General features: G+C 35.1%; 12 protein-coding genes across 21 annotated transcripts; 4 read left to right on the top strand and 8 right to left on the bottom strand.

The window, feature by feature from the left end:
* Positions 1-285: 285 nt before the first annotated feature.
* On the bottom strand, positions 286-33,317 carry LOC106136342 (uncharacterized). The gene is made up of 7 exons (XM_013336866.2): positions 33,056-33,317; positions 5,162-5,356; positions 4,559-4,736; positions 3,406-3,510; positions 2,954-3,126; positions 2,153-2,680; positions 286-1,831 (listed from the first exon to the last, which is right to left on the bottom strand). Exons 2-7 carry the CDS (start codon positions 5,343-5,345, stop codon positions 1,479-1,481), a joined length of 1,521 nt encoding a protein of 506 aa, XP_013192320.2. The 5' UTR covers positions 5,346-5,356; positions 33,056-33,317; the 3' UTR covers positions 286-1,478.
* A 47-nt stretch (positions 33,318-33,364) lies between these two features.
* On the bottom strand, positions 33,365-36,434 carry LOC106136341 (heme transporter hrg1-B-like). Its single transcript, XM_013336865.2, has 3 exons — positions 36,173-36,434; positions 35,765-35,938; positions 33,365-34,680 (listed from the first exon to the last, which is right to left on the bottom strand). Exons 1-3 carry the CDS (start codon positions 36,294-36,296, stop codon positions 34,523-34,525), a joined length of 456 nt encoding a protein of 151 aa, XP_013192319.2. The 5' UTR covers positions 36,297-36,434; the 3' UTR covers positions 33,365-34,522.
* A 437-nt stretch (positions 36,435-36,871) lies between these two features.
* LOC106136302 (zinc finger protein 880) lies at positions 36,872-41,060 on the bottom strand. Its single transcript, XM_060948296.1, has 4 exons — positions 40,770-41,060; positions 40,092-40,495; positions 39,523-39,989; positions 36,872-38,796 (listed from the first exon to the last, which is right to left on the bottom strand). Exons 1-4 carry the CDS (start codon positions 40,899-40,901, stop codon positions 38,555-38,557), a joined length of 1,245 nt encoding a protein of 414 aa, XP_060804279.1. The 5' UTR covers positions 40,902-41,060; the 3' UTR covers positions 36,872-38,554.
* A 254-nt stretch (positions 41,061-41,314) lies between these two features.
* Positions 41,315-47,180, top strand: LOC106136330 (V-type proton ATPase subunit D). Of its 2 annotated transcripts, none has more exons than XM_013336849.2 (6): positions 41,315-41,473; positions 41,582-41,699; positions 42,166-42,313; positions 43,825-44,040; positions 44,722-44,852; positions 46,980-47,180. In XM_013336849.2, the coding sequence occupies exons 1-6, from the start codon at positions 41,433-41,435 to the stop codon at positions 47,067-47,069; spliced, it is 744 nt and encodes a 247-aa protein (XP_013192303.1). In that variant the 5' UTR covers positions 41,315-41,432; the 3' UTR covers positions 47,070-47,180. The 2 variants fall into 2 exon arrangements, with proteins under 2 accessions (XP_013192303.1, XP_013192304.1); XM_013336850.2 differs by lacking the exon at positions 46,980-47,180 and adding an exon at positions 46,122-46,237.
* A 2,029-nt stretch (positions 47,181-49,209) lies between these two features.
* Positions 49,210-64,551, bottom strand: LOC106136339 (uncharacterized). The gene is made up of 5 exons (XM_060948280.1): positions 64,410-64,551; positions 51,930-52,029; positions 51,410-51,574; positions 50,641-50,770; positions 49,210-50,457 (listed from the first exon to the last, which is right to left on the bottom strand). The coding sequence occupies exons 1-5, from the start codon at positions 64,436-64,438 to the stop codon at positions 50,360-50,362; spliced, it is 522 nt and encodes a 173-aa protein (XP_060804263.1). The 5' UTR covers positions 64,439-64,551; the 3' UTR covers positions 49,210-50,359.
* Positions 64,552-65,744: 1,193 nt separating this feature from the next.
* LOC106136290 (uncharacterized) lies at positions 65,745-68,105 on the bottom strand. Its single transcript, XM_013336785.2, has 4 exons — positions 67,715-68,105; positions 67,193-67,369; positions 66,354-66,483; positions 65,745-66,095 (listed from the first exon to the last, which is right to left on the bottom strand). The coding sequence occupies exons 1-4, from the start codon at positions 67,820-67,822 to the stop codon at positions 65,989-65,991; spliced, it is 522 nt and encodes a 173-aa protein (XP_013192239.2). The 5' UTR covers positions 67,823-68,105; the 3' UTR covers positions 65,745-65,988.
* A 198-nt stretch (positions 68,106-68,303) lies between these two features.
* On the bottom strand, positions 68,304-75,657 carry LOC106136311 (uncharacterized). Its single transcript, XM_060948349.1, has 7 exons — positions 75,460-75,657; positions 74,668-74,820; positions 73,938-74,112; positions 73,170-73,345; positions 70,864-71,004; positions 70,361-70,541; positions 68,304-69,731 (listed from the first exon to the last, which is right to left on the bottom strand). Exons 1-7 carry the CDS (start codon positions 75,544-75,546, stop codon positions 69,601-69,603), a joined length of 1,044 nt encoding a protein of 347 aa, XP_060804332.1. The 5' UTR covers positions 75,547-75,657; the 3' UTR covers positions 68,304-69,600.
* Positions 75,658-77,105: 1,448 nt separating this feature from the next.
* Positions 77,106-79,473, top strand: LOC106136303 (uncharacterized). The gene is made up of 4 exons (XM_013336804.2): positions 77,106-77,352; positions 78,053-78,259; positions 78,932-79,061; positions 79,240-79,473. Exons 1-4 carry the CDS (start codon positions 77,266-77,268, stop codon positions 79,368-79,370), a joined length of 555 nt encoding a protein of 184 aa, XP_013192258.1. The 5' UTR covers positions 77,106-77,265; the 3' UTR covers positions 79,371-79,473.
* A 1,308-nt stretch (positions 79,474-80,781) lies between these two features.
* LOC106136289 (symplekin) lies at positions 80,782-90,194 on the top strand. The gene is made up of 13 exons (XM_013336784.2): positions 80,782-80,937; positions 81,070-81,263; positions 81,919-82,120; positions 82,545-82,726; positions 83,019-84,595; positions 84,907-85,149; positions 85,517-85,732; positions 86,212-86,318; positions 86,523-86,628; positions 87,213-87,331; positions 87,810-87,953; positions 88,599-88,808; positions 89,518-90,194. The coding sequence occupies exons 1-13, from the start codon at positions 80,893-80,895 to the stop codon at positions 89,575-89,577; spliced, it is 3,405 nt and encodes a 1,134-aa protein (XP_013192238.2). The 5' UTR covers positions 80,782-80,892; the 3' UTR covers positions 89,578-90,194.
* Positions 90,193-106,810, bottom strand: LOC106136327 (uncharacterized). 6 transcript variants are annotated; one of them, XM_060948255.1, is made up of 21 exons: positions 106,764-106,810; positions 102,235-102,404; positions 100,762-100,922; positions 99,462-99,612; positions 98,895-99,059; positions 98,383-98,440; positions 97,692-97,915; positions 97,347-97,449; positions 96,587-96,714; positions 95,966-96,253; positions 95,505-95,660; positions 94,974-95,096; positions 94,256-94,528; positions 93,731-93,951; positions 93,202-93,385; positions 92,680-92,875; positions 91,846-92,430; positions 91,388-91,569; positions 90,881-91,070; positions 90,598-90,711; positions 90,193-90,310 (listed from the first exon to the last, which is right to left on the bottom strand). In XM_060948255.1, exons 2-21 carry the CDS (start codon positions 102,325-102,327, stop codon positions 90,240-90,242), a joined length of 3,666 nt encoding a protein of 1,221 aa, XP_060804238.1. In that variant the 5' UTR covers positions 102,328-102,404; positions 106,764-106,810; the 3' UTR covers positions 90,193-90,239. The 6 variants fall into 6 exon arrangements, with proteins under 6 accessions (XP_060804238.1, XP_060804237.1, XP_013192299.1 ...); XM_060948254.1 differs by lacking the exon at positions 106,764-106,810 and adding an exon at positions 106,472-106,493; XM_013336845.2 differs by lacking the exon at positions 106,764-106,810 and adding an exon at positions 103,338-103,706.
* On the top strand, positions 105,990-113,048 carry LOC106136340 (uncharacterized). Of its 2 annotated transcripts, XR_001228654.2 has the most exons (5): positions 105,990-106,283; positions 107,713-107,904; positions 110,130-110,259; positions 111,373-111,578; positions 111,609-113,048. XR_001228654.2 is itself a non-coding variant. In XM_013336864.2 (4 exons), exons 1-4 carry the CDS (start codon positions 106,209-106,211, stop codon positions 111,507-111,509), a joined length of 534 nt encoding a protein of 177 aa, XP_013192318.1. In that variant the 5' UTR covers positions 105,991-106,208; the 3' UTR covers positions 111,510-113,048. The 2 variants fall into 2 exon arrangements, 1 of the variants encoding a protein (XP_013192318.1); XM_013336864.2 differs by having other exon boundaries at positions 105,991-106,283; positions 111,373-113,048.
* Positions 112,522-116,474, bottom strand: LOC106136312 (uncharacterized). Of its 3 annotated transcripts, none has more exons than XM_013336814.2 (4): positions 116,092-116,474; positions 115,031-115,216; positions 114,049-114,178; positions 112,522-113,727 (listed from the first exon to the last, which is right to left on the bottom strand). In XM_013336814.2, exons 1-4 carry the CDS (start codon positions 116,170-116,172, stop codon positions 113,657-113,659), a joined length of 468 nt encoding a protein of 155 aa, XP_013192268.1. In that variant the 5' UTR covers positions 116,173-116,474; the 3' UTR covers positions 112,522-113,656. The 3 variants fall into 3 exon arrangements, with proteins under 3 accessions (XP_013192268.1, XP_060804242.1, XP_060804241.1); XM_060948259.1 differs by lacking the exon at positions 112,522-113,727 and having other exon boundaries at positions 113,947-114,178; positions 116,092-116,175; positions 116,273-116,474; XM_060948258.1 differs by lacking the exon at positions 112,522-113,727 and having other exon boundaries at positions 113,947-114,178.
* Between the last annotated feature and the right edge of the window lie 2,210 nt (positions 116,475-118,684).

The following is a 118,684-nucleotide window of genomic DNA, read 5'->3' as shown; positions in this document are numbered from 1 at the left end:
TGTGTTATTTGTGTGAATGTGTGAGTGATAGCAGCGGTGCAAGCTATAAAGTTTTGCGAACTATGACTGCAATTATGAACGCGACCGTACTTCGTCAAAAACTTTACCATAGGTATTCGTTGGTTTTATCATGGTTATATAGAGGGACTACACTACACTAGTGCTCTCATTGGACACAAGCACTTGAGAAAAAAAAATACAAAAGATTTTTCTTAAATAATTTATTATGATAAAAATGTATTTATAGTACCTACTTAAGTACATATGTATAAAAACATACTTCTTACAACATATCACAATCTCATCATTATTCAAGATAAATAGTTTTTAAAAACTACACTAGTACTCGAGGTGGCGCTAATGTTAACTTTAGTAATACCTAGAACCCAGTCCCGCACCCTTTTATTAATCGGTAAAGATACTTGGTGAATCTCACAAATAAGAAGCATGTCACAGAAACGTAGGTAGATACCATTTTTGATAAGGTATATTATACTTTTCTGTATGCTCCACCGTCTACATAAAAAAATTTATCAAAAATTATGGTGTTGCCCTTTAGGACTAACTTACCTCATATCATGGGGTCTTTTCAAGAACGTTGAAATTGCATATTTCTTACCAACTCTCTCTTAATTTTTTTTCCTAATTAACCTCAGAGAGGGAAAAAATAACATAAACATTTGCTTAGTCGACGTTCGTTAATAATCCGCATGTAGTTTCAACAACCACACTCTTATCTATGCTATTCTCGGCTGCGTCGTTATCTGGGGGTTGATTCACGAACGTTCATACGACAATATATCTTAGCTTCTCTCTTCCTTTTACTCTGCGGTGAATCTCAAAAATAATGAAATTGAGGAAAGAAGACACATAGCTTAGGTAGCTATGTGTGTTGTCTTGTGTGTCGTGTCAACGAACATCCTAACATAGATTTTGAATAAATACCTTTCTTTCTTCATATTTATAAATGAATGGAGAAAATAATTTTTATTCCGGTTTGTCTGTAAATTGTTAATTATTAAGTGATATGAAGTAAATTGTCTAAGCACTGACATCTTCTATTTTGTATAATCCTACACTGAGTATCTATCCGATAATATCAAAAGCGCCACCTCAACTTGTCATCATAAACAATACCTACATGTAAACTCATATTATTATTTTGCAAATAAATAGCTTACCAAAACCAAAAAACCTTTGGAAGTTTATTCCTACAATGGGCATCGTCAGCTTTAATTAATCCGACCAAGTTTGGCGGAAACTTGGTCGGACACCTACACACATCTATCTACCTACTAAAAAAAGATATTGGTGGTTTTTTCTTTATTCATTAAAACATGATTTGTGCCAGGTTACTCAACGTGCCTATGAGCGTCTTTTTGCCACCTGCTCACGATTTTTCTTTGTAAAGGATTTGCGTGAATCGTAATATCATCTAAGTTAGTGATCTACTTATTAATCAGTCAATCGAGGTTTACTTAGAAGGCTCGTGAATACGGCCAGTTATTGCTTGAAGAAGAGTGATGGTCCAAATATGGACTGTCAGTTAAAAGTAGCTTGCTACCGCTTAACCCTGAGCTAGAACTCTCACTAGAAGAAAACATGCTTTTGCTGCCAGTGTAGAACGAGAGAGATGTATGCAGTGGTTCACGGCCTAGTCGCCGTCTCGCTCGCACCAGCGATATGAATGCTACAGCTATAGCACAGAGAAAAATTACCCCTAACACGCAGAAGGCCAGTGCCATTTTTCCGGGAGAGAGGCAGATGGTTTTGTCTCCAGGCGAGAATTTTCTTATCAATTCATCTTCTTCCGCTTCAATTCTTCGTGAACCTGAAAAAGACATCACGGTTTCACTGTAGGTCTAATGTTTACAGATATGTACTAGTGGTGCATAAAAATAATTTTGAGGATTTTATTTCTATACGCAGCAAATGAAATATGTGATGGGGTTCTTCTTATGTCTACTACACGGAGGCTGAACCAAAGACATATTATCTTTATAATTGGACTATGGTTGATGATGAAGATGGTTCAAGAATGAACGACATAAATATTTCTAGCGGGTATCGAATCCACGGCCTCCCGACCGTGGACTTAAATCCTACCTTCTTATAGTATTATTAACTTATTAGGTACGATGAATAAATTTACCTCTAATCGACGCCTCATCTTCCAGCTCAATATTTGGCGCCAAAACTTCAATACTATTGTATACTTCAAGTCTATCAATAACCACTCCTTTAGCGTCCTTATCCAACCGAGCTTTTCTCACCAGTCCATCTCGGGTTTGCTGGGGTTTCTGTAGTGCCTTGCAGTCAACAGGCGGGCATTGTCCTTTACACAACTCGATTCCACATGATAAATGTAGTTTAGCCCGATCAGGGAATTTGAATGCCGCAAAAGTAGTGACAGCATGTTGATACGTCATTATATTTTTAAACATGAATTCAGGATCTGATCTTGATAGTTTTATGTTCGCGTTTTCGTCAATGTTTCGCTGAGGATCAACTGGTTCTAAATCAGACAAGTCGACTTCTGTTCTGTGTTGGTGGCGGTGGATGGTAGGCTTGTTGAAGATGGCCTCGTCTATGGGGCAGCCTGCTTCGTCTAGCAACTTCTGAGAAGCCTCGCCGAGGCCGTCGTGGGCGATGCAGTTGGTAACTCGAAGGCCAATACCAACTGGAATTAAAAAAATGAACATAATTAGTTTCCTCTGAGGGGCTACTTTAAAAAGTCCATCTGATGCTAGTTCACTATTACTAGTACCTAAATTACTATTACAGTGAAGCCATGATGTGGGTTCCACTCCATCTTATCATATGGTACCTATACCATCTGCATAATGAAGCTCTTAGCGTCAAATTCGAGAACAGCACAGATCACTGCCTAGTAGCGCAGTGTTGGCTGTCTCTATCAGATTACGTTACCAACATTCAGAGGTACTGCACTGACCTGGCAGCGTGCACTGTATGAGCAGCCTAGTGGGCTGCCCGACCTCCACGGTGTCGGGCTCTGTGCTGGCTGATACTGGTGCTAGCTGCATCCAGGCCCTGGCAGCCTCCATCAGCCATTGTCGCTGTTCTAACTCCGCGGGGGTCACGAATCCGTGCCGATTACGTCCCGTCCTGGAAGTGAGCAATATTTTTTATTAAAACGAATATTAGCTAAGTAGTTGGTTTATCATTAATCATAAAGACTTGACCCTAAGTGGTAATTGGTAATTCCTTAAATATCGTTCGATCATTATATCATACTGGCGTTGGTCCCGGTTGTGGTTGACAATGTATGTAACCATGATTTCGGATTTGGTAAGGCAGGTTTAACTCGAAGCGTCTCCCGTCCTCCGCAAGCATTGCAGGAGTTTCCTTTAATTATAATGCTAAAATGTTGCGAGATATATTTACCTTATTTTCTTCATATCATGCCCCATCATTTCACGTAATTTGGTACTTATGACACCTTCCAACGCTGAACTATTAATGCGCACTGCACGACGTTGCAATTTACATCTAAAACATAAATATTATTGCTGTGTTAAATTAAGAAAATATGAAGGCCTTCTTCTTTGCTTATATTAAATATTAATAAAATTTGTTAGCGAGTTCCTATCGCCCTTTCTGATGGAATTTTCAGAAAATCTACGATGTTGGATGTGCATGCGTTGTAGTCCGTTGGTTTTGAACCGAAAAGCGAAAAGCTTAGGTACTATGGAAATGATCCTTTAGAACGGACGATTGCTTTCAAATTATAAGAGTAAAAATAAACTTTTCCACTTTTCTACTGAATGTATTTGACATGTGCGCTGTCTGCAAACTCGCTCAAAAAAGTTTCAGTAAAATATTAAATTTACTTGGTAAAGCTTAGTTATAGCTACTGATTTGCTTTATATCGTGCTCTTGATAAAGTACTTTATAGCTTTGCAGGACTTTATAGCTAATGCTATTTAAGTTCTGAATTGTGTTAAATCCTCTAATACTTAGCGCTATTGGGCACTCATGTGAAACGAGTCCGCGGTACACCGGACCCTCTTAACGTGAAATAAAAGCTATAACACCATCGAAGACAGTAACCTGGATAATGTTTTATTCATAGAGCTTTATAAAATAATGGATTTTCTAATAAATCCATTTTATCGGAACTTAGAACCGGTTTGATGCCGTAAAGATAAAGTGGCTTCATTCCTATCGCATAAAACCTAGACGCGGCAAAACATAATTTTTTTCTCACACTTCGTGTTTTATATTGGTTTAATACTATGATTATAAATAACCTGCTAGGTTACCTACCTCGATATCGATCGGTGTATCCTTAATGGGGAGGAGAGTGTTTAATGGGGAAAAAAGAGTGGTACCAAATTTATTGCCCACTAAAAAAATATCTCTAGTTCTGGTCACCTAAGTTCTGTGAAGAAAAGCAGCAACCCCTTCACTCTCAAAAAACATGTTTCTGAATATATGGCTCTAAAAGTGCAATTCTCTTACCTCAAAATAACATTGGAGAAAAATGTAAGTACAGATAATAAAATGTTAATTCCACCATAAAGTAAAGATAACTCACCGCACCACTATGTCTTGGTCGGCAGACTGCTGCAGATGCTTGTCCATCTGCACCACGAGTTCCACGTTGTAATACAAGTCTTCATTGTCCGGCTCTGAGATGGAGCTGTTTAAGGTAGACGTACGCACGCCACACGCATTCGACGGCAAGTGGAGGGTCACCCGGTTTTGGAAACTACCTGAAACGGAAGAAAATATAAACCTTTTTAAGGAGAAAAATCTAAGCCTAATTTAGTGTGTCTCTATCGTCACCACCGTGGCGCTTGCCCGTAGTCTGCGACTTTGATCTGGAGTCAGAACCCGGTAATTACACGAAAGAACTAACCTAAATTGGGTTCGATAAAAAAATTACTCAACAAATTCTAGTACTATATGTGTCAGGGGGCGGACCTTGGGTCCGGAAGTGTTGCAGTGGAGGGTGCAACCGGGAGCAAGAAAAGATTAGAGAGAGAGAGTACTTCAAGTATTCTTATTAAGTACATTAGTCGTCTTTTATGAAATTCTTAGGAAAGAAACGGTGGCGGCTGACAATAATGCCAAATGTGCTTCTCACTTATCATGGCAAATAAATTTTTTAACGGAAAGTAAGCAAAATACAAAGTACCTTGAACTCGACACTCCCTAGAGAAGTCCTTGCTAAAGACGAGTCCCTTGAAGGGCTGTTCCATGCCTAGGTGTACAGTGAGGGAGCCCTTGTCGCACGTGCTGGTGAGGTCAACGACCCGGTTTGGGCTAGTCTGCTGGCCGTGACACACTAATGCGCACGATAGCAGTACTGCACGCCACATCTCTGCGCGCCCTGAGAAATAAGAAAAACTTTGTCTTACAAACAAACATTTGTGAAAAATTGCTGAAGTCGAGAAAAATTCTGCATTCATATTTGTTAACCATTTTCTGAAGGATACTGGTAGAAAAAACCTTTAGGATTAAGTTCACTTAATAACTATAAGTGTGTTTTTAAGATTTTTTCATAAATTAATAGATATTTTAGGTCCATCCAGATCTAAAATTAGTAAAGAGATATTATCGAACTAAAATCAATTTAAGATATGAGAGCATAAGTATAATATTGTGGGTTGCGTATAATAACAATTGGCAACAACAATTTTATAGAGTAATTAGAAGTTTCATTATCACTAAAAAGATATAATAACTATAACAATAGCCATTTCACAATTGCATGCCAAAAACGGGCAAAAGCACTTTAAGTAACTCCACACAATGCCCTATATTGTTACGATACCGCTAGGTTTCCGCTCCCTCGTTATTTCTGATACTCCACTTCGATTAGAACTGTTTAGAGTACAATCAAATTGTCGACGTGGTACGTATATTTCTAAGCAACTACATAATGATAGTCTGTCAATTTATATTTCTCATACCTAGTAACCACTTTTTGAATCTGTCGGTTTAAAGCTTTATAATGTTTAACTAATTATTTACTATACACTTATAAATAAAAAATATCGAAAATCTTAAAAATACTAATAATAAAATAATCATTGCCTACAAATATAATGGCAAACCTTTGAGTGAGTTTAATCTTTAAAAGTTTAATTTATTTGAATAAAATCAGTTACTCGCTTATGGTGAACCCACCTTTATTAATTATTTGAGATTTTGTAAGAAATCTTGGCCCTACCATGAATAGACTAAGAACAAATTGGACTGTAACTTTGTTTGCCTGAGATCATCTCTTTATAAATTAACAATTAAATGACGTAACAACTCTTTATAAAGCGGAACAGCCTCCGAGCTTTATTATTTAACATCATGAAGATTACACGGCCAGCTTTGTCACATTGCGTAATTTCTAATTAGATACAATTAAAACTGTATTCTGTGAAACTAGGAGTTATACTCAGCGCGTGTGAATGGATCGTTAATATTTACCGTAATTTTTAAGGATGGACTTCAATTACATCGTAAAGTTAATAAGCAAATCTGCAAACAATGGTAAGAGAAAGATAAACTGATTTTTTTATCTGCGTCTATTTAAATCATGCAAGTTTACATTTATGATACATAGGCAGTTGATTTTAATTATTAAGAATATATTAAAGCCCAATGTTTCCTACCGTGGGTAGAGCAGTAAAGAGCGCATATAATAAATTTTGTCATTCAACAAAGACATTCATCGTAGATACACTTCCATACGACGGGTGTGATTTATATGCATTCATGTGTCTACGAGGAGATCATAATAATGGAATACAGGACATGATTTATAGTATCGTCAATCAATTTGCGAAAGTCCAAACTGTATACATAATTGGAAAATAAATTGACTCGTGTGCAATTCTCATTAAATTGATCATAAAACCTGTGCTTAAATAAGCAAATGATGCTTTTTTAATATTTGCTCATGAAAATAATTGTTATAACTCAAAAGTAATTGCTATTGAAGAAACAGTCGATGCAAAGGAATGTTAAAGTAGTTCTCAGTTTATTGACGATAGATAATGGTCTAGAACGGAGCTAAATGGCTGGTGGAACTCAATCTGCGGTTGCGTTCTTCGAGGAATGCAAGCCAAAGCTCAGCAGGTCTTAGAATCACCATTTAATAATAACATCACGAAACACCTATCGTTCTCTCGATTTTAACAATAGCAAACGAACTTACCCAAGTCAATGTACTTGCTTGATGTCTCAATGAAAGCAATGTGAGCTGACCTGTAATGGCACACGTCGTAGATAAAAGGGGTAAATGATTACATAACAGCTGATTCACGATTGCGTGTTGTTTTGTTTTAACAAATTGACCGCAGTGTTTTGAAATTGTACATCAAATGGCCATTTTTATAAATATAGTCGAAGTTCTTAATCTTAATGAAATTTTATCAAATGGCTGATATGACAACTTTTACGGACTTGGGTCACAAATAAGGATCTATTCGATTAGATTTGCTGCTACATCCTTTAAACTAGTTAATTGCTTATGATTTACAAAAAAATAATGCTTTCTCCATCACCGATTGGTAAGACCGTGAACTTTATCATAACTTGATGATGTTTTAATAATATAGAGGTGAATCTATAATAAATAACCGTCTTTCAAAAACTAGAGCGATTATCTTCGCATGCATGTAAGATTCACACCAATAGGTATATTGTTTTGTTTGTAGGTCAAGGCCAACATAGTGCTTGATCACGCAACGACCTATTCACCTAGAAGCGATCAAATTATTGGAAACGATCTCGGTGAAAGCAATTTTTTCCGCGCGTGTGATCTGATTCTGCCCGCGAGTTTATGGGTCCGATCCTATTAAAACAATGAAACAGAATGTCGTAAAACTGGTACAAATTTTATAAGTCTACCATATCTATTGTTTATTCAAAACTAACACATGTATATAAATGTACAAAGCATTGAAAAGTTTATCTCAAATGTTGATCAAAATACTCGTATCGCATGCAAACAATTTTTTTATAATTAGATTATACTATTAAAAGTTTAGACGATCTTTAAAGTACTCTTAAAAAATAAAAACAAATTCATAACGTATCATTACACAGTCATGTTTTCGCCTATCAAAATAGTAATAAAAGAAGTGCCAACGGGCTGTTCCAACTTTAATTAGAATCGGTTTTCTGAGTATGAATATCTGCCTTATAATTTCTAATTTCACGTCGGATCAAATCATGGTGCATTGGATTTGGATGGATAACCGCGGAATAAGAAGATTACATGCTTGCGTTTCACTTAGGTATAAATAAATTATAAGTAGTAAGGGTTGGACCATGATAAGATTAATTTACAACTTCAGTATTTATAGGTTTTGCTGTTTTAATTTAATCATGCTTAAATGTAAAAAGATCTTTATATTTTCCGTTACAATTTTTTAAGTGATAAACATAGACATGGATTTTATTTTATCAATATGTTTGTACATTTAAACATCAATTTAATACCTAGAATTCATCTCGAAGATGGCACTCTTATATCTAAACTAGAGTAACTTTGCCCAACCGACAAACAAACCTAAAACCAACTTAAGAATCTAGTTCCATAAAGCATAAACAACCAGTCGTAATAACAGGCAGTAGATAATAGCATTTATAATTTTCTTCTTGGCTTCTCTACTATTAGCCGCCGTGAAGTTCATTGGCACCTAATTTCGTACGGTCCGAATAATGTCCAATTTTGTGAGGTATAATCGATTTGTATCTGTAAGTGTGATAACTTCGTAATTGCAATCTGAGATTGTTGTTTCCTTGTTTTCAATCTTCGCTTTGACATTTGAGTTTCGTATGATTTATCAACCCATTAGATCAGTTCATAAATTTTGTTTTTATTTTAACAATCATCGTAAATATTTCATTAGTCTATTGATTGTGTGTTTCTCTTTTTTTCATCTTCTTCTACTTCACGATCCCGTTTACCATAATTACTTCAAATTTTAATACCTCAAAGTAGTACTTAAATCAACTAGGTAACCATTATATCTATGTATTTATACAGCGTTTCCGTGACCGTTCTAGGTCTTATCCTCAGTATATCTGGCGGCTTCGCGTGGGATTACAGGTTGCGATGGGGAACGAATACAAGTTGTAGTACTTACTTAGTTTTATCTCACTTGTATTTTAAAATAGTTTCCACTTATTACCTACTACAAAGTTATTTATCTCGGTTCCTTGATCCGAAAAGTTAAAAACTTTGCTTTGATTATTGACAAAAATGTGTATTATCTTTTAACTTTATATATTCACTTACGGTAAGGGAAAACCAACGTGCGGAAACTTGAGGTAACCATGATCCGATTTGAGTGCGATCCACTGCATAGGTGAGATAGGAGTCCCTTCGTGTAAAAACCTGACTCACCCAATTCAGGAACCATCGTCAAATTTATACCCCGGGCTCCTCTCCAGAATGAATTAATTTAAAGATATACGAGTATTATAGCAAGGTATTTTATAGACGTCATTAAACCTAGGTTTTTTAGTTAGGTACGTCACAAGTATTTTATGATGTTGATGACATTAACGGCACCTGCTTATAGTTTTTTTGTGTGATTTATTGTGTCAAGCAACGAGTTCCACAGTTAAAGCAATTTGGCGAGATTTCTTTCTGTCGAAGAAGGTATTATGCGCCTGCGCCGCGCGCCGTTAGTAAACATGGTGGAACAAGAACATAGAAGTTTAGAACAGACTATTAAGAACTTAGTTTTACTTCCTTAAAAAAAAGAAGAATAAAATTAAATATAATCAGCTTATCAGTAACATAGTGAACGAAGAAAACATGTTTACCTAAAAGTTAAAGATTCGTAAAATCTATATCTATACATATAATAAATCTGTAGAAAGGTCAATTCTGTACATTGAAAATATTGAAAAAATAAATAGCAGGGGTTGTTACTGGATCGATACCAAATACAAAAATGTGATTAAAAAAATTTTTGTCTGTCTGTCTGTATGTTCAGGCATCACGTGAAAACTAACGGTTCGATTTTGATGAAACTTGGTATAATTATACCTTATTATCCTGGGCGTAAAATAGGATACTTTTTATCCCGAAAAAATACGAAGAAAAAAAAATCTTAATTTTTCAGTTTATCCATAGACGTTGTTCTGTAGAACCGCGAACACACGTTGCGTTACCCGCAGTGGATTTAGCGCCGTAACCTGTAGCGCCTAAAGTCGGCTTTGGCTTGAACCGTTTGCTGCACAAGCGGGCCGCTACTAATTACTATGAAAAAAATACTACATAGCTACATTAATTCCCATTAAGCTGAAAATGAGTATAATTATTTAAAACACAATCAAAAGCATTATTTAAAAATTCCCCATGATACATATAATAAATCTGTAGAAAGGTCAATTCTGTACATTGAAAATATTGAAAAAATAAATAGCAGGGGTTGTTACTGGATCGATACCAAATACAAAAATGTGATTAAAAAAATTTTTGTCTGTCTGTCTGTATGTTCAGGCATCACGTGAAAACTAACGGTTCGATTTTGATGAAACTTGGTATAATTATACCTTATTATCCTGGGCGTAAAATAGGATACTTTTTATCCCGAAAAAATACGAAGAAAAAAAAATCTTAATTTTTCAGTTTATCCATAGACGTTGTTCTGTAGAACCGCGAACACACGTTGCGTTACCCGCAGTGGATTTAGCGCCGTAACCTGTAGCGCCTAAAGTCGGCTTTGGCTTGAACCGTTTGCTGCACAAGCGGGCCGCTACTAATTACTATGAAAAAAATACTACATAGCTACATTAATTCCCATTAAGCTGAAAATGAGTATAATTATTTAAAACACAATCAAAAGCATTATTTAAAAATTCCCCATGATTCCGGTTTAAGGAAAAAAATTTACTCACGGTCAAAGGTAAAAAATGGGTGTATCGCAATTTTCTTTAAAACGGTAAGTTTTTCAAATCGGAAAATTACCTCAAACATAAATTGTAGATTATAAAGTTATCTATAAAAAAGGTATCAATATTTTTTTTCAACAAAGCTACCGTTTCTGTGATATAACGATGCAAAAAGTTGCAAGCGTCATAATATGCATCCGTTTCCTTGCCACCTCTGAGGTAGTGTACTATTAGCGCGTTTTTTTTTAACCTTTTTATTATTAAACTTGAAAAAGTCTGAAATAGGTTAGAATAAACACGTGTTTTCACTACGCAGTGGCACTCAAGACTAACTTTCGCATTTATTATTTAAAAAAAAATAGAATAACCCTAAGTGAAGAAAATCATCTTAGGACAATAATAGAGATTACAATTATCAAATTCAATGCAATAATCAAATTAAAACTAAAACTACTTATAAAAAGAAAGAAAAAAGATGACTACAAACTAAAATTTAATTTATAAATTGTACAGTCCTTGCATAGCATCAACATGCGGGAATGTGCCCAGAAGGCTGGCAGCATTGCCAATTCGAATGGCAATGCTGATTCTCTGAGCCAGATAATTTCCAGCCCTCCGGTCAAGAGATACCTCAATTAGCTTTTTCGACAATTGTCGGAAAAGCTGATGGGCAGATAGGCCCCCCGGTCCCAGAGTTTCTACCCCAAAAGGTTCAAAAGTATAGATATTACTGATAACTACATACATACATAAAATCACGCCTCTTTCCCGGAGGGGTAGGCAGAGACTACCTCTTTCCACTTGCCACGATCCCTGCATACTTCCTTTGCTTCATCTACATTCATAACTCTCTTCATGCAAGCTCGGCGGTTTCGGGTACTTTTGACCTGACCCTTTACCAGGACGGCCTTAATTTGATCAAGATATGTTCGTCTAGGTCTTCCCACCCCGACCTTTCCCTCCACACTCTCCATGTATATCTGCTTAGTCAACCTGTTTTCATTCATCCTCTCCACATGACCGAACCATCTCAACATACCCTTTTCTATTCCTGTAACTACATCTTCTTTCACATCACAACATTCCCTTATCACATCCTTATCCGGTCACTCAATTTCACACCCAACATACTCCTTAACGCTCTCATTTCCACTGCATTTATTCTGCTTTCGTGCTTCTTTTGCCATACCCAACTTTCACTCCCATACATTAATGTCGGGACCAACACGCCCCTGTGCACAGCCAGTCGAGCCTTTTTGGATAGTTTCTGACTGCTCATAAAGGCATGCAAAGCTCCATTCACCATGTTCCCCGCGTTATCTCTTTCAATATCACTATCACACTTGCCATCTGATGTAAACTTTGATCCCGATAACTACATATGTATTTGCGCCTTTTGAGGTTTTTTGCCTCATTTGAAGCAGAACCGGCCTTAGATTTAGTAACCTGAAGATGAGACGGACTTAAAGACTAACGGTATTTCATGTGTTGAGCATTCTGAGATAAAGCAGCTATACGACCCTAGCCACGTACACAATTAAACAGAGAGACAGATGTTGTCTCAAGGTTTCACTACAGTATAAATGAAGGGACTGGGTTTCATTATACTTATGTATATTTTATATTTTGAATTCAAGTTAAAATTACCGACAGAACAATATTTTTACTTATATTACTGCTACATAGAGTATATACGAGACGTGCTTATGCATATATGACGCTTGCAACTTTTTGCATCGTAATATCTCAGAAACGGTAGCTTTATTGAAAAAAAATATTGATTCCTTTTTATAGATATCTTTATGATCTACAATCTATGTCTGAGGTAATTTTCCTATAAAACTTACCGTTTTGAAGAAAATCGTGAAAATCCCATTTTCTTACCTTTGACCTTGGGTAATTTTTTTCCTTAAACCGGAATCATGGGGAATTTTGAAATAATGCTTTTGATTGTGTTTTAAACAATTATACTCATTTTCAGCTTGATGGGAATTAATGTAGCTTCATTCCTATTTTTTGGTCTAAATTGACCGGACTGAAAATAAAATGGAGAAATAAACCATCTACGCGAAGACCGACATCCGCGCGGACGGAGTCGCGGGGGAAAGCTAGTTTTTAATATAAAATCAATTTCATGTTAATAAGTAGATAAAGAATCTGCGTTGTAAATATATAATAGTTAATTATGGACTATGGTATAGATGTCCCTAATATGATCACGACTATATAATAGATTTAAACATATACATATAACTAAGGAGTGGTGAAAGTGGGAGTGGTCATAGGACGGCTATCGGCGTGGCGTGCACTAGGGTAACCTTTGCAAATAATTGCAATGACAAAATGCTATAGTTGAACAAAGTATCTACCTACTCTAGAAACCCGGTATAAAATTGAATGTATTCAAGGTTTTATTAATTTACACATAAGTATTGGAATATATTTTTGCCTTTTTGACAATATGTATATATTAGTGTAAATGTGCATTTACCATAATGTAAATGGTTAATCATTTTTTATTCTGCTGAAAACTTAGGTAGGTAGGTACCTATCTTTGCTTAGTTAATGGTGCAAAAGTCAGGTTATTTTAGAGATTTTTAACATGTTGTAAAAATATTGAGTTCGTTAGTTTCATACATTTCATTGAGTCGAAAATGTTTGACAGTCTTCTAAACAAATTGAAACACGACACATACCATATACCTACTAAAATGTTATAGGTAGTTTTAGTTCATATCTGCAATACCTATAGGAAGACATTGAGTAGTCTTTCTGGCACAAACTCGCTTCATAATATAAGTACTAACTAAGTTAACACTTATACTTTACTTGTGAAGTGCAATGACTATTTCCTGATACAAGTTATTTAACTTGACAGTTGACTCGTCATAACTTTACATAATCGTGATTCGTGTTTGCGGATTCCCATCACTCGACGTTTACCCGTGAGAAGATTACGTTTTTAGATAATCTTAACAGGACAAACAAGATATTCCTTCCAACTAATTATAAATTCGCGTATGAAGTCGCTAATACTGATAGTTAAGTTTTGTACTTGGTTAGAGCAAGCCTTTTATTTCCCTTACAGTAAAGGAATTTTCTAAAAGTTTGAAAAATATCCTATAGGTATGTATATCGTTTTGATTTTATGTGCTTTATATATAAGAACTATTCGAGAAGTGGTGGAGAAGAAGAAGAAGTGGAGAAACAAAACATAATGGTGAAAGATTGATAAATTTAAAAAAAAATTAACTAGTACGAGTACTGTTAAAAAAATATTTGGTCTGCAAATCACATCATGCATGGTTATAAGTAGAATCGCCATCCTAACCTGTTTAGAACCAGTACGCATTCCCAGGGTTAGTAATCACATATTTACTAGAAAACCACTTAGTTTTTATACCCAAGTTCCTTGCAGCTTATAGCTGGACAAGTATAAATATAACTTGAAATGACGTGCATTCAGAGAAAGATTACAGGAATGTACATATCTAATTGTATTACTTCATAACTAGTTTTCCTGCGACTTTGTTCGCGGTGGATAGTTTATCTACTAATTTTCATTCTTCGAGAATGAAAATTGTATATGCATAGCATATCGGTTATTTTTTTGTAAGATTAGTTAGTATCCAAACCAAACAATTCAAAATTATGGACAAAATAATTTAATAAGTTTCTATAGTTTTAAACTCAGAATTACGCACATATTCCTGTTCTACCAAATAAAAATAAGTGAGATTTTACCATATACACACACTAGTATCTAATAAATTGATACCGAAACTCCCGCTTGTTTTGAGCTGGCTCCAGTAAGCTAACCCGACTATATTCGACAGTTATTTTCTTTGCTTGTGTTAAAAATGTTCATAATACATGCATGTATAATGAAGGGTATTACACAGAAACTGATAGCTGATCTAATTCCACTTTTCCCAGCTTTATCACCACTGCTGGGCGACATCAGCGCACATTCCCACTATTGTTGGTTGGTTTCCTTTATATTACTTCGAATAATCGATGAGTTTCACTTCATTGTTGCAATTTTAACGATTTTATACGTGTTGGTGATTTTGTGGTATCGTTTTGTCTGATTCTTTATATAATAGCACAGGTACCTACTAATTAAACTAGTAAGATCCCCTAGATTTCAGAAGACATTCACTCCACTGAAATTACTCGCACTTCTCACTGTGATCAGAAGTCATGGGCCAGTCCTGCAATGAAGAAGAGAAGACTTCTCTAAAGAAGTCCTTTTGTACTCTCTCATTACTTGTATCTTTTCTTGGAAATATTATAGGCCAACAGTAAAAGACAAAAACCAATAATTCGTGCATCAAAACACCAAGGTTGTTTGACTGCCAACCTTAATCTGCAGTCATTTAAGAGAATGTAATGAAAATTTTCTTGCTGGTTTTAACAGATTTGAAGTCATCGGGACTGAAAGTATCAAGGGACATAAAACAAGATATATCGATAACCTTAAGAAATCAGCAATAAATTACTTACTGAAAAGAAAATGTAAAACCGAGGTTAAATTTAGATTAAGAACACACTGACACTAATGTGTTGGGAAAAATTCAGTAACAACCTATTAGCCACAGTAGTGGCCCAATAAACAAAGTCACGAAAAACCAGAGCTCATTAAACGTGCAAGTGGTACGCGAAGGCAGTCGGCAAACAGTTACGGTAGCCGTTACACCGCAAATTGTATGAAACTACACTAGATACTGCTGACAAAGAGAACAATATAGCTAACGAGCCATGGGAATCTTGGGATTGATACACAAACGTCTAAAGAGATTGATTATTTGAATAAAACAAGGAACCAGATAATTCAAGAAAGAACAGGTTAATTTAAAGATAATACTTATATTAAAATAATACTTATAGTTAATTGAAAAAAGATTTATCTGATGATAACTAGTGCAATTAGATTTACATGTAACATCAGTAGATGTCATTCCAAATATTAAAAAACTATTCTAAACCTATCCAAAATCATGGAAAGTAGACCAAAAGATTATATAAAACTACTAGAAGGTAAGATGTCTCAAGAATCTTATAACTAATGAATGTAAATAGAATAAGCTGCTTCCTTGTCATTTATTCGACAACTTTATTACGTTTACATCGTTTAAAGTTACAAATGACAGACAGTTCCGTTCTTATGTCATCATTATCGCAAGCATAATGATGTATTGATATTTAATAAGCGATAGGAGTATGATGGATCTATTAGTAGTTCAGCCACTTGCAATACTTTTTTATACATATTTTATTCTTGTTTTTATTTATATCAGTTTGATCATAGCTATACATTTCAGCATAATCAGGCCATGATGTTGCCTTATCTCTCTCTCTCTCTCACTCTCCCAAATCGAAGTAATATTATATTTCTTTTTTAAAGATTTCTTTATTTCCATTGAAGACTTTTAGGTATATATTTTGCTATCTATACCTATCAATTTATTTGATAAATTCTAGTAATTAATTGTTTTTTTTGACTAAATCTTCTCTTCAAATACTTGAACTTTAGTTGACAGACATTGAAACTAAAACGAACGCACATGAAATTTAACACACATATTGTTGTTTGAATCAATATCAAAGCTTATTAAAGATAGGAGTTAAGAATTTAGTATTACATACAAGTTATATCTTCAAGTTACGAGTATAACTTGATCATTTTCATTGACACAAATAGTGTTAAATTATCTTATTTTACGACTAGAAAATTAAATTTGTTTAAATTAATGTCCTGGTCGTAAAATGATAAAGCTTATGGTGCTATAAAATAACTTAAAAAAGAACAGATATTTACGGTGGCAAAAATTTAAAAATAAACAGACGAATTGATCTATTATGTATAGTTCCGATCCCCTAGGTCTTGGATTGGATAACATTACTAACATGATGGTCGTCATTCACATAAGTCGCAAACCACAGTCTGTCATCAAAATTAGTCGCAATCGCAACATTTAGAAGATCTAGAAACCACAAAATAGGCAATTAAGCTTAAATATGTCAGATACAGAAAGGTTTTAGCGAAAGTCATTCCACATAACTAAATGCCACAAATGATACTTTCCATAATGCAGTACTCGCAAAAAAGGACCATTAATCATAGATTTAATAGGTCATATGCGACTAATTTATTTTGCATAGTTTCAGAGTAATAATGTCTACTGTGTGTGAATTTAGCATTCGCAAATTTGTTTTACCGAAGCATTAATAAGCATTAAGGTATGTATAAGAAAGATTATGGAGGCTGTTGATTTATTGATAACTATAATTTGGTCCTGAAAAACAACGCTTTTCTAGCTTAAGTCTAAGTCCGAATTATCTCCTACATTTACTACACAAAATATTTTTTTTATTGCGAAAATCTACTTTGATACCTTTGTACAACAAAAATTATGCAATACCTAGTCGTTACACAGTCACCACGATTATCATTCTGCTTAAGGGTCAAACATGGCTCGAGTTCATACAAATGGACTAAAACCTGATGTTTCCGCTAAACAGATATTGCGCTAATTGACAAAAAAAATTGTTCAATACATGTAAACAAAATAAAAACAGATCTATTACAGTAAGATTTGCACTGTTACCCGCTACAGAGACAGTTATTCCACGTAAGATCACATGTGAACCTGGTGGAACGCTTTCACTCTCAACACAGACTTCTTTCGATTGTTATCTAACTACGGTTATGTTGGCCGAGATATTAATTTGATCTACATTATAATACTCGTAAGCTTTTATAGGAAAAATAATACATTTTAATTCAAATAATGTTTACCGGCCAGGGGCAAAGAAAATGATCTCTACTCACTTATCTCATTAAACCGCTTTTCATGATGTATCTTAAAGTGTTTGCTTAATATGATATCTAAATGAATTCTCATGAATGTGGATGAAGCGAAGGAAATATGAAGAGATCGTGGCAAATGGAAAGAGGTAGTCTCTGCCTACCTACATAACATCTCGTCTAAAAGCAGCTAAATCTTTCTTCCCATGTAAGAATAAGCAAAAGAATTAATAAGTGCACGAAGGGCAGATTTTTAGAAGTTTTACTACTCGTGTGTTGCGTGAGCAATTTGTTGATAAATAAAAATTTATTAGTCAAAGAACAATTTATTAATTAACTTTATCATGTAACGATGTCGGAAAGCAAATGGAAATTATCATGTTAACGCAAACATGAAAACACGCAACATATTAAATGTAAATCCGGTAATGTATAATTAATTATTCAAGCTAGGTATTCAAATACCTACGTAAAAAAAGTCAGATCCAATTCAAGAGATGCGCTTTTGGTAATTACAATTTGATTCCGTTATTATACCCATCACCGGGGCGCTCTTAACTTCTTGATAACTGAATTTGCCTACTAGTCACCTTATCACTCTTCCCTACCAACCTAATTTGGATCATGGTGGTTACACATCTAGGTACTTTAATGTGCAGGTTGCCTTACGATGGTTCCTCTCATCGAAAGAACATTGATTAAGGGTATCGTTTAAGCTATCACCAATTTAATTAGTTTTGTGTTTCTTAAATAATAGGGTTTGTCCTCAACATAGTAGATCTGTCACCAAAATGTAGTCACCAAACAATGCAAAATCAGTTCCACAATAAATCACCTAAAATCCTGAGATATAAGGTCTAGTACCAAATAAATGTTTTTGTATGTATTATAATAGGTGTGTCCTAATAAGTATTTAAGCAAACTAATTTAAAGAGATCACCAATAAATCATATTATGTTACTAGAAAATTGCATTAAGTTCAAATAAAAAATTAGGGTTGTCATCATCGTTTCAACCAAAAGATTCTGCTACTTAACTAGACTCCCAAGGTTCTAAATTTCCACTGGTAGTATAAATTATATTTAAATAAAATTTTTAGCAGAGTAGTAAATAAAACAATTAAAGTTAAAATAATCAATATTTATTGTTGAAAATAATTACCACTGAACAATCAGCGCTGGTTTAAAATAGCTGGCTTATGGCTAGCAGAATAGTAGATAAAACACTTAATTAAAGTTAAAATAATCAATATTTATTCTTAAAAATAATAACCACTGAACAATCAGCGCTGGTTTAAAATAGCTGGCTTATGGCTAGCAGAATAGTAGATAAAACACTTAAGTAAAGTTAAAATAATCAATAGTTAACTACTACCCATCGTTGAGGCCGGATTGGTCAATTTTTAAAGCGCGCCAATTTGTCTCCGCCCCTTTGATCATTTTTTCATTAAAATTATAAATTGATGTATTAAATTGGTAACGAATACTATTAATTTAATATCTGAACGAAATAAAATGTTACTACTGTATTGGTGACAAAATATCAAATAAAAAGGAGTCGCAGTCAGGGATCGATAATCGATTTATTTGGTGACAGATCTACCATTCTGAGCACAGAGCTATTATTTAAGTAACAAAACTATTATTATAAGAACGAAGTTTATATTCATGTAATTCAATATAATTTTATTGGTTATCGATCTCTTATTTTACACATATATTAACATTAATTTGATAATTCATACCTGGGAACAATTTTTGTTTATCTGAGAACGAAAATATTTCGTGGCGATAGATCTATTTATTAGGTGATACAACTTGATGACAAATATAAATTTTGGTGATAGAAAATATAGTTCCCATTGATTAACAGCCAATTTTATGTTAAAAGCTCGGAAAATAAATTTTGGTAACTATGGCCTCGGTAGGATTTAACCCTAAATTAGCTGAACTAGATCAATAAGAGTTCAACGTTACACCTCACTTCTAGAAAGTTGGAGGTTGTTTTTATGTTTTTATTAAGTCATAAATCGTTAAATCGAAGACTCCCGCGCCGACGTACCGCTATCTTGCACACTTCCCAGACTTGACAGTCTTATCACGTAGTAGTTCATAATATACCATCATCGTGAATCTTATTGCCACTGAATACAGTAGCGAGTTCTACAGCAGCGGTCCGAATTGATGAAATCGTGGTCCAGATAGATTGATATGGGGCTCGTACACCTTGTACCTGTGACCTAAACCTTGTTTGAGGTTCGAGAAAGTCGGGAAAGACAGGAATTTGGGGCACGGTTTGTTAGACCGTGGCTGTTTATCAAGACGGTTCGAACAGTATCGATGTTCCAACTGGGATGGTATCAGGTTAGCATTATTATCGATTTCATATCATTTTAAGATAGATGATAAGAGTTTTAGGAAATATGATAACTAAATGAACCCAGATTTCACTCTCCTAAGGAAAGTCGTCGAAGTCTGACATTTTTATACCAAAGATTCGTCTGCAAAACGTCATAACATAAAATTTAAAACTATATTTAATGTAAATACATGTAATGTATGTAAATACATTAAATATAGTTTTAAATAGGTACACCTATGCTATTCGAGGTTTCTTTGGGCAATTTAAACCCGTTGCTTCAATCAATATAAAACTTAAACCATCTATAGAGACGTAATACACAAGTGCGAGTTTTAAATCTATAATTTCGTAGTACTCTGACATAATCATCAGTACGACGGCTATATTTTGTTGTAATTGAAGTGTCGAACCATGACTAACGCCTAAAGATCACCGAGCCCTTTTCTAGGACGGCGGTCCCGTTACCTGACCGTGACCGCTCGATGACTCGATGTTTTGACTTGACTTGACCATTACTGTGCAATATCCCATGAGTATTACTCCAATTTCGACCGTATAAGAAAGGGAGAAGGTCGATGATTTAAGGGCTTCGTGGTAATGTTATGTCAATAATGAGAATCTAGTGATGTAATAGCGCCCTTATGTAGGTCGGATGCCCCGTTAGGCGAGATGGAAGCTGCAGTCCTTTTACCGGATGGTATAACTAGGAATGGGCTACTTTCAAACATTAAACCAAAGAAAGTCATTTTGTTAGTCATATTAAAGAAACAATCAAACTTAAATATTATATTTTATCTGATGCAAATGTGACTGTAACTGAAGAATGAAATTTCGGTTAATATTTAAAATTATATAAATATTTTACCTTTAAAAATATATAAAACACTTCTAAGCTTTTGTTTTACGTTCCGTTCCGTAAAAGTTTATTTCAGTTTAGTGGCTTAAGGTTAATCGTGGTTACGCAATTTATTTGCCGCTTCGAAGCCGTGTTTTCTCAGTACACCGTGGTGGTTCCTAGCTGGACAAGTATAAGATTTATCTACTAATTCACGGGTAAACAATGGAAGATAAGACGACGAAGCTAATAAATTACGGTTGCTTATAGCTTTTTATTAAGCGTTTTTGTAGTTTTGTTTTAAATATTTATCGTATATCGCCCACTGTTCACTTAGATAGTAAGAAGAAAGAGCTAATAAATAATCAATCCGCTCATAAAAATTTTACCTTTCACTCATCTTTTGTTAAACCCGGTTGCAGTCTCCGCTGCTACACTAACGCTACACTTCCCTTAGACATATACTGATTCTGCATATTTACTTCTAACATACGTAGGTAGATTCTTCATACTATATACTAATCTATTCATACTAAACCCTTATATGTAGGTAGAGCAGTTGCTCTGATTTCTGGACCACTCGGCCACAACTCGCCAAGAGAGGGTTAATACCGTTAAGAACACAAATACAACACAATTGTAGTACAATCCAGTTTTCTGAACATATAATTTACCTGACTGTATGCGTTATTATCATGTCATACTCTAGATAACTGAGCATTTATGCCAATTTTTGAAAAACATTGTGCGGCGGAACAATTGTCACATCATTAAAAACTGTCATTGTGTTGTTAAAAATAATAATAGCCGATCGTGTAGGGAGTTTTTAAAGGGAATAATCAATTAGAAATAGGTAGATGTTTTATTTGTATTGATTGTGATAACTATGTACCTAATTGCAATAAACCGGAAAATTTAAATAAAATAGGAGATATGGGACTGTTGGCTCTCGTCTGCTCCGTAAAGGATAAAGAGTGATATTTCATGTGTACCTACGAGTATGAAAATGGAGAATTTATAATAAAAATCGATTTCGTACTTGTATTTTTCTAGACCATTAACGAAATCTTCCAGATCATACTCCCTGATTTCAATCTCTACTATTAGAATATCTCAGATACTGTCCATCGCAAATGGCCGCTCGAATGGCACAGAAATAATTTCAATTTACTATCGGCATATCTTAAATCAGGCATAGAATACGCCCAGCTTCGTGACAGGGCCGCACGGCCTGCATCGGGATTATTTATATCGATGAAGGTTTAGTTTTAATATTGTGTTGTTATAATTAACTTTGAAGCAACTTTAAAATTATAATGATCTAAAAAAGTTTCATTGTATGCATAAATTCTTGTATTTCCTGGTTACTGTGGGAATTTAGTTAAAATCTTTTAAGTTCTATCTCTTTACGCTTCATAACATACCTTTGGTATCCATCACGACTTTGAGCAGGAAAGTTTTCAGTTTTAGGTAGTGTTTAGCAAGTCGTCGGCTACAAAAATAGTACCAATTATTTTAATATCCATTATAAGCTTTTCCAAAAAAAAAATACACAGGTATTGACCCTGTGAATTGAAAAGGCTTGTAAGCATACTGACATAATTTGCATCGTGTACCCAGTCATTATGGGAAGAAACGGTAAATGTTCCCGTGTATCTAGCCTGGTAAAATTACCCCAGGGCCGCCTGGCAACCGTTAGTTAGACATCACGGAAGACCACGCTGCGAGCCACGGCCGGCTATCGGTACATAATCATCTGCAAATATTCTATCACGGAGATAAAGCAAAAGAGTAAACAAAATGATGATCGTGATTTTGAAAATGGCGGTAAGCGCGTCAAAGTAAAAGAGTTCAACGCGCGTACCTAATTATGCACGACACGATGTTTACTTTATAGATTCAGTTCAACCAATGCCCTTTTTAGTGTGGTTAATTATTTTGTCGCGTATTAGGTAAATTTTAAATTTCTTAAGAAAAATAAGTTCATAAAAAAAAATTATATAAACAAAATCACTTGACATACCCATATTTCATACATGTAGGTCATCCAAGAAATGTTACCATTTCAATGCAGAGCTAATCCCTCTATACAAATGATAAAATCTCAAAATAGTTTTAAGAAACAATAGCCTCTAAGCTGTATCTATTCAATGTTCAATAAAGGCCATTAAACTGCTCTCTTATGCGATTCTATGCATGATACAAGTCGCGGAAGTACAGTGTAGCGAACTTGCACACCCTATTCATAGTCAAGTGCAATCAACCTGAACCCATTGTTCTTGGCGAGCCACCACCGTATCGCGATCTATCCCACCGGCCGCGTCTCCTTTAAATTAGCTACAAGAGGAAGCCAGCCCCCATTCCCTGGGGTCCAACAGAAATTGTCGGCACTCGTGGGATTCACGACGCAGATAGTAAATAATTCGGATCGAAAGCCTTATATTGCCTTACGTTTATTGAATCCGACGCTACGTTTGTTTACGACCTCGTTTAGCTTTAATTCGAGTGTAGCATCATCACGTTTGGATATTTCAGCTGAACGTCCAATAAATTGCGGACAAGAAATTGCCAACATTGAGTATTGTTTGTTGTACTATGTTTCACCTCAGTAATGAATGCGTTACATTGCAAAGCAAACGAGGTGAGTTTACGAGCGTTCCAAAGGAGGCTGACATTGAAAGGCTGTGGAAGAGCAGAATTGAAGACATAATGTTGGCTGCAAAAACGTCAGATGGCGGGGATCGCCGCATACCATGCCATGCTGTGCCGCATACCACCGCCGGGTAACTTATAGGTTCACCGTTACGCGCCAAGCGGGAGTACTTCTCGGAAAATCTAACTGTGCAATTATTTCTTTATTATGGTATAAGACGAGAAAAGCATGTGAACTTGAGACATATTTCATGATACGTTTCAATAGTTACGTCTGATTTCCTCGTGAAAGTAGGAAATAGGAAGATTCTACATGTTCGCACTTACGTGGGCATTAATATAATCCTATTAATGATAAATGCAATACTTATGTTTTCACTTTCACGGTTAAACAAACAAACGGATAGAGTTACCTGGGCTAAAACCACGACAACCCCAGTTGTAGATAAATATTATTTTTAAAATATGTACTTCACTTTTCATATGTTTTCTTTATCGTATGGATTTTACTTTTTCTAATTATGTTTGTATATACCTATACGAATTTTGTCTTCAGTACAATACATGACCGTTTATTGTTTGTACCTGCAAAAAGGTTTAGCCACAATTCAATTGTAACAAACAATTCACATCTCAATTAATGACATTAATTACATAAAACAAAAACTGGGAATTAACTTGTCTTCTTTTCTATGGACCTTGTGTCCATACAACGCCTTCTGCCAAACGAAAACCTTATTACTTTGGTAGGAAAGATTAAATTGATGTGTTTTTTAATAATGGAGTAGGTTTTGCGCAGTACGAAAGCATGCAAGGTGCATCCAAGTGCATCTGAATGTGCGGATAAAGTTCTGAGATTGTTTATACCATATTATATTATACGAAAAACAAAATTTATAACGGATATTGGAGACCAAAACAGTTGAATGGTGATAACATAAATAAAATATCAAACTCTAAGTGCTTTATTTATATCTAACCCTATTTGAGATATTTTTATGTAAATTTTACGGAAGACATTGATCTTTTAGGCGACGGGCTTAAAAGCTACAATATTTTGGAAAAGATTTCTATGATAAATTGGGATGCAAAAAGAACCAGAAGATCTTAATTTTTACAGTTTTATTTTTAATCTGTTGAAATTATGATTAAATGGTAAATAGGAACGTTGAAAGATAAAGTGTTCGGAAATAGTTATGTCAAGAGTACCATACAAGAGACAGGCAAAGAGACGTGACTTTGAATATATGTATATTTATTCGACAATAATCGAACACATTTTATAATACTCACGTAATATTAAGATTTGAATTCAAGATGCAACGGAGAAAGCAGAATCTGTTTGCTTTTTTAACTAAAATTCACGTAAGACTACACGTAATGTACTTAGACACACAACAGTGCACAATTGTGCACATAATGATGAAGTTGCAAACTTTATCTAAGAACTAGGATTTTATTATGGACGAACCGTCACAGTCAAACGTTTAAATGTTACTTAATAAACACTCATGTTTCCTGATAGACTAGAATAGTACTCTACTTCTTCCTGTAAATGCCGTAGGAGGTGACTAAAGTAAATGTTGCTCAAGACAAGTAATTAAATATACTAGGACTAGTTGGCAGGCTGCAAACAATAAGAACTTTGTCAAATCTTTTCGAAGCTTCCAAAGTATCAAAAGCTAAGAATGTAACAGCTAAAACTGCAATCAGGAATACGCGTAGATAAAAGAGATAAAAAAAAAAAAATTATGTATAAGTTTAATTTCTATGTTATCCTTAGTCAGCGAAGTACAAAGAAGTGCCCCTGAACTAAATACTTTCTTAGCAAGAAATCTTTGTAAAAAATTCGTCTTGCGCCGTAAAAGTGAACGCAAATCCATCGAATTTACATAAATATTGCGCGTTGACTAAAACTTTACTTTCCGTACTTACTTAACGGAAAAATTTACATTTGACCTAACTTTGTTATGGTTACGTTTACTTAATACTTCACAATACTCAAGCGATTTCGTAATACCTGTGAGATGGTGCGATGAGTTATGAATATTAATAACCGCTATGATGTACCTACTATCTAGCATAACCTAGGTTTACCTACACAGAATTATTAATAGAACTAATTCTGAACCTCTTCATAGATCTATAGGTTTTTCGCAATTAGGCCTGGAATAGGGTTAATACAGATACCCGAATAAGTGTCTGTTTTCCAGAAGCTGTTAAAGTCAGTTATGAGAAGTACTTATATGTATGTAAAATATGTAACGTTAGGTTCAATTTATAAACTTTTATTTGCACCATTTAAGCTCCCTAACCCTAAGTTTGAAAGATAGCCCTTTAGGCCTATTCTGCCTGTTGTTTTGTATTGCAATGCATGTGCGTACAACAAAATGCAAATAAATAAATACAATGGTCGAAGGTGGTCCGCCAGCCGCCGGATCTGTTGCAAGTATTGGCTCGCTCATCGGCCGGATTACCACACATTGTAATTTAAACGATTATTTGCTAATTAAGCTGTAGCTAAGCGTCCTGTACTCTTTAATTAATGGCTATTGTGTATAAAACTGAACGTTGAAATGATTGAAAAATTAATGACTTCAATTAAAGTACGTATCCTATATTGAGAACAAAATTAATTGAAACCAGATTTCATAATGAGTAAGAAATTGATATTCGGCTTATGTACTGGACATTTTAAAGGAGTAACCACTGGGTCATGGTTAAACCCTGCTCTCCTCCCCAGGGAGTAAACAACCGAGACAAGTACTTGAGAGGATGATGAAAAACTTGTCAATTAGAAACATATAATTTTTAAGAAGCGTATGTTCGATTGGGTAAGAGGCAGGTTCTTTTATTCTTACATATTAAACTGTCTTCTTCTTAACGCAACATAATCTATATATATAAAACTCTTCCGTTACTGAGTGACTGACTGACAGACAACGTACAGTCGAAACTACTGGTCGTAGACAGCTGAAATTTGGAATGTAGGTTCCTTGGAATATGTAGGGGAGCACTAAGAAAGGATTTTTGGAAATTCAACCCCCAAGGGGGGGAAAAGGGGTAAAAACGTTTCTACGAAAAATCTTATTCCTTGGGTTTATAAACTTGAAACTTGGCATGAACACGTACATAGGCAAGTAAATATGTTTGACATTATAAGTTTTTCAAACTACCCTCCAATCGTGATTTAGGGGGTGCGATTGGGTGACTGATTTATTAACGCACAGCCGAAACCGCTCGGTATAGGAGTCTGAGATTTTGAACAGAGGTTCCTTTAGTAACATAAGTGAGCACTAAGAAGGGATTTTTGAAATGTCAACCCCCAAGGGGGGGAAACGGGATAAACTGAGTCGGGGCTGCGGGAAAGTTCTAACGAGATACCGTGGCCCCGGAACGCAAAGGGCAACTGAAGGAACGAGGTGGGTTTTAGTCAGTAAAAGTCTGACACTCCCTTCCGTTCCACCCAGAGCGGGAGAGGTCATTTGATGATTTCCCATCCTTAAAAAAAAAGACTTTGTATGACAACTTTCAGTCGTCTCTTTAACATACATAATAACATACATAATTATGTACATACATGCATAACATTAATAACATCACGCCTTTAAATCCCTATTTTGTGTTAACACTACCCATACAAACAGCTACGAAATTTGTCCGCATCCATTTTCACCTAAATTCTTAACGTTAATGAGATTTACTTTTTATTATCAGGTCAACCTAATAGCCTCACATGTACGTATAACTTCGTAAGAATTTTCTTTCAACTCCTAACCGTTGAGGAGTTGTACCTTCCATCATCAGCTCATTCACATGGGATGATGACTATCAGACGCAAATACTTAAACAGATCTATGAAATTGTCAAAAACGTAATTGCCTGTAAATTTGAGGTTTGCCCTTGATTTCCCTGGAATACCATCATCAGATCCTGACTAGGTAACAACGGGACCAACTTGAAAGTATACTCTACCGAACAAAAAAAGAATCACGTAAATCGGTCCATAAATCTCGGCGTAATCGGTATGCATAAATAAAACACCCGAATTTTATTTTCTATTAACTATCACGAGTTGTCTCGATGCACGATAGATGGCGTTGGCATCGAGATAGATTGCGCTATGGTTTCGTTACCGTCATTTAGCTAGGTAGCGTAAAATATTTTAATTTATCGTGTAAATTTAGCAGCGCCCCTAGCGGACATACGCGAAACTACATATTACACACTACAAATATTTTGATTTGATGAAATTATTATTCGTTTGATTTATTAACTTTTAACTTGACTTAACTTTTATTTAACTTATTTTACTCTCTATTTCAGTTAATTTTTGATTTGTTGATTAGATTTATAAACGACGATTTACGATAAACTCCGAAACTACTGAATCGATATCAAACATTCACCATTAGAAAGCTACATCATCCCTGAGTAACACAGGCTATATTTAATTCCAGTTGTAACAAGATTTCAGCCTGTGGAAGAAAAAGCCCTGTCGAGATCATTAAAAAACGCTATATATAACCGAATTACACGTGGGCGAAGCCGCGGGCGGAAAGCTAGTTTGATCATAATTTCTTCCGGATGGCTTAGCCGTACCCGTGCGAATTCCATTGGGTCGTTTGTAAATATAATCTCTTCATCGTTGACTTCAGAATCCGATTGTGCGAAAAGGAAATACTTTCACGAGAAGCAAGCCTTCCCAGCATTACAATGTCATCGTTCATCTTCTACTTGCTTTTTGTCGATCATAATGCTATGTATTCGTGTTCGTCATCAATTACTAACCACATCCTATTTTTAATGTCGTCTAAGGCTTTATTTGATAGTGTTCCCACGACATACTATATTACTTATCTACCTATTGGTGTTATAAAATTACTTTGTTTTTAGAGATTACCTATTGGCTCTGTCTAAGAGAGGACGGACATCGTCAGGGATAAAAAGTTATTGTTTATAATTAAATTATAACAACTTATATTATTATAATAAACCACTTCGAATGCATCCAATTCACATAACGATTATCTCGTTATAAATTAAAGTTGTAAACTATTATAATTTTACTCCAACCAATTAAAATCAGTCTGTAACTTACGCCAATTATTTCGCATTGTACGTCCCCTACGTACCGCAGCCCAGATAATGGTTACACATTAAGTACTTTTAATTCAGTTCGTGTTAAAACTTGACTTTCCCACTCAAGTATATCATATCCCTGACTACCTCCAGAGATATGAGAAAACAACTGCGCCTAGCGCCAGGATTTTAAGATGTATACAATTTTTACCTTAACTTCATCCCGCAAGAACACTCAAAACAATAAATTTACAAAGATCCACAAGTTGCTAATAAAAAGTTACTGAACCTAAAAAGAGTGCTTCAATGCTAACTTAAATCACCATGTTAAACTTAAATAAAAAAGTGCTGATACAATAACTATAAAATGAAATAAGATGTCTGAATCTTGATCTCTAATACTAAATGTTAAACAAATTGTCAATGCAACAGGTGGCGCTCCCTGTGCGCAGTGGCAGCTCAGCTATGCAACAAATGGCTGTTTCCCTGTTCCTACCTGCAGCATAAATGATGAACCGGTAATGGTTCCCAGCCGGAACGAATAACTTGCAGCTCTATTCCGTGTCGTGATAGGCACCGCACAATGATAGCGATAGTTGCCTTGTAATTCACAGTAATGTGATCTATGATGATGTTATCTTTTGTTTTATAAGAAGAATTGTCAAAATCTTTAACATTTACTATCTAAATTGGGAGAACTAATGTTTGTTTCCCTTTCACAAAAAGCATCTGAAATTTTACAGTTACGAAAAAAAACTTAACAATTTCTTTTATAACTAATCAAATTATAATAAAATGTTATGTTTTTTAAAATAATTATAATCAGGAGGTAAAATCTTTATTTGAGAAGATGTTTAATAAAAAAAATTAAGTATAAATAAATAACAAAATAAGGTAACAGAAGTCAAAATATCTAACTGAGAAAATGCCTAATAAAGGCATCGTGATTCTCATCGCTCTTGGTACACGTAATTGGCCAGCATATCGAATAAATACTCGAGTCGATTTCCGCGGAATCGGCAAAAAAGCGAATAGATCTGAATAGTGTTGACCGCAACTATCGTCGACCGAGCACGACCAAGCAATGACTCCTAATTTACACAAAATAATTAGTTGAACGTGGCCTTCGCTCGAGTGCCTAGACTACCTATGACTATCTGTATAAAAAAATAAAGGAGGATATGGAGGGAAAGGTCGGAGTGGGAAGACCTAGACGAACGTATCTTGATCAAATTAAGGACGTCCTGGTAAACGGTCAGGTCAAAAGTACCCGAAACCGCCGAGCTTGTATGAAGAGAGTTATGAATGTGGATGAAGCGAAGGAAATATGCAGAGATCGTGGCAAGTGGAAAGAGGTAGTCTCTGCCAACCCCTCCGGGAAAGAGGCGTGATTTTATGTATGTATGTATATAAAGATATCGCATATGTAATTAGTGAAAAACTGAAGAACTTGAATGAAGCAAAAGTATGAAGGGATCGTGGCAAATAGAAAGATGTAATCTCTGTCTGTCACTCCGGGAAATAGGCGTGAATTTTGGGTAGTAAGTAATAGTCATTGAGGTTATTATTCTTACTAGTTTTATGTAGGGTTATGTATCGAATATACACGTACAATATTAAGATGCCATCGCTTTACCCCTAAAAAATGGTAATAGTCACACACAAGACTTGGGGCACGCACGTTTATCAAATAAATGTTTTTAAGTTTCATATGTTAAATGAAATTAATACCTATATACTCGTATATAGTGTCCCGACACTTCGAGACATGTGTTGTAGCACGTCGTTTTAAGGGTAAGTTTGAGGGGTGCATACATTATTAGCACATTAAGAATAGTCAAATTATATTTAAAAAATATATATCACGAAAGCTCCGTGAAAAAACTTGTTACTTAATAGCTTATCGAGATCGTACCAAAACAAAATTAAACACATAACAGTTATTTACATACCTACTTTTGAAGTTACGACATTACTAACTATAACTATGCAAACGACACCTAGAAAATATTTTAACGGTTCACCATTCCTCATTCATTAAATGTTTTATCTATCCCTTGGCAATTTTTCCGGTTCCTAATGGGAATGTGGATTCTTTCGATTAGTTACGAGAAACAGGTTTATGGCTCGATGGCAACCATATCATAAATTCTTGTGTTTACGAAGTTTATGTTCGTAGCCAATTCTCTACTAAGTACTTTACCGTAAGTTTTCCGGTCAGTCCATACATAGGTACATAAAATCGGAGGGGTAGGCAGATCTACATCTTCCATTTTCCACGATCAGTGTTTACTTCTTTCGCTTTATTCACATTCATTAGTCTGCAAGATCGTCGGTTTCGGGTATTCTTGACCTAACCTTTCACCAGTGCGTCCCAAATAATCATATTAATACTTATTATAAATGCAAAGGTATATCTGTCTATTAATCGTTAACGAGTAAACTACTGGACCGATTTTATAAGTTTGTAGATATAAATAATAACTTTATTTATATCTAAAAAATTAGAATTATAGTTTGACGCTAAGGGATTCTTCTTTTAGGCGATGGGCTAACAGCCAGTCACAATTTGAATCTCAATTCTATCATTAAGCCAAACAGCTGAACGTTGCCAATCATAATTTTCAAGACTGTTGGCTCTGTCTACCCCGCAAGGGATATAGACGTGAATATATGTATATGTATAAAGTCTTACGCGGGTCGGCTCCATAATTAATGCGAATTAATTAAATAGATATGTAGTTATTAAATAATTTTCTACACTTTGTATATGTAGATTTAAATATAGCGATAACAGTATTTGGGTACCTTGAAATATTGGGTTATTGCATTTATATCACTTTAATTTAGTTAAACATTTTATGATGTCGAGGAGAAATGGCTCCAAGAAAATACTTCCAAACTTTCGATTGTGACGGAAAAAAATAATCGCAAACAGCGATACACTATTCAAAAAACCGGCAAAGACCGTGTCGGACTCACGTAACGAGGGTTTCGTCTACATTTTTGGTTGATATATCCTACAAATATAGTTTTTTAAACGTTCTACTCGTAGTAAAGTACTAATAGGTACTGTTCAAAAATACACAGCAAGATTGTTTACTTTTATTTGAATGTACCTACAGAAATGGACTGTACTAAACAAACGGAGCCAAAGGTTTGTCCGAAGATCATATCAAAGCTGATAAGATTTCAACTAGATAACTTACACGAGACAAAGTTTTTTGACATTTTGGTTCGAATTTATATTACAAAGAGAACCCTAAAAATAAAATTATTCTTCATTCAAAATTGAGCACTGTAGCGTAACCAAGAATAGGCTTAAAAGTAAGTTTGCATTGTGTTTTGCCCGCAACTTCTCAATGTTGGTATTGGTAAATAAAAAAAAATTTGAACATCATACAACTTTCGCCACATAAAATATGTATTATTAAATTGTATTGTACATGACTTTGTCAAATAATTCTAAATAAAAAGACAATTTAACTTATTTTTTGACTAATTTATATTTAATGTAAGACATTATAAACTCCCTTATATAATAACTAGCTGTGCCCGCGATTTCGTCTGCGTGGAATAGTTATTTTGGGCATCATTGAAGCCCTCAAGGATGAATAATTTTCCCCGTTTTTTACATATTCCATTATTTCTTTGCTCCTTATAGTTGAGGCGTGATGTTTTATAGCCTAAAGCCTTCCTTGATAAATGGTCTATTTAATACAAAAAGAATTTTTCAATTCGAACCAGTCGTTCCTGAGATTAGCGCGTTCAAACAAACAAACAAACTCTTCAGCTTTATAATTAAATTAGTATAGATAAATCCTTTGTTGTTATTTTACAAATATTGCTTGTAATAAATAGTACAGGATTGAGATTATACTTTGGATATGATTGTCTTATTTCTACATAATATTTAAATGATAATTGCCCAGTTTTGTACAAAACCTAGACCTCCCACCGTGTGGTTTAGTTCATAAGCTTTGAGTTGTTATAAAAATGTGCTCAAATAGCCAATTACTCTGGTAGCTTTAATTGTACATAACTAATTTTAAAATGGTCAATTCAGGCGGAAATTTATTTTTAATTGTTATTTGATTACTAACTTATTTACGTAAATAATTCCGAAATATATTATTATATTTTTATAAACCTCTTCTTATATTATTAATAAAACTTTTTGGGCTCAAAAAACACAGCTTCGCATTAAATAATCTGAAGAATGCGTCTTATTTTAAATCAAGAGCTTTTTGCATGTATTTTATCTAAAAAAAATAATTAAGCGAAATCACTAAGAACAAAAATAAAATAAATAAGTATTAAGGTTCACGCAGAAAAATAAATTACGGTCTAATTTTATTTATTGACAAATTTAGACCGTAATATTTTTCTGCGTTAGAGGCGTTTAACTTGCATTCTAGTAATCCTGTTTCACTTACCACTACTTTAGTTATTATAGAAGAATTCCCAGTGTCAACATCTGCATTAAATTTCCTTAGTTATTTCAAAGCCAAATTGAACATCATCTGTGCACTTTTTATATTTTTTAAGTCATAGACACGAATAAACTACGCACTCGTTCGAATTTGGAACGTTCGTTCGTCTTGCGTGCGTTGGTCCGCGCGTTCATCTACAAACTGAATGTTTTTCTTTGAAACCTCTGCGGCTGTAACACCTGCCGTGTTAACGGGATGCGCAGGCGCAAATATACAAACACTCCACAGGGATTTAATTAATTTAAACACTAATTAGATGTTTTCAAGATTTATTTTGTATTCTCTATAAATAAATATATTATTATATATTACTTTACAAGCCCCTACTTAGAATGTAGTTTTTTTTTAATAAAAAACTGAAAATAAAGCTATTTACATTCATTTTTAACCACATTAATCTAGTAAATTAGTCCTAAGTATATTGGTATAAAAACCTTCACATATTTCTTCACTGGTGTTTTATTATTATATTGACCCTGTCTGACATATTGTTCTTTTAACGTACTAAAATGTGTGTCGTTTATAAGGTAAACTGGATATCTTTATTTTGGCTTTGACTAAAGCAGGATTTGAGTTATTACATATTTCGATAGAAAGCAATTTATTTGGAGAAAATAACCACAAACCATATTTTATTATGGAATTATGTGAATCTACATAATTAACGCAGATTTAAGAGTAAAATGTACTGTAGTAAAATATATCATGTCCACCGATCAGATGCAACGGCATTGACGTATATGCAAACCATTTTTAATAAATAAAAGTAAATAGTTTCATTTATATTATATCAAGTGAAACATTTGAACTTTTTGTAATAGTTTAACGAAAAATGATTACAATTACATTCTTAAGTATAATTTGACTAAAAATAAATCTATTCCAATGTATTTATAATTTTGAATTTTCTACATGGAATAACTTAAAAAAGAAAATAGTAAAATCAGTTTTTACACCTTGTAAGTCATCTTAATTATGACACATATAAATATAGAAAGTAAGATTATTGCTTTGCATTTACCTTTTGGCACCACATACAATTTAAGGAAAATGAGAATATGATGCAGCTAAACACACTACCTATAACAAACTGTAATTTAATAATAGAGAATAATAACTAAACTTATAAACCAAGAGATCTGGGATATATAAATTTTTTGATGCATTGTATGTAAGTTAAATCTTTATATAGTAACAGTACATATGTTACCGAATATCCAATATTTGAAAAAAATAATAAATAATATATAAACCACATCTTGTGATATAGGTTTAAATAAGTTACAGTATAGTAAAATATAATGTTAGTTAATGAAAAAAAAAATGAAATAGTGCAAAAGTAATCACAGTAGAACACAGAACATATTGTTGTCAACTTAGAAGTGGCAAAAGAAACATACCCTAAATAAATTATGTGTCTTCAATGTTCGGGTTTTCTGAGAACAGCTGTTGGTCATTGTATGTTTTGAGGTACTTCCTGGTGGTCCAGTAGAGGAGGAATCCCCATTTCATCATCATGAATGACCACACCAGTTTGATCACGATGCTAGATTGTATTGGCATTACATCTGAAACAAAAATTGTTGCATTTTAAAACACTGTATACAAAGTTAACTTACTGGTTTTTAAGACATACATAATATGGTTACGTCTAAATCCCTTGCGGGGTAGACAGAGCCAACAGTCTTGAAAAGACTGAATGGCCACGTTCAGCTATTTGGCTTATTGATAAAATTGAGATTCAAATAGTGACAAGTTGCTAGCCCATCGCCTAAAGAAGAATCCCAAGTTTGTAAGCCTATCCGTTTAGTCGCCTTTTACGACATCCATGGGAAAGAGATGGAGTGGTGCTATTTCTTTTTTCATTGGTGCTGGGAACCACACGGCACTGCCGGGAACCACACGGCACAAGACAGACAAGACAAAGACAGTTTAGTTTAAAAAAAAAATTGTTAACTAGTTTATCAGTTTGGCAGCAACTTCTACATAGTAGTAAATTAAATGCATGGAAAATAATATATTTCTTTGTTTAATACCAGATATGCCATGCCAATACAAACAAAATCTTGTATGAAATAATTAAGTTATTGGAATATCCAGAAAATAAGAAGCCTCTTTATTTACTTAATAAAACAATCCAGTAGTATTTATTTGTGGTTATAAAACAAAAAACAATGAAATTTTTTTTTACATTCTCTTTTTAATATTAGTATTGTTTTCATTGAGAAGAGTTATAAAAGTTATGAAGAGAGTTATTATGTGTTAATAGTTATTTATTTACATTTAACTGTATGTTGATAATGTCAGAAAAACAACTTATCAATGACTCACATTAACCTGAACTACATGACTTCATGAAAAGTTATCAACTAAAGTGATAGGTACTTTAGAGCAAAGATTTTCAAGTGTGTTTTGTTTTAGTTATACTGGTTTGATATAATATTCGAACTTACTGTAATATACAATGAATTCATCATCTTTGTTCAACCTTAATCTAAATGTTTATTAGAAAGAGTATCCTTGAGACTTATTATGCTGAGTTTGAGTGGATTTCTCATTAAAATGTTATCACATGAGGTCTTTTGCTGGACCTAGACTGTCTTAGAGATTTCCAAACTTTACATATATAATGGAAAATAATTAACAACATACCTGTTTTATAATAGATTTCCAGGAATATATAGAAAATAGTCAGTGCCAAGCCAGAGACAAATCCTACAACTCCAACTGAGCCAATGTAGTGAAGAGCTCTCCGGGAGAAGTTGGCATGCAGGGATTCTTTGAGGTAATGGCAATGCAGCATCAAGGAAAGACCAGCATTTATACCTAAAAGTAGCAAAGCTTTAAAGACTATATCCTATCTAGAAAAAAAATTAGTGGTTGCACACAAAGGCTTCTACAATACTGGGCCTTTTGTCCAGTATGTGCTATACAATATAAATTCAATGTTTACTTATCTAGGTACGAAGTTTATAAAAAGAAAATAAATCATTTTTTTTTGCCTACTACAGTTCGTCGGTTCTAGCATCAATTAAATATTTAAATTTAAAATGCACTTACCAGACATAAGCGCCCACATTCCAGCTTCAATATTGGCATAAACAATGCAAAAACATATAAATGCAGATATACCCAATACTATGCCTATTGAGCTTAAAACAATATGAATTTTCGTACTGAGCATCTTGTCGTTATGTTAATTATTTCTTAACAATTCAAAAATCTTTAGTAACATAGGTTTATACTATTAATGAACAATTATTAAACAACTACAATCCAACCAAATTGAACAACAAAACAAATTCACAAAATGAAAACAGGAATAAATTGATGAGATTGACATTGACAATGACAGTGATTTGTGTGAATTCATTTCTTTATTAGCGTTCGTTGATGTGTGTATTTATACGGTTTTGATTCAAAGCTATATGTATAACCATCTGAAAAAGGACTATATTACATGACTATTCCGTTATACATATTTCGGCAATGTCTTAAAAGAATTTTTCCTCTTCTTCTTATTAAATAATTTGGTACAATGGCGACCTCTCATTATCTCTGAATTTCACTTCCATAATTTTTCCAACCAGCTTAACGTGGCCTTTCAAATATTGTGACTATCGGCTCTGTCTACCATACGCAAGTGAAGCCGTGGGCAACGGCGGCTTCACTTGCGAAAATAAACGTTTATAGTATCACGGCTTCACAAGCTTCTTGTAGAAAATAAAAGACAATTTGTTTCGAAAGTTTCATTTTAATTTGAAACACAAAGGTAATTGAAGGGGCTGTTTGAGTGTAATAAAAATATACAATTCTTTTATGTCATCAGTCATAATATTACTTTTTTGGAGCGATTTGTAATAACGTGAGATGAAAATATTGCATTATTTTAACAAAATCCGTCTCTGAAAAATGCAGTTGTCACGTGACTAAAAAGGACCGTGATTGGCTATTTCTATTATGACGTAGATTACGCATAAACTGACTGTGGATCGTACCGTCCTTGGTGTTCGGTATTATTTTTCAAAATTTTATAAGTGTTTTATCGCTCAGGATTGCTCAGATAACATAGTGGAAAATAACATTACATAATGGAAACCAATTTCGAGAAAGCTGACAGTCGTAACCTAACAAAAGTGGACGCAATAATGGTTGGCGTTTTTATTGTTGTATTAGTGCATTTAGGCACTGCACAACATTTATAGGAACTCATTTTAATAATTTTCACACATTTCGACGTGGCACAAGTTAAATAAAACAAGAGAAAATCAAAACTATTCGAAACACCAACAAGCTCTGTATGATATTCATGCGAAATCTACGTCACTGCATGCCATGGCCGCCATATTGATAAAAGTCGCGTTTTGGCGGCATATTTGAATATTGCATTTTATTTTTCGATTTTTTAATAAAATAGCTGAAATAAAGACAGAAAAGTATTTTTTTAGGGATCCTTATAAACAAATAAATACCCTCAGATAGTTTTTAGAACTTTGTCAAATAGCCTATTGACTTTAAAATTAATAATATTTCAAACATTTCTTCATCATCTTTAGATATCATTAGCACAAAATATTCTCAGTACAAATCAATACTTATACCTCAGTGTAAAAAAACAGAATATGCATAATATTCTGACTTACAAACAAATAATATATCTTCTAATGTCTTCTTCAAAAACACAAAAATAAAAAAGTTTGTACTTTCCAAGAGAGGACAACAACAAAACATAACTATTCGTAACCAACGAATATAATTAGGTACCTATACAACTTTAACAATATTATCATAAAATATCAGATCAGACAACACATTTTATGCTTAATAGCTATAAATCTACAACATAACATCCATATTTTTATATGCATCACATAAATTGCACTAAGATCCTTTAAAACGAAAAATAAAATATTGCTCTATTTAGCAAATTAAAAATAAAATGCCGTTAAATAGCTTACATGTATCCTGTTTGTAACAGTTACAAGTAAAGGGTAAAATTTGAACTAAAATATTAATGATGATCCTAGTGCCACTTGATGTTTTAAATTTCTTTAGTCTGTACTGAAATAAAGGTGAACTGTAAACAATCTTCATACATCTTTTTCTTGAAAACTACATTTCTATAGCGCCATCGTCATTTAAAGCCCATGTCCACCCGGTAAGGAAGAATTATGCGATATTTATATATTTTTGGTGGTACCGAACGCCTGCGCGACTTCAACTCGCCCAAGGCTGCTTCTTTTATTGATGATAATGATTCAGCTGAAACTGATTGAAAGCCGGAAATTCAAGATATAATGCAATAAAAAAATACTGCTGTGATTTACAAAGCCAAATTTCAGAATTATTACAAAGATTTTTTCACCTGACTTAATTGCCTTTCAAATCAATAGGCTTAATACAAACAAAAAAAGTAATGAACAAATATATATGTATACATACTTATCGATAATCTTTTAAATATTTTAAATAACTTGGCCTTAATTTACTTAGAATCTCTGGTTCTATGTCAGTGACCTTATGGTTTCTGAGATGGCTTTTCATGTTCCCCCTTTGAGCATATCCTCTTCCACAAATAGGGCATTTGAACGGAGTCTCCCCCGTGTGAAGCCTCATGTGTTCCTTTAAATAGTCTTCATGGAAAAAAGTCGAATTACATACAGCACATACTGCTGGCCTTTCTCCTGAAATTAATTTATTTTATAAAATATCATTCATGTGTTAATGCCATCTGTAGTTAATAACTATGTATAGGTGCTGTAGTATTAGTCTCTTAGGCAAAACATCTGAATTTATGTAAAAACTTCATGTCTTCAGTACTTTAATAGAATAGGATCACTCTATCTCTTACCCATGGATGTTGTATAAGGCTACTAAGGAAATGGCTAATAAATTTGGGATTCTTCTTGTAGGCGATAGGCTAACAACTTATTACTATTTGAATTTCAATTCCATCACTAAGCTATACAGCTAAATATGGCCTTTCAGTCTTTTCAAGACAGTGTGTTGGCCTGCAAGAGATATAGATTTGATTATACGTATGTATGTTTGTACTTCATATCAGAGATACAACAATTTAACATCTGGTAAAATTTTCTTACAACTGACATATGGATGATGTGTGCTATGTCTAGTCTAACAGTACAGTTTGGGATGTATATATTTTGTAAATAAAAAAATAAAACTGACTTCATAAACACCAAAGACAGACTTTTAAAATAATAAATTGATGTTTAGGTGAGGTACTACCCTACTAATCGCCTCAGTACGATAAATAGTTTAATTTTAAATAATAACAATCAGACACTCTTCTTAATTGAATGCAAAAGCCAGAGATATGTGGTACAAAACATACAACAAAGTTTGAATCAAAAACCTCCTACTTTTTTAAAGTTGGTTCAAAATAATACCTGTATGTACTGATCTTTCATGGATTGTAACTGATTTCTGACATTTATAAACTTTATCACAGAATTCACATTTGTATGTCTTTTTAGGGGCATTATTTTTCTCATGAACATTTTTATGATGGTTAGTAAGTTCTCCTCTATATGCAAATAGCGCACCACACATTGAGCATATAAAATCTTTCTTCCCATCATGCGTTCTCATCATGTGGCGATGTAGGTAATATGGTGATGCTAATACTTTTGGGCATTTCGGGCACTGGGTGAATATTTTGGCTTTTTTGTTATGTTTATATAATTTATGACTGGCCAATTTTTTTGGATTATCAAAAATTTGTCCACAAACATCACAGAGTTTTGTTGGATCTGATTTTGGTTTTGGCACATTTTTCACTCTTGTCCTTGGTTTCCTTCCAGATTTGCAAGATTGTCTTGTAGCTGTTTTTGAAGGTAGCTTGTTTGAAGTCGAACTGAAAATATAACTTCTGAGTCAAAATAAATAATTTACTTTAAAATATTATTTAAAGGATTTTGAGTTATTCAATGTCTTTAGATTTTAGAAAAATATTTACCTCCAAGTTTCACCATCCCACTTATATTCCCCTTCAAGCATAGATGATCCAATTCTATTGGTTTTAAATTTAGGTCTATATTTTCCTTTTTTCTTAGGTGTAAGTTGCTTTGATTTATCATTTTCTTTCTTTATTTTTAACACTAATGGTTCTAGTAAGTTGGATACCAGCTCATTGTTATTGAAACTAATTTGTAAATTAGGTTTGCTTTCAACATCTTCATCAGAATAATCAAAATCACTTAACACATATTCTATGTTGGTCTCCTCTTTGATGTTTTTAAATAATCCAGTTTCTAATATTTTTGATGACTCTGTTAATGTATCAACGAAGTTGCACACAGTTTCTATATTAGTATAACACTTTCCACAAATGAGTCGAGGATACCCTTCAACTTCTTCAACCTGAGGAATTTACAGACAGAAAAATATCAATATGTAATTCAATATAATCTTCCACATAGGTCCTAATTAAATAATGGGAAGTCTTGGCAAAAGGTGAAGAGTCTTATAATCCAACAAGCTTGTATTAAGAATTATGAATGTGGATGGTGAAAAAGAAGTATACAGGAATCTTGTAAAGATTTAGTCTTTGCCTAGTTACCTCTCTGGAAACGAGAACAGTAAGATAAGGGAAGAGTTTGGTGGTCTGTTACAAAAGTAATGGTTGCAAAATTACCTTAACTTTCAAACATTTAGTTATTTTAAGGTATATACTATTTTCATCCTTTTCTGAATCAAATAATTCAAGTGTTGCGCCGTCTGCCAAACATATTCTGCAAAGAGAATTATTGAAACACAGAAGTCTCATTATAATTTGTAATTTTCTGTCCGTTTTTCAGCCTAAATGTGATGTTGTTTATTAAAGTTTTAGATCTATCGTATCATCGTTAGAATTTTCTTATTTTAGATTCCTTTTCCAATGTTCGCATAGGTATAATTCCCTTGTTTTGTAATTTGTTGATGTTCATTGACATGACAGAGTCAGACAGTTGATACCAATGACTCAAAATGACGTTGACATACCTAACTAGTTTTGCAATTTCTAAAATCAAAAATCTTTATGGTTTTCAAAATCTGAAGAGATATATATTCATACATACAATTTTGTATTAATAAATTAGTTGTCTTATGTACTTTGGTGTACTTTTGCGTCTGCAGAATGCGAATTAATCTTGCGAATGCGAATAATGATAGCTGTTAAATATGGTTCCGTATTGAGCGAGATCACAAGACTAACCATAGACAAACGTATTTATCATTTACTTCTGTCATCAGGTGATTGGGATAGTGAGCCTGAAATCCTGAAGAGGGAAAAAACGCAAAATATAACGGGTTTATAATGTCTGGAAAAGACAAATTACCTATTTTCCCTTCTCGGGGGTAAGTGTCAACTAATTATATACTTTATGATGCAGTTTCAGTGTTACTGGAATAATCTACTTTTGGGCTGGGTTTAACTAAATTTTTTACAATATTTTATATTTTTAGGGCTCAAATGTTAATAAAAGGGCGTTTGGCTGGTGCAGTCAAAGGCCATGGTTTGCTGAAAAAGAAGGCTGATGCTTTACAAGTCAGATTCCGTATGATCTTGGGCAAAATTATTGAGGTAAGGTTTATCTGTTCTATTTTTTATTAGTTATTAGTTATGATAGCTTCCCTGCAAACCTGCATTTAATAAGTTGTAATAATACATACTTACATCGATTCACTTACATACTTACAAAGACACACACACTGAAGAAGATTTCATCCCTTACAGGGCACACAGAGCCAACAGACTTGAAAAGACTGTTTCAGCAGAGCATAGGGCTTGATGAAATTTTCAATTACTGCATTATTTTTTTTTTGTTTGATTTTAACTTTTTCAGGAATTCTAAATTATAATATTACGTTAAAATCATACACATCCTGGTATTATTGTCTCGTCTGCCTTTCTAGGGGGACTGGATAAACCCTTTGGTCTTTTTCATATTGGAAATAACTCAATGAATATCAGCTAGGGATGCATTTAGTACCACTATCAAATGACAATCATAATATTTGCAAATATCATGATAAAATTTTCTTTACAGACTAAAACCCTTATGGGTGAAGTGATGAAAGAGGCAGCATTTTCCCTGGCAGAAGCAAAGTTCACGACAGGTGACTTCAATCAAGTGGTGTTGCAGAATGTGACTAAAGCTCAGATAAAGATACGTTCTAAGAAGGACAATGTTGCTGGTATGTATTCTTTCGTTTTTCGTTAGCTCTGTCTGCACGGAAAGGGACATAGTACATATATACATATATACATATGGTCACGTCTATATTCCTTGTTGGATAGACAGAGCCAACAGTCTTGAAAAGACTGAATGGCCAGGTTCAGCTATTTGGGTAATGATAGAATTGAGATTCAAATAGTGACAGGTGATGGGTTAGAATCACCTAAAAAAGAATAAAGGGATATAGACGTGATTATCTATGTATGTAAATTAAACAGTCAAGTATAATATATTTATAATCATTGTGTGTTGTATTTAGGTAACTGTTTATAAGATACTCATTTCTTCAACACTCACATTTTGTGAAGGAGGATATTATGCGTTTTATTATTCTTTGGAACATCTTTTATGATAAAATTAAAGTTATAAATGTTTTCAGAACTTTATTGTGTCAAAAATTGTAAGCATATTTTTTAAGCACCTCTGTGGCGCAGTGCTAGTGTGCTTGTCTGTGTCACATTGGAGGCTCACAGTTCAAATCCCAGCCAGGGCATGATAAGAAACCAACTTTTTTTCTAATTGGCCTGGGTCTTGGATGTTTATCTATTTATTATAAAATGATGCTGTGTGGTTGCTGGCACCAATACAAAAAAGAATTAGATCACTCCATCTCTTTCCCATGGATGTCGAAAAGGCGACTAAGGTATAGGCTTAGAAACTTGGGATTCTTTTTTTAGTTGATGGGCTAGTAACCTGCCACTATTTGAATCTCAATTCTTTCATTAGTTGCTATCAGTATTTTCAAGGCTGTTGGCTCTATCTAGTCCACAAGGGATATAGACGTGATCATATGTAAGTATTCAGTATCCTTGAGCATTTCGTAAAAAAAAAGTTTCGAACTTACTTCAAGTATTATAATTATTATATATCAAACTAGAGGCCGCCCGCGACTTCGTCCGCATGGAAACCCTATCAATCCCGCGGGAACTCTGGGATAAAAAGTAGCCTATGTGTTATTCTGGGTCTTCAGCTACCTACATACCAAACTTCATGGTAATCGGTTCAGTAGTTTTTGCGTGAAAGAGTAACAAACATCCATACAAACTTTCGCCTTTATAATAGTAGTAGGATAATAAAGCAACTTTGGTGTATGTGTGCCACTGGGCTAATTCAAGTTTTCCAAATATTTAAGATTTTTGAAAAGAGAATTGGCAATTGGTGTGGGTGGTTCCATACCAATATTACCATAATAAAGTAACTAAAGGCCGCCTGCGACTTCCTACGCGTGGAATCAAAAATGCGGGAACTCCGGGATAAAAAGTAGCCTATATGTTATTCTGGGTCTTCAGTTATCTACATACCAATTTCATCTTAATCGGTTCACTAGTTTTTGCATGAAAGAGTAACAAACATCCATACTGACATCCTGACATGCTCACAAACTTTCGCATCAATAATATTAGTAAGTAATATAAATAAGAAGGCTATAACTTAAAACATTGCTAAGATTTTCAAATAATTATTTTTCAGGTGTAACTCTCCCAATCTTTGAGTCTTACCAAGACGGCTCGGACACGTACGAGCTGGCGGGTCTGGCCCGAGGTGGACAGCAGCTGGCTAAGCTCAAGAAGAACTTCCAGAGTGCTGTCAAGCTGCTGGTTGAGCTTGCATCGCTGCAGACGTCATTCGTCACCCTGGACGAAGTTATCAAGATCACCAATAGGCGTGTCAATGCTATTGAGCACGGTAAGATAAATTGGTACCAAGATATATGGTTCTCGGCGCTTTAGAATAGGACAACCCAATATACGATATCCATTGGAAAGAGCCAATGGATATTGTAAAAAACGACTAAGGGAAAAGGCACTATCTTGTGTAGCTTTTACCATGATCTAATATAGGTTAGATTTTCCTGCAAAGGTTCAAAAGGAGTTGCCTCGTGTAGAAATCCATGGATCATGGTCAAATGGCGCATCTCCAGCTCCTCTCCAGAGAGGTGGGAATGTAACCGGGATAAATACCAATAAAAAGATAAATAGGTATAAATAAATAGGTAATAGGACAATCAGGTATACCTATTAATTACATACATAAAATCCGCCTCTTTTCTGGGGGACACTTTTGGAAGCGACAGTAAATTTAGTTTTAAGTCATCACCCATCACCTAACAATAGAATTAAGTTTATTATCTTTTAGCTTTCCCTTTTACTTTAAGTTTTTTCTAGATTATATTATGTCGTACTCGTACTAGCTTTGGCCCGCGCCTTCGCCGGCCTATAATTGTCCTTTATTGTACTCCACACTACACACATATGTATGCAAAAAATAAACAAAGTGTGAGAGTGAGTTTCACATTTATAATATTAGTATGGATTATTCCTATTGGTCGAGATGGTTTACATGATGGCATTATTCTGTTCTTTTTAGTGATTATACCCAGACTTGAGCGCACACTGGCTTACATCATCTCCGAGTTGGATGAGCTGGAGCGAGAGGAGTTCTACCGGCTGAAGAAGATCCAGGACAAGAAGAAAATCATCAAAGAAAAGGCAGAAGCGGTGAGTTTTTTTTTTAATTTAGCGGCTATATTTGGCACTGATGATGTGTCTATGTGCTAGCTAATTTTGTATTTAACTGACTAATTAACTAACTTAATGCCTAACATGTATGATGTATTAGGTATTTTAATTATGTGTATACAGGTGAAAATATGTAGCTTTTGTAGGTATGTAGGGTTGTTGAAAGTATGTAGGTAAATGTTAACACAATGTTATTGTAAGCATGCAGAGCAAAATGTAAAAATGTCATAAATATGTTTTTATTTATAATTTTTATAAATAATAGGCACCAATGTAAAAAGATGCACAGCAATTTAAATTATTAAGATTATGTGCACTGTTAAATTTTATGCACTTAGTATATCTGACGTGTATAAACAGCATTACTGTAAATATGTGATAAAAGTATGGCACCCGTTTGCTTTAAATTTGGAAATAGTCTAAAATAACTAATCTGGCTGTTTGAATTTATAAAAAAATATCTTTTTTGGTTAAAACCTACAGAGCAAAGAAGACTTTAAAATTTGGAAACGGTTTAGAAATAAAAATTACCTGTTGATCCACCTGGTAATGTTTAGTTCGGAAGAGTATCTACTAAAAATAGCACTTATTAGATACCGTCGGTTCCCATATGACTTTTATATGATAGATTGTAATGCGTTATTTCGATAAGTTTTGAACTATTACTGTAGCGACTGTAATACTATACTGCTTAAAACTTACCTTCATTGTAATAACTATATGAAAACTAATTGTTTTATAATCAATTGAATGATAGTTCAAAAGAGTGAAATAACTTGAATGTAAAGTAAAGAAGCACATCAAATTCGATTGCAACATTTTTTCTCACAATTTCTGCTACTAAAACAGAGAAATTTTATTTTTCTACATTCTACGCTATAAATGCGTAAAACCATGCCTGTATATCTAGATTCTTCTACACCTTGTTCTAAGTTTCTGATGAACCTATTAAGTACAAAATAACATGTTTCGCCACGTTTGAACTAAGTAGGTGTATGAAGTATTACACACCTGCTTTCAAAATTTAGTTTTATTGAAACGCTATAGGACAGCGTAGACCAAGGTGAACACTTCGAAGGACGTGGCGGGATGACATTGACTTGTTTCTAAACGGATGACAAAATTGTGCTCATGGCAGAAATTTATTAAGGAAGAAAAGGGAGGCTTTGCCCAGCTGTGAGTGACATCAGGCTAAAAAAAAGTTACAGGGTAAAGAAACACGGCTCACAGGCCTTGTTATCATTGCAGAAAAGGGCGGAACTTCTTGCCGCCGGTTTAGAGGTTCGCGGCATCACGAGCCTTCTCGATGAGGGAGACGAAGACCTCCTCTTCTAACTAATTGCATGCCACCCCGTAGTAACGATGTACGGAAAGGTATTAGGTCGTGGTTTGTGTTGGTGGTGGGGATTTGTCGGCTTCTGTGGGAAATCATTCGAGGATATCATGCGGCATTGTTTAGCGGAAAGTGACGTCATTAGGTGACGGCCGTGATCTTTTGCGCACTGTGTTTTTCAGTTTAGATAAATATTTGTTTTTGGTTCAAAGGTCACACAATTTTTTTTAAATGTGGTTTGAAAAACGCAGTGTGCTTATATTATTCTTGTCTAAATCGGGGCTTTGGTTTTGTCGTTCTTCCTTTGTGTACATTAAATGCGTATTTGTTTTCAGTTAATAAATCATCGGATTGTGTTTGTTGAGCGATTTATCACAATGGCTTAGAGATGTTCGCATGTGCGCAAATATAAAAAAAAACGATTCGAACCTCTGATCTATTTCATCCATTTGTCATTTACACTCATTGTGAACTGTTCATTAACACCCTATATAACGCACTCACATTTCTTATTTATAAAGTGCCACAATAAATTAAGTTTTCAATTATGTGTTTCTGAGTCGATCATAAGGTTTAAGTATTTTTGTTCTCGATAGATGATTCTTCTATGGTGATAATTTAACAACTGCTGCAAAGCATTGGACGTCATTTTTTGATGGGTCATACTTACCCGGCATGAACATCTGTCTGAAAAATGATTTCCATTCTGTTTCACGGGTCGTATGGTGTTTATATTCAAATGTATATTTAATAACCATTTCTATCATCCACAGAAGAGACAAGAGATGTTGAAATTGGGAATGGACGTGCGCGACGAAGCCTCGAACCTGCTCGACGAACAAGAGGACGACGTTCTCTTCTAAATTATTCGTTTGTCCGTTTGTACAACGTACACTCATAAACCGTTAGACAGTCAAGTATATGGCAACGCACATTTATGTAGCTCTGTTTTCAATTCCGACAAAAAATTACAGTATAAATGATTTTAGTATATGGATTTTTATGTCGGATTTTGAGCTGACTTATGGAATAAGCGTAAATGGAAATGCATTAGTTTAAATAAAAAGGTTTCAAAGTATAGCTATGGTAAGGAAATAAAGTGGTCGTACGATTCAATCAAAAAATGTTCTTATATATCTATGGTCAGCTACATGATTTGGTGTGTTGTTCGATCCAGAAATCTGTGTTCGTAAACATCGTCGTGTAACGCATTACTAATTTCAACGTAAAAAAACGACGAAATCATATGAAATTTCTTCCCATTATTTTAGTACTAAAAATTATAAAACTTGACTGTACCAGTTCCATTCAGTGAAATACTGTAGTTTCTTCCTAATACACGCTTGTAATTAATCCTGTTACCTAAAAAATGTTTTGAGTGTAAAAAATATTATATAGGGAATTGTTTCTCTTTAGGTGTCGCATGCATTCCAACATCTGTTGAATTGACACAAATAAATAAGCTTTTACGAAATGTAATGAGCCAGGCGTCATTATAAGTACACCCAATAAGTATTTGTTTTTGAATTGTTGTTTGATAATATAACAATATATTTAAGTAAGCAATCATGTAAATACAAGTTTGTGAAGCGTATAGTAAAAATATTATTATTGAACAAAATTGTGTTTAATTTTATATTGTAAGATAAAACGGAAACCGATATTTGTATTTTGATTACTATTATAAATATAAATAATTAATACGATATATCGAGGGTGTCGCCCATAATAAAGTAATAGTAATTATATAAATAACGTGGCCTATCAGTCTCTTCAAAACTGTTGGCTCTGACTTGATTATACGAATGAATGATATATATTAATATACCTACCTTCAGGAACGTGGTTTTACATAAGTGTATTTAATCTTTTGAACATTGCTAAACGTTTTTTTATTAAAACAGAAGATGAGGACAGTGTGCAATTACCACATTTATTGTGCCGACTAACGATTGCTTCCGACTAGGAAAAATCTGTTCCCACGTTTCTGGAGCAGTCCAAACTCTACAGCGCACCGCAGCATGTTTCCTATAGAAATTCCCGTTCTTCTCGGGTCATCCACCACTTTGTAATGTTTCTTTAGGAAGTTGATGACTGTACGGGACGTGAGCCCATTACGCGAAGGCAATTTGTGAAACGCCCAGAGAACTATAGCGGCCGGAATAGATTTCCGTAAACCGGACTTTATTTTTCTGTATTTCCTTGTTTTTTTCAATTGCATCGATTGGCAGGCGCTGCAACTGTAGCTGGATTGCATGGACGGGACATAGGATGCGATGCTGGAGGCCTTCGATGAACTAGAGTCTTTCATTTTAGTGAATGCATGCGGAGGTGCCGAGTGATACACTCCGCACTCGACGGTTACACAGATATAAATAATTTTGCAGGAATGTCGCCAATATGTTTTGACAAATAAATGATTACACTGCCCGAGTCATGTAGACGTTTTGATGACACCATAGCCTAAAAGGGTGACATTTAACTAGTCTGATTTTTCTTCTTGACGTGATAATTTCTTTTGAACACAGGACTTTCTCTTACTCTGCAGTTAACCCCAAAGTAAGAGTGGGAAGATTCGTGAATAAGGTGAATAAGATAAGTCAATAAGGGAGCTGAAAACATAAATGTAAATGTTTTCTTTTCAGGCTAAAGGTCTAAGATAAATAATAAAATAACATAATCATAGAAGTCTGAATAATACAAATCGCTATATCAAATATGTTGTCAAATTGATACACAAGCTGCTTTTAGTTTTACCTTATTATCTTTTACGTCACGCGATACTCTTTAACTGAGGTGAAAACAAGTAGGGTAATAAGTATATAGCTCGCCGCGTGCTCAGATTTGCCAATCCGATACAGATGCGATGATCGAAATGGATCATTCTGGTCCAGAGAAGCCACGCGCGGACCTGTTCAAGTAGGTAACTGAGCTATGTCAACATTACATCATAATGATACTTATTTGATATTTTTCAGACAGGCAAGAAATAAAATTCCTACATCGGCAAAAATGCAAATTTATTTTAATATTTACAGGTTTGAACGGATTTTACGAATTTCAAATATTATAGTCCAGTTTCATGGAAAACGAATTTTCCTAATTAGAATAGAAAATTGATCCGTATTACCCAATTCTTTTAAGCATACACAATTTTTAATAATTATGAACGCGTAGTTCATTCACAAACTTACTTAACATTATTATAACTCAACGTATCTATAACATTTTCTTAACTTACTTTGGTAAAATTCTATAAAAATATATTTTTATGTCAAAAGCAAGCATCACAATATTTCTCAGGGCCTTCGAACTCTCTCAAGATTTCTCAGCTTCAAACAATACGCGTAACACGTTGCTGAGACTTATTGCAAAGGCACTTTAGTTAAACAAATAACATATCATTACTAAACAATGCAGACAAATTTTTCTAGTTCTAGCCTCTAAAGTCAAATGGGGAAATCCAATCTTAATCCGCTACCACAGCCTATGATATGGTGTTAGGTAACTTATCGAGTACAAAGAAGTAATACATACTTAAGTCATAATTAATTATAGAAAATATTATCATGCCAGTATCATATTAAAATTAAAGGGATGATTTTCATTAGACCGGGCGGCGTACCTGTCGTGGACGGAGCTCGGATTTTACATATACCTTCTTTCATTTAACATGAAGCAATTTATATAACATAATATAATGTATGACCCGTTTCCCGACTGATTAGCCCGACGCTCGTATACATAACCGTTGTTGTACATCCCTTATGAAGTAACAGCATATACATAACTAGACACCCGCAGATATATCTTTTTAATGGTGAAGGAATTTTCAAGATTAGTTCAGTAATTCTAATAAGCTTTCAATAAAAGTTTACCTCTTTGTAATATTAGTATAGATTTGCAGCACAGGCGGGTTTCGGGTCCATGGAGCCGTCTCCGTCCTGCCCCGGGCACGGCTTGCTTTAAAACCGCCGGTTTCGCTAACCTCCAAACACCAATATATTCGAGAGTGAACGAACATACGTGCCAACATTCGTCAACATTGTGGGCCCTGTATGTAGTGGCTTAATGAAAACCATCCTTAACACTTTCAGAAATTAGTCTGCATACAATCAATTCCTTAGCAATGTGACTCGACTGAGAGTAGGTACTAGGCGGGGTCCCTTTCTCTTGTGTACTTAACGGTACCATCCCTTTCCATCTTTACTATCGAGCTCCAGATCAGGATCGCCAGGTATATTTGAAGAGCTGGAAGTAATAACATAAACGCATCAGAATAAGAGTTGGGATAAGGGTTAAATGGTAAACGGGCAATATAAAAAAGCATAATAGGAAAATAGGGAGTACGAGAAAATTGATATAATAAATAGAAAATGATAGGTGTTAATCCTGGGTGCATCGTAGTAGAGCGAGATGTGAAAAAAAACTTACTGAATTCAAACAGCATGAGGAACAATTCCCCAGCAGTCTCCGCGTTGAGGAAGGCGAGACTGTAGATCAGGCCGATGATGGAGTATACTATCTCGAAACACAGGTACACCTTCATAAGCATCACGTGTTTCTGGAACAGACGCGGTCGTGTTACAAAAACGACATATCTCTTTCATATTTTTTTTACTATAAGAAGATAGTTTGCCTGAAGGGCATTTACTATTGTAGCGAAGGATTGACAATCCTCTTTAACATATAGTTTTCGGTAGAAAAGACACGGAGCTCCCAGGTGGGACGAACCTCGGCCTTGGACCTCGCCTTTTTGCAATGCGAGCAATTCAAGTTCGCGAGCGGATGCAACGCTTATATCCTTTAGGGATCTAAAGCATGTTTAACCTATCTTGCCTTAAAGGCCTATCGTGTTGGCGCGGAGCGCCCTGGTACATGGCGGTACCCCAGAACGGCCCCAGTGGTGGGTGCTACATGGAATATGCAAAAGAGAGAGAGAGAGAGAGAAAATTAACTTTTGCCTAAGCTTCGCCCGTGTGAATTTAGCGCCACCAACAAAAGAATATAGGTTTCTCGCAAATTAAATGGAAACTATATTTTTAATGGAAGTAAAGGTAAGACCATACGTTCTTTGCCAGGCTCCAGAAATTTCAAGAAGATTGTTCAATAGATATCTCAGAAGTAATAAACATTCAAACTTTACTTTTGTTATAACATAAGTTGTGATGGGACATTACTTGGGTTAGTGATATAAACATACCCGATGCAAAGCCACGATAAATGTGATCGTCATGCATAGCTCGACAAGCTGCGCACACGTCGCGAAGATGTGCCGCGGTATTTCTTCCTGGATCTCCTCAATCTTGGAGTTCCGCATCGCTGATATGTATACCGACATGAACACAGATGCCACTAATGTTAATATCTGAAATAAATAAAATAATCTTTTGTATGTATATAGGGGACAACTTGCGCGGGTCAACTTAGCTTCAAAGTATTTACTTTCAAGACTTGTGATGATTCTTAAGATACATCCAACCAGACGTCGCCTTCCATTCTTTACAGTTTATTTGTCTGGTTGATGTCTTTAATGTTACGTTTTATTTTTACAAAAAATAATTTCAATACATGTTTGCAAATTTTATATTTTTAAATATTATTAGAAACGTGACCTGTAACAATAAGAGCTACGACCGCGTAGCACCTGTCGTAGCAATCGCTACAAATTAGCAAAACGAGAAATATTGCTTTATGTACTGATGCTCATAGAAAATACTAACCAGATTTATATAAGCAAAAGCTATCAGGCCTCTTCTCATGGGGAAGCAAAAACAACATCTTGTTAAAATAGGGATTTCCACTGCGTTCCGGATTTTGTCCCTGAAACAGATAATGTAAGTAGTGTAAATATGGACATTGCATTTTGTGCCGAATTACAATGTAAATAAACATCTGTGATACACTTTTACTGACGATACTTAGTATTCCACCTACTAAACTATGACTTCGTTTTTTGGATAGTATTTTTCCGGTATTTATTTACATGGACAAAGGACGATGTGTATTGCTACGAGTAGGTACGTGTCAAATCGGAAACGTCCTGGCGATGGGTCCCTTGACCGAAAAGCTTACATAAACAGTAAATGTCGGTAAAGAGAACGAATATGCAGGGACGTGGCAAGTGAAAAATGTAGTCTTTACCGACCTCTCTGGGTAAGAACTTATGTACATACATACATATCATCACACCTATCTCCCACTGGATAGGCCGAGACTATGGATTTGCACTTGCTATGATCCTTACAAACTTCTCCTGCGACCTCCAAACTCATTACTCTTTTCATACATATTCCAAGATACGGATACTCCTAACATCTTCCTTTTTTAAGACATATTAAATTACGACCTTGAATGGTCGATGAGGCGAGATGAGCTTTTGTATGTATGAATACCTAATGAACAAAAAACTTGTTGAAACGACTGATGTGCGAAATTGCCATAATAATGTTTTACAATGCATAAATACGCATAAATGGAGACTTCCGGTTTATGCCCTAGGTCACATAATGGGATATGATATAAAATTGATTCCCGCGGTTTTATTTACAAATCTTCATAAGGCATAGGTATGTCTTATCCTTCAATTTCATTTAACTTTGTCAATTTTCTTCTCCTCTTTAAGGCTTTAAGTCCCGGTTAAATATTAGTTTGTAAGTAACTATTAACATTAAGTATCATTATAAATTAAAAAAATCAAAATATGTATTCTCAAAATGAGTCGTCACATAGATACATAGCGCGATTTTTACAAACCAAAAAAAACTTGTAATCCATACAAAGCATTGATAAATCTTCTCGAAATACAAATACTTATGACAACAGTTTACATAAGGAGGAAATCAATCTTTTTACTTCTAATCGGTGCCGTGTGGTTCCCGGCACTTTAGAATAGGACCACTGTATATCTTTACCATGGATGTCGTAAAAGGCAACTAAGAGACATTTGTCTAGTGCTGATTTTACCATGATTGAATACGAGTATGTGTTAGGTTTCTCTGCAGAGGTTGTCAAAAAGGAGTGGCTTTGTCTAAAAACTGATTTACCCTATCCAGAATCATAGTCAAAGGGAATATGCGTATATATAAAGCCGTTTTCGGTAAGGAACATGAGCTTATTAGCGACTTAGCAGAGGATAAAAAAATATGGATGTATATAAAATTTATCGCTCAGTAAACATCACGGCTAATGAATACATGTAGGTAGTTAGTGGACCTTGAACTTTGAAACCAGCAGTTGAAAACACAAGGTTGAATGTGGAGAAATATTATGATTATAGGAGAATTCTCTTTCTATCTCTCACTCAGACAGATAAGAGAAAGGGAGAGAAGAAATATGACCCCCGCAAGTCAGAAGTCGCTACTGATAAGCCGGTCAGAGATTATGCTTCCCGGACCAGTGTCACTATATACAAAACGATACTGTGCTGGGCATAAATAAATTAAAATTCTTATCTATTTCGGCCAAATAATTGTTTGCTCGACTTATATCTTGATTGTCAGCTTAATGAAGGCACATTAATTTAGGAAACCTTAAAGTTTATACGTGTGATAGTCGTTACACAAAATTAAATTTTCCAAACGCTATTGTTAGTTGACTACATTGTGATGAAGTAATGTTCATCCCAGTATTGTTTAGAGATAAAAATTAGAGATCCAATCGAAGTCATAAACAATAGGGAAACTGGTAAGACTTGACTTAGTTTCTGTTTTGGCATTGCATGGCCATGGCGTTTACAGTTAAGACGTAAGCATCAGAAATATCCCATAAGAACACATGAGACACATTATTTTGCATCGATTCGAAATATTTATTTTGTCACTTAAGGCTTATTATACACACAAAATTAGTATCAGGTCTTTAAACAAAAAATAATTGATACCCGGAATCTGTAAGTGATAACGTGATTTATCTCACATTATTTATAGTTTTATTTGTATCCATTACATCATTATTTATTTAAATACAGAAAAATGCCTGCACAGTACCGAATTTCACCGTTCATTGTCTTTTATTTCGCCAGTCAGTAAAAACATCATTTCAACATACTCGTACCTACATTGCGTCACATGTGAAGTTATGCTTATACACGCAAAAATAATATGCATCATGTGATCCATTATAAATGCAATTTTAAGAACAAAATTGTATTCATACAGCTGTTTATAAGTTAGAAGTTATTCGTAATTAAATTAAAAAAGTAGGTCCCAGCTTCCATGTTCGTCTGCTAGCGAAGAAAAAACGTAAGTAATGTGTGCCAGTTGCTTCATTTCTCCTGTAGATTTAAGATTTCAATCACGGGAGGGCTATCATGCCATGTGGTTCCCGGCACCAATACAAAAAAGAATAGGACCACTCCATATCTTTCCCATGGATGTCGTAAAAGGCGACTAAGGGATAGGCTTACAAACTTGGGATTCTTTTTTAGGCGATGGGCTAGCAACCTGTCACTAGTTGAATTTCAATTCTATCGTTAAGCCAAATAGCTGAACGTGGCCATTCAGTCTTTTCAAGACTGTTGGCTCTGTCTACCCCGCAAGGGATATAGACGTGACCATATGTATGTATGTATGTACGGGAGGGCAAATAAACTTGCGATTTTGAGTACTTTAAGTACGATGGTTTAGCCACCTGTCACTAATTAAATCTACTTCATCATATAACCATAGATACATAAGAACGTGGCTTCTCATTATTTTCGAGACTGATAACTCTGTCTTTCTCGTAAAGACGTGATGTAGGTATGAATGAAACCAATAAGAGGTATCGGCAAGTATCGGTACTTAACTCCATCATTATTGGACGGAAAAGGCCGTCATTTGAACCACATCCGCCGTAATTCTGAGTACATATCTATCTGAGTTCTGTAATCTACGGGAAGTATTATGCACAGAACATGAACGATCAAGGCGGTCGGCGGCGTGACGTTTCTTGATCTGTGGTATTATGTAAAGGTATGCTTACATGGCGGCTGCATCATGTGTCGTTCTTGCTACATCACATGGTGTCACGCGTCTGATGTCTTTATGGGATATACTTTTTGCAAACTGACTACCTACTCACATTTCATATTGTTTATAACACCCCAACGCAAGAACGGCTATACCTATAAGGTTTTGTCTAAGTTTAAAATAACTTCTGAAAATTACGTGTTTATGTTACTGAAATATTTCTATATTTTTTTATTTCTTATCTTTTTTATTATTAGTAAAGATAATAAAAAATGTTATGCAAAAAAATTGACATATGGACGCCACACCTAATCACGTTGCCTGTTTTCTAGAGAAATTTGTAAATAACATGAGCAACTATGTAAATTTTTTTTAAAAAACATGATACCCCGGCCGGGTTCGAACCCGGGACCTACGGTGTCACAGATAAGCGCACTATCGCTGCGCCACAGGGCAATGACTTAATTGATCTTTGCATTTTTTCTACTTGTGGAACAGTGCAAGGTGGACAGCGTTGCCATATGTCCAAAATATAAATGACTAACTTTTACACATTGATTTGCTCCCGTAGGACCTAATTTTCAGAAAAAAATAAAGCCTATGTAATTCTCCAAGGTTTTGTCATCTTTGTGCCAGATATAATCAAAATCGGTCTAGTAAAGAGTTTAGTCGTGCTTAACAAAAATAAAAATATATTCTTTTTATAATATTTCTATGGATGAAGTAAGGTGACCTTCATTCTAATCTTGCATCATGAGTCGTGAGAAAACGCATAGGTAAGTAAAGAATATTATACACCGCTGAAGTAAATTGGTACTATATTTGTACGATTCACAGTAAATAGCATAGCATGAGCCTATTGTAGTGGAAACATGGTCATGTAATGTGTAATTACAGTCATGTGTAGCAGTTTATTGTGAAATAGTTCTATTTTTATGTTTCGTTCAATCTGCCTAGTAAATATTTTTTCTTCTGATTGTTACCTTCACATTTAAGCCACTGAACCGATTTTCATGTATTTTTCATATTTATAGTGTGGAGTGCGGTAAACGACATAGGATTCTTTTCCTGTGGGCTAATCCTGGGCGAACTTAAATTCACATCCACACTAATAATATCCACACTAAGAATTAGTATTTGTACGTTTGTAACCAATAAACTTATGGCAGATTGTCATGAAAATTGGCACAGATATAGAATAGGTTTGCGAGAGTAACAGAGGCTGCATTTTTCTGGAATTTCCAACGGGAACGAAGCGCCGCACATTAGCTAGTTTACTAGCTTTGTCTCTTGAGCAAAAATTGCATGGGATGTTCAAAAACCAAAACGTTTTTATGGAGCCCCTTCCTCTTCTTTATATTTTCAATTGTAAGACATACATACATGTCTTACAGGAGCTACCTATCTACTTCAATATAAAAGCTTTCCAAAAAGTAAACGGAATAATCGTGTATCTACTTATTAATTGAAAGGTGTTTTAAAATATTTTATTACTATTTATAATAATTTGAAATAGAGACATAATATGTGGTCAAACCTATGAAATTTCTTCTCACAAACATTATATACAATACACACTAGAACCATCATGTTTATAATTTTACATCCTCATTTATGCAAATAAAACTTATCTGTAAGTTGATAAGTGATAAGAATATCAGCATAATGAAAGATCGAGTCAAGGTGATCGTCCATCAAATGTCACCTTATAAGAGATACTCTCCTATAATTAAGATGATATCAACCTACTTGTAAGGGACAGCTGCTTCAGCCTGTATATCTAGTGGAAGATCTACATAATTAATTGCATAAGCAAAATTGAATACTTAAGGAAATTCACCTTTGCCTTGACCTGGAGGTCGTGGGTAGATACGAATTCTGCGAATATATACCTACACATAGTTATAGTTATAGGTACTACATGCTTACCTACTTATTTAAATGATTACGAACCAATTCAGTCTAGTAAAAATTAATTTAACAAATTCTTACATGTTATTTCATTTGTTTGAATAACTTATAACTGTATCCTGTAGAAACTCTGTGTCCTATTCATAAAATTCTTGTAGAAAATTTTCTGGTAAAAATATTTAACTAACACAATTTAGAAGTAGTTTATAAATACCACATTTTGTGAACCGCTAATAAAATTAATGAGTAGGCCATAAAAAGGGGGCAATGAAAGTGGTCGATGGGACGATACCGGTTGCATTGAATACCTAAGTAGCCGTATCTACTCCCGCGCCTTTGTCTTTAACCGCGATTGTTTCATTAGAAAGCCAATGTTAGGCTATTGTTTTGAAGAAATTACAATGCTTTTGATTTATTAGGCAAAGAAGGCATTAAAAAATCGAAGTAAACACAAACAACATCTGAAAAGGTCTCTTGTTGGCTGAAAATTGCGAAGTGATATTATGACCTCTAGTTGACAATTCACAAGGCGAATAGAACTTCTTGGCAACTGACAATGAAATAATCATTCTCTTTCTCATATGTATTTATGAAACTCTATTTTGCGGCCGAAACATTGCTTAACACAATATTAAAGAAGGGTCAAGGTTATGAGAATTTGAAAATTGTCAGAACATTTTCACATTGAACAGAAATAATTGCAAATTTGTCAGAACCCTTTAAAATGTATGATCTGAAAGAGGTGGCGTTGATGAGATGGGATCCGTTTCGTGTAAACACCTGACTCCTGGCGCACCCCGGACTCCTCTCTTGACAGGTGAGAATATAGCATGCCGGGAGGAAGAATAAGAAGGAATCATGAATTTTCTGATTGTTTGCACTTAGCAGACCAAGTGTTGTCGATAATGTAATAATGGATCGTTATGAAGACGCTCGTTTACCTAAATAATATTAAACTTATTGGAAATTATGCAAAAACCAAGTATTTCATCAAACATTTTAAAAACAGGCCGCGGTGTCATGTCGGCAGCAGACCGTAAATAATGTGCCAAATTTTATCACAGCATGTAGGTGAGTGGACTCGCTGTGAAAATCTGCAGCGGAGTTATTCACGAATGGTGACAAGTCATGTCTTATATTTTCACGCTTATCTTACTTATCATTGTTCGGTTAACCTAAAGGGTATAAACGTTTTTGATTATTTTCTCATTGATGAGAGAGATAACAGCCACATAAGTACAGACTATCAAGTATTAGAATAAGAAACTTGTTTCATCCCACATTATGTCGTAAAAGTCGCAACCGAGTAGCTAATCGCAATTGCAGGGTTCGGATTTATGCAACCATTTATTATGAAGCATTGTTCCGTGGTGCCGTTTGTCATAATAATGTTGGAATCACTCGTATCAACAAAAACCGTGGCTTAGGTAATGTTCATTGTTTTTTATTTCAACTTTTTTTAAAAACAGTCCATGACAAAAACGTGAATTATCAGCAGCTTCGGTATTTCCCGCGTGAGGTGTATCTATATTTATTCACATATGCATAGGCTTGATAGCTTTAAATCCTATTGCGGCTATGTATAAATAAGTTTAATTGTAACCGATGCTCTTATGGTGAATCTTGAAGAAACCTGCACATTCAGGCAAAAAAGAACGTGTTACCATGATCAAATGAATATAGATTAGGATCTCCTGTAGGGGGGTTAGACGAGAGTCGTTTCGTATAAAAACTTGACTTACCCAATCCTCTTAGGCTTCAAGGGAGGATAGGGAGCACCAGTTTCCACGATCCTTGGTAAGTCAGCTATTTACACTAAGCGATTCCCGTTTGGCTTATGCGACAATGTATACGAGTAGGTAGGTATGCTAAACTTGGAACAATACATTGATAGGTTTCGTAAATTTTAAACTTTGCCGCTGTTGTTTATTGTGAGATGATTTTAAAATTAAAAGAATATCATGATTGCTTCCGGAATGAAACTACACATTTAGCATAAGTCTCTTCCTAGTTGTACTACACAACGTTTAAAGTTTTAAACATTATACATGCCTAAAATAACATCGAATGTTATTTCAACAACGTTTTAATAATTTCTTGAAGATGTTTTTACGAATACCTAATACTTACTGACAGTACACAATTATTATTTTACAAATTATAACACTGATTAATTTCGTAAGTTTGCCTTCCTAATTACCAAATTGGATACTGAGTAATTTATTTTTATCTTTAGGTCGTGTGCATAGACGTTATAAGTACTTTAGTGGCGTTCAAATATTTGTAGTTTCTTTATATTTATTCTACTAGCACTGTACTAAGATTTTACCTGTTAAGTTTTGTAATATTAGACTTTAAGTACTTTCGATTATTCTTTAAGGTAATGGATTAGTGGGTGTAAAGCGTGATGGATATGAAAAGGTGCTTGGTGCGTTTGGTGACGAAAAGGTGAATGATAATGGAAGAAGTGTATTAGAAATTTGTCTAGAGTGGGATCTTTTTGTGTCGAACTCAATGTTTCAACATAAAGAGATCCACACCTACACAAGAGTGGAAGGTATTTTAAAAAGTATGATAGACTTTGTGATTGTAGATGAAAGATTGAAGAACAAAGTGCTGGATACCCGTGCATATCGCGGTGCTGGCATTGACTCGGACCATTTACTGGTGATATCCCGGATAAGGGGTATCTTCAATCGCTGGCGGCACAGGGTAAGGGAGCAAACCAGCGCTTTGGAAAGAGTAAAAGTAGAAAATTTGCAAGATATGGATGTAGGTAAGAAGTATATTAATAGACTGAAGGATGAATTTGAAGATTTAGAGGAAATGAGCGATATTGAAGATGGATGGAAGGAATTTAAAGAAAGAATTGTGAAAGTAGCTGTTGAAGTGTGTGGTGTAAGTAGAAGAAGGAAAGGAAAAAATCACAAAAATGCGTGGATGAGTAAAGATGTGCAAGAACTTGTGCGATTAAAGAAGAAAGCATGGCTGGATTTGTTAGCAGCAAAAGCTAACTTAAGAATGCAAGAGGTTATAGATGAAGATGTGAATGAAGCACGTAAGGAATATAAGAAAATGAAAGATTTGGTTAAGAAAGCTGTGATTAGAAAGAAAGAAGAGTATAAAGAGGATTTTGATAAAAGGCTATCAGAAGACTTTCAGTCAAATCTGAAAGTATTCTGGAAATCCGTAAGGTCAGCCCGAGGAAATACTATAACCAGAGAGCTGACTAGGATCAGATGCCAGGATGGTAGCGTTGTGAAAGGAGAAGAATGTGTACTAAAGATATGGAAGGACTATTTTGAAAGTTTATTTGAAAAAAAGGAAGGAAATAAGAAAGATTTCTGCTATAGCGAAGAAAAAGAGAATGAGATGGAAGGCGAAATTGAAATGTTCGAAATTGTGGAAGCACTTAAGAGTATGAAAGCGGGAAAGGCTGCTGGGTGTGATAGAGTGTCGGTCGAGATGCTTAAAGCAGGAAAAGGCGTAGTAGCTAGTCAGTTGTACTGCCTTTTCAATTTGTGTTGGAGAAGCGGCCGAGTACCAAAAGATTGGTGTAAGGCTGTTATCGTGCCACTTTACAAAGGAAAAGGGTCACAGCTGGACTGCAAAAATTATCGTGGTATAAGCCTGCTTAGCGTCGTCGGCAAATTGTATGCTAAGGTATTGATTAATAGAGTCAGGAATGAAACTGATGACAAAATATGGGATGCTCAAGCGGGATTTCGAAAGGGAATGGGATGTACTGATCAGGTCTTTTCCTTGCGGTGCATAGCCGAAAAGTTTTTGGCCAAGAGTCAAAAAGTCTATTGCACATTCGTAGATCTGGAAAAGGCCTATGACAGAGTTGAGAGGAATGAATTGTGGTCAGCACTTTCTATGCATGGGGTGAGCAGTCTCTTAATACGAGCACTGAAATCCTTATATGAGGATTCGAGTGCTTGTGTCAGGATAAACGGAGCGCACACTGAGTGGTTTAAGATTGAGAAAGGCGTTAGGCAAGGATGTGTTGCGTCACCGTGGCTGTTCAACCTATTTATGGATAGCTGTTTGACAGATTTGAAAGAGTCTAAAAGTGGATTAAGGATGAATGAGTTACTCGTCAAATGTCTGCTCTATGCCGACGATCAGGTTATACTGGCGTCATCAGCGGAGGAGTTACAGGAGATGGTAAACTGTATGCATGAAGCTTTAAAAGAGAAAGGAATGAAAGTGAACGTAAGTAAAACTAAAACACTGGTTTTTGAAATGGAGAAAGAAATGACAGCATGTAATATTTTGATTGGAGGAGAAAAAGTGGAGCAAGTGAAAGAGTTTGTATATCTAGGATCAAAGTTTACATCAGATGGCAAGTATGATAGTGATATTGAAAGGAGAGTGAACGCGGGGAACATGGTGAATGGAGCTTTGCATGCCTTTATGAGCAGTCAAAAACTATCCAAAAAGGCTCGACTGGCTGTGCACAGGGGCGTGTTGGTCCCGACATTAATGTATGGGAGTGAAAGTTGGGTATGGCAAAAGAAGCATGAAAGCAGAATAAATGCAGTGGAAATGAGAGCGTTAAGGAGTATGATGGGTGTGAAATTGAGTGACAGGATAAGGAACAGCGTGATAAGGGAATGTTGTGATGTGAAAGAAGATGTAGTTACAGGAATAGAAAAGGGTATGTTAAGATGGTTCGGTCATGTGGAGAGGATGAATGAAAGCAGGTTGACTAAGCAGATATACAAGGAGAGTGTGGAGGGAAAGGTCGGAGTGGGAAGACCTAGACGAACGTATCTTGATCAAATTAAGGACGTCCTGGTAAAGGGTCAGGTCAAAAGTACCCGAAACCGCCGAGCTTGTATGAAGAGAGTTATGAATGTGGACGAAGCGAAAGAAGTATGCAGAGATCGTGGCAAGTGGAAAGAGGTAGTCTCTGCCTACCCCTCCGGGAAAGAGGCGTGATTTTATGTATGTATGTATGTATGTAATGGATTAGATACTTGTCAAATTGGTTTTCGTAAGACTCTTCGAGACTATAAGTTCTGTCTATCCCGTAGGAGATAAAGACATGATATACGTAAGTAGCCAAAGAAAATATTTCATATACCTGCTTAGACTAGTACATATTATTCACAGAAAGGATACCTGAGTTGAGGTATGTAAGTTCTTAACTTCCGAGAATCTGATGTAGGAATTATATAGCAGTGGTATATTATAAGCAATCGTTTCAGCTCAGAACGCCAATAGCCGATCGCAAATAGGCAACTTCTCAGAATGCCAACTTCTCAAATGACAATTTCTCAAAATGAAAACTAAAACAATATGTACACCGACTATCACTAACAATAATAAAGTTAAGTAAGAAATTGCAATAACGACAAGTTTCCTTTTATAAGTTACAACTGATAGCTAAAAAACTACAGTGGCGATTATTTATGATGAAAGTTATACTATCCCCTTAGTTCACTATATAGGTAGATATCTATCTAGTCCAATCGAAAAAAAATGCATACTCACTTGTAGGTCAAATATGCATGGACAAATGTGTACAGTGAGATAAATTATCTCTTTGCTCCCATCACAATGCATTTCCTCGAATTTGATGATAAATGTTGGCGTTTTCGATAACTTATACCTAAATAACAATATGTATATTTTAAAAGGACAAAACATGTTTTTAGATGATTTAAACATCATAGAGGATGACAGAAAATATCTGTAATGCTTATGAATATCTGAGGTTTATAATTATATGCAAATTGAGCAATAGGTATAAGTAGCTTAAATTTTGCTAAAACGAAACTTAAAACACAAAACTCAAGACTATTTTTTTTAAATTAAATACATTTTATACACAGAATATATAATCACGTCTATGTTCCTTGCAGAGCCAACAGTCTTGAAAATACTGAAACGCCTCGTTCAGCTGTATGGCTCAATGATGGAATCGAGATTCAAATAGTGACAGGTTGCTAGCCAATCGCCTACAAGAATAAGCCTAAGAATCCCAAGTTTATTAGCCTTTAGCCACCTTTTATGTCATCCATGGGATAGATTTGGCGTGGCCGATGTGTGTGTATGTGCAATAGTGCCGGAAACCACACAGCATTAAAAATAATAATAAAAATGCTATACTCTCTGGTTAGGAGCCTGAGGTCCGCTTATGACACAATTCTGGATTGACACCCGTTGCTGGGGAAAACCTAACTCATTAGGATCATGGTTAAACTTACTCATGTCTTCCCTATCCATGAGCTTCAGTCAGCAATAATGTTGGAAAACTCAAAAAAAATTATTGGCCACAGTGTTTTCTTATTAAGGAAAATTTTTATAGTCTTGATGACTTAAATTTCAAAGATTTGTGTACCTACAAAAAATAATAAGAGAAACTGGCTTTAGGTCTTAGAAATTCTACTTCGATGTAGATTGAGGAAAGATCTGATTATTTCGCCAAAAAGTACTTTTTGTTGCTCTACGATATAAGTACGAAGTACGAGATGTAAGTACATGTAGGTATTAAGAATTTTGTTTCACTAGTTGTTGTTGCCATAGTTTTATCAGCTTCTTCCAAATATAAGGAAGAATGGCCGAAAGAATTCTTAGACGAACCGAACGATATAATATGTAAGTACCTATGTTTGTGAAAAACGCGCGAAATTCGCACGATTGTGCGAACCTAAACATTTTGGTCTTTTATATTGTCAATTATTTTAGGACAACATTGCTCATAATAATTTATTTATTTATTTAAAACACTTCACACAAGCACAAAAAAAATGTAGAAAAGGCGGACTCAACGCCGTTTGGCATTCTCTACCAGTCAATAAAATAATAATGTTTTATTTCAAACTTATAAATTTGCGTAAGAAAATCGGATCACTGTAATTTTTCTTTTCTGGAATCAGTTTTCATTATTATTACGAATACCTACGGTACACCAGTGCACGTAAGTTAAATATTGCGTACCTAGGTTTATATTGTATTTAGTTGCAGTAATTTTTATGTTTGCTTTGACCGAATAGATATTATTTATTTTAAACTTATAATTTTTTGTGTGATTAGTTCATAATTTTCGCTTTCCATAAATTACAAATAGAAAGTGGCTTATAGAAGTCCCCTATGTGCCATTGATATATCTCAGACCTCAATTCCGTAGTAAGTTGTAAACCTCTGATCCACCAGATTGGGAAAGCCATTGCGCCACCTCTTTCGATTGCACTTGCTTCCACATTTACGTATGAAATTCCTACTCTCGCCCACAACGTGATTCATAGTGCGATAATCGCTCACCAAACACAGCGTTAAAGAAACGACAAACATCGTGTGTTACCATAACTTTCGCTCACAAACACTTACTTAAAACTCGTTTCTACTGTGGCTGCCATGTCGCGAGCCGTACGCTTCCCTTCGCGGCGGTATTCTCACTGAAGAGCTGCTGGCCTGGCTTCCTCGGTTCCACCCAGTTGCACAGAGCAAACTTTGACGTCATCTACATAGAGCTGTTAAAACTCATTTACTTCAATTGCGTTTATTGTACGCGTGATATTTCTGTAGTGATTATCTTATAACTAGAGGTCATGTTCACGGTCCAGGAGACAGTAGTGTATTTTATTGTCTCAAGAGTGCGTGTAACTAACTGTATTTTAATTTATTATCTTATCACTGATATAACTACTTATGCTGAAATCTTAACATTATTGAACGCATACCTACTACTTTATGGATCCAACAGTTTAGCTTATGTATCTTAGCTACTTGCTCATGACATGACTTATATTGTTTTTGTGCTTTGACGTATGGCACAGTTATACCTTAGTGTTTTAAAAATAATATGTTTTGAGTAATAAATAATTTATCTCTTATTTTAATACATACCCAATTCTTAATTGACACAGTCGTAGCAACTCCAAAAATTCCATCTTTCTGACAAGAAATGATAATACGTAAACTTAGATTATAGCATCAGCCGTGAGAAACTGGGAAGTATTTAAGAGTTGTCGATAATAGTGTCCAATATCTGGAACATCATCTTAGTATTTAAGATTAACTTACTTAGGCTACGACTTCGTACGCACAATTTTCCGTTTAGCGTTCTTGTGAGAATTTTGAAAAATCATTCCAAATTTTAACTTAGTTATTTGATCACTCTGGCTCTATTTTTATAAATATGGATTTGAAAAGGTTTTGATTTTCTATTATATAAAGAGGTAGATAACCATTATAATTTGACCAACCGGTAATTTAAACATTTTTTCTACAGAATTATTACCAAAATGTTATTATTAAATATAAACACGCACGTAAAACGAGTACCTAAACTTGACCAGTACATTTATTATTCTTTTACAAAGATATGTTTAAATTTGATTTGTTACTAATCATAATTTTGTAGATTTTATCAACTTTTGTCTTTGCAAATTCATATCCGCAAAAATAATAAATTTCCAGAGGTTGTAGTCACGATTACAAAATAAAATGTATCCAGTTTACAAATTAACAACTCAAATTATTTTATCTAAGTATTATTTAATTCTTAATCTAATTATGAGGTTTCATTAGATAAATCTTATTTACATTAAGTATTTCATAAGATAACTCTAGCTTGGGATTTTTACATATGTACTATATACCACTTAATAATGTAATAAATAATATTAGATATTTCTAAAAAGTTGCCCGAGGTATCCCGTGACCTGATGACTTTTTTGCTCAAATATCAGGCTTCTGGGTACAACGCAACGGTTAATAGGGAGTATACAATGTATAAAGTTTATTGAAAGGCTTGTGTTTTTTTCTTAAGTAGATATAAGCTGTTTCTAAAGAGAAATGACGTCAGCATAGAACCCACAGAGCAAAGTCAATATGGCCGTGGTGCTTCTAAGATTGAATATAAGTGTACTCGTAAATGCCAGAGGTAGACAGTAGGCTGCTGGTTTCATGGTCCCGTCTGCGTATCCCGGTAGGCGATGTATTGGACTTCATTGGTCTCCTCGATCAGGTGGATTGTGTTGAATACCAGGAATAGGAGGTATACATTCAAACCTGGAAAAAATATACATTGTTTTTATTTTTGTTTTACTAACAAATCAGCGCAAGATATATACTGTTTAGAAAAATTGTCGTATCCGTCTTAAAATATTTACCTAAGAGCTTTTTCCGGTTTTGGAAAATTTTATAGGCTTTGCAACGCTCTATGCTGTATCCATCTAGCAATTAGTTCAAACGAATTATTCAGTTTTATAAACATAGGTTCCTAAAATGGGAAGTAGGAAGGAGAAGTATCAATTACAGATAAATTACCTAAGAAAAAGAAGTAAAATGTGTTCTCGATGTATTCTCTGTAGTCGAAGTAAAAGAGGTCCACGCACAACGTGATTAGCTGGAATCCCACGCCGAAGAAGAAGTATATCTTCAGCAGGATTTGTTGTTTCTGGAGAAAAAACTTTTTGGCATGAGATACGGCCAATACTTACCAATGTTTCTTTTTGAGGTATGTTACATTAGTTTGATTGCTAATCGATACTCTTACGGCAAAACAAAATATAATGAGGAAACCTGTACATTTAGGCAATTGAATATGTAACCATGATCAAACCTTTTTGATGTCACTAACTCAGATGCTTGGATAATGGCTTTCTACGTATTAGTTTCCATTACTAACTTTAAAATATCAAAACTATATGATGCACATAGTTAGAGCCTAAATAAATACCTATGTTGTTATGAAGTGGAACTTTAAAACTGCCACATTAGCAAGATTTTTTACATCTGGCAGCAAGAATTAAGTTATAGGTAAGTAGTTATAAGTTGCAACCAAATAGGTACATATATCTATCGAATTATTACACAAGATGAAATGAGGTCAAGTGATTAGACGAAACAAACAAGCAAACTGTCATTAGAATACGAAATAAAATTAAGCATGTTTAATATTTAATACGTACTTAATTAAGATAAACAATTTGTCATTTAGTCCATCCGCAGAACGTGCTTTTAAGTCTTTTCAAAAACATTGATAAAGACGTTACTATAGGTTTATACGTTAAATCCTGATTATAGGGCTAGGTGGCTTTCGAGTCTTCTAACTCTTAGCTCTGTCCACCCCGTTAGTTATAAAGACGAAGGATATGTATGATTACCCGATGAGCTCCAATAAGCAGTATAATCGTCATGAGGACGTCAACCAGCACGAAGGCGATGGTCAGCGGCAGGTGCACCAGGGGGTCCATGTCCTCCGTGTGCTCTACAGCCTTGCCCGTGGTCATCTGCTCCACCAGCAGGAACACGAGCAGCGGGAACGACAGGAGTGATAGTATCTGCCAAAAAATGTAACACTAAGCTACAAACTTTGAGTCTGTAATGTAAATAGTATATGCAATTTTTGTTGGTAATGTATGCAAATATAACTCTATAGTTGTGGGCCTTACAGTTAAAAAAAAATAAAATGATATAGATACGTTATTAAGAAAAAGGGTTTATGTTATTGGAATTTTCTTTCAGGCGATGCGATAGGCTAGCAACCTGTCACTTTCATGATCTCTGAATGTATATTCCATTATAAATTATTCAGCTGAACGCGGTTTTTGAATGCCGACTTTTGGCTGTGTCTATCTTGTATGTTGTGAATTTTGATAAGATATGTATTTTTTAAGAAAACTTACTAAATTAACATATCCAAATATAGTAACTCCTTTTCTAATGGGCACGCAAAAACAACACTTTCTCACTATTGGGAATCTCGGACACGTAGTTTTGCACATTTTTATCATTTTTATAATGTTCCTTACAAAGGACACTCCACATCAAATCAGAGGTCTGACTACCAAGATTATAGTTACAAACTAAAATTGCCGCCTTAGTTTAAATAGGTTGCTTCCTGCCTTTTCTTGGGTTCGCTGGTCTGGCGATTTTATGGCTTTTACACAATACATTGATGCTTTTGGATGAAGCGTTTGTTTTAGTGCTGTCTATGTAGACCCATTGGTATTGAACCTTGTTTTTTATTTACCAATATATCTGGTTTGTATTTATATCTCATGGGATGTTACTAAGTTGAAAAGAGACTAGGAAGTATGGTTTATAAACAATATTGTTGTTAAAAGAGTTGGAAGGTTTTCCTTCATTTGTAAATTTCTAACAAATGACAATAGGTAGGTACGTTCTGAGTGGGGGACAGTTTTCTAAATTAAAAAAAAATTGTAATTTATGCGAAATTTATATTTAAAAAAAAACTTAAAAAAATTGGTTCTGTGCATATGCAGACATGCTGGCCGTAGTAAGTTCAAATTAGAAGTACCTAGGGGAGCGCTAAGAAAGAAAATTTATCTGAAATGAACATGGCAAAAGAAAATATATACACAGGCGGATCTGCGGACATGATCTTATAAGTAAATACCTACATTATAAATAAATTATCTGTATTTCTGGAACAGCATGATAATTAGACAAAAAGTATATAATTCTTTACCAGCCTAAAAAGATAAAAGTTTGGTGATACCTACCTCAATACTGAAAAATGAAATGACAAAAAATAAAGCAGTAAAATTGAGATTAGTAGATATAGTATAGATAACTTAAGCATATAAGAATGAAAAAGGGAAATAAATGTAACGACGAATTTTTGATTTTACATACATACATACATACATACATACATATAGTCACGTCCATATCCGTTGCAGGCTAGACAGAGCCAAGAGTCTTGAAAAGACTGATAGGCCACGTTCAGCTATTTGGCTTTAAGATAGAATTAAGATTCAAATAGTGACAGGTTGCTAGCCCATCGCCTAAAAGAAGAATCCCAAGTTTATAAGCCTATCCCTTAGTCGCCTTTTACGACATCCATGGGAACGAGATGGAATGGTCCTATTCTTTTTTATATTGGTGCCGGGAACCACACAGCACATTTATTTTAAGTCTTCCTTTTTTTGTACACTTGTACTTGTACTTACGTATGTATTTTATGGAACATACCTATTCCTCTGTTGGAGCGAGAAAACTTATAAAAAATATACTTATATGTATAGTATAAGGTATTTCTATTATTTAGTATTTTATTACATGAGATCATACATGTACAACGAAACTTTAATTTATTTCCCAGAAACAAAAGATTGGGATTTGAACATTTGACATTAAACAATATTGGGAATGATTAACAATTTGCCAGTAATATTCAAAATAGCAATGCTGCCAGGCTTCTGGGCACACTCATGTTGATGCTATTCAGGGACTGTACAATTTGTAAACATAATTTTAGTTTGTAATCATCTTTGTTATTAAGTACTTAATAGGTAAGCTGTGACACGACAGGTTGTTAGTGGGCTGACAACAGTTATGATTTTGTTATTAAATAAATTGTAGTGTTCAATGTTCATTTCATCCACTTTTCAAAATATTTAGTAGTAGGTATTTAAAAATGGAACAAAGGGTCGATTCACGAGCGTTGATAAAATAGGTATGTTTTATCTTTTTTACTCTACGGTTAACCTTAAAGACATGATTCGATCCGTTCGTGAGTAAGGGGGCATGTCTTTGAAAGGGCAGACTATGTTATGTTGATGACAGCAGTGCATGGTTCTTCAGGATGGCAGGTGTGGTTGAAGAACTGAATGTTGGACTTGTCTTGTAGTTTGACCAGCTCGGATCGCACCAACAAAGTTATGTATGCTTGTAATACTGTAAATAAAAGTCGATTTTCAAGTGATGGCAATAATATTATAGGTAAACAAGTATAGTGTAAGGCGGTTCTTAAAAATGTCTATAAATCAAAAGGTCAAGTCAAAGATATACTTACCCGTTAAGCTTTTATGAAAAGATAATTGAATTTGGATGAACAAAAGAAGGGATCATAGCAAGTGACAGTACCTATTATAACTTTTTTTTCGGGATAAAGGTTTGTAGATATCAGTATAAAATGTAGGCTTAAGATCCAAATAAATCCTACAAAGTATCTATTGCCCCTTCCTGTGAAATTCTTAGAGGTCCCCGAAAGTACACTTACCACTAGTACCTATAGAATTGGAAATTTCTCAACTATCTTTTGGTATATTCTAAAAAAGGCAAGCCATAAAACTTTCGCTTTGTCATTTATCAGCATCTTCGGTACATGCTTGAGTTGTGCATGCTTGAGCGAATGACCAATGTTGATGATATGAACAAGACAAAAATTTTATATGACATAGTGTCGCTATTAATAAATATGCAATTTCAATATATTTTTCCAAACTACTTGGTTAGATAACTAGGAATTCTTGTCCTTGTAGTCAACTTTAAACTCTAAAGCCATAATTGTACAATGTACTCACATAATATACCAAACGTCGCCACAAAATTAGTTACAGCGACATCTAAGAAGAGAACAGCATACGTTCCATTAGTGTACAAAAATAGGGCGGTAAACACTAAATCTATAATAAAACAGCATAACATCATCCCCATTATGACCTTAGTGTATATGTAATAGAATTTGAATAGTCTTTCGTGTTTCTGAAACAAACAAGTTCATTATTTATAAAATTCTAATAAGAAAAGCAGATTTTATTAATGGCACGCGCCTCCGGCAGATTTACGTTTCAGAATTGAACAAAATAATAAGTATACGAAATAGGTGAGCAGGGTAACAATTAAGATTAATTAATTTACTAGAAACCCGTGTTGTTCTAAGAGATTGACAGACCTCTTCGGCACAATGAAAACTTAAACTTAAAATTTTAGATAAATTACTTATCCTAACTTTGTATTATCTTACGAATGATATTATAATATCGTTGTTAGAAAGTGTATAAGTATTTGTTAGAGCATTACATACCTTATGAGTTGCTATTACAAGTACTATACTGAAACTGAGGTCTACTAATAACACCGTCAAAGAGATGGTTAGATAGAAGTTTCTTGTAAGGAACTCCCATGCGTTCACTAGTACATAAAATAAAAGTATTGCTTCTGTTATCTGTAATTGAGAATATATTTATTTGTTTCTAAATCATCAAATTAAGTATCTAAATATTAACAAACAAATTATTAAGTATGTTTTAATTAAGTAATATGGGTGGTATGACATTAACAATTGTAATTACTTAAGAATTTTTAGGAATTCAAATATAATAGCTATATTACTGCCCAAGTTTTTCATAAAGTAAGTTTGCCAATAATTGTCCCGTATCTAGCTAGGCCCATGATGATTTTAATTAAAAACATTAATTACAGTAAAACTTACCACTTTCAAATATCCCCAAATTTGTAGTCCATGTCTTAAGGGGACACAAAAACAACATCGTGTTATTTTAGGTAAGTCGACATACATATTTTTATATTTATAAATTAACTAACTCTTAGTTTAAAAAAGTACGCGTGGGATGAATCGTTTAATAACTAACTGTAATAAATAATTGTGCACGTATATTTATATGAAAACAAATTATTTTATCGCTCACATGTGGCATATATGCAGATTTTATTTAATGTCTATATTGACCATGATATGTTTATTAAACAGAAAGATAACGGATTGTTGGAATTTCGCTCGAATCATTTTTTATACATGGTCAACATGTAAGTGATAATAATATTTATTTGTTTAAGTACATGAAATCCCGGTTACAAGTTGGGAATCACATCAGTATTTCCACTACCTATTTCTTTTTGTGACTCAACGTCACGATATATCGTCTGTACCGTATCTATTCATATTCGTGTGAAAAAGCAGAATATCATCATCGCTAGTTAAAAAGAACTTAGTAAAACTTAACTAAACTACTACTACTACTAAAGAGAATTTCGACATATCCTTCGTAAACTTACAAACATACATTTAAACATTCCAAATTCTGGCTTGTATATAATACTTAACTGCTATTGTACGTTGTCTGTCAAGCATTATCATTCTCATTCCATTCCAAAAATATCCATAACATCTGCTTCCCATTGGGGTAGGCAGAGACTATGGATTTCCATTTGCTACGATCCTACAGACCTCCTATGCTTCCTTTCCACATACTACTTTTTTCATAGTTAATTGTATGTTACGGGTGCTCTCTCAACTCACATGACCCAGTCAGTCATCACGTGACCTGTCCTCTCGAGACACAGTCAGCCATCAGGTGACTTGTCCACACAAGAAACAGTGACAAGTGATCACGTGAATTTGTCATCACGTAACTCTGTCATCACGTGAATCTGTCATCACGTAACTCAGTCATCTCGTTACTTTGTCAACACGTTACTCTGTTATCCATTAGTCAGTCATCGTATGACCTGTCATCAGGTGACTTGTCATCATGTGACCTGTCATCACGTGACCTGTCATCACGTGACCTGTCATCACGTGACTCTGTCAATACGTATCTCAGTTATTGTACTCCCGTCTCCGAGTAAAAAAACATCAAAATTTACCACTGTTTATATTATTTACTATATACACTGATACCTTACTTTTTCTTTGAACTTGAAGGCCCGATTCAAGAACTTTAATAAGGCTTATTTATGCCTACTTACGAGAGAGAGAGAAGATAAGACGTGAACTAGTTGCTCCCAATCCCAACACTTTGTTGAAATTCGTGTACTACGCATAACCATACTTGTCATTTTTAGGTGACCTTGTGACCACACAAAGCTACGAGGTAAGTTATTATAGGTTATAAGCCGACGACATCGTCAATCGTAACTGGTCGCAAAACGTTGCCGCTTTGGCACTCTATATCAGTCTATATCTCAGGAATATAATTCTAATTTAGAAATTAAACTACTATTTTGAAAACAAAAACGCCAGAATAATCATCATGAGGTATTATATTTTGATGTAAAGAATGAAAAATGGCCCTGTAATGGCCCTGTTACTTAGATTAAATTTTATTATTTTCGTCATTATGCCTATGCTTACATTACATTACTAATTACTAAGTTATTACAGTATAACAATGAACTTAGAAAAATATAGCTACTTACTGGTAATATCTTTTAAACATCTTAGGTTTTCAACATATGTACCACAATCCTAACTTAGTTGTTTTGTTGACTGTACCTATGTATGTATGTAGGTATCACAGACCAAGGTATTATAATAAAAATCAGACAATTTCAAATAAAGAAAATTGGTGGGCGTACATAAAATATTTATTGGTTTTCATAACATATAGTCGACAGGGTGGGGTCGTCTGAAGTCGTTGAATGTTTTTTCTCCACATACGCGCTGCACTCGGCTTCTCCTGCATGGTTGCTGAACTGGATATTCGTGCGGTCTCGTAACTTGTACAACTCGGACCGGACTAGCAGAATTATATATACTTGCTCCACTGAAAACATGAATCCTATTTAGTGTTTATATTGGCGTGTAAAAGTCAATCAATGGAAAACCTTCTAAACTTCAGTTACTCTTTTAGGCGATGGGCTAGCAACCTGTCTCTATATGAATCTCAGTTATATCATTATATCATTCTGCTCAACGTGGCCTAAGGCCTCTTTCCCGGAGGGCGGAGACCACATCTCTCCACTTGCCACGATCCCTGCATTCTTCTTTGTACATGCAAACTACAAAGTCTCTTTCTCTCTTCATACATACATACATACATAAAATCACGCCTCTTTCCCGGAGGGGTAGGCAGAGACTACCTCTTTCCACTTGCCACGATCTCTGCATATTTCCTTCGCTTCATCCACATTCATAACTCTCTTCATGCAGGCTCGGCGGTTTCGGGTACTTTTGACCTGACCCTTTACCAGGACGTCCTTAATTTGATCTCTCTTCATCTTCATTATTTTTAATATTATAATATCCAGATTTCTATGGTTGGTATTGGTAGTTGTTGCAAAGTGGTGCAAGTAATTAAAATATTGTAAAATAAAAACAGCTTCGTAATTTTAAAGTTTCCTGAACAATATACTTACTTAATAATGTAATTGATGATGCGATGACCAATATTAAAATTTGCACAACGTACGGATGAGGGTAAGACATTGCACTCATAAACATTTGTACTATATGTAGTCCACAGATCATTACAAGAAATACCAAGAAGACTATAGAATAAATAAAGTATACATAGAAAAGCTTATCGTGTTTCTGAAAATAAAAAATACATAGGTATTTTGTGTGAAGAAGAATAAATATTAAAAAGAAATGCTTATAATGGTACAAGCACGGTTAAGAAACCAAGTACTTAAAATAAAGCTTGTTATTAGAACGCACAGAATCATTAGGTTTATTTTTTACTAGCTTCCGCCCGCAACTCCGTCCGCGCGGTTGTCGGTCTTCGCGTGTATGGTTTATTTCTCCATTTTTAGTTACTTTGACAATGACATCTTATAAATATCTATTGGACCCAAATACGGCTAGGCCTATAATAATTAAGGAGATCCCTCTATTGAGCTACAGCTGTTGAGCTCGCGTTCTGTAGTAAGTATTTTTTTCATAGTAATTCTGACCTTGATAAGTAGCATGTAGCAGTAAATTACTGACAGTGCCAAAAAGTTTGCAAAAATATAAAAGTGATCGTGACAATGCGACAGAAAGTTAATTGAGAGCTTCAGCATACACAACATTGTTAGTGAGCTCGTTTTTTATCAGATTATCAGTAGAAGCACTTATATTAATAAGCAAAGAAAAATTATTATCTACCTTATGAGCTGCCACCACTAGAATTACTGTAAATATATTATCAATTATTTGTGCAATGACAAATAGTATGAGCCCCACCGGGGTCGACAAAGAACGGACACTTATTTCTACAAATCCATTGATGACAAATCCCCATAATACAAGTGACAGTATCTGTAAACAAGGTAAGTAACATTAAAAAAACAACATCCTCCTGGCGTAAGTCCTGGTTGTATCCTCGCCGCTCTGGAGAGGACCCCGAGGTGTGCCTATGACGAGCCTGAATTGAGTAAGTCAGGTTTTTACAAGAAGCGACTCTCGTTTGCCCTCCGCAAACTTTTCAGGGAAACTTGACCCAGATTTAATTAAAGTTACCTACACATTAAAATGCCTTAATGTGAAGTTTCCTTAAAAAGTTTTTCGTTAGCGTAAAATAATAAGAGTTTAAGTACTGTAATACTGTAATAGGTGTAAAATGCATTTTGGATGTAGACCCTACCATCTTAAGGAATAAAGATTATATGCCTGTCCTCCCCAGAAACTAGCTGGAATATATTTTTAAGATGTAAACCGTCTTTATAGGTAAATCTTTTACGAGTGAATTTTTATGAGCGTCTAAGGATATAGTACCTTATGAGTATTTACTTCCGCTCATCTCCGATCAATTTAACATATGTCTATTAAAGGAAATTCCTACATAAAAAGTACAAAAAAAATTACAACATCATACAATCAACATTGAAAACGATAATCTTTTTATGTTTAACACACACAATGGTACTCATGATTCACTAATAATGAAAAAATTCTTACCAACTTAATGTAACCCCAAGACATGAGGCCTATTCTCAATGGAGCACAAAAACAACATCTTGTGAATTGTGGTATATCAGTATACATTTTGTAAGACACAAAAGTAAATTTTTAATTAATATGAAAAAAAAAACAAGCTTTTGAATTGGTCGGTATAATGCGCTAAGAGACTCGATCCGTTGTGGTTTAAATACTAAACAAATGATACGCGCCTGAGTGTGCGCCTACGCATTGAGATAACTATAAATAATGAGTTATTTGTTGGGATTTTCTGAACTGTGAACATTACTGATTAGATCACGCAGCATACAGTTTCAATATAGGTATCATTGGTCTTCCCGTCATTCTTTTTTTATTTACAGAGATCTGAAAGTTCGCCTAGGTATTTAGAGAACTGCTCCCTGTTCTGGGAACTGAGAACTGTTGAAAGGAAAAATGTCTTATGTTCTCTCTCTTTCTACCACTCCTCTTCTTCCTCCTAGTTTTAGTCCCAGTTGCACCCTCACCACTCTGGTTAGGAGCCCGTGGTATGCCATTGACCATGGATTCTGGATTGTGTTTGCCAGGGTTTTACACAAAGCGACTCCCAACTTTCTACTTTTAATATATGAAGAGAGAAGATAAAGCTTTTCCTTTCAATGTTACTCTTCAACGGACCCCGTAGCAGTGAGGAGGTGCCACCGGAGACATGCAAAGATGGAAGAGAGCAAAGATCCGATGATGGCCGAGTAGTCTATAAAATATCATCATTATCACTTTATGATGAAATTATAACCTTTAATTTTTAGGTTAATGGGGAAGAGAGTCGTTTTAGTAGAGTAGTTTTTAAGATATTCCCAATTTAGTAAAAAAAGATTCAGTGTTCGCGAGGTCTAAGTACGCGACGAAAAACTAGTACCTACCTACATATTAGTATTGATGGATGAAGTTTATTGAATAATTTAGCTCTAAGTGGACTGCTACGAACATCCAGAGTCTAGGATTTGTAACAGTATTCTCTAGAAGGGAAGAACATGATTTGCTACGACAACGGCTACGATGGTGCTACGTGGAAGCTACGCAAATATTTTGAGAGCTGTAAGCAAAACAATCAATCTATGATGTCCATTTTTAATAATAAAATTTATTAGATGAATAAAAAATTATCTCTAGCCTTCTTCTTCGTTTCGGCGTTAGTCGCGGTTCTTCACTTCTCTGAAGAAGAGCTAGGATGCGCCTTTTTTAACATGATCCTGGATTAGATAAGTGAGGTTTTTACACAAAGCGGCGTATCCTTCGTGTCAGACATCTGCAATGGAAGAGCTATATTGAGGAATTACCAAGTCCTCATATATATCATGGTAACACAGCCAGTTTCCCGAAAGTACAGGTTTCCTTACGGTGTCTTCCTTTACCGGTATTGCATCGTTAAGCATTTATACTTATAACATAATTGGTATATGGCTGAGATATGATTTCGACCACCGATGCATGCAAAGTATTAAGCTATAGTAATCCTGAAAAAAAAAAGACAGCAAATTCCTTTAATTTGTCCCTTATTGGTAATATTAGCAACAAAACCGAAATGAACTCATACACTGACAAAGTGCCCATTCCAATTATCACTACCTTTTATCAGATAAAAATAGATATACTTTTGTACCTCAAATATTCACTGATAACTACAGGACTGTGGCTCATTCGGCCCATATTTTTGAGAATAGATTTTTGTATGTAGCTGAAGATTTTTTAATTTTTTAATATATTGACATAGATATTAATAAATATAACTTCCGTTTGTGATGAGTTTAACGTGACCAATACAGGATGTGCATAGTACTCCCACGATTTGATAAATGCTGTTTTTGTTTACGGTTGCGGACGGGCTCTTTGATTATAGGATATTTGTCTTTAGTAAGTGTAACAAAGCTTCATTTATTTATTACATACATAAATCACACCTCTTTCCCGGAGGGGGAGAGACCACATCTTACTTGCCACAGTCCATGCATACTTCTTTCGCTTCATCCACATTCATAACTCTCTTTTGACCTGACCTTTTGCTAGAACGGCTATGATTTCATCAAAGTACGTTCGTTAAGGCCTTCCCACTCGAAAATCCCATTCACACCCCATTTGTATATTTGCTTAGTCAACCTGCTTTCATCCATAGAATAATGAGTATTCTTTTGTTTTAATAATGATAATGTCCTGTCTATGATCTGAAAGTTTACCTTGGGTTGAATGGAGAAGAGTGGCTATTTATTGATTTTTTTTGGTCGTATTCAAAATGCTTAATATGTATTAGATATAAGTACTTAACTTATCAACACGGCACAGGGTATAAACATATTAGTAAATTTGTTTGTCTGTGTAAATAGGTAGTTAGTATATATAGTATAGGTATATACATTGGCGCAAATTGCAGTACTAGGTAACTAAGCAAAGTAATGATAATATCTACTTATTTCAAACCGAGGCACTTTTTGATATTTTGGTTAAATATGGTCTATGTAAAATTTAAAAACACAAATTAAACTAGCCATAAACTAAGTTCGAGACCTGAACTTGTCTTTTAAAATAGAAGTTAACGGTGCTTTAATTTATATTTCAGATAATATCATGCCTAAGCATTGGGACATTGTCATTCTCCATATACAAAGTGGCCACATATCAGCATGACTATCACAAGGACCCCAATACTACCCCAGAAGATGTGGCCAGGGCGACCTTATCCCTGTACATAACACTGGGATATTATATACTAGTGTTTTTGTTTCTAATTACTTTAAGTATGATGCTGTTGGTTGGAGTTCATACGGTTTGTAGTTTCTATTTAGAAATAAGAATTCCATTAACTGGGACCGCTATCAACTGTCGCCGTGTGTATCAAACTCCTAAAAAAGGCTCTTATGCAGGAATATTTTACACATAGGTGTTTTGCGCCGGCGCCTAAGCCGTCCTGCTAAGCCGTCTTGTAATACCGATACGTGCGAGTGAGTCCGTCGAGTCGAGGAGGAATGTGACTGACCTACGTTGTCAATCGAAAGCGATGGCTATGGCGAAGGCTTATAAACTTGGGATTCCTCTTTTAGGCGATGGGCTAGCAACCTTTCACTATTTGAATCTTAATTCTATAATTAAGCCAAACAGCTGAACGTGGCCTATCAGTCTGGCTCTGTCTACCCCGCAAGGGATATAGACGTGACCATGTGTGTGTGTGTGTGTGTGTATTTTTCTCGACAAGCAATAGAAAATAAATACTTAAATATAACCTCCCGGATATTTCGAGAAGGCATGAGAATTAGAATTTCGAGAGCATAAAATCCAAAATTAAAAGGGAAATATTTAGTCAAATGTAATGTTCTTACTTACTGACTGGATTATTATGTTATATTTTAATTGCTCTATCCATTTATCTTTTACAATAACCAACAAGTAGACAAGCAAATAAGTATCCTAAAGTTTTAAGTTTTGTATTTGTTATTTCCAGAATAAGCCTAACCTACTGAAGATCTACTTCAACGCCGGTATGTTCCTGCTGGGGCTTGCCCTTGCCCTCGTTGTGATGTGTTGGGTGTTCGCGGGAATCATAGCTACCCTTCCTCTGCTGAAGTGGTGTTGTAAGTAATATATAAGTAGAAAGGACACGAAGTCCCTACTTCGATTATAAAATCTGAATATATAAAAGGATACATTAATAATTGTCCAAAACCCTTGGTCTAGGAAAATTTTAAGCTCAAATAATTTATTTCTTTCTTTCTTTCATTACATATCTAAGCTATGCTTGTTATTTTTCAGTAATTCACTTCTATTCCTTGCTGGTAGTTCGCAGCACATACTTGGAGATGGAAGAGGAAAACAAGCCGCCTGTCTATCAAATGCATAACATAGTGTACAACCCTCATCAAACAGAGCCCCTGATTGCTTAGTTTATCGTTGCGTCTAACTTTAAAATTAATTTAAATTACCTGATTATAAATTTCCAAAAATATAAAAATTATTGTCATTTTATTATATTTATTCTAATAGTAATATTCTTTTCTTGATCAAATTAAGGACGTCCTGGTAAAGGGTCAGGCCAAAAGTACCCGAAACCGCCGAGCTTGCATGAAGAGAGTTATGAATGTGGATGAAGCGAAGGAAATATGCAGAGATCGTGTCAAATGGAAAGAGGTAGTCTCTGCCTACCCCTCCGGGAAAGAGGCGTGATTTTATGTATGTATTTTATGTTATTCTAATAGTGTGTACAACACATTATTTAATGTGTACAACCTTCATCCAACTGAGCCTTGTCACAATCAAAAACACAAGTCTTTTAAACTCATATTTGTTTTTTTTTTTATTATATGCTAGTTTTAGCAAATATGCTTAGTGTGTGCGAACAGCTTGGCATTATGGTATAGATCTACGTGCAAAGCAGTTTGGTCATGTGGTGATAATGAATGAAGCAGGTTGATACAATTAGACAAGGCCTTGATGAAAGACGAACGTACCTTGGTCAAATTAAGGACATTTTGGCGAAAGGTCAGGCCAAGAGTACCCGAAACTGCCGAACTTGCATGAAGAGAGTTATAAATGTGGATGGAGCGACAGAAGTAGTACGCAGGGATCGTGGTAAGTGGAAACATGTAGTCTCTGCCTACTCCACCGAGAAAGAGGCGTGATTTTATGTATGTATCAACCGTAGCTCATGTCTATGAACATGGAATGGTTATGATGAATGAAGGAATCTAGAATCTGAGGAATTAAGCTAGCAATTGACAAGCATACATATATCTTAATGAGAAAACTTTTCTTTGAAGTAGGTTAAAAAGGAGGGCCTTGGATAACAAAAGGCTTATATTATTTGTGTTCATGCCTAGAAGCTGATAAAAAAATGGCCATGCAAAATAAAATAAAACTGACTTGTGTTGTCACTGTCAGTTAATTGACAGTGGTGACAACAGTGTTGCCAACTTAGTGGTTTCGGCGCTAAATCTACCGCCTTGTTAACTTCGTCAGTGCCAAAATTTGTCAGTGCTTAGTGCCGAAATTTCGAAGCTTTTTTAGCACTTTGAACGCCTTTATTCTGTTAATAAATTTCAACGGAAAATTACAGATATTTTTATATCTCATGGGGATTTGCAAGGATCTGGAGGAGGTTCGAAACTGAATAAAAGTCAAAAAACGAAAACGTAATTAAGGTTGTAACGAAGATGTTTAAAGAGTTATTACTATAAAAATGCAAATCTTAGCGGGCGCTGTTATTTTTGGTCGTCAAAAATTGTCAAGGATATCGTTAGCTGATTTAGTGCCTTCTCGTCGATGATACCTGGCAACACTGAACTTGCTTGAGTCAAACTGTCAAAATAGGCCGCTTCATCATCAATTTATTATCAAAGAAAGATTTTCGATAAAATTATATTGGCATGGTGCTGTAGGAATAAATATTTATCGCTTACACTACTAAAGATGTCTAGTAAATATCAAAATACAAGTATTTCGGCTCAAAACCAGGTTCGTTGCTGGAGTCTTGTTATACAAAAACGTGTTTTTCGCTTGGAGTTGAATGCATTTTGTAAATTTTATGTATATTTTTATATAAAGATGTTTCCAAAGAAAATCTTTTATTTCCTATTATAATTTTAGCTGGTACAATGGATAAACGATGCTGGAATGGCAGAAGGCAAGAAAAAAGCCGACCTATTCAGAAAGATTACAGAGGTTTTGCTCCACCATGCTCCACAAATGATACCTGTGTACATGGAAAACATTCTAAGCTATGTTAATGATAAATCAACTGAAGTTAAGAAGCAAGTTGTTACATTTATAGAGGAACTCAGGTAAAATTAACATAAGTCTACTATACCACAAGAAATTACAGCTAATGGACTAAACAGTGCCTTTTAAATCATAACATATACCTACCAATACATAATAATCATACATACATAAAATCACGCCTCTTTCCCGGAGGGGTAGGCAGAGACTACCTCTTTCCACTTGCCACGATCTCTGCATACTTCCTTCGCTTCATCCACATTCATAACTCTCTACATAATAATCCTCTGTAATTAATTCACATTTGGGATAAGAGTGTCTAATATAGTTTGTTATTATCTTCAATACAATTGCCCATATGAAAATTTTAAATGTTGATCAATGAAGGGTGGATGGCAGATTATATAGTGGGCACCCAGAATTCAATTTAGACCATTTTTTGTTAAATTTAATGTACAGAACAACATGCAGCTTTGTAGTGGAAGTTGTAAGAAAGATTTGGTTTAAAGGTTTTTATTCTTTAGGCATTTTTCATATCTACTACACAAGAATGAAAAAGTAGAGATTTAACTATAGTTAGAAATAAGAAAGGTTAAAAAAGTCAATTTACAAAGTCCTGTGCAACCTGTGCACAGACCGATCTACCTATAGCAGTTTTTTTTTAAATATGTCTAGATTATTCATTTGTCCTAATCACTGCTTAATAATTGTTTTCAGCAAACTACACCCAGAACAATTGCCAAAGATAATAAGCCAGTTGCAAATGCTTCTGGTAGATTCAGTTATAGCGATCCAGAAGAGAGCTATCCAGGCCGCTAGTATAGTGTACCGTAATGCATTGGCGTGGATTTGTAAAAGTACAAGCAACAAAGATGTAGATGATTTGAAATATGTTTGGGAACATCTTTCCCAGTTGACTGTAAGTTGATATACATGCACAAACATCATAAATACAACCTGTACTGGTTAGAAGCATTGGCTTGATTTACCCTGTGAGGCACAAGCCACAAGAGATTTGTTTATAAATTTATTTTAGTTTATAAATAAATTAAAAAAAAAGTCTGTTTATGAAACTTGCTAATGTTTGGCTTTACAATCTGAGTAATCATTATAGTATTCTTGTTAATCGTGTAATTACTTTTTCAAATACTTTTTTCATATCTCCCTCAAAAACAACTCTTTATTAATTAATTGTACACTTTCATTCATTGTTTGTCTCTGTGGAGAAAGACCTAAATTCCATACTAAAATCCACTTAGAAGTAGGAAATGGCACAAAGTGTTTCCAATTCTAAGATCATGCTCTATTTTTAAATGTTTCTATAATAATGTGTATTCTTTCAGCGTATAGTTCTGAACATGATAGACAGTGACAATGAGGGCATTCGGACCCACACCATAAAATTTTTGGAGGAGGTGGTGCTGTTGCAGAGTTCAAGTGATTCAAAAGATAACGAGTTGAGTCTGGATAATTTGCCAACACATCTGTCATTTGTTAATAGACGGGTCCTTGAAGAAGAATCTGAGTAAGTATATGATTAGTTTCCTTTGTAATATCCCCAAAAGTGGGCAAATTAGAAAATAACAAGAAGTTCACCAATCTAAGAATGGTGCACTCGAACATTGTAATTAACTATGAAAGTACTTTACCCTTGTTTTGTTTAAGTATTTTTTCAGGAATCCACTGTAATGGTTATTTGATACAAGTTTTTATTGTTAATTTCTATAAAATTTTAGCTTAAGTACCTTTGTATCACTCTTTAGGATCACAATTTATGTTTAGAATGTTCAATAAGTAGTTAAAACTTTTCTTTACAGGCACATTTTCAAACTGCTGGTGAAATTCCATAATTCTCAACACATTTCTAGCGTGAACTTAATGGCTTGTATGACGTCACTATGTCTCATTGCCAAACTAAGATCCAAATATATGCCCCGAGTCATACAAGCATTAGGAGACCTGCACACGACTTTACCACCAACACTGTCCCAATCGCAAGTGAACTCAGTGAGGAAACATCTTAAAATGTTACTAATTACTCTTATAAAACATCCTTCCTCCATAGAAGTGATGCCGCAACTTACACAACTTCTACTAGATATAGGTATGACGACTCAAGAAATAAACAAAGTGTTACCTAAAGAAAGAAGGAATAAACGTTTGGGTGAAATAAAAAGTGGCGATCAGCCAGTCAAAAGGTTTAGAGTAGATTCTCCTCAGAGTAATAGTCAGGGTAGTGACAGTAATAGCAATAGCAGAAGCGATTTTAATCTCTTCGAAGATGATAGCAGTCAAGGCACCATCTCGAAACCTACTGTGACCGAAGATTCCATTTTCGATGGCCTCAATAATGTCCACAATGTGGTTAATCTAGTAACAAGTACGCTATTAAACTGTTTGCCTAATGAAATACCTAGTCATTTTGTGAGTGCTTATAAACCAATACCTAATTCTGGTAGCACTGTTCAAAAGAGAAGTCTGGCGAAATTGATACTAGCGCTGACTAAAGACGAACCTGTCCCGTCCTTACCTCCCCCCGAACCCACTCAATCTTCAGGACCTACGTTATCAGATTTGGCCGCTAAAATACCACTGCTCAAAGATGATGAAGAGAAAGTGACTTTGAAAAATGCTGTCGCCAAATTACAAGAGTCTGCGAAAGCGGACCGCGATATAGAAAGTGCGGTTTCAAGGCTCATGGAAGAGACGAGACAGGAACATTTGAAAGAAGAAGAAAGAAGGGTAGTGGAGAAAGAGAAGCATATTCCGCCTCCGACCCCTACGGTCCCTAAATTAAAGCAGAAAGTGAAATTACTCAAATTGCAAGAGCTCACGCGGCCTATACCTAAAGAAATAAAAGAGAAGTTAATGTTACAAGCTGTCACAAGGATTCTTAATGCTGAGAAAGAAAGCGCCATTGGTGGCGCGGCACAGATCCGCTCGAAATTCATCACTATTTTCGCGTCAAGTTACACGCCGGAGATCAGGAATTTAGTGCAGGATTATATTTTAGAGGATCCAGTCAACAGGATCGATCTCGCTTTGTCGTGGTTGTACGAGGAATATGCGTTCATGCAAGGGTTTAACAGGCATCCTGTGACGTTGCATCCTAAATTACATGAAAAACATGATCAGAACTACAACCAATTGCTTTGCGTTCTCATTACTCAAATATCGGAGCGTTTGGACCCTCAGTTTGAGAATGCGAAGGATATGTTGCTAAGAAAGATTTATTCAGAGGCGCCGTTTATTTCGGATGAAGCAGTGGATTACTTGAAACATCTGGTTACCGAAGAAAAGGTTGCGTTGTTAGCGTTAGAAATATTGGAAGAGCTGTGCATTATGAGGCCGCCAAGGGCTCATAAGTATGTGCCGTCGCTTATATGCCACGTCCGTAAGTATTTTTTCATCTTGATGTCATATTGTTACCATATCTTTAAATCCTCTTTTTAACTCCTGGCGTATATACCGATTATGTTGGGATTGGGATTCAGGATTTTACACGAAGGGACTCCCATCTCACTTCCTAACATTTGCAGGAGAACCATATTGGATCATGGTAAAAGCTGGCGTAGATGAATGTCCCTATTCCTTTCGTCTTTTACAACATCCATGGGAGGTGGAGTGATTATTTTCTAAAGTGCCGAGCACCACCACATCACATTTATTTTAAGCATTTACTAATAACTATTTATAATTTCCCAGTGTCAGAAAACGACGAGATCCGCGAGACGGCTCTCAGCTCTGTAGTTAAAATCTACCAGCGCGGTACGGACGCGGTAAAGAAAGTGATAGACAAACACGCCATGTTGTACCTCGGTTTCATCGCGCTGTCGTACCCGCCGCCCGAGATCGTGACGTCACGGCACGGCGTGAGGCTGCCGTGGACAGATGAGCTCTATAAGCTGTGCTTGAATTTGATAATGGCCCTGTTTCCTTATAATGAAGGTATGTTTAGTTATGTTAAAAGCTGTCCAATCATATTTAAATTATATTATTTGACATCTAATCATATTTTAACGTACGTCGTTTTGTGTATAAAAAGTGGTATAAATGATGCTGAAAGGTTTCATGGATAGGTAAAATGTAGCAATGTAGCGAAGGATAGCGGTATAGAATGCAAGAGGAATCACGCAACAATGAGATAATGTATTTGAACACTTTCTATATTTTACGTTTTCCCGGTGTTAGTATCAGCAATTTCCAAGAAATACTGGGGTTTTCAACATATTTCAAAATTCTCTATTATGAATGCAACGAAATAATTTGTAAACTTTAACTTTCTACTATCATCCAAATACTTTGTCTTTTCCAGAACTAATTTTAGAAGTGGCTCGAGTCTACGGTTGCTCCGGCCCGGAGGCAAAACGCCTTGTTCTCCGATCCGTTGAGGGTCCTATTCGTACAGCTTTAGCTTCAGACCCAGCGAGCAACGGTAGCCTACGGCCTTCCTTCAGGCTACTGCTGGATGAGTGTCCTCGTGGAGCTGAGACCTTGTTGACACGGCTGATTCATATCGCTACTGAGAAGTGTAAGTAATTTGGTATATTTTTATTATAGTGAGTCTTATGTAAGGTTTCATAGGTGCGTAGTGCATTTTAGTCCGATCCAGTAAGCAATGGTAGTCTACGAGATTCCTTTAGGCTACTGCTGGATGAGTGTTCTAGTGAAGCAGAGACATTATTGACAAGGCTTATACTTATCGCTACTGAGAAATATAACGTTTAATAGTTAGACAGAGCCAACAGCAGTCTTGAAATGTCTAAAGGCCAGGTTCAGTTGTATGGCTATAAGATGGAATTGTGATTCAAATAGTGACAGGTTGCTAGCCCATCGCCTACCCTACAAGAAGAATCCCAAGTTCATAATCATATCCCTTAGTCGCCTTATATGACGTTCCTGGAAAAGTTATGGTGTGGATCTATTCTGGATTCTTAAAAAACTGCTACATTCTAACCTGAATAACTGAACTGCTATGTTGCATATAAAACAATTGTTGTTTATTACCAGCGCCACCCAGCGCGGAGTTGGTGTCCAAAGTACGCGAGCTGTACGCCACTCGCGTGGCGGACGTGCGGTTCCTCATACCCGTTCTCAACGGACTCTCCAAGAAAGAAGTGAGTGTTTATTCTTAACTAACTTCCGAATCTTACCAATCTCATATTATAAATTGTTACTTAACTTTTCTCTTCTGTCTATTAGGAAATTTAGGGCCTTGTTAGCGCCAATAGAAGACAAAATGAATGTTTTAGTGTGTCTATGTATATTTATTTACTCATTACGCAATAATACTTATAAATATATTATTCCCACACTTTCAGATTCTTGCAGCCTTACCGAAGCTGATAAAGTTGAACCCGGTTGTAGTAAAAGAGGTGTTCAACAAACTGCTTGGTCTGCCAAACCCACTCGATGAGAACCCGCCAAGTAAATATATTTAATAAATTTTGCTATTAATAGTACCTAACGTCTCTTACTGAATTTTTGTTCTATGATTATGTTGAAATTAAAACAAAACCGTTTATTTATCAAACTTTATAAAATTTGCAGCATGCATGATTTGTAAGTAAATTCTTATTTTACCACCTTGTTTAATATTTTTTTAATTTATGTTTCCAAGGCACTCAAAAAATAAATCCCACAAAAATAAATTTTTGTCACAAAACGAATAGAATGATCTTTTTTCTGATATACCTGGAGCTTTAATTGTTCTGTATATCAATTATATCTATTCCCGTAGCTATCTAAAAACTATCGCCGTTTCGCTTCTTATTACGACATGAAACGGGACAGCGATTGTTTATCGCGCTATAGAAACGGCGTCGCGCGTGCCATTCTACGGGGGCTGGATGCTAGAGTGCTTGACAATCACCAATGTCAAAAGTCTTTGGTTCAGGGTGTGTTATCTTTAACTTGTGTTTGGTTTTTCTATCCACCGTGCACACTTAAATTGTGACATATTAAGTGATATTTGTTTTTGTATTCAATTGCTAAAATTGTTATAATTTCAGTCAACCCAGCAGAGTTATTGATAGAGTTGCACTTGATAGACCCGGGCATGGCAGATCTCAAGTATATCATCAAAGCAACTGCTTTGTGTTTTGCTGAAAAAAACACTTACACCCAAGACGTAAGTAATAGCATATAATAAAATTATATATTTTTTAATAAGTTCTAAGATACGCCCTTGCGGAGGCCACCTTGAATTTGAATGCATTAATTATATCATCAATTAACAAACATAGTTGTAGCTCTATTAAATCCGTCGTTTTTTTTAAAGTAAGTAGGTACCTAACGAATAACATGAATATCATCATTTTTCTTCGACATTTCCACACATTTTATACATATAGACGTATAGCAAAATTTAACTCAATCGAATTCTATTATCAAGCTGGCCAAAAAGAAAAATAGAACCTTGTTTTTTTATATCTTACTACCCCGCAGCAAATTCTCTCTCACGAAATGTTCTTGTGATTGCCTGGAAGAGATTGCATAATGCGATAAGGCCGCCTATTGTACATTAACATAAGCTTAGGATAAATTTATTGTTATAACTTTAATATACAATAAGGGTATTCTATCTATCTTATATCATTATGTTGCAGGTCCTTAGCGCAGTTTTGCAGCGGCTGGCCGAAGAGAACGAGATCCCTGTACTGATGATGCGCACTGTGCTTCAAGCGCTGACTCTCTACCCGGCGCTGGGGCCGCTGGTATTGAATATACTGAGGCTACTCGTCGAAAAGGAGGTAATAAACACATTTTCCATTTCAGCTGTATTTATGCTTTTATTGTAAATGCAAAAGTCCGGCTGTGTCGCTTGTACGCCTTAAATTTAATGACATTTGAAATTTATGTAGTTAAATAAAGTATGAGGTAGTACCACACAAGTATGAGGTCAAATTAATTTATATGTTTCGCGGGTGGACTCGCGCGTAACAGCTAGTTAAAACGTATATCGCTACATAGTTTAAGCGGCGGCGGACATCGATGCGGTGCCAGAGTAGTAATAGAATTTTATATAATGGTTTACTCACACGTATAAAACTATTGCTGGAAAGAGGCACTTTTCTTATTTATTCATTGTAACTTTGTGGCGCTGCGATCTCCCCGGCGCCGCCCGCACCGCCCGGGGTCCTAGATCAGCGCAAGCGCGCGTCTCGGATCGTTTTTTTTGGTCTACTTCAGCGCTCACCTTGAGTAGCTCGCTATCCTCAGGCGGCTTCTTGCTGGATCTCGTGCATATAGCGTCTATATCCACGCCACTCTTAAAAATTGTAAAACTAGTCTAAATTAAAATTGACGTTATTCTATCAATTTTTAAATTATAACATCACCTTTACTTGCGACATTTTCTCTAAACGTCGCAATATGTATGTGGAATATATCCTCAGGTGTGGACCAACAAAGTGGCCTGGGAGGGTTGGACAAAATGCACCGAGCGCCTGTTCCCGTCGTCGCTGTGCGTGCTGGCGGCGCTGCCGGCGCGCGCGCTGCCCGCCGCGCCGCCCGCGCTGCTGGCCGCGCTGCGCCGCCACGCGACAGCCGCGCCGCCCCGCGAGCGCGCGCTGCTGCCGCCGCACATCGCCGCCTTGGCTCACCAGGTCAGCTCACACCGCTGTACAGACTAACATTGACAAATCTCATAAGTGTTTTGTAAAGTCTTTAATATGGTAACCAAATATGACATCGCTTCAAGCCTAATTCTTGGATTTATCCGATGTATATCAACTTAACATACATACATACATATGGTCACGTCTATATCCCTTGCGGGGTAGACAGAGCCAACAGTCTTGAAAAGACTGAATGGCCACGTACAGTTATTTGGCTTAACGATAGAATTGAGATTCAACTAGTGACAGGTTGCTAGCCCATCGCCTAAAAAAGAATCCCAAGTTTGTAAGCCTATCCCCTAGTCGCCTTTTACGACATCCATGGGAAAGATATGGAGTGGTCTTATTCTTTTTTGTATTGGTGCCGGGAGCCACCACGGCACTATATCAACTTAACAATGATCAAATATGGTAGTGGCTGCGTAGGTTTTGGATGTCACACGGGAGTCGCTGCATATGAAGTCCACCTGACTTACACTATCCCGGATCGTAGTCATAGGCGTATCTGAGGCTCCTCTCAAATGATGTGAAGGCGCTATCACCACCAGAATGATGCTAATATATGTAACATAAAAATACTACCAAAATATTGATCTCGCAGATAATTTTTCGTGATGCCATCTTTTGTAAATCCTTAACTCAGTCTCCATCTCCACTCAAGCTTTTAATCTCTAATAATTTTTTTTCTTTTTTCTAGGATCCTCAATACATTGCACCACCTAACCCTAACGAGCCTCTTCCTCCAGGCATGGAATAATTACAATGATTATTGTAAAATAATACCCCACACTTAAAATCCATCTTCTCGTTGGCGAGTCATCAAATTCAAGGATAGCACTTTAGCGATCGTTGAATAATGCAGCAATAACATCATGCTGATTGGATGAATTTATCTTGAGAATTTTATAGCACCAATCCATGATGGTACAAATTTAACACATTTTTGATTGGATTAGGCCGCTTATTCAACAGTGTGGAGATTTAATTCAATTATGAATTGAAAGCAGTGTTTTGTTTAAACTTTATGTTAAGTTTATTATTACAACATTTAGGAGGATTTTGTATATAGACAAAACTGTAAAAGTAATTTCACACAAGAATTTTGTCGTTTTACATTTTGGCTGTTGTACCAACTATTACGTATTAAAATTGTAGTGCATTAATTGCATTAAATGATTGCATTATGTACACGCAAATGTCTTATACCAAAATATAAGAAATGTCTAGTGTGAAATCAGTTTTATAGGTGTTTCGTTACAATATACACTGAAAAAATAATCGATTAAAAGGCGGCACTGGTGCCGACTTATGAATAATATTAAGCGATTTTATGTAATTAATAGGAAATGTTAATAAAATAAAATTTACGAAGTATTTTATAATGTTTTAATACTATAGTATTGTAATTATCCTTATTAATTAATTTAACTTATAACTTTCGATTTTCGGAGATATTGCTTTTAAAATGTTTTCTACGTTGTAAGGTGTATCTGAAAAGGAAAAAAAATATATATTATCAATATAAATATTACAAATTTAAATTAGGAATGCAAAAACTAAATTTTAATTATAATAATAAAAAACATGAAACAAGTTTTTAGTTACAATTATGCCAGGGTTTTTGTGGCAATCCCTTTTTCAAAAGTCATAAACGTTAAGACGCTCAAAGATTGACCATTACCCAGTTTACACTCAGTGAGCAAAAGTACCTATTTGTAACCACAGAATACCGAGATTACTTAGAAACTGTTCGTTAGGTTCTTCTGTGATGACTTACCGATGTGTATTCGATCTGTGTCTTTGTACCCGAACTCTTTCCTCGCTTCCAAAACAGCATCATGGAGCGCGTGTGTCACGGCCACCGCCAAATTTAGAGCTGGCTCACCAGTTGCTGTAAAACATTTATTTTCCTTTAGGGATAATTCTGGTGATACTTGAAGTCATGCGTCATGTGATAAATATGCATGAAGCGAAAGAATATGCAGGAACTGTACTACGGGCAAAAAGCGATGGAAAGATATAGTCTATGCCTTTTCCTCCAGTACAGAGGCTTGATATACCTTTGGACCGCAAAACGCCCGCAGTATTTTGCGAATTAGCCCGGAACATGACTCTGAAGTCCACCGGTATGTCCTTAGCTCCAGGCGGATGGTACGTCCAGGTCCGGTCAGTGAGTAGTTTGCCAGACGAATGGTACACCAGCTCTTCGGATGTCCAGAGACCGAGGCCCATAATGAAGGCACCTTCAATCTGAAGAAGAAAAAAGTGAAGATAGAAAAAAAAAACTATCTACTAAAAAACGTTTTTTTGATGAGAGGTTTGAAATTATCTTTTAAGTCGCTTCGCTCGAGAGAACGGTCGTAATGGTTAACCAGGAACATTCCTGATGCCGAGTTCGCTCAGTATATAAAATTAGAATTCTGTCTACGACGCCATAAGCATCCCTCTCTAGCACCACACCTCTAGAGCGTCTACGAGTATTTCTATTTTTCTCACTTTAACCAGAGTCGATGCTTCTGACGCATATGGAAATAAAATAAAATAAGAACTAACAACAAGTATCGTACCTGGCCCACATCCACGTCTGGACTCAAACTGACGCCCGTGTCTTCGAGGAGGTCCACCCTGGACAGGACGTGGGTTCCTGTCAACACATCCAGCTCGACTTCGGCTGCGCATACGCCGTAGATGTTGTACCCTTGTAGCTCGTCCAGCGGTGACGTCATGTGGTTCGACTGAAGGTTTATACCTGAGCAAAAATTATTGTTTTTTGTGTTTTTTTGCACAATGTTGTATATTTGGATCAATGAAACCAAATGTATTTGCCTAACCATGTACCTAACCGGGATTACGCCAATAGAAAAAAGTTTTTATATAAGTATTTCAATGTTTTTTCAATTTCATCGCTTGCAGCGGGTGTGATAACGTGTATCAAATAATAGTTATACTTGTAAAGCTGGAACTCAGTCAGCGAAAAAAAAATATAAAAATATTTTAACCAAAATAGCGAAAAATACTAAGTTACCTTTTTCATACGCTTTCCGGACGACCTCCTCCCATGTCGGTTCAGTCATCTCATTCCTCACTGGCTGAAGTCTATCCAACAATTCTGAACAAGCCTTCAAAGTAGCGTGTGTAACACAATCGCTTGTTATGCTGCCGTTACTCGCCATGGAATTAGGCGAGACCAAACTATCGCTTTCAAACACTGCCACTTTTTCTAACGGTACTTTCAGTGTGTACGCGCAAACTTGAGCCACTTTAGTGTTTATTCCTTGGCCCATTTCGATACCACCATGTGAGACGGCAACTGTACCATCTCCGTGGTAAATAGAAACAGTCACTGGGTAATTCCATGAGTAACCGATGGGGAATGACATTATAGAGAGTTTTAACCCGCGTTTTCTCCAAGCGTTGTCAGCGTTGAATTTTACAATATCTGCTTTACGAGCGTCATATTGAGATTCATATTTCAGTGTGTCTATCATTTCCTTAATGCTGCTATGTTCGGTGGCTAAGTTTCCTATTCTCACGTCAACAGGATCTTTTTTTGTTACATAGCTGATTCTCTCCATTAGGTGTTCCATTATTGCGAAAGCCTCGGTCGTACCTAAAAAAAAATGTAGATATATGTTTCGTCATATTTTCTACGTCATACTCCTGGCTGGTGTCCCCACGGTATACTTCCTGGGGCCGAACCGTCGCATTTTCACTTGAAAAGCAAGTAAAAAAACATGAAGTCATGTTGTAATCAAAAGATGTTTGTTTCAATCGCACCGAAATTACATACATAAATTCATATCAGATTAGGTACTTTTCCATGGAAATACCTATCTTGATGTTGAAATACATAACATACCTGGTGCCCTACACCATGTGTTGCTTGCCTTGTCTGTCAGCACGCTGTACCCATTCACGGCCCAACGGGTTTTGTCGTACAAGTTCGCCATAACATTGCCGATCTCCCCAGCGGACGAGTCGTTGAATGAGTACCCGCAGTCCGAGTAGTAACTCAAGTCTAAATACTGGATCACTCCGTTATCATTAACTCCGACCTGGATAAGAAAAAAAGATCATACATTATCTACCTACGTCTTCAGCAACAATAGATGTGATGTTAAAAAACCTTATTCATAAAATATTATACTAAGATTTATTGGCAGTTGATATAAAACTAAGGTTGGTGGAAAATTCAACTTATAAATTGTCCGTAACGTAAGTGTATAACATTTAAGAAGTCTCTCCGCCATGGCAAACCGTCCCGAAGCGCAAAAGCTGAGACAACATTTAGGAGCACACGAAAATTAGAGGAAGTTTATGTAAGACTAGTTAAATATAAAATATTTTCCTCTTTTCTCTCAGACTCCTCCACTTCACATACCTCGTATTCAACATAGCACTCTTGCCTCTTTCCTATCGCCGCCATGTTGTGCGTCATCGGCATCACCAGGCTGGCAGTGCGATTGAGCTTGTACGCCGCCAGTGCGCACGCGCACGCCACCAGCGCTGAACGAGTTGCTTTACCACCGTACGCGCCGCCCAAGCGTGGGACTATTACTTCCACTCTGAAATTATATACAGATAAATTGAGGATTTGTAAAGTATGTAATACAGATATTTCATACAGAGGTTCTTTTGTCTTTCGAAGATATCTAATTCTCAAGTATAACTCGATTTTATTTATTAATCACGTAGCCGTCTTATTACCTTTTTATTATCTCTTCATATTTTACATTATAAAGCACTTCAGCAAATGAGTCTCTGGAGTTTAAATGCCCTAGGAATGTTCTCGACCTACCTTAGCTTCTGAAAGTCTACGAATCCCAATTTTCCTGCTTCTTTGCTAGTTCCATTTATTTGGTGTAAATTCTAGCAGTATCCTAGGTCACAAACCCTCTGTTCCTACTCACTTGTTTTGCTGAATGTCCAACATATCCGCCACAGCTACATGCACAATATCCATCCACTGGGTAGCAGCCCTCACTTTCAGGACTTGTCCAGTGGGGCTCACGTGGCAGGACTGCGTCTCCATCGTGTAGTGGTACTGTGATGGTATCTTAAACGTTCCTTTTATCACGTGTTTGATGTCTTCACCTTTGCTTGTTGGCTTCATGGTCGCGTCTGAACGAACCTGTAAGTTTATCTTATTTGTAATAGCTAAAGGTGGAAGAGTCCACTGAATATACAATTAAAAAATAAATTATATCCCGCCATTTTATAAGTATTTACTATATTTCTCACAAACATTTACCAAGAGGTTTAACTTCTTTTGCCTATGGACATAAATGTTATAAAGGTAGATACGATTTCATGAATCACTTTAATATCGTAGATATATAGATAGTATACTTGTCTGTGTGGCCCACTGTATAACATCTTTTTCTGAATACTTCATTATTCCACAAAATACCAAATCATTGAATCAGAAATCTCACCCGTCTGTCCTTATCTGGTGCTGCCAACGCGTCCTTAATACTCAGAACAGGCTTCGCGACGTTCTTGTAATGTACTTTCACCAGTTCGGCAGCAGCAATTGCCAATTTATGCGTCACAGCGGCGACTATGCCTATTGGCTGTCCGTAATAGGAGACGTGGTTGCTGGCAAGGATTTCTTCTTCGGAATCCTGCCACGGCACCTTAGCCGGTGTGAACGTGTTCCTCCCTGGAATGTCTTTGGCCGTGAAGAAGGCGATCACGCCTGACATTTTCTAGAACGTGATGAGAGATATTCTATTACATTACGTATTATTGTTTTGGTTTACTGTATGCAGCTCTGTACCTTATAAGCTATTATTGATTTTTAAAATCTGCACGGCAAGAAGCAGCCAGCACCTAACCTTGCTTTTCATCGTTAGCACACCGGAATGGAAGCTTACTCTAGACAAATTAAATTCTTATTATTTAAGAAATTTTGTATTAAGTCAAAAAAGGGGGCGCTGTTAGATACAGCAATTGCCAGAGTGCTGCACTCTTTCAACCTCGCGAACCACAACGCAAGCTCGTACCTACAACAGAAGGTTGGTAGAGCCATGGGAAGTGATGGGGTAGTTAGCCTTTTAAGACATTCATAAAAAGAAAATTGATTAGTCATATTGTTAAATGCCGATAACCACACGAAATTCGTACATATATAATAATAATCATCATATTTACCAGTGCTTCAGCAGCGTCGAATCTGTCAATATCAGCGACACATACGTCTGAGAGGACGAAGGCAACATGAACGCTTCTCGGAGGCAGACTGATATCGCACACGTATGTCACCTCGCCTGAACACTGCAAAACGAAAAACAATTGCAATTCCCATGGACTACTTAAAGTCAAAAAGGTTTCTCTTGAACACTGAAGATCACAAGACAAGCCACCGTGGGTTATTTTGTTTAATTTCTTTATCGTACGTATGAACTGGTGTACTGTACTGTAATTTACTGGTGTCAGATTTTTTTACTGGCTAAAAGCATCTGGCACAGCTTATCAATAGAGTAACACAAAGAGAATCCTGATAGGAATTTAACCTATTACGGTTCGACTGACAGAGAATGCCATATGGCATGAAATCCAGTGGTTGACATTTTACGTAATTTAAGTTTAAATATATAAATCATGGTGGCTAGAAAAATGCAACAATAAAGCGTCACATCTCAAGAAAGAATAGAATTACTATGATGTAAAGAAACGTAGTACCTGTGTTAAAGCCTCGATCTTAGGCACAGGTTTGTTGAGCGGCCATAGCGTCTTGTCTGTGTCGAACTTCTGGGAGCCCCGAGATAAGGGCCTCTGCAGCTTGCTAGCTCCAGACTTGAAACGAGGGTTTATCCTCGGACTGTATGACAATATAGCCTGTAGATCAAAGTGAATTTATTATTCAAGAATCGATAAAATTCAGTCATCATCATGGCGTTTTCTGTCACAGTTATGTCTTGCCTTGTAAGGCTTTATGAGTCTACCGATATAAATGTAAATATTAAATTCAATCAACACTGTTATAACCACTCCGGAACAGTGATCCAACTAGTTGGACGATAAGTCTTCACTAAGTAGAGTCTTTACTTCGGTTAGTCTTCACTAAGTAGTAATTAACATTTCGTCAACAGATGATGATTAAATCTATTACAGATTTATGGTCAAAACTTCTCCACACATACCTTATAAAATAATCCTAAAGCTAAAGTCTTTCTGCAAAACGGCGACGGGTCGGGCGGGATGTCCTCTGGTGCCAGTTCATCATTTAAAGCCTTCAGTGCTCTTTGGAGGGTTTCCTCGGAAAATAACTCCTGGCTTTTTAAAGCATCTTCCGTCTCTTTAGCTCGAATGAAGCTGGAACGTATGTTTCCGTACACTATGGTGGCTTCAATAACTTTGTTAGAATCATCCACTTTGAAGCGAAAACCAGCATTCACGATAGCATGGACATTTTGTGATCGCGACATTATCTAAAAATAAGTTGAAACAGGTAAGTCTTTAAACTCCTCTGAACGGTAAAATTTCTAAACTTCGGTACTTTCGCATTTTGGATTTTTTTAATTGTTTCTATCAACAATAATACTACTTCTACTTTCCTACGATTTTATTGGCATACTTTGACAAAATTCATCGTAACCCAATGTATCATTTAGAAATGAAAGCAAATCTTCTAGTGACAATATGTACAATAATATTGTTTATTGTAAGTTGAGAATATTGTAAAATCAAAATCTGTGAATGGAAAGTGTTAAAAGTACTCACACCTGTAAGTATGTAATTACTAGAAAATTTATGTGTTTTACCTTATATGTCCGTATTAATGTTTTCAAAGATAACGGAGGAATTTTCACTTGTTTTATTAATTTATTTCTAATTTCCACTTTCAGAAATTCTTTCAAGTCCATATCATGTTCTACTAAAGTATTATCAACTGAAATAAAATAAAATTATTAGGTATTTTAATTGATTAGATGATTAAACAAAATTATATTCAGAGCATGTGGGGTAAGTATCAATTCATCATCATATTAGCCGTAGGAATTCCACTGTTAAGATAGGCATCCTCTGCTGCGTTTTCCTAAGTGGTACTTATGAGTAAAAAACATAAGTTTCTTTTTGAAAGAAGATTGGTACAAACGACATCAACGGGTTGAGTCTATGGTTCCAACTTCCTTTTTTGGAAATATGTACCTAGGTAATGCTTACATTTTCTTTTAAATTTCATCATCATTCTATTAGAGTATTTTATACACCTACTTCTGTTTGCTAAAATACATTTGGCTTTATTGCAACCTCTTTATTTCTATTGAATTGGTAGAAAATGTATGAAAGATTTTATTTATTATTTTGTGAAGTTGTACGTTATGAGGTTGCACAAAGGTTTAAACATATTACCTATCTGATGATACTCATTATATTTGTACTAGTTGCTAACTCAGCGAGCGCAGGATCTCCAATGACCACAACACTTAACCTTACCCACTTTAGATGATGACTTAATTATTATTAAATTAAGTTCTTAGCAGGTAAAGTTCAATCATAACAAAATAAATGAATATCTACCTAGAGTTATAGCAGCGTTGACTGTTTCTAGTATCAAGAACACATCTGACGGAAAATCAGGGTGTAAGTTCTTCATGGCCAAGTTTCCCCCAATTGTGCCGATCTAAAATAGAGAAAAAGTTGAATTAGTTATCTCTTGGTCTGTAGAGTCTAGCATTTATGACCATAAAAGTTTCCCCTTTCCCCGAGGGGCACACAGACCCTTCTTCTTTTTTGATTGTGCCAGAGGCCAGGATGTGTGGAGACTCCAACTCTTTTACTTGATCTTCATTCAAATCATTATTAAACGCTGTTAAGTATCTTGTTCAGGTCATTGAGTTCTATATATTTAAATTATATACTTACATTTCTAACCGGCACATGAGCGACCAAATCCAAATGGTCATAGAACTCCTTTAAATACAGAAAGTCCTCGCTTTCACTGGACCATTTCAGGAACAGATTCATGACGTCAGTGAGTGTCATGGCGGCTCCCAGCACTAGGTTGCCTTCCGAGAAGGAGTCTTTTAGGGAAGATATTGACGATATATCTATGAAGATACGAGGCTCGCGAAGGAGTGGAAATACACCTTAAACAAATGAAAAAATGAGATCCTTATTAGGGTTTTTTCAAAGTTGGTTTTGTACTCATTGTTGAGTAATGGGGGCTTTATGGTATTTCCGTTTGACCCTGGTTTTCGCTTTTCGCTTACAAGTATTGCATGATATTGTAAATAAAAACCAGTTATCATTGGTTAATAGTTTGGTCATTCATGAGTACCTATGCAATATAGGTATATTAGGAGAGAGTAGAAGAGAGGTATTCCTAGAGTAGGTAGTGTAGGTACTCTATATTTTATTCTGAAACTATGAAACAAATTTATGAAACCAGTGCCCGACTGCCTGTGTTGGTATGTAAATTTTGTGAAAAATAATCAATCCTGGCTTAAACTGTGTTGATGACAAAGTGACTACCTAACTTGACTTAACAAGAGCGTGTCCTATAAGTTTAACTTTTATTACTTAAAGCCAATTTAAAAATAGAAGCTGTACATACCTTGACCTGTGTTTCCAGAAATAAGCCTGTAACTGTCTATTCCCTCTTTGGAGAGAACCTGCAAATTACGAAGAACATATCCTTATTGCATGGTAGTATTTCGGGTATATGGTAGAAAATTTTCAAGCAACCATTCGAACAAGACTTAATACGAATGAAAAATTTATCCCAAAACATAACAATCGTTTAAAATATGCGCATATGTTATACAACTGAATTATGTAACCGTTTGAATGTAACCAAAATGCTGTGTAAAGAATATAAAATAAGGTAATAAGGTAATTTAAAATAATTACGAGTACTACCTACTATTTAAAAAAACAACTACAGTTGACTAATGAGGCAACTTCGTTGACACTTTGTGAATCGCATCGAGCTCTTATTACTCGTATATTCGTTAACTCCTGTTAATTTCGAAAAATCTCTTTATTTTCCGTGCCCACGGGAATTTCGTAAAGTTCTCTCTTAGTGAACCCCTAGTGAGTTCAAATCTTTAACCTTAGTCAGATTACCTGAAACACGTCTTTAATCGTAAACGCCTTGTACCACCGACTGGTGTATCCACCGACTTCCATCAGGGAACCCTCACTGCTGTCAATCAGGCACCATTCATCACTGACGCTGCAGCGCCTCTCACATTTCTTGTTGCATTTCAGTTTGTCAAGGTCTTCCACATCCTAGGGAATAAAAATTATAGCATAAAATTAAAAAAAAATATTATTATAGGATACTATATATCGCTTAATAATTGTCGTATGGTTTAACAACATTGGTTGACGTCAAATAAATTACTTAAAAACTAAGTTTACTGCCGCTTCCAAGGCGTCAGTGCAGAAGAAGCGGTAACAAACTGCACTGCAGCATTTTCTTCAACAACGTCAACTTCACAATATTAAATTATACTTAGAATAGAAATACTTATACATTACATAATTTCCTTAATTATCCAAAAAGAGAAGCGGAAGAGTGGATTAGAACTTCGTGTGATAGTTAACCACGAAAAGCGAAACACTGAATACGTAAGATTACAAGAAGATAAAAAGAGCATTATAAAAAATAATCAGCGTACAAAGCTTCACCTGGATTTTCTTCTTCAAGTCACTACCGACGTCTTTGGCGAAGCTCTTAAAGGCGTCCAGAATGGGCCGGTAGCCGGTACATCGACACATGTTGCTACCAAACGAATTCTCCAACTGCTGCATACTTAACCGGTTCGCGTTTGAATATAAACTGAAAAAATCCTATTATCAACAGACTGTCAAATCTGGACTTTCAGGAATAGGGACAACGCATCCTGCACGCAATTGCAAAAAAATCCTTTATTCAATAGAATGACTAATCTGAAATTACTAATAATAAAGGAATAGAGTCAACGCAACGTTCAGACATCCTTAGCCCTTACATAGATAAGATACTTAGACGACTTTGGTCGTACCACGGTAAATCGTTTTCAGAAACACGAAGATTGATTCAGTAATCCGGGGTTGTGGAGCCCTTTACGGGACTCAAGGAGATGAACGAGCTGGATGTATGGTCCAGCAAGTTCATCTCCTGACACGCCTGCAAAGCTACCATAAAAGAATAATAACGATGGATTAAATATCCGCCCTTTTAGCCTTACCTAACTTAATTCTGGGTTCCTATAAAATTACCGGCCGTGTGGTTCCAGGAACTTTAAAAATAGGACTATTCCATATCTTTCCCATGGATATCGTAAAAGGCGACTTATGGGTAGGCTCATAAGCTTGGAATTCTTCTTTTCGGCGATGGGCTAGGCTTAACGTGACCTTTTGGTCTTTTGAAGACGTGATTATACTATGTATGTGTATGTTTCCAAATATTTTTTCACTGGCTGTTTCAATCGATTGAAGTAACCACAAACGCATTCGCGGAAGCGCGCGCATCGTCTTACCACTTACGAATACTTATCTAATCTACATGTTAATTCTTTACAAATATAGTTTTAGGTAAGTATTGAATATTGCGGTTGTAGCTGTATCATTTGATGCTTCTACGAGTACTATAAATAATATTGAAAGTGTAGATATTTCGGGAATTCCCCGTATGTTACCTGAATTAGATTGCCTTGCATTTTACCAACATGCCTTTGCAATTTACTTTCATGTTATTTTTAATTATTGGTTTAGATGGGTTTAAAAAAAATTAACTTACGAAATTAGCTTGGATAAAAAGCGGTTAAACTTTTCAATAACATAATAGGACCGCATTCCTTCCCTTTTTCATGGATGTCGTAAAAGGCGACTATGGGTCTTATCCAGAATCATATGGTCGTAAACAGGATTAACGCCAGGAGGTAAAATTATAACAAAGTTTTTAATAAATCAATTAATAATAGTCGAAATAGAAGTGAACACTAACCTATACATACTCATGACCCAACCAGGGGTGCAATACCCACACTGGGTGCCGTTGAAGGCGGCCAGTCGACTCTGCACGGCGTGGTAGCCATCTTTCCTGTTCCCCACCCCTTCTATTGTCGTGATGTCCCATTGATGGCATGATAACACGTGGACCAGACACTGGAAACAAGGAAGTTTTTTAAAGGTTTGAAAATCATTACAAGGATTGTACAATTTGAAACTAAAGGATAGTTTATTTCTAATGAAAGGGTTAATTTAAATTTTCTCTTGTGTTCAGTACAGAGTATTATGGACGTGTATAAACTTTGAACTGTAGCTTTCTACTACTAGAAGAAAGATTTTTTTCTGACGTAAACCACCACCAACTTAAGATACATTATAATGTTTTGAATATTTGAAAATAATCAATTTTTAAGTATATGTATGGTATCCAAACTTTTTAACAACATAATTAATGTTTTGAGCGGTGAATCACTAACAATAATAATATATTGTATTGAATGTATGTATTTCTTGTTGTTAACCAATCAAACCAAAGAGGAAAACCATAGATCTTGTTTTAATTAACTTCTCGTAAGGAAATCCACAAAGTTATCGTTTATGGAAGAGCTTAAAATTACTAAGTACAATTTGATATAACATAATTAGATCTCTAAATCTAATTATGTTATATATATAAATTAAAACGTTTTAATTTTTTTTTATCAGCTAACGGAATATTTAAATATTTTTAAGCAAACTTAACAAAACTCAAAACTATGATTTTCTTTCGTGATTGAACAGTAATGGATAAAAATAAGTGAATGCTCAAAACAAGTTTTCCAGAGGTCGTCGTATTATGAACTTATTTATATCCTGCTGAGTAAACATTTCGAGGTCCATTTTGTTGTTACATACAGCAGTAGATACGCCTTCGGTGTTCCGCCCGCGTGGAACAAAAATCCTGTAGGTATAGTTTTTTTTATTTATTCTACCTCTATGCCCAATTTCATCATAATCGGTCTAGTAGTTTCTGGTTGAAAATTTCATTATTTAATCAAGGTATGTTTACCTCTGCCTATAAAAATCTATATATAAGTTAATTAGGTACTCGTACCAACCTTGTATCCGCGTGGAACAAAAATCTTGTAAAGTTTAGTCCCTGCGGGAATTTCAGGAAATTCTTTCTTAATGCTACCCTAGGCCGCATCTAGACCAAGCGGTTTGAGTTGTCTCACGTTAAAGTCAGTCAGTCTGTTTCTTGTATGTATTTAGATATGGATTAACAAGTATATTGACTTAGAATTTTGGTTGCGATCAAAAGATGTTTTTTGTCTGTCTGTGGTGAAGCTTTCACGGCTAAACCGCTGAGCGGATTTAAATAAATAGATAATGATTTGTAAGAATAGTAAGACACTTCTTTCTGGATATTCCCACTAGAGGACCTTGGAAAAAACTTATTACTAAATACGAACTTCCTTCACCAACTTACAGAGTTGACAGAAAACACTCGTTTCTCCTTAGTCAGGGGGTGAGTCTGCAAGACTGAGACTATGCACGCCCCGCAGCCTCCCTCGTGGCACATAGCCTTAGTGCCATGGAGACATAGATAGTCTCGTAGATAGTCGTTTAAGGTTGTGCGAGGGCTCACCTCGGCACCAGCTAGAATATCAAGAAACTGATAAGTTTATGATACACGGCTTAGATATTATGTAATAAAAAGTGGTAAAATTCGACAAAGGGATAGGCTTATAAATTTGGGATTCTTCTTGTACGATAGGTCATACAGCTGAACGTGGCCTTACGGTCTTTCCAAGACTGTTGTCTCTGTCTACCCCGCAAGGAATATTGTCGTGGTAATAAGTGTGTATGTAATAAATGATAATCTTTTGTAAATATTCACATCCTTTTTGATGTCAGGATGTCAGATGAATAATTTGTAAGTGACAGTCATCTATTGACTGCATCTATGTACTTTACCTATGAAATAAGAAAGAAAGTAGTTTTTAGAATTATAAATTATCCTACCTCTATGCCGAATTTCATCATAATCGGTCTAGTTGTTTCTGGTTGAAAAATTCATTATTTAAATAAGGCTAGGTATGTTTACTTCTGCCTATAAAATCTATATAAGTTAATTACTCGTACCTACCTATTTATTACTCGTATTGGACCTAATTGGAAGTCGTGTAATCATGATTGTGGGCAATTCTAAAGAAAAATATAATCAAAACTATATTTGGTACAGTTTTATGTCATTATCTCAATAGATACCTACTTGTAGATACGATAAAATCGTTAAAACGTTTTTATAGAAGGTACCTACCTAGTACCTTTTTATTTTAGAACTTTTATTATGTGTATGGAAAAGAGGGGTTTACAATCATCATTGTAGGTATAGCTATTAATTTTTCGTCATCAAAGATATATAGGTTAGTTATTGATTGACAGATTTACGACATCTAGTAAGTGACAGAATATAAAACGTTGTTGACAAGCCAACTAAAATTGGCTTTTATCAATTCCAGTTCTATATGAGAGTAAAAAAGAAAGAAGAGTCAAATAAATGAATAAGAATTAAACTTAACAACTTACATATCGTATAATGTTCTCCGTTTACAGTCAAATGTATTTTATCCATCCTGTTCACAGCATCACAAAACACAAGATACATATAACCAACACAGATATTATCTAATAAAAAGCGTGTGCGCACAAGTCACAAGAGCATACAACTAAATGTTTTTATGATGAATCTTGTTCGGATCTTGTATTGTGAAAGTGACATTGGACGGGGACAAAAAAAAAAGATAAATGGTGACTTGGACCGCTGCGCTGGCCGGTTTATTCATATGGAATATAATATTATTCCGCAAAACTGTACGCAGTTTGACTATGGTCAGTCTCATTTAAACAATAACATGGAATATTTAAAACTATAATTACATTTATGTAGGTATCAATTTGACAACTAATTTAATTGTAAATAAATAATGTTTCTAAACGCTTATCTTTTCACCCAACTGACCTGATTCAGGTAATTGATAAATGTTTTCGATAATAAATTGATAGGGAAATGTCATCGTAGTATGCCATTGATGTGTCGAAAATTGGTTTATGAAGAATTACGAGTAGTTTCATGTTGCCAAGTCGACGTCAGGGAGTCTTAATATTTTTATTAACTTGATCTTGGTATAACGCGTACTTACGTAGTAAATCCTAACTTTCTTATCTAAAGTTATGTACAAACCTACTATTCACAAAAAATATCTTTCTCAAATTTCCCATTATATAGGTACATGTAATCACGTCTTCTCCCTTACGATGTAGCCGTGGCTTTCAGTTTTTTCAAGTCTGTTGGCTTGGTCTTTCTCGCAAAGGAATGAGACGTGATTTATATGCATGTTCAAATTAACTTTTTTTCGTAAATTAGTTTTCTAAAGATTAACTAGAAAATACCTAGCAAATTGTTCATATAATGTAGCCATAAAATCGAATAATGAAATGTAAATAAACCAAAAGTTTTAAAAGTTCAATAAAGTTAAAAATTGGGAATGTGGTAATCATTAACACATTTTTTCCTGACATAACACTTGAGATCGATTGTAGAGCGTGACGTTATTAATAAATTATGTTAAACAAAAAGACTCTTATGAAAGTTGAGTAGGTACCTACGTATGAAAAAAAGGTTTGTTATTTTTTGTTAGATATCGATATATGGCTGGATCCATAAATTCCGTCTGTTTTTCTATTAAGTTACTGTCCAATTTAATGTTAGAGGTATTTTTTTGACCAGTCTATGAGTACATTGTATGTATTTTTAGATAATGTGACCAAAAATCTATTTAAAGATGTGCCCCGTTAACAATCAAAGATAGGAAAGATTTCACCTGGTTTTCTGTAACACGAACACACTTACAGATAATTTCACACATCTTATAATGGCAGATGGTGAAACTGGGAACACGCCATGATGGGAGAGAGAGTAGAAATTTTAGGTTTGTGATTTTTTTTGTGTTATAAAAGTTGATCAATCGTGATAAGCTATGGACAACAACAAGTCAAAGATTAATGAATCCTCACAATGAATTGTTGTAATAACTCAAAATAAAAAAATCATTTTGTTGGTTTTACTTATAACATTTACATATTATCACGTATGTATTCCTTGCGGGGTAGAGAGGTTTTATATTGCGAATAAAATTGGTGAGAAAAATAGGTGTCCTTTAGGCCCAAATCTTCGATTCATCATCTGAAGTCTCGTCAGGTTATGATTAATATAATTTATTTCAAAAAAATACTTTCGTCCCCTATAAAACTGTGGATTTTGTTTTGTTATGGTATATACCTATACATATTTAGTAAATCACCTAAAACATAGAAATGAGGTGTTCCAAGTAGCATCTAGATCAGTCTTTCCCAAAGTGGGCGATAACGCCCCCTTGTGGGTGCTGCAGGTCTCAAGAGAGTAGTAGAGAGGGTAAGAGACCCAGAAAGAAAATGGGGGCGTTGTGTAGAGGCGGGGGGGAGTGATTTGTTATTTTACTTAGCTAGGAGGCCTCTTAAACAACGACTTCAAGAGCTCTCGACTCACAACAACAACTTGTGAACATCAACTAATATAAATATATAGGTTACAATAATTAATTAAACTAATTTGAAGTTATAGTGGTTTTTAAAAAAATGGGGGCGCTATAAAAATATTTATTCTCAAAGTGGGCAGTAGACAAAATAAGTTTGGGACTCTGTGATCTAGATGATGTCACCGTCAACTTTACAAATCATTCGTAAAGGGAGTAGGTAAGTAGTTGGTTTATCAAATAGTGCCCTTTATTGGTTCTAATGTAGGTCATCCTCATGCAGGATTCTTTGACGTCGACTTTACGATTCCAAATTTTTCAGTAAGCTAAGCCAGTAAAACAGTCATTATTAATACAATAGCAAATGCTGAAAATACACAATCTACTGAGGTTCTAATAACACTTTTTGGTTAATTGTCCTTTTTTTATTTAGATATGTATGTAAACCTTCATACATAATAAGTACTTATCAAAAAGTCGGAGTAAAAGCTTTAGGGTTTTTATTAAAATTGTGTCCGAAATTTAAACTTACTTTAAACTTTTAAATTCCCAATTACGTAGGTATTATTTCTTTTTGTATATTGATATAGAATGTGAGATGTGCCATAACTTGCCGTTAATTTTTTCAGCGTTGAAATATTATCAAAATAAAAAAATGGACCTGTGGGTTTAGTATGAAAACTTCACGTGTTCAAGTGGAGTGGAGAGAAATATATTTCACAGGCGATTATTCTATATCGAGACGTGCTACAGGAATAATGTGTGTTTAATTGTGTCAACAATATCGTTGTATTTAATTCTATGAATCATAAAAATATAATAAGAAAACAGATTTTGCTACTAAATATAAATTTTTAATCTTATTCAGTGGTTTTGTTTATTCAACATGTTTTGCAATTGTGTGTGCGACTTTTTTAAGAAACTCGAAAACCAATGTTTGATTGTAGCGTTTTTTACAATGGTGAGTATTAGCATTATTTACACTGTATTTTCAATTTTTAATAGGTTATTCCTTTGAGTACCTAAGGTAATGTTGTTTTAAAATGGTGTTATGATGTTAAAAGTCCAACAATCAACAATGTTTTTGAACTTATGTTTTAGAATCATTTCTGATATTGAAAACTATTCAGTATATGATAACATACTTACCTAACTAGGTATTTTACCGATATGTGTAACGCAAATTGCTTAGATGATTAAAAAAAAATCTTGTCAATTTGTCTGTTCTTAAATACTATGTTCGGTTCTATACGCTAATATCCAAAACTACTGTTCGGATTTTGATGAATGATGCAATTTTTAAGGGCACTTTTAATTTGGGTAAGTACATCACTGGTTGTAGGCATGATAGCTTTTTTACTCGTACGAAGTCACCGACAACGGCTTATTTCTAATATTGAAAAAGAGCAAACGTCTAATATCTTGAAATATAGATACCCACCTCACTTTACACAGTTCTGACGTCAAAAGTTGCAAATATTTTAAAGGCAATGATAAGATAGAAGTCGTGGTAGGCACCATTCTTTTGAACAGTTATTTTTTGTACATTCAACACCACATCAACCTACCTAAACTCACTGCACATTCACCTCTATTTTCGCGCCATAGCCATTACTTTTACTTGTAATTCAACAACAAAAATTCAAAATTATCAATTTACATTTACTTGTAACTTGATAGGTATGTCGCTGACTTTATTATTTCTTTCTAATGAGGACTGTAGTTCTCCTTCTTCCTTTTCGCGTTAATCCCAGTAACATCCTAGCCTCTCTGGAAAGGAGCCATAGGTGCACCTTTTGACCATGATCCAGGATTGGGTAAGCTTTTTACAGGAAGCGATTTCTTCCATCCTCCGCAACCTTTGCATTGCAGGGGAACCTAATCCATGTTTCAGTCGTAGTAAAAGCTGTATTAGATGAACGCCTATTTTCGTAGCCCCAAGTAGGTATTTTTCAATAGTGCCCGTAACCACACGGCAACGGCACGGCCCTAACCAAAAAGTAAAATCATCTCCGAGGCCTCATGGTGCTAACGGATATAAGTTACTAGCGAGCATTCTAAGAAATAGGTAATCTTAGTAGCACAGTAATGAGAGCGTGGTCGAAACGTAAACACGAATGATTATTTTGTCTTATGTTCAGTTCCAGGAACTTAGTTCATACGCAAATTACCTACATTGAACTTTGCGGGGGCGACATAGTCACTGTGTTACAAAACTTCTTTCAAATCTAAATTCTAAATCATTTACCTATCTGCTTAACATACACTACACAAGTACACACGCAAGCAAAAGGGAACAGCCAATTTTGTATATGGGGATATTTGAAAATATCAATAGGCTATACAAAATGTTAATAAAATCATCGAATCATTACCGTCTTTTGTTGCAGCTCACCTCCACAACCTTGATTGTGCTATCGATCCTTTACATCCTCCCAAAGGAAAACCACCAAGAGCTGAGAGCCCTTCTGGCGAAGCTCAATATGGCAGACAACTCAGCGGTCTTTCTCTCTTCCATAACGATGCTTCTGTGTACTATTTGGATGATCTCAGGGGTTCTTCTTGTTATTGGGATTAATAAAGTAAGTAAAAGTTCTTTGTTTCGGCAATTCCGATATCTATGGTGCTCACTTTACCGGAGATCACCTTACTTCTGAATTTTTTTTAACAAAACCATACATAGTTGCTAGTTAAACTGTCAAATTACCTGTCCTATATTTTTGTAGATAAACAAAAAAAAGTTTTGGAAGAAGTTGTTAAAACAATAAGTACAATACAATACATTAACACGTCTATATCAATTGCGGGGTAGACATATACAGAAGCCAACAGTTTTGAGAACTGTTGGCCTCTGTTTATGTCTCGGTCTTCCCAGTTCGGACTGGGAAGGCCTAGACGAACGTATCTTGATCAAATTAAGGACGTCTTGGCAAAGAGTCAGGTCAGGAATAACCGAAACCGCCGAGCTTGCATGAAGAGAGTTATGAATGTGGATAAAGCGAAGGAAATGTGCAGAGATCGTGGCAAGTGAAAAGATGTAGTCTCTGCCTACCCTTCCAGGAAAGGGGCGTGATTTTATGTATGTATGTGTATGCTGACCCATCGCCTACAAGCACAATTCCAACTTAATTAGCCTTTCCCTTATGAGTTCTTACCTGATATAAAAGGGAAATTTACTAGGTAATGTTGCGAATCATCATGTTTATACTATACATATACACAAATATGCATACTCACATGCGCCTTGCCCGCTATATCATGTCAAACATTTTCCTTGTTCTTACATACATACAAAATACATATATGTATCCTACATACAAAGGATAGGATTTCGTATTGTTCAGGCAAATAACATAGGTGTTAAATAACATTTTATAACAGTCGTATTATAAGCTATTGTAATTAAATCACACACCTTATCAAAACCGCCTTTCATCTCTGTTCCTAAGCTTTCTTTCTTTCTTTTGAACTACGCCGTTGAATTTATAATGATTTTTCACTATTATATAGGTATGTTACAGTAAAAACTAGTTTTTAGTTAGAACGCGTTTTCCCTAGTTAGAACTAGTTTTTACTAAATGCCTTTGTTAAAACTAGAATTAACTAATGCTCAAAATTAAATATCAGTTAAAACTAGTTCTTACTAGACAACACGCGTTTTTCCGAAGAGAGCCAGTTAAAACTGTTCCGACCAAGGTTAAAAAGGTGTCTCTGCAAGAAAAATGGTTGCCTTTGTAACTCAAAGTGCCACGATAGTTTGTCTTGTAATAACATGTAGATCCTCATCCTTTTTATAAATTTAAGATTGTTTAATTTTTATATTTTAAGACAGAGTTGAGAGGAATGAATTGTGGTCAGCACTTTCTATGCCGTGTGGTTCCCGGCACCAATACAAAAAAGAATAGGACCACTCCATCTCTTTCCCATGGATGTCGTAAAAGGCGACTAAGGGATAGGCTTACAAACTTGGGATTCTTTTTTAAGGCGATGGGCTAGCAACCTATCACTATTTGAATCTCAATTCTATCATTAAGCCAAAAGCTGAACGTGGCCATTCAGTCTTTTCAAGCCTGTTGGCCCTGTCTACCCCGCAAGGGATACAGACGTGACCATATGTATGTATGTATGTACTTTCTATGCATGGGGTGAGCAGTCTCTTAATACGAGCACTGAAATCCTTATATGAGGATTCGAGTGCTTGTGTCAGTATAAACCTTTCTCAATCTTAAGCCACTCAGTGTGCGCTCGCACACTGAGTGGTTTAAGACACTCATTCCTTTCAACTCTGTCATACAATTTAAAAATTAAACAATCTTAAATCTTTAAAAAGGATGAGGATATACTTGTTATTACAAGACAAACTATCGTGGCACTTTGAGTTACAAAGGCAACCATTTTTCTTGCAGAGACACCTTTTTGACCTTGGTCGGAACAGTTTTAACTGGCTCTCTTCGGAAAAACGCGTGTTGTCTAGTAAGAACTAGTTTTAACTGATATTTAATTTTGAGCATTAGTTAATTCTAGTTTTAACAAAGGCATTTAGTAAAAACTAGTTCTAACTAGGGAAAACGCGTTCTAACTAAAAACTAGTTTTAACTGTAACATATACAATTCATTCCCAAAATTTTAACGCGAAGATTGAAAGTATACCATGCCAAGCAATATCGCCGTGAAAAGTACCCTATGTCTTAGCCAGACACAACATTTTTAGGTTCAGTATCGATCCAGTAACAGTCCCCAATATATTTTATACTTCCCTAGATTTATTTTATGTATAGACAAGTATAATTATACTACAATTCTTCAGAACTCGTCGGGGTGTGTCCTCTTCTACTTCGTGTACGGCATTTTCTTCACAATCACGCTGCACGTGGCCACCTTACTGTTGTTGCTGCATGAAGATTGGGCGTTTGGATTCGGCATTTTAATCACCTCTTGTAAGTCCCTAAAAGAATTTGTAAAACTTTGTATACCTACGGTTCTCTCTCTCTCTCTCTCTCTCACTCTCTCTCTCTCACTCTCTCTCTCTCTCACTCTCTCTCTCTCTCACTCTCTCTCTCTCACTCACTCTCTCTCTCACTCTCTCTCTCTCTCACTCTCTCTCTCTCACTCACTCTCTCTCTCTCACTCTCTCACTCTCTCTCTCTCTCTCTAGCGTCGTTCCGATTGTATCGGGTATACTCATATGAGTATAGTTTAAATGGGGTTAGTCTTCGTTATTTACGCAAATAAATTACGTAATTTTGACGGTCTCTGTGGCGCAGCGGTAGTGCGCTTGCCTCTGACAACGGAGGTCCCGGGTTCGAATCCCGGCCAGGGCATGATGAGAAACGAACTTTCTCTGATTGGCCTGGGTCTTGGATGTTTATCTATATAAGTATTTATTATAATACGAGTATATCTATAGTATCGTTGAGTTAGTATCTCGTAAGACAAGTGTCGAGCTTACTACGAAGCTAACTCAATCCGTGTCTCGTATATAAAAAATTTTTTTAACTTTACTAGCTTTTACCAGCAGCTTCACCCGCGTGTTTTTAACGCCACCTACAAAAGAATACAGGTTTTTCGCAAATCCCACGGAAACTATAGTTAAACCGGAATGAAAGGCCAGATTCTCCTGATTCTTAATTATATTATATACGTGATATATCAAGAAGATAAATTCAATAAATAACTCGGGAAGAGTTAACAAACAAATAAACACACTTTCGCATTTATAGAATTAGTTAGGACTTAGGATTGGGATTATTGTTCTTATCTTAAATTACATAACAAACTAATAAGTTAAAAATTATCATGATTCGGCCCGCATAGCCGGAAAGCTGGTAGAGCCGTGGGTGGTGGTAGGATAGTTCCGTTAAGGTTCTGATAGAGAGTCATGAGCCAAGAATCGAATCCAAGACTCAAAGGCAAACATTTCCATTCGGCACGCAGGCTTATGATAATTTAAATAAGCTTTGAGATATTGAAGTAACAAGTGTAAAGAGAAAAATTTCACCTGATGTAACTTCATGCCTCAAAAAGTAAAAATGAATAAATACGTGTTTCAGTGATGAACATTCGTGGCCTCGTGACGGTGTACCAAACGTATGACTTGCTGCAGCGAGGGAAGGTATTTGGTGACCAAGAAAATGCCTTGTTGGTGGGGGATGACGATTCAGTGACATTGCCTGAGGAAAATGTATAGAATCTTGAATACTGTTTATCATTTATATTATAGGACTTAAATACAATCACTTCATATGAGTTAGAGGAAGTTACTGAAAACTGAATGGTTTTCAGTGAAATAAGATATAGGTAAACATAGTAAGGAATATTTACATTGGTGTCCGTTAAAGTCGAAAATTTCCTAAAGAGTAAAATTTCAGGTAAAAATTTTTCATTGCAAAACGCTCATCTAATGACAAACAAATAATGTAAGTGCATTTTTAATTATTAGTTATTGTCTAACTCTTAATAAAAAATTGTCGAAAAATTATCCAGCAAACAAAAGATGCCGAAGAGTTATTAATATTAACGTGCCATATTTTGTGTAACAATTGTCCTAAGAAAACAATCAAAGATAATTAGCGCTTAAGAAAAAAAATGTTTAGTTGTTTTATGTAACAATGTTTAATTTGTTTAAGTTACATACAATATAATATTAATAAGTAATTTCATTCGTTACAAACTAAGGGTTAAACTAGTTGTGTACGTAAAACGAGTGTTGGATATCTTGACTTGGACAAAAAACACAAACTCAAAGCAAACTTGAGCTACCTATTTGAAAATCAAATTTCATCAAGATCAGCAGAACGAGTCAGTGTTATTGTGCACTTTTAATCATGTAAGCACTTACAAGATTAAAAGTGCACAATGTGATTTAGAATTAGTAATAATATTAAAATACTTTACATTTTTGAATTATTTAGATAGGTCCAGTTGAAGCATGCAACTATGCATAAAAATAATGAATTTATTAATACATAATTATACTGTTTATAAAAAAAAAATATCCATGACCTTACCTTGTCAATTGTAAATGCAACATTTTAAACATTCAAATCAAACGAATAGAATTCTGATATAATAGATGAAACGAAATTGAAAGCTTTTTCATGTTAATAATAATATAATTTCGTTTTATTTTGCGTTTAATTTCGTTTTTGTTTAAGTTCTATCTAGGTACCTATGATTTAATCATTTTTGTTGAAATACAGAGAAGAGATTACATTTTATAGAAGTCTGAATATTATGTATATTTTACAAGTTTTCTGTGTATTAACTTGGTGAGTAACAGATTGACAGTTTTGTAAGTTAGGTATTACGAGTAACGTTTAAAGCACAACTTCTGAGTTAATAAAAAAAAGATTGCTTTAATGGAGAATAAAGAATAGACTATAAAAACTAATGCACCAGGGTGCCCTAACTTAAAAACTATACAGAAACTAGAATTGCGAAAAAAGTAACTTAAACCGAGCTTGCATAAAAAAGTGATGAATATATTAAGATCAATGTAGAAGGTATGCAAGGATCGTGGCTGCCTAAACCTTAGGAAAAGAGGGCAGATATACGTAATCAAAATTGTTATTCTATCATCATCTTCATTTATTTTTAGTACTTAAACATAAGTATATTTTTTGTTTTTAAACGTAATTTTGTATAACTAATTGTAAACTTAATAGTTTATATAACTTTTATTCCTTTTTAGTTGTTGAAATAAATTAATAGTTTTAATGCCATATTATTTGTCTAGTTTCATTGCCTGCCAAATTTCATTAAAGAACAATTTTTTCTAATAATCAAAAAAGCTTTACTTGGCGCTGTTATTATGCTTTGACTTTATACATATGTATATAATAAGCAGACCAACATATTTTGGAATCTCAGAATACTTATGGTATGTAGGTATGTATATTTCAAGTTGCAATTCAATAAATTCTTTATTTGATTCAATAATACATTCCCCTGTCTCATTGACTAATAAATGATTAAACATTTTAAAGATAGAGAATTTAAAAACATTATTTGTTTGTAAATTCTTTACTGTACTTACATAACAAATAAATAGAAGTAGACAGACAAAAACAATAATGCACAACGGCGTAACAACATCTATAAATTTTGTTTTTTTTTTTGGCACGTTTTATAGATGTTGTTTTTTTTTAAAGTTATTCTCGCTAACATTCCATACCTAGTTGGCAACTGCAGGTTCTGAGGTATAGTTTACTTATTACAGCGTTCAAGCAAGTACCTATCTAAGATATTTACTCTTCATTCATTAGCATAATGGTTTTGCAAAATAAAGATCTTAATCAGGTTCTAGAGGATGATACATATTTTTGATATCTATTTTTAAACTTCTTCGCGGCTGTTTAGTTGCTTGTAGAAACTGTGGCTCAATAGAATGGTGTACACGTTTACTCCTGAAAATATGGGAAAAGAATTTGTAAATAAAAAAAAAAACTTAATTGTACTTATTTTAATTCAGTTCAGTAGTCTGCAAAAAAGTAGAATGCTTGCTTGTATTAACATTAGGACAATTTTTTATTGTGTGTTTGTGTGTTAAAGTAATTGGTACGGGTGTATATATAAATTCAGGCCGCCTAAAACTTCCAAATTTACATCTGCCATCTAGTGATGACCACCGGGACGGTTTAACTAATGGCCATAGATAAACAACATACAAGTTTTAGAGATACTTATACGAACCCGCAATGATGATAGGTAGTAGATAAAGTACTTACCCAAATAGAATAATTCAGTGCAAATAGTGCCAGCGTTGAAGGACTCGATGTTGAGGAAGAAAATTGATGAGCTCATGATGAAGATGACTATCCATACGATGAAATATGCCTTGATGATCGAGGCTCTTTCCTGGAACCAATTAAATATGGATTACATGACGTCCTGGTGAAAGGCCATGTTGAGAGTGCCCCAGGAAAAAAAACACGTGATTTTATTGTACCAATTTCACAAACATTCACATATCACGTCTTTATACTTTATACTACGTCGTAAGGGATAGAGCCGATAGTCAAAAGACCCGAAGGCGACGTATAGCTGGCTTTCTGATGGAACTCACATTTACAGATAAAAGCAGGCTTCAAGCTTATAGCCTGAAAGAAGTATCCTAAGTTTATTAGCCTTTGCCTTGATTGTGATAGTTGGTAGGTAACTGTAGGTATGAGTGAGTAAGTAGATTTACAAATCATCGGAAGAACTAGAAACTAGACTTTTCCCAGGAAATGTAATAAAAATAATCTTCATAATTTTCAAAACTCTAACTATATCATTACAGTTATTAAAAATAACCAAAAGGAAAACGGACACAGACAAATTACTTACTTCCCTTGCATAATTACACATGTACTTGGCATGTAAGTACTCATAGTATAATTGGTACGTTGCACGCGCACGCAATACATTTGAAATACTTATAGATTTACCTATACAGATTTTTAAGCAAAAATGTAAGGCGTTTACAAATTGTCACGGTGAAATTACATGTTGTATGGTGTTTATCGATAATTTGAAAAATCCTACCAAGGACCTCATACTTACATCCTAAACTATAAAATATTTATTTATCACAATAAAAGTCAGTCAGGTATTCAATTCAAACTGCATCCCAATGAAAAAACTATAAGAGGCTAGAACTTCCATGATACTTGACTGAGTTGTTATGCCTACTAAAAACTAGAAGATGTAAAAAACTGAAGATCTTACTATAATAACTCCGTATATGAAGTAGAGGTCGAACAGGAACCGAACTAGGAACATAAGGGTGAGCAGGATGCACATCACGTAAAGGCCGGTGACGGGAGCGTCGATGTCAATATCCCCTGTCTCCTCGATCTGCCCCACAACCACTGCCATCACAATCATTATGATCGTGAGAATGAATGAACCCAACTGAAAGTAAATTAAATAATACATCAAAGAAACGTGACTAATCAGTCAGATAAATAAATAAATTTGTACGGGGCAAATAACAGAGAATTATTTAGCCTCGAAGTAATGAGGTACTTATAGGACATAATTCCAATTCTATAAAATTATTTTACACAAGTTGTACACACAGCACAGTTTTTGCTGATTTTAAGAATTTCGGTATAAAAAGTACTTTAAATAGTTATTCCAGGTAATATTCTACCAATAACTACTAAGGTCTGGTCTAGATTAATTGAATTTATCGTTCTGATGGTACTTCCTGCATAGCAATGACGCAGTCAACTAAAATCCAATCATTGTCAATAGGCGCACCCCGGGCGGCTCTACAGAGGATGAACCGGGACAAGCGCCAGGAGGAAGAAAATATAGTAAACATGAGTGAGAGAGAGAGTTTGTCTAGCGGTTCAAAGCAAGGTTTTGGGAAATAAAATAGATTATTCGTCCCCATTTAACTATACCTACCTAGAGCTGATATATACATACTCGTATGTATGTTACGAGTATTGATAAATTCCGTTACTATTAAACTGAATAATATTTTTTTACATGTATCTACAATTTGGTGTAACAGGACATATCAAGGTATTATTTACTGTGCCGCGGCTTCGCGTTCTTATAGTATTTTTTTTGTAATAATTTGAGTGCGTTTGACTTCAATGTGGCGAGAGGAAAGGCCTTAGGTGGTAGATGTTAGCTCAAATAATGCATCAATCTTGCCTTGAAAATCTCCAAGTTGTATGTATTGGGGAAGAATGATGGAATTCCAAATCGTAATAAGATATTTTAAAACTAGTTTAGTTTAAATTTTCAAAAGAAACGTACTGACTAATACGTACCGCATTGACACCTCCTAATATAATGTTTCCTGTTTTCAAATCAAATACGAAGCAACACGTCTCTAACTGAGGCAATCCCATTCTCTGAAATAAAGTTTAATTATTTGTTGAAAAAACTCTATATCATCATGTTACCTACACCATTAAATTAAATTGAATGTTAAATTAGAACTGTACTTACTGTGGATACTGATATTTCTTAATAGCGTAAAAACTATGAAAATTGAAATTATAGATCACTGAACTCTGAAAACACTAACATTGGCTAAAAATAGAGTAAACTTAGTGAGTGAAAGAACTGACGGAGGCTGAATGGAGAGACAATCCCGAAGGGAGCGGCACAGAATAAAATAACGCAGAAGGAGAAACTGCTTCAACGACGATTTCATAATTCTGTGATTTAAGTTTAATGTTCAATTGTTCGTAATACTATTAAGTTATTTATAAGAAATGTTCAATTTGGCAATATTAATGGACTTAGTTGTCCAGTAGGTACTTAGCAAGAATCAAATTTGGAAAAACAAAAATTTTTATACGTAATTTAAACCTAGATTTTTAAAATTAAATTTATTGTGTAACTAAAAGAAACTGTCAATTAGTCTTGTTTTGACTAAGTGTCCCATTTAGCATGAATATTAGATTATCAATGGTAAATTGCTGAAAGATATGCAGGCACATCTGTATATCCTTGCTCTTTGCCTCATTTGGCGCCACAGTGGCTATGACTAGTTATAATCAATATATGTGTCTAGGAAAGTCGTTGACTGGCCTGAAAGGAAATTTCCAATACAATTACATACACTGTATAAAAAAATGTTATGAATAAAAGTGAATGACCCTAACTCGCGTATCGACGTAGTACGCAGACCCTAGATCTTTCTTAGGGACTAAGGATGACGATTTGTTAGAAAATTATTGTTAAAAATAAAAGTTAAATATACGTTAAATCATACGTCCTTCGACGGTAGGCAGCGACAGCGTCTTTCCACCTCCAACGATCGCTGAATACTTCTTCCAAAGCCACGTTTATTATAAAATATACAAATTAATGTTACAAAATATAAAACATTAAGAACTTATTATTTGTAGATTGACGGCCTCTGTGGCGCAGTGGTAGTAGGTACGCTTGTCTGTGACACCAGAGGTCCTGGGTTCGAATCCCGGCCAGGGCATGATGAGAAAAGAACTTTTTCTGTTTGGCCTGGGTCTTGGATGTTTATCCATATAAGTATTTATTATAAAAATATAGTATCGTTGAGTTAGTATCTCGTAACACAAGTCTCGAACTTACTTCGAGGCTAACTCAATCTGTGTGATTTGTCTCGTATATATTTATTTATTTATGTACTTTCATGTATTTGATTGTAAGTACTTACCTAAGAGCTACAGTACAAGGACGCTTGTAGGCTGTAACTTCCTTTGCGTGCAGGTTTTTCAATACTCAGTGTTATATTTGGACTATTTACTTCAAGTAGTTAACATCTCGATATTTTACTTATTATTTTTATCATAAGTGGACCAAGGGCAATGACGTCCACGGTTTTTAACATGTAATATGCATAAAATGTAGCCTTCTTAAACAATATAGCTTCATGTGGATCAGCATGCCAGTTAGGTGTATTCCTGTTTTAATGGCCTGCAATTAGATCTGGAGATAAAGTTACGGAAAGATTTTAAGAAGTCTTTGGTCCTAATGGGACGAAATGGGTAAACAAATTTAGAACTGACTTATCGCCCGCCTAATATCAATACCATTACACTTTAACCGTAAAACAGTACAGAAAAAGAATTTGGAATAGGATATATTATTCCGATGTCTATAGACACAGTGCATCAATCAATAAATCATCAATCTGGTCGTCTTTGATGTAATTAACGCACTTATCTATTATATTTAAGCCTGTTTTCTTGCCATAGAAATAATGTGTACCACCTTTTACTTATTATTACACCTGAGTGATATGCTAATAAATTTCAGATTATTATTTTAGGCGACAGGCTAGCAAACTGTCACATAAGTATTTGGATCACAATTCCATCATTAATCAAACAGCTGAATAAGCGTGGTCTTTCAGTAGTTGCGAAATCCCGGTAGGGACAAAGGCGTGATTTTAAGAATGTTTGTATGTATAACTTCCATACTGATGCACCTTGGCGAGACAAACGTCTATTGGATGCGGTAACCACTTTCCATCTATGGAGTTATGTGTAATACGGTAATTAGGTTCTGATTGCGCACCTATTCTAAATTACTTTAATTGAATTAAAAAAGAATAAAGCGTGAGTTGTTTGCTTTGTATCAAGGTTTTTTATTTAATAATTATATAAAGGCTTATGGTCGACCACACATTTTTTAGGTAAGTAGTAAATATCCCTATATAGAAAAAGCCGACAAGTAATGTGTTTCGGGAGTAACCTACCAAAGTTTGTAAAACCTGCGTTAAGTAAGTAACTTGTTTACATAACTATCAATGCTCTGCGTAGAAAAGGTAAAAACTAGATCAATTCTTGGGTGGAACTGGGACCGCTTTCTAAATAATAAGTAACCAAGACTCAATTGTAAGAATCGACCATGTTGTTAGATTTTCTAGAT

Source organism: Amyelois transitella, chromosome 15 (assembly GCF_032362555.1).
Source record: "Amyelois transitella isolate CPQ chromosome 15, ilAmyTran1.1, whole genome shotgun sequence".
In the NCBI taxonomy this organism is placed as follows: Eukaryota; Metazoa; Arthropoda; class Insecta; order Lepidoptera; family Pyralidae; genus Amyelois; species Amyelois transitella.
This window is presented reverse-complemented; position numbering and strand designations above follow the sequence as displayed.

Bases quoted from the DNA above. Each gene is read 5' to 3' on its own strand.
- LOC106136302 (XM_060948296.1), bottom strand. From the start codon at position 40,901: ATGAGACTTCTGTGTTTCAATAATTCTCTTTGCAGAATATGTTTGGCA. The intron at 40,496-40,769 runs GTAATTTTGCAA...TAAATTCCTCAG, and splicing joins CTAAATGTTTGAAAGTTAAG to GTTGAAGAAGTTGAAGGGTA. The intron at 39,990-40,091 runs GTAAATATTTTT...TTATATTTTCAG, and splicing joins TGGGATGGTGAAACTTGGAG to TTCGACTTCAAACAAGCTAC.
- LOC106136339 (XM_060948280.1), bottom strand. From the start codon at position 64,438: ATGGCAGCCACAGTAGAAACGAGTTTTAA. The intron at 52,030-64,409 runs GTAAGTGTTTGT...TATCTGTTTCAG, and splicing joins ACAGTAGAAACGAGTTTTAA to GGACAAAATCCGGAACGCAG. The intron at 50,771-51,409 runs GTATGTTTATAT...CGTCTGTTCCAG, and splicing joins TTATCGTGGCTTTGCATCGG to AAACACGTGATGCTTATGAA.
- LOC106136327 (XM_013336845.2), bottom strand. From the start codon at position 103,416: ATGTATCTTGTGTTTTGTGATGCTGTGAACAGGATGGATAAAATACAT. The intron at 99,613-100,761 runs GTTAGTGTTCAC...GGATTTTTTCAG, and splicing joins TGGGTCATGAGTATGTATAG to TTTATATTCAAACGCGAACC. The intron at 97,450-97,691 runs GTAAGTATATAA...TCTCTATTTTAG, and splicing joins CTCATGTGCCGGTTAGAAAT to ATCGGCACAATTGGGGGAAA.
- LOC106136330 (XM_013336849.2), top strand. From the start codon at position 41,433: ATGTCTGGAAAAGACAAATTACCTATTTTCCCTTCTCGGGG. The intron at 41,474-41,581 runs GTAAGTGTCAAC...TTATATTTTTAG, and splicing joins CCTATTTTCCCTTCTCGGGG to GGCTCAAATGTTAATAAAAG. The intron at 41,700-42,165 runs GTAAGGTTTATC...TTTTCTTTACAG, and splicing joins TCTTGGGCAAAATTATTGAG to ACTAAAACCCTTATGGGTGA.
- LOC106136312 (XM_060948258.1), bottom strand. From the start codon at position 116,172: ATGGGATTGCCTCAGTTAGAGACGTGTTGCTTCGTATTTGATTTGAAA. The intron at 115,217-116,091 runs GTACGTATTAGT...ATTTACTTTCAG, and splicing joins TATTAGGAGGTGTCAATGCG to TTGGGTTCATTCATTCTCAC. The intron at 114,179-115,030 runs GTAAGATCTTCA...AATTGGTTCCAG, and splicing joins TCATATACGGAGTTATTATA to GAAAGAGCCTCGATCATCAA.
- LOC106136289 (XM_013336784.2), top strand. From the start codon at position 80,893: ATGTCTAGTAAATATCAAAATACAAGTATTTCGGCTCAAAACCAG. The intron at 80,938-81,069 runs GTTCGTTGCTGG...TTATAATTTTAG, and splicing joins GTATTTCGGCTCAAAACCAG to CTGGTACAATGGATAAACGA. The intron at 88,809-89,517 runs GTCAGCTCACAC...TCTTTTTTCTAG, and splicing joins TCGCCGCCTTGGCTCACCAG to GATCCTCAATACATTGCACC.
- LOC106136311 (XM_060948349.1), bottom strand. From the start codon at position 75,546: ATGTATACTGATATACCACAATTCACAAGATGTTGTTTTTGTGCTCCA. The intron at 74,113-74,667 runs GTAGATAATAAT...TTTTATTTTCAG, and splicing joins TAGTGGTGGCAGCTCATAAG to AAACACGATAAGCTTTTCTA. The intron at 69,732-70,360 runs GTGAGTACATTG...TTTTATTTACAG, and splicing joins GGCGACGTTTGGTATATTAT to TATTACAAGCATACATAACT.
- LOC106136342 (XM_013336866.2), bottom strand. From the start codon at position 5,345: ATGTGGCGTGCAGTACTGCTATCGTGCGCATTAGTGTGTCACGGCCAG. The intron at 3,127-3,405 runs GTAAATATATCT...GCTCACTTCCAG, and splicing joins CATGATATGAAGAAAATAAG to GACGGGACGTAATCGGCACG. The intron at 1,832-2,152 runs GTAAATTTATTC...TGTCTTTTTCAG, and splicing joins AGATGAGGCGTCGATTAGAG to GTTCACGAAGAATTGAAGCG.
- LOC106136341 (XM_013336865.2), bottom strand. From the start codon at position 36,296: ATGCTCAGTACGAAAATTCATATTGTTTTAAGCTCAATAGGCATAGTA. The intron at 35,939-36,172 runs GTAAGTGCATTT...TGCTACTTTTAG, and splicing joins AATGTGGGCGCTTATGTCTG to GTATAAATGCTGGTCTTTCC. The intron at 34,681-35,764 runs GTATGTTGTTAA...TTTTTGTTTCAG, and splicing joins GGAAATCTATTATAAAACAG to ATGTAATGCCAATACAATCT.
- LOC106136303 (XM_013336804.2), top strand. From the start codon at position 77,266: ATGTGCATAGTACTCCCACGATTTGATAAATGCTGTTTTTGTTTACGG. The intron at 78,260-78,931 runs GTTTGTAGTTTC...TGTTATTTCCAG, and splicing joins TGTTGGTTGGAGTTCATACG to AATAAGCCTAACCTACTGAA. The intron at 79,062-79,239 runs GTAAGTAATATA...GTTATTTTTCAG, and splicing joins TCCTCTGCTGAAGTGGTGTT to TAATTCACTTCTATTCCTTG.
- LOC106136290 (XM_013336785.2), bottom strand. From the start codon at position 67,822: ATGATAAAAATGTGCAAAACTACGTGTCCGAGATTCCCAATAGTGAGA. The intron at 66,484-67,192 runs GTAATCATACAT...TTTTTTCTCCAG, and splicing joins TGCTTATTGGAGCTCATCGG to AAACAACAAATCCTGCTGAA. The intron at 66,096-66,353 runs GTAATTTATCTG...TATTTTTTCCAG, and splicing joins ATTTTACTTCTTTTTCTTAG to GTTTGAATGTATACCTCCTA.
- LOC106136340 (XM_013336864.2), top strand. From the start codon at position 106,209: ATGTTTTGCAATTGTGTGTGCGACTTTTTTAAGAAACTCGAAAACCAA. The intron at 106,284-107,712 runs GTGAGTATTAGC...CTTTTGTTGCAG, and splicing joins TTGTAGCGTTTTTTACAATG to CTCACCTCCACAACCTTGAT. The intron at 107,905-110,129 runs GTAAGTAAAAGT...ACAATTCTTCAG, and splicing joins TTGTTATTGGGATTAATAAA to AACTCGTCGGGGTGTGTCCT.